The sequence below is a fragment of the Vanacampus margaritifer genome, chromosome 3, assembly GCF_051991255.1.
Source record: "Vanacampus margaritifer isolate UIUO_Vmar chromosome 3, RoL_Vmar_1.0, whole genome shotgun sequence".
Taxonomy (NCBI): domain Eukaryota; kingdom Metazoa; phylum Chordata; class Actinopteri; order Syngnathiformes; family Syngnathidae; genus Vanacampus; species Vanacampus margaritifer.
The window spans coordinates 20,131,256-20,262,729 of record NC_135434.1 but is presented as its reverse complement, the minus strand read 5'-3'; the positions used below and the strand labels follow the sequence as shown (position 1 = coordinate 20,262,729).

Genomic DNA, 131,474 nt, shown 5'->3' with positions numbered 1-131,474 from the left:
TCATTGTTTTTTGTTAAGCCCAAATGGTATCCTTATCCTTATCAACACATATACAGAGTTGGTAAAAAAATGCAATGACCTGTTATTTTTTTGTGTTGGGAATATAAAAAATAAAAAACATCCATCCATTCAGTTTCCATAGCTTGCCTGATTTAGGATCATAGGTGACATGGGGCCTATTCCAGCAAGAATTGGTCTCCAGCCAATTGCAGGGCATATTCTGTAAAAAACAAACAACCATTCACACTCACTACTGGCTATTCACACATATGAAACATTTAGAATCTTCAATGAACCTTCCATTCAAGTCTTTGAAATGTGTGAGGAAGCCTGCAAAACCCAGAGAAAATGCATGCAGGAGTCGAGAATTCAGGTACGGTACATTGATGATATATGCTACCCTCAATATCTATGATGATCATTTTTATGACTATTTAGTATGTACTAGTAACATATGTGTGTCTTATTTATTTATTGAGCTCTAATTTGGACTGCACTTCACTCTTGAGAGCATTATGTCCACCAGTTTGTTGAGTCTTTGCCAGCTGTTTTTTTTTTAATACTACATGGATTTTTCTTTTTTTGGGGGGAAAATAAAACTGCTGAAAACAATGTTGATGGGAGCATTGGGAATGAGTAAACCCTAACAATAAAATCCACTATAAAGCTGAGATACTGCAACCTCAGAGTAATTTGTTTCCCCCTTTCAGAGCCATTTGATCCATCGGTGACATAAACTTTTCAAGTGCAGCTTTCAAAACCTGAAAAATATTTGATTGCGTCAGTAGTCTCAACGAAGCGATGGATGAGCTGAGTTTGTGATACAAACAAACCCATATTCAAATGAAGTTGGGATATTATGTAATGTGAAAATCCTTTTCAACAAATATTCAATTGCATGCACTACAACAGTGGTGTCCATACTATGGCGTTGGTGGACCACTGTCCATATTTATGTGGTCCGAGACATATGCTAAAAATGACAGTTGCTACTAGTAAATTTCTTTCATATAATGCCTGTAGAGATTTTCTAAATATGCAAAAATGCAAATGAACTATCTACAAGTAAACAAGAAACAGCATTTTTTCATAACACTGTTGAATAAAGATAATTTTTTATTTAAATTGTGTCCTCCACTTTCAGCTGTGCCAAGTTCCGAAGACAAGATATTTCATGTTCAAAATGCTAATCTTTATTTATTCATTTGTGCAAGGATTTTTGTCATTTTGAATTTCAATTTGATGCCTGCAACACATACCAAAAAAAAGCTGCGACTGGGACAACAAAAGACTGGTAAAGTTGAGGAATGCTTCAAAAAAACAAAAAAATAACCACCTGTTAGGAACATTGCACAGGTCCGTCCATCCATTCTCTTCCACTTATCCGAGGAATTCCTCTCCCCAGCCACTTCGTCTAGCTCTCCCGAGACGTTCCCAAGGCAGCTGGGAGATATACTGTGATCTCTCCAGCGCGTCCTGGGTCTTCCGCAAGGCCTCTTCCCAGCAAGGTATTCCCGAAACACCTCATCAGGGAGGCGTCCAGGAGGCATCGTAACCTGATGCCTGAGCCACCTCATCTGGCTCCTCTCAATGCAGAGGAGCAGCGACTCGACTCTGAGCACCTCCCGGATGCCTGAGCTCATCTTAGCTCACAGGAGACCCTGTGGAGGACACTCATTTCGGCCATTTGTGTCCGGGATCTTGTTCTAGCGAGAGCTTTGCGTTTAGGCTCGGCTCCTTTTTCATAATGACAGACCAATACAGAGTCAGCATTTCTGCTGACATTGCGCCGATCTGCCACTTGATTTCCCACTCCTTTCTTCCCTCACTTTTTAACAAGTCCCTAACATGCTTGAACTCATCCAATTGAGTCAGGATTTCTTTCAGAACCTGAAGTGGGCACTCTACCCTTTCCTGACCGAGCGCCATGGTTTCAGATTTGGAGGTGCTGATCCTCATCCCAACCGCTTCACACTCGGCTGAGAACCGCTCCAGTGAGAGTTGTACATTGCGGTTTGATACAGTACCACATCATCATACTGTGGCCACCAAACAACTCCGCGACCAATTTTGGGTTTCGAGTCCGACCCACCAGTTGAGAATGACTGAAAACATGCAGCATGCAGAGGCGGGGAGGATGCAAGTTGCCTCACACCTTCTGTGATGCAAGGCGAGTTCATTCATACTGATTATGCAATTGACTCACCGTTCTGTATTAATTATAAAAATCATATTAGAAAGAAATAGAGAATGCTGCTATGCGCCTCTTGTGTAGCGTCCCTTGTGATGTGAATCAGTGTAATAGCTTGGTGAACAAATCACAGTAATAGTTGCATCACCGATTTTTTTGGGGTGTTATTTACTATGCGGGTGACACACAAGGACACAAACTGCTCCTGTGTTCGGAATCCTCAATTCCCGCCTCCTCTTAGAAATAGTCAAGCTCTTGAAGTCTGGGCACTTGGACACTGAGCAGCAATGATATTTTTTTACCATGCTGTCTTAAATGTTTGCTGTGGTTTGTCAGCCCCAAAGCAGACTGATGAATTTGCAGCGGAAGGATTCACTAGACAAGATAGAGCTGCCTCAAAATCCCCTGTGGCATAACATACTGTTGTTGACATAAAAAGAATAGAAGCAAGTTCCCAAGTTTCTAGCAATCGGACTGGTTGGTATTGTGAAGTGAGACAGAGTTGATTGCTTTCTTTGTAAATCATGTTGAAGTACCATCTTGTTAACGGGGAAATAAACCCAAGATGTAAACACTGTTTGTCTGAATGTGGATATCTTCATTATCTGTTGCTGCTTAATATACTTTTAAAACATTGTATTTCCACTCTCGCAAGCGTGTGTATTTGTGAGTGTGACATGTATCCGCCAGTTCTGCCAGCTGTATTAATGAAAAAAAAAACTGACAAAGTTGCGAAATATTCAGCAACACAACACCATTTGAATCATTTTCAATCGCTTTTAATAGGTTTAAATTAATACGTTAAATTATTGTTAATTATAAGCGGTTCAGATAATGGATGGATGGGATGAATTATGGATGCCATCAGTGATTAAAATTGTATAATACGAGTCGACACTAGCTTGTGTTAGCGACAAGCGATTAGTTGCTTGCAGCTCACTAGGCCCAGACTGGACCTCGCTTGCAACAGTCGTCGGACTATTTTTTAGAAGAAGTTTAAAGGGATAACCAGTTTCAGCAGTAAACAGTCAATATTTTGTCTACCACAAATTTGATAACGTCATTATTTTTCATGTACAATTAATACTTTTAAAAACACATTTTGCCACTTGCTGTCGACTGTAAGTGACATAACAGGTGCTCAGGAAACAGGTATCGGCTCACCTGTTTTCTGGGTTTGGTCATGTGACGTTAGAAAACTAAGCCATGATTGGTTGTTAACTGTATCCTGAGCACGCGTGATGTCATCTACAGTCGACATGAAGTTATCAAATGAATTGTAGTCAAAATATTGACTGTTTACTGCTGAAACTGGTTATCCTTTTAAACGTCTTTTAAAAACTAGTCCGACGACTGTTGCAAGCGCGGTCCAGTCTGGACCTAGCGAGCGGCAAGTAACTAATCTAACTAATTGTAGACAAAATATTGATTGTTCAATGCTGAAACTGGTTACAAAATAATTATCTTATTGCAGAAAATCTGAAAAGTGAAAAGCTGAAAAGTATCCCTTTAATATGTGAAAATTATTCTGCACACTAACTTTGCTGACATCCAGGCACAGCTGCAGTTCCACTCCATTTTTTTTTAACAGCAAAAACAAAACGGGCTTACTCAGATGTGCTGAATTAACAGGCAAAAATGTGACTTTAGTTCCAACATCACTTACAGTCTACGGCTGATGATGGTTTCACTTAACATGGCATCCTCCTGAAGTTGATTAATCATCCTGTTAATTCTTATTCCGCAAATGCAGTATTAATCAGATTACCGTATTCTGACTAGTATGGAAGTACTAGTATGAAAAATGTTGTGCTTAGTTCCCATTTAAATTTGATTCCAACAGTTTCCACCATTTGTGCAGAACAAACTTGCATGCATTTGTAGGATAATCGACTTAGAATGGATTCATGAAGTGACACATTGCTGTAAGTAGTAAACATCCATATTTGCTACTTATTTGGAATGCCCTTATACAATATGTGTTGTTATTATAATATTATAGCCATAAGCCAATAGCTTCAGCTATGTACTTCCCTTTTCCAACTCATGTGAAAACACACTAGATTTTGTGAGTTTATTGTTATTGTGCATTTAATGTGGAGTCAGTATTTTTGTGTTTAGTCATTTTGGTTCATATTGTGGACTGCCCCAAAGTTGTTTTTTTTTACTCTTTCTGCTTACACTGGTCTTTGTGATGCCTCTTCCTCAAACGTTGCTGATATTAAAGCTTATTCCCAATCCCTTCCTTACTACATTAGATTTACTCAGCGTTTAATGAGTGAATGATTGCCTGGCAGATGTCAAATATGGAGGCAAGTTTCAGGTAAACACAGAGGAGCAGGAAGGAAGGATGTTTTATCTCATTGACGGGAAGCTTCTCATTCATTTTGTAGATTAAGAGGGATTGATGGGAGAGAATCTTAAAGTGCCTCATCTTCTTCCACCGCTCCATATTTGTCGCCTCTATTTCTTTCCTGTTAAGAAGAGATTACAAACATATTTTCAGAAATTGTTAAATAAATAAATAAATACATAAATAAATAAATAAGAAAAAAGACCACGAAAGTCAACAGAACTTTAGACCCAGCCACCTACATGAGCTCAGTGCTTGTCTGCTGATTTTAAGAGTGCACTGAGACCTTGTCAAGCACTTCTCCTTCTGGAAGGACGTCAGATATAATGTTGACATTTAATGTGGTCATTTGGTGCATGTCTTGGAGTGATGGCTTTTCAGTTAATACATATCACAAGGCAAAAATGCTCAATTAACTTTAATGCATTCTAGACGTCGATGTACCCTGCTAAGTGGATGAGAGGGGGAAAGCAATGTATCTGATGCATATTACATTTGATGACCTTATGTTGCAAAGTTGCATCCATACAACCCGACTCACAAGTAAAGCGCCCCTCACTGGCCAGGAGCTTGCATTGATTGAGAGGATTTGCTTAATCAATATTGAACTGGGGAGGAGAATATTGCAATACATTGATGAATCAATATTTGTACCCACCCATATCCGGTAGTGCAATAATACAGTTAAAAGGTCTCAACAATGCATTTATAACTCTCGAATGCCTGATTTCGACTGAGTTTACCAAACCATTCTCATGAAGGGGAAAATGCATTAATGAAAGAGTTCAACCACAATGACAGTAAAGCACGAGTCACCAGATAACCAAATGCCCAATGGGAACACTGAATACAAAAAAAAAAAATTGCAACATTTTGACAGAAGGGTTATTGCACACAAAATGGAAAGGATTTCAAATCCCTGATTTTCAGTCAAATGTGAATTGTTGCTGATTTCCTTAGTCCTAAAAGCATACAAATTGTGGCTGTGTTTTAAGTAATGGAGATCAACTGATGAATATTTTTTGCTATTTTCTAACATGTTTTAATTCAAACATTAACCTAGGTATTTCCAAAAGATTGACAAGGCCCAAACTGAACTCCTGAGGCACTCCAAAAAGTCAAATCACAATTCTGACCAGCGCATAAGACTAAGATCAATAATTCCCAAATACTGTAGTTTTCAATAACCAGCTTCTGTAAATATAGAAAAATCAGTGCTCAGAAATTATGAGCAGAAACTAATTAGAACTTAGTTTCTATGATTAAAATAGCTAGCAAGGTCGGTAGGTAACAAAATCAGCTTGAGTGTAAGACTCAGATTTGAACCAAATGATAGATAATGTGCTGTATCAAAATGCCCATAGCTTAAAGTGCTGGATCTCTAACTCCGATTTTCCATAATAATGACTCACTTGACATCCCTGAACGTTTACATTACCGAATAAATTGTCTTCGTTATCACCATGTCACAATTATTCTCAGTTTTTATGGCTTGTTTTTTGAACATTTGATCAGCTCTGCTGCTGTGACCAGCTTAATAATGTACATCAAGACATCTGCCATGCGTGTGATTACTCTTGTGTGAATCACAGTTTATGATGCCTTCAAGAGTAGCTTGGAAATACGTGGAACGACATGTCATAAAGGAATTTAATTGTTTCAATGGCTGTAAAAGTGTGTGTGTGTATATGAGGGGTAGACGGGGGAAACTGTATTTGGGCATGCCTGGTTTACATGCCCTGTTACAGCGCCTCTGATTCTGACAATTATCAATTTTTATAACTTGTGCGAGTCCTAAATCTTACTTGTTGTGCAGCTCATGCCAGACATGGAGAAAACTTCTATGGTGGAACTTGTGTGGCTCATTACTGTCACCAAAGCCCCTCAACTCTCTCATTCACACTTACTAATTGAAACGTTCATTACTTCCTTAATTAGTTTTATCTTAACACATTTTTTCAGCTGAGTTACATTTTATTGTTGAAAGCAGGCCACAGACAGGCTTTCACACACAATACACACGTAAAAAAATAAAATAAAATAAAAATTGTAAAAGGGCAATTTGGCCGGCCATCAAGGGTCAAATGGGCAGGTCCCTGGGCACACATCGACGCTTTAAGATGAATGAAGAAACAAATCTCTATTTCTAATTACACACATACGTGTTTGAGGATAATTGCTGAGAACTGTTTATTACTCAATTGTGGAGATACAGTAGTAAATTCAATTTTCCTGATCTTATGGACATGGCTAAAATCAGAGACTTTCCAGCACAATTGTGAGTTATTGAAATTATACTCAACAAAAATATAAACGCAACACTTCTGTTTTTGCTCCCATTTTTTTATGAGATGAACTCTACAACTTCTTTTACATACACAATATCACCATTTCTCTCAAATATCGTTCATAAAGCAGTATAAATTTGTGATAGTGAACACTTCTCCTTTGCTGAGATAATCCATTCCACCTCACAGGTGTGCCATACAAAATGCTGATTAGACACCATGATTAGTGCACAGGTGTGCCTTAGACTGCCCACAATAATAGGCCACTCTGAAACATGAAGTTTTGTTTTATTTGGGGGAGGGTCTGGGTTTAGACTGGTTTGTGAACAATATTTGAGAGAAATGGTGATATTGTGTATGTGTAAGAAGTTTTAGATATTTGAGTTCATCTCATAAAAAAATGGGAGTAAAAACAAAAGTGTTGCGTTTATATTTTTGTTGAGTGTATAATTAGCTGGCCAATTTCTACCACTACTTCATGCATGAGTTAAACAGCTACTGTAGCTATGCCTACACCCCCCCCCCCCCCAAAATGCTTATTTCCTGGATGCCACAATTTACAGAACAGCTCAGTGTTGTTGATTAAATTCCGAAGTTGTATGTATTTTGCGTGATTCAAACTGCCGTAATACATTGAACGCAAAGCATTGTGGGGTTTAGCTAGCGGGAAGTTATGTGTTGAGATGCCTGTCATGTAGCGTTAGACACAGGCTGGTGTATGTCATACGGCGCTGTTTTAGGTTTCTCGAAAGTGTCTCTGTTATGCGGACCCACACGCCGCCGCAAACACCAAACGAGTCGGTGATGTGTTAGACGACACCGCTGCGGGGCCCGTGGTGTCTGGAAGCCTGTTAGCCAGTTCGCTAGCTGGTGGCTAGCGACTCTCATCATGGCATGGAAAAGCTCTGCAATTACTTGGTGGCATATAATCCAGCCATTAGAAGCTTTAAGTAGATATATTTTAAACATACAGTTGTGCTTGAAAGTGTATAACTTGTGAGCACGCTGTATGGTGTGAAAAAGACAAAATGCCCATAAACTCCAAAATGCTGTGACAATAAGCAAAGCGTGCATTACGTTTACGCATGCGTGAAAATCAAGTAAAAAAAAAAAGCCTTTCTACCAAAATAGCCTTCATTTGAATGGCGGGGATTGTTAAAACTTGCAAGCATTGCTTGAACGGCTTTCAGCCTTAAGTGACAAAACGACAGGTGCACTTTGTGCCATTTTTAACTGTCCTAATAGAGTGTATAGGCAAAAAACAAACAAAAAAAAACACCATTGCAAAGCTCGAGAAGACAAATGTGTACGCTTGTGTGCTGAAAACCCACAACGGCAAGCGAATGGATCATTCTGCCTGTTATGCATGCATTGAGGTGTTAGTAGCAAAGTATTGTGCTCTTCTTTCATCACTTCAGCGCTGAATACGTGTGGTGAGCACAATGAAGAGTCCAGGTCAGACCTCAGAATTTCTGTCCGTCACTCCAACTGATATGTTTTTCTGCAGTCTCCAACCAAAACAGACAAATGTTGTCTGTAAGATTGACGTTGGGTAATCCTTCAACTGCCTATGAGACCAGTCTTCAAGTCTCTCAGTCTGAGCCGGATTAGATGGTGCTAACAGGATTGCCTTGGAAACATGTTATTAATTTTAGGCCTCTAAAGCAAGAAGACACATTTGAAGTTTCATGAGTGAGAAATGCTCATGCTCTTTTGAAGTTCCCCCTCCCTAATGTACAGTACTTAATAGTTATTTCATGGATGGGAGGTAATTCAATAAAATGAAAGAGGCTGGCCATGAACATTAGTTCCACATGTTGGGATTCACGCTGACATTTTATGCATGCGCTCGTGTCTGGATGAGGATATTAGTGTGCCACTCAGTGAGAATCATCGAGTAGCGCAGCTGAGCAAAAGCCAGCAGCAGGTGTTAGATGATCGTTTATACTATTTGAAGGTGAGCAGGTGAATGCTTTTAAAACATTACGTGATTCAAAGGCTGCTCTTTTATGTCAATGTTGCTGTCAGTTAACTCACGCCCATGTGGCTCAGATCACTTTATTGAGGTGAGAACAATCTTACGATACAACACCAAATAAAGATGTCACAAAAAGTACGAGTATTGAAATAATGGTGACCTCGTTTCAATTTACTCACAAATTGACTTGTATGGCGTGAATTGATCACAAAGCTTATAACTTATTGAACTAAATATTGATACATTTGCGGAAGATAATGGTTGGATACACTGGTTTGTTTTTACCTTAATTTAATTGTTCTGCCATTTACTACAGGTCACAGTTAGATACAGAAACAAAGATATATTTTGGATTGCTAAATAATTTGTTAACAAATGAAGTCAAATTGGATAATTTCTTACTCCAATGCTCTCTCATGGCACACAAGAGTGCCACAGCACCCTGGTTGGGAATCACCGGCTCAGATGGTTCTTGTTTTGGTATATAAGTATGCGATTTCAAAGCCTAGAGCTAAAAATAATGTACTGTACTTGTTTGCACTTATTATGTTTTATGATATGTCTCTATTATAGTGATTACACTGGCGAGATGTTAGCACTAATGTATGAGGATGAGACATCTGGAGTACTAAAAATGATAATGACTCGGATGAATGCATGCCTAAATAATATGCCGGGTTTCTATTCTTCTACCGTTTTGATTCCATGTTATATAATAACAATAATAATAATACTAATAATACTAATAATAATACTACTACTACTACTACTACTACTACTACTAATAATAATATCAAAAACCAAAACCAAAACAATAACAATAACAATAACAATAATAACAATAATAATTGTTATTATCCTTATTATTATTATTATCATCTATTTTAGCACATTAACTGGTAATGCATTCTCTTATGTAGTATAATTTGAATGAGTAGTACAATTGAATAAAATTTTTTGTTTTAAGAGGTATGCTTTTTATTTGTACCATGTACCCAGACTTTATGGACACCATATATATTGGGATTGGGGGGGGGGGGGGCGCTGAGGTTAGCACAAGGCACAGAGTTAAAGGGTACTTGGCCCCCAGCCTCCTTAGAACTGAAACTGTGGGTAAGGATTATCTACAGTCAATTTTTAAGTGCACTCAAAGTGCACTCTTTCACAATCTGTTGAAAATTAAATATAACTTAGGGATTCAAAGAAAAGCTAATTGGAGAATCATCGCAGTCAGATATCTTCTCTGCCACATGTTTTAAGACACAGATGCAGTTGTGGACACAAGTAGTGCTGAATAGATAACCTCACCTGGGAAGATATGGTAATGGGTCCATTATGTCGTTGCACAAATACAGCAGGGCTCATTATCCATTTCCAAGAACAGCAATTTTGTTCATGCAATGTGAGCTTCTTGTCGCACCATTTAGTGGTTGTTGACATAGTGTAGTACAAATCGGGTGCCGTAGCAGACTTTGAGATGACGTTTGGAAATCCTAGTCATCGATCACACATAACTCTCATCTCTTCTAGTTCTAAAGTCTTTAATTTCGGGGCACCAATTTATACTAATTCTCATTTTATTTGTGTTTTGTTTCTTTTGAAATTAACAGCCAATCCTGCCACTGGAGTGCCTCAAAGAGGTTATTGTTTGTTGTGACTATAAATATACACAAATTATTTGTACAAGTCTGTGCTGTAGTTGTTTTTGTTGGGAAAAGGTTGCACAGCATGCTGATAATTACCTAGAAAATTATTGAATTTTGTATGCGTGTTTGTTAAAATTACACAAGTAGGATGAAATAAAATAAATACTTCTTTCACAGATAAAATAGGAAGTCGTCAAAGGCCGGAATGTGACATTTTACGAGTATTTACTGTTCCTCTAAAAGTGCATAGAGGTCACAAAGAATAATGAGCAAAATGAAATTTTGTTGCAGATACAACAAAACATAACAGATGGACAAGAAATATGTATTGTCTTTTGCAACAGGAAAAAAACAACACCACTGGGTTTCACCATTTCAATCCTAATACCAACTGTACCGGTCGATCATATAAAAAAGGCTTGATTTTGATTTCTTTTTGAGCTGAAAAGAGAATCCACAACAAAGAAGACTGGCAATTAAGACTCCAACCTCCAAGGTCTTCTATCTACATTTTCACTCCAAGCTTCCTATTACCTGACAAACAAGATGACGCACACTTTTCCACCACGATCGAACCTTTTCAAGTTGACTCATTCTCCCTTCAGTGCCCTGCATTTCCCCGCCTTTTAGATGAAATATTTTGAAACTGATTGATTCCCAACTTGATCCTGCTCCCTCCACCTGTAGTCAACCGCCTCCATCTCGTTGGCAGAAATGCCGGCAAAGAGATATTGATTTTCGTACCCCTGAAATCACTTAGAAGCGCACATAGACTTTGCTCTGCAGTGTACCAAATATAATTCCATCGCACCAAATGGTTTCCTATATTTTCAATTTTACAAGCCAATTCAATTCAAGGGCACATTATTGAGAGGGAAATTGAACATGGATGAGCTTTGCCCAAGTCGATGAAACGCTGAGTTTACATTTAAACTATGTGGCAGTACAGAGCAAGCACTTTTAAACTACAACTGCTGATTTATTAAATCGAATAAAGAAAATAAATGACGGCTACTCTAAAGATGTTGGGAAAAGGACAATAGGGAATTACTGCACTTTAATTCCGTTCATGTATTTAGATATCTGCTAGGCTGCTTCTCTGCTGGATTAATGACATCATTTGAGAAAGATTTATTTCTTCTGACTATAAAGAACCACGGTGGGGGTAAGTAGGATTAATAGTATGGCAAAAAATTATGATTAGATGTTAAATAATAGCCTTGCGTTGTGGTTAAAAGGCTCTTGAGAAGAGGTAAAGAGGCTGAACTCTACACAATACATTTATGATTTGTGAACAATACACTAATGGTCACCTCTATTTAAATCCGTTGCTTGAGGTTAGACTGTGTAGAGTGGAAAACATGCTCTTGTAATGTACAATGATCACCTGATTTAACCATTTAAAGACGATTGTTGTATTGTAATGTATTAAAATTCTAAATTATTCCGCTGGATGTTCCACATTACAGAATGCACACAATGAAGTTGATGAACCAAAAAAGCACACTTTTAACCTTAATCCTTTTTTTTTTACATAAATGAAAAAACAAAAAAACAAAAATCAGACCCATATTTACTCAAAGTGGCAAGCAAAAATAACCCGAGTTTCAAATGCTTCGTCCTCTTCTCTTTTCATGCAGAATGGGTCCGAAAAGCCCCGCTCCCTCATGACAGGGTGTCACAGTTCTGCGCTTGGTATCAAAGTCACCTTTGGTGTCACCGTTTCATGGAAAGCTGCCCGATGATGAGCCTGCCAGGTATTAAGAATTTTTAATCTCACTTAATCTCCCCTGAGTTTCATCCAGCCTTCCTCTTCCAAGGAGTTAAAACTTTATGATTTATGGTTACGATTCTCCTCCTCTTCCTTTCCGTTACATTTCCTCCGATGTCAGAAAGTGGCCTCAAGGGTAACATTGTGCACATTATCCCGGAAGATGCCAGGGACAGTCTGCGAATCATGAGTCGCATGCAACTATATGTCCCTTGTAGATATAGAAAAAGGGATCAGAGGGAAATTAAATGGACAATAATCCCATCTTCGGGTGAAACAATTACAGATTATTTTGCATTTTACCCTGTAAGGTTTAAATAAGTGGTTTTGCATCACATTTTGCCAATACAAATTAGCATGTTTTTGCCTCATTAAAACACATCAAATAGCAAAATCATAATCACAGATTTGGACATTTTTATGATAAATAAACCACAGAGACTGTCCCAAAAAGCTTTGGTGGGCTGGACACACGCTCAGTACGTTAATCATAATCATAATCTTTCTTACTTGTTCTTTTAATATTCAAAAGTTTATTTTTGTAAGTCTTGTACTTTATTGAGAACTATGAAAAATAAAAAATAAACTATTGAATAAGTAAGAAAGATTATTACCATGCGTTACTAGAGCAGAATAAAAGCAACACACAAGAAATATGGAAAATACTAAATCAAGTAATTAAAAATTGCTAAAAAATATAGATTATCCAGAATATTTTATAAAAGATAAAAATATTGTTATTGATTTTTTTTTCTCAAACATAGCTAATGAATTTAATGAGTATTTTGTTAATGTTGGCAGTAATTTGGCAAAAGAAATCAAAAATAATTCATCCACTATGTGGCTTAATGCTGTTAATGATACAGAAGTATTAAATGTTATTAAAATATATAAAAATAAAAAGTCCGCTGACTGCTTCAACATTGATATGACATTAGTAAAAAGTATTATAGACTATGTTGTGCAACCTTTCACATATAGTACATATATGTTATCTACTAACATGGATAATAATAAAAAAATACTGTTGGAATTTTTATAGATTTAAAAAAAGCATTTGATACTATAGATCATTCTATACTAATTAATAAATTAGAAAGATATGGCATAAGAGGTTTGGCATATACTGTAAATGGATGAAAAGTTATTTGGATAATAGATATCAGTACTTACAGTTTAACAATATACAATCAAAACACTTGAAGATTACTCATGGAGTCCCCCAAGGGTCTGTGCTAGGCCCCAAATGATTTATATTGTATACAAATGATATCTGTTGTGTCTCAAAACTATTCAAAAGTGTCTTATTCGCCGATGACACAACTCTCTACTGTTCAGGAGAGAACCTGAAGCAGCTTCTGACTACTGTGGAGTATGAACTAAACACATTAAAAAACTGGTTTGATATGAACAAATTATCACTAAATTTAAATAAAACAAAGTTTATAGTTTTTGGTATTAAACAAACCACACAACAGGTCAAAATTATGGTAAATTCCATTGAAATAGAAAGAGTGTATGAAAATAAATTTCTTGGAATAGTTATTGATGAAAAATTATGTTGGAAGTCACACATAGATAATGTCAAAAATTATAGGGATACTCTCTAAAACTAAGGATGTCCTGAATAAGAAATCATTATACACATTATATTGTTCATTATTATTACCATATCTGACCTATTGCGTGTAAATCTGGGGAAACGAATATAAAACAAATACCGATCCTGTTTTCAAACTGCAAAAAAAGAGCCCTAAGAATTATTAATCGATCAAAATATGCAGAACCAACTCATTGTCTATTTATCAAATCAAATACAAAGAAATTCTATGATTGAGTTGAGTTTAAAATAGCACAAATAATGTATAAAGTACACAACAATCTACTCTGCCACAGTACTCAGAAGCTGTTTGAAATTAGAGGGAGTCCTCATAACATAAGAGATACAGGTGTCTCTTGTTATTTTTATTTTATTTATTTTAAATTAAAACAAAAACAAATATTAAGCAAAGGTATGTTCCTGTAAAAGGTGTTAATTTGTGGAATGATTTTGGAACTGACCTGAAAAGATGTCAGTCACTTGCTGAATTTAATATATATATATTTTTAAATGTATATATGCTGTCATTTCTTTGGATGTGTCGGTATGAGTGTAATGAAAATTGTATATGTGAGTATGAGGATATGATTTATGAATGTATTACGGTATATGTCTATGAATTTCATGTACATATGTCGCCGGCAAATGTGCGTATGTTAAAGTGCACTTGTATATATGACTAGGTTTATACAGTTTTCTTTTGTTGAAATACATTACCTTATTATTTGATTTGCATAAAATTAATAAGGGGTAGGAGTAGATAAGTTTTCAACTTCCTCCTACCCCCTTTGAACGTATAAACTCTTTTCTTTCTTCCTATACTTTTTCTTTTTTACTTCAACTTATATTATAAACTTGTAATGTTTTCTTTGTGTTTACATGTTCAATAAAACCAAAGCAAGCAACCAATAATTGCTAACCTAAGGTTCACACGTAAATGTGACACACCCGAATTGTTTAGGGTGACCAGATATCCCTTTTTGGCCGTGACAGTCCTGATTTTGAGGCTCGGGCCCCGGCGCATTCTGCCAAACTCATTGTTTTGCCCCACGACTGGCTTGCAACCAGTCCATGGGGTACTCGGTCGCAATGAATGGACGGATGGATGAAAACGATTAGAACCAAGATTTCTGACACTGGGCCTGATAGTCTTGTGCTTTAATGGTACCTTGCGGCAAGTCACAGTTTTTTGTTTCTGAAATGGAAGAGTACTGACAATTCTCAGCATGCGTGTTTACACCCGTGAGAGGCTGTGAGAGTTATGTGTGCAGGCTGCCTGTGGGTTAACTGAGTCTCAGATGCAATTGAGAAAGTGGACATGATGCTGGCAGGGAAGCCCAGTTTGAAATCCCTCTGAAGATGAGTAAAATTGTCAGAGGAAAGGTGACCTCTCCCGCACAGGTAACAAGAAAAACACATTTGCCACAGATGAGTTTTGTACCCCCTTCCAAATGTTGTGTGCTGCCAGCGTGGAATATAATTGAGAGGGAATGCTGCAACATTCGCTCTCCAAGAACCAAGAGCTGCTATTTCAGTCGCTGCAGTACATAATTATGATGGATGTGCATAGGTCTGGGTGGCCGTGGAGGCAGAGTCGCAGCCCGCCGCCGAGCCGTTGAGCTGTTGAGCTGTTAGTCAGGGCAGACAGACAAATGCACATATTGTGTGGGTGATCTCTGAAGCAGGCAGGTGTGAGAGTGCAGCTTGTGTGGGAACATCCTAATAGATTATACAATGCAACAGACAAAGGATTTGCTCCCTCTGTCTGAGCAGGTTTTTATTTTATTTAGTTTATTGGCTTATTGTGAAGAAAATGAGCAACTTGCATGTTTGTAATGTACAAGTAAATATTTGACCATCACTCGGTTGCGTGACACTGGCGTTCATTTGGTGGATACTTGATTTTGTCTTTTCGAGTAATTTAAAAAAAGTTCAGCCGCCAAAGACATACTGTACTTCTAAATATGGTTTTCCAAAAATCATCATTAAAAAGCCATTTTTTCGCTCTCTACTTTACATAATATGGTCATATTAGTTTCTGATTAATTCTGGACTGCTCCATTTATTTTAATTTTAGAAATATTTATATTTTTGGACAATTAATTAATTGATGATTTATTTGAGGATATCAAAAATGCTCATCATTTATTCCTTAATAAAAGTGAAGCCAGCTTGTTGTTCACTACTAATTGTGCTGTCACTATCGAATATTTTTAGAATTGATTAATCTACCGATTATTCAATCAATTAATCGACTAATCGGATTACTGTATTTTAATTTCGGATTAAAGTGTATTACAAAAGCATTTCCCCCTGATTACTGTTTGGTAACCAGTGATTGGTGTTTATTTCGGTTCGGCCATTGTTTTACAAAGTAAAAAGAGATGTTTGCAAATGTCTTATTTAGATTAAACACAAGATAATCAGTCTACTTTCATGAAGAACTACAGAAATAAGTGAACAATTACTGTTGTTATGCTGAAATCAGACGATTTGGACCATTTTAAATAAAAAACAATTACTCGATTATTAAAATAGTTGTCGATTAATCGATACATTTTGACAGCTCTAACTACTAATATTGTTGAAATTTTCTTTTAATTCTTAAAATATTTTTTTCCAAAATCTTGATTTTGCACTCTATGCTCTTATAGTTATTTTAGTAAGCTTTTTTTGTAAATGCTTACACTCAAAACTATTGGGTAAAAAATAACCCAACCATGGGTCAAAATGGACCGATGCTCTATTTAGGTCGATTTGACCCAACTTTGAAGTCAAGAAATGGGCCTTTCAGCGTAAAACAATTCATAAATATTAGCCAGATCCTTTACTTGGGTCCAAAAAATTGGGTCATTTTGTATAAAAACAACCCAGAAAGTTGGATCGGTCAATTTTTTATCCATAATTAGGTCACTTTTGACTGTTTTTAGAGTGTAATATTGAATATTCAGGTATTCGGATATCCTATGAGAGGATACGAGGGACGAAAATGCAAACGCCACTTAGATTAAATCTCCAATCCTTAAAAAAGAATGTCAGGCAGAAGTCGCTGTTTTGCCACACATTATTATATCAATTGAAGTTGTGAAGTGTGGATTTTTCATGTTCTCCCCTGTGCTTAAGAAAAAGATGGAGAATCAGACGGCAAAATGTAATCAAGAGCATGTGCACACTTGACTCCCATTCAAGATGTTTTTTCATTGCTTCATCACAACAAATGATGTTAAATCAATAATTATGTGTCTGCTGCATGTGTCATGTCTGCCATGCATGTTGTGAAAGAACATGGTCATCATTATGTGCCATCAGACAGACTCTTACTATAGAGAGCATTGCGTTGGATATTTGTAGCTGTTGTGAAGAAAACTATTTAATAAATCCGTTTTTACAGCCTCACACACTCTGCCCTTGGGCCTTACAAACAAGCAACACACTCCAGCAAAGACAGATGAGAAAACAAACATTTAACAGTCTGAAAAGAGAACTAATATCTGTTGGGCTGGCGTTGGCTGAAGAAAACGGCAAATAAAAGGACAATCTTTTGAAAATAAATTAATTGTGTAGCTCATGTCAACACAGCAGCGACAGTTTAGCAATTGATTAATTAAGCCAGCAAATAATTTAAATGTAATACAAGTACAATGAGGCGAAACATTATCATGCACAATGTAATTGAACAGCAAATGACACCTTTTGTGGGGGAAAAAAAAAATCTAAACTCCTTAACATATTTACCATTTTATAACTGAATTTCTTTTCTGTATGTGCAGGCATGCGCTGATTACAAAATTTCTGTTTTCATTTTTGAATGAACTATGACTTTTTGTGTTTAGAGTGACGTTGCTAAATGTAGCCAGTTGAAAAGGACATTCAAAATGCTTTCAAATAATAGTGATCACGGAGACATTAGTGCACCTAGAACCCATGTCTCTAATGGATTTCCCTTGGCACGGGTGTACTGATTTACTAAATACAATTGAAAAAAATAAAAAACACACACACACAAAGAACTCATCATCAGATTGAGTTCTAATAGTGGCATCCTCTTTTTAATCCGTCTGGTTTTAATCCACTCTTGATTAAAAGACGGATACAACTTGATCAAGGGGAGACTTCTATTCAGCTTTGAGGGTCTTGATTCGATCTTTCACGATGAATCCCCCAACACATGTAAAAGTGTTTTTGTTTTGTGTTTGTTTTTGTTTTTTTTACACGTGACCCCAGCCATCCCCCCAAAAACAATATTGTGCTTTTGTACATAACAGCAATGCATAATGCTAATTGAGTTCCTCCACATATTGACACAGTGTGGATTTTAAACGTAGAAGGGCCAAAACATCCCTTCTGAAAATTAAACTGCACAAAAAAAACTAGCCACCACCAGAGGGTGCTAGACCTGCACAAATGTAAATCAACCTGACTTTTCAACAGATGCGCTGCTTTTCATATCTTGACATGTCGAAGACAATATTGTGCCAGTTACAATATCGCGATATCACGATATTGCCGTTATCGTTACATCCCTAGCTGTCACTAATGAATATTTTGAGATTTGATTAATCGATCGATTATTCAATCAATAAATAAACTAATCAGGTTCATTTTCTTTTGCATTAAAGTGCATTAGAAAAGCACCCCCGATTACTGTTTATTAAACAGTGATTGGTGTTTATTTTGTACTTCGTATTGGTATAGTAATAAAAATAAAGGGAGTGATTTTGTACTATGTTACCAGTTCGGTCATTGTTTTCCAAAGTAAAAACATATGTTTGAAAATGTCTTATTTTGATTAAACACAGAAAGGACTACAGAAATCCGTAAAGAATTGCTGTTGATATGCAGTTGCACAATTAAAAAAATAAAATAAAATTCTCCAATCGATTACTCGGTTATCAAAATAGTTGTCGATTAAAAGGACACTTGACTCATTGAGACATTTTCAGCAGTGAAAAGTTTATATTTTGTCCAGAATTAATTTGATATTTTCATTATTTTTCATGTACAATTAATATATTTAAAAGCATTTTTTTTTGTACTTGCTGCCGACTGAAGAAGGGGAAGTAGGTAACGACCAATCATGCTCACCTATTTTCAGGCTTGGGGAGTAACGGAATATATGTACCGCCGTTACGTAATTTTAACTGTTTTCTGTTACAGTTACAGGATGTAATCAGATTACAGGTACATTTATTAAAAATATATATTTCAAGTGATTACAATAGAGAGAGAGAGAGAGAGAGAGAGAGAGAGAGAGAGAGAGAGAGAGAGAGAGAGAGAGAGAGAGAGAGAGAGAGAGAGAGAAGATGACCAATCATGGCTGAGTTTGCTGACCAAACCCAGAAAATAGGCAGGGTTGGGAGGCTTATCACATTAACTATAGGCAAAATAATAACTTTTTACTGCTGAAAATGTCTCAATGAGTCAAGTATTCCTTTAATTTGATAATCGATTATTTGTTGATTAATGGATTAATTTTGACAGCTCTAAGAGAAATACATCCAAAGTTAAATTCACCAGTGACATTGACTAGACCGTTACATCTAGCGTCATTATGGACACCGCTGAATAAAAGGTCTGTTTCTCTTTAGATTCCCATTAATGGTGCTTATGTTGACTTAATTGAGCTCATCTCCCCGGATACGAGACAAGAGGCTGTAACATTAGCCATCTCTTGCATGCAGCTCATTGGGATGCAAGGACGGTGCTGTCAGAGTAAACTGCGCCTTGGCAGAGAGGTGGTGGGGCTGCTGCCGCTGCGGGGACATGACAGCGAGTAACACCCCCCCCCCCCCCCTCCCCTCATGGCACATGCTCCTCAGGGCACACAGCCACACCTGTGTATTGAGAGTTGAGCTGAAAGGTAGCCAAATTCACTCATTGCGCCACGTCGGTGGGAGTCTGTGGTCAAGTGTGAGACGTTTGCGCTGTTACGTCATCATCCGTCATTCAGTAGGGACGCTTCACGGAGGGGACAAGGCGAGTCACTCGATCTCAGTGTGTGTCAAAAGCCAATCAGGACATCTCCTTCTCATGTCCTGCACGGAATGAGAGCAGAGCCGCGTTCTCTGCTTATTTGACATTCGCAGATGCGATGAAAAGCATGTCGTGTCCTCCGATGTCTTTCAAGATTTGCACTCTAAATTTGTATAAAGCGTTCAATCAATGACTAATATATAGTGTGGGATGGAAGGCAGGATTAAATGTCACCTGCTCGCTGTTGACAATAACTTGCAGCCACGTATAATGACAGATTGGAGAGAGCTTTGCTCTGCCTCGCTCATTCTGCTTCTCAGCTCAGCGTGATATGGCTTTGATTGTCAACTCGCAATTCGCCCAGCAACTGCCGGCTCGCTGTCTTCCCGCGTTTGATGTGGACCTTTTCTTAGATCTCTATGGATTGCCTAGCAACCTTTTTGCCTCCGTTTAAAATACTTGTCTGAGAACTCAGGATGGAGTATTTATTGGGGGATTTAAAAAATAAAACAAATTCTAAAATTAAGTGACTACATTCATGAGGTGGATTGGTGTGGTGCTTTAGGGCAGTGGTCCCCAACCTTTTTTTCACCACGGACCGGTTCATATATGTCCACAACTTTGGCGGACCGGCAACCCAGTGGGTTGGGGTTGGGGGGGTTTGCTTGGCTGTTCGTCGGCTGATTAATAAAAGGCTACGACAACAAACGCAAGTCCACTACCATAACAAGGGTAACAAAACGCGACTGAGATAATTAGCATATTGACATGTGTCAAGAGTCCGTCGTAAAAAGAGAGAATCTGGTCACTTTTCAAAATAAAATATTTTTAAGCCTCGGCTAATCAATTAACCAGAAGTACAGTAAGTTTTTTTTATTCTTTCAACTGTGCGGCCCGGTCCAAAGGTGCCCACGGCCCGGTACAGGTCCGCGGCCCGGTGGTTGGGGACCACTGCTTTAGGGGAAGTCAAGCCCCCCACCCCCCCAATTTATTTTTTGGACAATCATATGTTATAGGCAGCAAATGCAGTATAAATATGGTATTCTGCTTCACTCATTCACTGCCATTAATTCATTAAAAAAAAAGAATATTAAAAATTAGGGGCAACAGGCGATCATTTTTTTAAATCATAAATAATTGCATGACTTCACTAGTTAACTCACGATTAATCGCAAATGTAATATCTGTTCTAAATGTACAATAAAAACCTTCTAGGTTTTTATACTCTTGTTAAAAAAGTGTATAAAAAAATAATAATTTAAATAATAAAAATAGTTCAAATAAATTTGTGACGTTTATAGCCATCAATGGCAATGAATTAGTTAATATTGCGACAGTGGAATATGAATTAAGCAGCAAAATCCAGCCGTTTTTGTCAAGAAAACAAGGCAACACCTAACAACTATTTAACAGCAGTCTGCCTCATCGATAGCGGCGTTTCCATTACAGTTTTTCGCAAAAATAAAAGCGATATTGTACTTTTCGACTTGTCGGTGTTTCCATGGAAGAACGTTTCGCTTCTGAGGCGCAATTCTCGTAGGAGGTGCTCATAATGTTTACGGAAGACGGAAGCTCGGACTTGTTAAGGTTACTTTAGAAACATCTCCCTCCCCTCATCGGTCGGGTTCGGGCATTTGGTGTTGTGTGTGTGCGCACTTATAAATTGTGTTATGGTGAGGACGTGCGCCGTATGTCGCTCGATTGCCCGTTGCCCGGGGTAACGGCCATTTCTCACGCAACGATATGGAACGTGCATTGAATGGCGGCATCTTGACTCTATAGCTAAATCGCTTTGTCCTTTAAAAGACTTGTTATCTCCTCAGGAGGCAGCTCCGACATGAAAGCGTGTCACCGTACTTCCTACTTCCTTTCCTCCGTGACCGGGCGGGTGTCACATGACTACAGGGAATGCGATTAATCACAAATTTAATATCTGTTCTAAATGTACAATAAAAACATTCTAGGTTTTTATACTCTTGTTAAAAAAGTGGAAAAAAATGTAAAAATAATATAAATACTAAAAATTCTTTTTTGACGTTTATAGCCGTCAATGGCAGTGAGTTAATATTGCGATAGTAGAATATGAATTAAGCAGCAAAATCCAGCCGTTTTTGTCCATCTCAGGAGGCGGCCATTTTGCCACTTGCTGTCGACTGAAGATGACATCGGAGTTGCTCAGGGCTCAGGCAGCGACCAATCACAGCTCACCTGTTTTCTGAAGCTGAGCTGTGATTGGTTACCTGAGCGCTGAGCAACACTGATGCCATCTTCAGTCGACAGCAAATGACAAAATGGCCGCCCCTTGAGATGGATAAAAAGAGCTGGGTTTTGCTGCTTAACTCATATTCCACTAATGTAATATTAATCATAATGCCATGTTTAGGCTAGTGAGGTCACATATACAGTAACATATTATTGTCAAGAAATGTTTTAGGTTGACTTCCACTTTCACATCAGAGAGCATGCAGTGGATGCTCGGGCTGGGTTTTAAAAAAATTGGATAATCGACATTGAATCGATTTTACTTTTCAAGCGTGATATTGATTCATAAAACCATGAATCCATTATTTTGATATCCTTTCTTTCACCATAAATTAACAATAAAAATCGAAATTGAATCGAACAGAACTTTTGTGAATCGAAAATTGAATCGATCCAGCCCTAGTGGATGCAGTCCTGAAGTGGGTGCTTGTCCTCCCCGTAGATTGCAAAGTGCCATTTCCTTAACCGTGCCTCAATCTATCATATTTGTGCTAATTTCAACAAGGAATGTGTCACTTAACGAGATGTATTCATGAAGACAGTCTATTACCTTCACTTCCTGGCCACCAGCACCGAGACAGCAGGCTGAAAGTGCTGTGGCCAACAAATAGACTCTAATGACATTTCCAAACACTCATCGAAAGGAAACAATGCCTGCCTTGTTGCACCGATACCAAATGTGCATCATTAATCCTGTTTTTAGTGGGTCGGCGTGCCTTTTCTCTTGTTCTCTCTGTTCTGTACAGGAAATCTGTGGATTGAAGGAAAACTATTGTTTGTTTAATGGCTTTGAGGGATCCTCAAACCTTGTATAGTAACGCTGAATTTGAATTTGGAGTCACTGATAGTGTAGTGGTAAACTCCCCTGCCTTCGGTGCCCATCCCGTTGTTTCCATTCCCACTCAGGGACGATGTGAATGGTTGTCTGTCTCTATATGTGTCCAACCGGTTGGATGGATTCTGCTTAACCAGGGTGACAATGCAACAGGTCACAGGGATAGGTGTCATCGGTATCTTTCTATCATCAGGGTTGGGAGGGTTACTTTTAAAATGTAATCCATTACAGTTACAAGTTACCTGCTAAATTTTTTTAGTTAGTAATGTAATCCAAGTACCATAATATTAACATCATGTAACTGGATTATTTTTGGATTACTCCAATATTGAGTATGCTCATGAAAACAAAATAAAAATAAATATCACCACAATATATATTCTATACAATGTGCCCGCCCCTGCTTTTTGCGGGTGATAGGGACCCGGGCAGCCTACAAATAGCAAAAATCCTTGTGTAATTAAAACGCATGTAGGGTATTGATTGATTGATTGATTGATTGAAGGTCATGTGCTGTTTTTGAATTGTCACTGAAAGCAACCACACCTCACAGTTAGATAGATAGATAGATAGATAGATAGATAGATAGATAGATAGATAGATAGATAGATAGATAGATAGATAGATAGATAGATAGATAGATAGATAGATAGATAGATAGATAGATAGATAGAGAGAGAGAGGATGACGATGTGTGACATCAAGCCCAAAATGAACTTTTATCCCAGTCACAAATTTAGCCGCGTATATGTTGTGTATGATGTTTAAATAGTGAATTGGTGGGAGGAACATTTGCTTGGAAGGTGTAACTCACATTATGGTTGTAGGCTAGCTGGCTAGATAGCAAAAAGCTACAGCGCGTAGCAACTAGTCAGTTCGTTCGTTCCCACCTCCCCGACATGTAGCAACGGTCCCACTCGCGCTCTTCTCGCTCGCTCTCTCTCGCTCGCTCTCTCTCGCCCTCTTTTGCACTCTCTCTCATTGTAGAAATTGTAATCCCTCAAAGTAATCCCCATCTTTAATAAATGTACCTGTAATCTGATTATGTTTTTTCCAGTAACTGTAATGGAATACAGTAAAAAAAAATAATTGTAATCTGATTACATAACAGCGGTACATGTATTCCGTTACTCCCCAAGCCTGTCCATCACACATTTGAAGTGAACATCTTTGAGGTGGAATCATATTGACAATTGACCGGATGTTGTCGGGATAAAAATGGAGAATAATAAAGACACTTCAGGACACAGCTTTATTGGATTGATCCGCTTTCATCTGAGAACAAATTTGTGTTTGAGGGAAATCCAAAATGGTTCACGCTCCCAAAGCTTTTCTACGTCCCATCCTATACTGTAGGGCTGGAGAATGAATAGCTACTGTTACTTCTTCATGAATATGCAAAGCTGTCCGCTTACACCCCAGAACCTCCGGCCATCAATCTTGTCTCTGTGGTGTCTCCAGACCAAGGAACCCAGAGGTTTAGTACCTCCCTAGTACCTTAATTGAGGACAAATGAAACCAGAGAGAACCAAATGGCAACATCTTGGAGCATATCTGACACGTCCATAACTCCCGTACAGGCTGTAAACACATTGTGGTTTAGTTAGCGTGGTCATTGGTCACCATAATGACAGGAAACAGGAGGCAATCCGCAATCTGCTCTTTTGTATTATTATTGCGAGTCAAAATGCGAACGTTTGTCACTTGCATGCTAATTGGGCATTCTGGTGGTGTACATTTATCGACCTTTCGAGGACAGTCTATCTATGTAGCTGCATCTAATGAGACAAACAGAGCTGTGATTCATCGGCACGATTAAAAACCGTGACAATGGCTTTGATCCTGAACGGCGTCAAGAAAATAGGTCAGCTGCCTTGAGAGTGATTTGAGAGACAGTTTGGAAATATAGTATAGTCGGGCCAGTGAGATGCTAAAGGTGACTCTCGGGGGAAATAAAAAACTTTCGGCGCTGCCTTGCATACCATGCAGCTGTAGCAGCACAATTCGGAAATAAGAGACCAACTTGATTTTGAGCCTGAATTGAAATATCACTTTCACAAAGAGTCAATCTGGCTTGTGTATGAATGGTTGTTTGTCTTTCTTATGTGCACTGTGACAGACTGCCGATGTCAGCTGGGATAGGCTTTGGCTCCTCCCAGCAACCCTGAAAAGAATAAGCAGCATAGAAAATAGATGGATGCATCATGCACACATGAAAACAATAGGCATGTTCAGTTTTAAAGGGGAAACACTAGTCTAAATATGGTATTCTTGTTAATATCGCTTGTTAGTGGAATATGAGTTAAGCAAGCAAAATCCAAGGGGCGGCCATTTTGTCACTTGCTGTCGACTGAAGATGACATCAATGTTGCTCAGCTCTCGGGTAACAACAGCAAGTGGCAAAATGGCCGTCCACAGAGATGGATAAAAACAGCTGGATTTTGTCTCATAACTCATATTCTACAAATGTAGTATTGATTAGAATGTCATGTTGTGTCTTTCCTTTGGTCTCTTGAGGTCTCCCTAATTTGTTGGAATTTAGATGTTTCTGGGGTTGGTGAAAGATTCTGATTGCTAACCCGCTGGTCGATGCTGGATTTCACTTTTCTTTTCTTTGATCCTTCCTCGGGTCTCCTGAGAACTTCACGACTAGCTGGATTCTGAAGTATTCGGCTTAGGTGAACGGTATGGGATTTTTAATAGGTTTTAGGGGAATTCATGAGCACACACTCACAACAGTATTCCCAATGCGCAAGAATTCGGGTTTTGAAAGGGGTAACCCAGGGGTCTTATTCGGGTTTTTAACTCTTTGACTGCCATAGACGTTAAAAGACGTCAAGTAAAAACCTACGGAGGGCCGCCACTGACGTTAAAAGATGTCATCCAATTTTTTTTTGAAACGGGTGGAGGAAAGCCTTGGGCAGCTGTGGTGAAAGTTTCAAGCAGATCTAGTTAGCCTAATGACTATTTTTGGCCCCTAGATGGCAGCAATGACTCTCTTTTGACAAGATTGGGTAGGCGTCAGTAGAAGACGTGAGGCGGAGCTAGAGGGGACAATGGCTGGGGATGGGAAGAGAACATGGCGACCGGTTGCAAGCGGCTCACGCTCGAGCAGTTTTTTTCAAAGACGAAAAGCATCGACCAACGCAAAAGAGCACATTGATGACGACGATGATCATCATCGATGATGATGATGGTGACTCCGAGGTTGACGCTGAAGTTGCAAGCGTTGATGCGGCGGCTATGACGACGTCATAAAGGTTCACCGGCTAGCGATGCTAACACCGGAAAACGCGGAGCACAACCGAGCACGCTCAGGCGGACGCTCAGGCGGACGCTCAGGCGGACGCTCAGGCGGACGCTCAGGCGGACGCTCAGGCGGACGCTCAGGCGGACGCTCAGGCGGACGCTCAGGCGGACGCTCAGGCGGACGTTCAATCGGACGACGAAGAGTGCCCCGAGTCCAATGCATATTCATCGGAGCAGTGGGTACAGTCTGCTACTTGCTATTCCCCGGGAAAAAAGGCCGTCAAGAAAGTGTAACATCTGCATGCAAAAGGAGCCATCGCAAGTGAAACTAATCTGTTGTGCAAATCCTGCTGCGTCTCCTTGGGCACGCATGGGAGCGTTACAAAAAGAAAAACTGTATTTGAAACATCCACATAATTGTAAATAGTACCACAGTTGCACACATTTGTAAATAGTTTGCGAAATTGTTTTGTCAAATTGTTACACTGTTGAATGGAAATAAACATATTTTGCAACCAAAAAACACTTTTTCATTGTTGGTGGTGGTGTATTACAGAAGTAAAGCACTATTTAGGTGTTTGTGGCATCATTCATGGACAAAAAGAAGTGTACAATTCACGAGAGTGCACGAAATAACATCGTTTCACAAAAAGCTCTTTTTCTCCGTTTTTTTGTTTCAAAACAGAGCATTTCGGTGAAACTAACCATTTTCTATTGTTGATTACTGAAGAACGGAATAAGGTAGAAACATTTTTTTTGTTCTGATGAAATATGAGAGTTCAATCTTTCATTTGGTAGTATGTGTGTTTCCATAGTCCAAACACGTAATTTTCTGTGGACCTTGAAAGATCAGTCAAAATGCTTAAATCGGTTGGCACTGGCGGCATCCCTTTTCTGAAAACGTCTGGCAGTCAAAGAGTTAAAAACCTGAAAAAGAGCTTATTTGGGTGGCCTTACAAAACCCAAACATTGCCAATATTTGGATTTTTAAAGGGTTATTGCCTGCATGTAAACGTAGTCATTGTGTGGCCTTAAACAGGAAGTGGCTAATGAAGTTTTATCAGCAGATTGGCAGCATCAATGAAAGGGATCGAGGTGGATATCCTTAGAAATGGATCAAACGTCTGTTGTTTTGCCAAACAGTTGGCGAACAGCAAGGTGTGAAAGAAGAAATACTAAAACATTGACCAGATTGACATTCAAAAGCTTAGAGATGGTCAAATGAAGTGAGCCTGTAAAGTTGATACTGACATTTCAACAGAAAGGAATTTGGACTTTTTGACAGTAATATGTATAAAACATGACTCTGTAAGTCTTATGCAAGATATGGAAGTCTAGAAATGCATGTAGTTTGGTGCAGATTCAAATTGTTATTATCCGTCCCCGGTGCAAGTATGCACTTTGGTGTATGCAAAAAATGCGCTTTTATGAGTCTTAGAATTAGTACTCTCTTGATGACATCCTAAATTCCACCAAAATTAGTTCATTAGATGAAATCAATGGAGCACAATGAGAAAACTTCCCCTTATATCTTAGAGTGTTTACAGTTTGACGGCTCCACTGAGGAAGAAAATAGTTTGCCTGCTTCCCAGGAATGTGCCAACCTTAAGAGTAAGAAGGACAAATATATATAAAATGTCAAGTGAATACACAATACAAACAAGAATAAGATATCTCCTGCTGTGATTTCATTTTCAGTTCAAACCCGTGACAGAAGTAAACAAACACAACGGTCCGTCAGCCTGCTTTACGGGGCGCGGCAGTTTATTCCTTCACATAGCGTCACAGTTTGACAGCTGCCGGCATCTCTTGATTACCTGTGAAAACATTTCTCAACATCACCTGGTTTAGGCAAAAACTCCAGACAGAAAATATCTCGCGGATGAGTCACAGAGCTGATTAAAAATGAGCTGTGGGAGATGATTATGTCTCATTTTGTGGTTAAAAGTCAGAATGGCTCCAGAAGCGCTTATTGACTGAAGCATCGTGAGTCACCAGCCATTCTGCATAAATGCATTTAAACACATAAGTCTCAATGCAGCATCTGCTGCTTCTCCCCGTCCTCAATTTCTCAGCCAACACTATTCCGAACACTCCAAGTGAGTGCAGCATGCAATCTATCAGTGTCGTTAAACTGTTCCAACTGCTGTGTACGGCTGTAGCTCTGGCCTCCCGGCACTAAATCCTCAAGCGACACGATTCTATCATGTATCAGAACACTTTAGCCATTAGCAGATACTGTTCGGTGGCCCATTTATGGGTTTTATATCAAGCAGCGAGACACTAGTTTGCATTTGAACATGATGAAATCAGGCATGGAAATGTGTTTTGGTATTTTAACTGATAGCGTGAGAAGATTAGGAGAGATCATGTTGGTGTAATGAGACAGATACTAACTACAGCACATCCATAAACTCAATGGGAACATTCTACCCTGGAAATGCAGGTCCTTGGAAACACAGATCAACATTGATAATTTATTGGAACATACATTATTAAACATTGGAAATGTAAACTGAGAGAAAAAAATGGACACAATTATATATATATATATATATATATATATATATATATTTTTTTTTATCCCCTGCAATCCCGTTGACCACCATTGACTTACATGTCCTTAAAAACATAAATATTAACTAGACATTTGCGATTAGCATGTGAAGGCTAAATGAAAGAAAATTGAAAAATGTGGAATTATTTGGATTGATGAATGATTTTGAATGACATGCAATGGTATATAATGACCTGGAATGCACGGAATATGTTGAAGTTGTAATGGTTTCAATCTGTCAAGTAATGTTGGGTGGTTAATGTAGAATATGTCCTAAACATTTTGGGCTTGTTGAAAATCGTCCCAAGTTGAATTGAATGAGATTTATGATTTAAATTTCAAATGGAAATGATGTCATTGTATAATGTTAAATAAACAGTTGGTAATGAATGCAGCAACTCTTGAGGGACATTTGGCCTCATTGGGAATAAATGGTGATTGTTTTTTAATTTTAAGGAAACTTGAGTATTTACACACAATAATAAATACAAATATTCTTATGGAAGCAATGCATTGTTTAGTGTTGAGCTGCAGCAAGCTAAGTTGCTAACTAATGCAGCTCCTGTTTCAGCAGTAAATCACATACTGTGCAATCCAATTCCTTGATCTTGTTTTTCCTCCAAAGGCTAAATAAAATGACACAACCCTGCTAATTCCTTAAATGCAGAGTATCAATCTCAACCACACACTACTTACACATGGAAATGCTCATTGCTTGACAGTTGGATCACTGCATGGACAAATACATGAATAAAATCAATCACATTTATGTTTTATTAAGCCTCAATTGATTCACGTCAGCTGCTTTTGTGTGTGTGTGTGTGTGCAGTACTTCAAGTTCAAAACAAATATGACAACTTTACTTCACTTTTGATGCAGTTCAAAAGTTTTTCCCTTCGTGATCCAGTGTCATTCAAAGGATAGTTAATAGTTGTGTTTGCTTTGAACTTAATATTAGTAAATGATTATCAGTGCTTTTCTACCTTCAGTATTTTGCTTAAGAGCACTTTAAAATGCAGGCCACAAGGGCTCAGAAACAAACCCACGACATCCGGACTGGCAGCCAAGGAGCCAAGGGAATTCAAGTTTCCCAACGTGGCTTTGCAAAACTTTTTTAGTAGGGCTGGGTTTCCAAAAATTGAATAATCAATATCGAATCGATTATCCATTTCGAGCCTGATATCGATTCATAAAACCATGTATGGATTATTTTAATATCTCTTTTGCCTATAAAATCTTAAGAATTTTTTTCTTTGTATCTTACTGCTTTCTGGAAATTTACTGTTCATGTGAATTTAAAAGTTCTTACATTTATGAAGGACCTGACATATTGGACTTAAAGATAATTCAGAATGTTTTTAATTTATGTTTACAATTATTGAATTCGAATTATAAAAATATTTCCATCCCACCCTTCTGAAATAATGATAACACGTTACTTTCATTAATAAACTAAATCATTTAACTATTTACCGCCTGTGCAAAATTTAATTTGGAATTTAATGTTTGTGGAGTTTCATGTCGTTGATATTTAAGAAGAATTGACGTTTCATAATGAACCAATATCAAATCCAATTGAAGTGAATCGAATCAAATCGGGAACAATTTAAATTGAATCGATCCGAACTCTTGTGAATCGAAATCGATTACGAAAATTTGAATTGATACCCATGCCTAATTTGTAGCTGTATCCGGAAATGAAGAACACAGCGTTAATGTCAATCTATATCCAAGACAATAATTAGGGTTAATTTGATAAAAAAAATCAACATTGGCACGGAGGTCTGTGTACTCACCAACCACAATATGAGGTGGTAAACATTTTATTATTTTTTTGAAACATCTCTTGTACTGTGTCTCCACAGACCGTGCATGTGTACCTAATGCTGTGGCCCGCGCGAGTGTCTTTACCTCACATCAACTTTCCAAGCGCAACGGGTGCCCTTTAAAAGTTCAGCGCTGCTCTTTAGTCTCAATCATCTCAGCGACAGTTCTAATAGAAGCCTGCTTGAGTTAAGGTCACTGGTCATAATGAACAACACTAAAGCAGATGATTTACCACAGTTTATTTTCCATATAATATGTAACATCCTGTAAAAAGTTCACGCATGGAGACATGTGAGCACACGATAAGAACACATCTGGGCAGGAAAAATAAACATTTCATACAGGAATGCATTGAAAGGATGATGAAAAGCTGGCTCAATATGAGTGAGACAAGCAAGGTATGTACTTGCTGCTTCATTTTGTTTTATATGCTTACGTTTGTGCAGTTAACGATAATGCAATGGACTTCACAAATTATGAAGAAAATCAAAAGTCCGTACACTAATGATATTTTCTGGCACAGTGTGTGGCTGTACATGTCGCACTTTTGTTTCTGCTCGTTTACTTCTATATTCATCCGAGTGGTTAGTTCAGTGCAAATGAAAATCGTACAGGGACATCGGGACTGGCAGTGATAATGATAATAACATCTGAACCAAAAAGAAAGCGGCAGAAAACTGGGAATCAGTTCTTCCTGCTCCGTTTATAGCATTTTCCATTTGGTGATTTCACCTGACACGGCCAGACGAGGAGAAAATACAGAATGCTTAATAGGATTAACAAATCATTGAAGTATTACCTCTAATACTCCTCAACAAGCAGAGCGGAACATTGAAAGTCAAGCTGCTGTTCAGCCTCCTTGGCTAATTGAGGATATTGAGGGTTCGAGGCTCATCAACCAAATACCATTTCACCTTTATACTGTATTTCCATGAAGACATATTTCATCCTCATTACCTCGGACCGTGGACAGGAGATTGACCGTCTCTGTTGCGTCGTTACCGTTACCACTTCAACACCGTTCTGTGTTTTTCTTTTTCTATTTAATAGCGTGTGCTGCTCACTGGCGGAGGGAATCGGTACGGGGGGAGGGCGGCGAGCGGGCTCCGCTGGTACCCGCTTGGCCTCGGACCTTCCGTCTCCTGAATGTTGGGCTCCAGGTTGACGTGCAGGTGAGCGTGGCAGTAGTCCAGCACTGACGGCTCACAACTGTACGTCAGCGCTCTCAAGTGCAGCGGAATCTGCAAGAGCGGAGAAAGCGCACAAAGGAGAGAAGCACACACGTGAGCTGTGGAAATCAGCCGGAAAGCCCCCGTTAGAACATTTGATCCGCTCCGAGAATGTTTGAAATTGGCTTCATTTGCTCATGGCACTGCGCTGGCATGAATGCAGTCTTGGCTGGTGATACGGAGCACGCCCCGAGACCTGAAATATGTGCTGCTCAAACACCAACTTTCAACTCCAATGATTTATATGCGAGATGAAAGCCTTGGGCAAGAGTGCGCACATCCTTTCTGCCCTCTTTTAAATGGAATCAAGGCTCCATTTAGAAGAGAGTGCTTATTATATTACCACTTAGCTGATTCCTGTATGGGGGGTGTTTAGGTTTACCTGCAAGTCAGGTCAGACTCGTATCAATTGGATGGCACAGAGGTCTAATGTATCTGCAGATGTAATGCATAAAAATGAATGAACTATAATATTCACCTCAACATTATGACATATAGTATATTATTCTCTGCAAGTATTAGGCTACCACTAGCTTTGTTGTTGCAATGACCATTAGAGCATTTCAATGCCTCCAAATTCACATTGTTGTTTATATGAAATTTTAAATTTTGCCTTGTCTTTTTTTCCAATCGATAATAAACTTTACTTTGTCCTGAATGGTCTTAATGATCGTTAGGTAGGGAGACTGGGGCTTGTTGTCACATGGGTAATTATCTTCTCCACTAGAGGGCGCAACAACAAATTGGAATATTGGTTTTCCTCCTATAACTATGTTCAATAAATTTTTCAAGATCAATGATAAACATTTTCTTTGGCTGACTTGTGTTCACTTTGAATACCCCCCTCCCCAAAAAAAAACCAGGAGAATAACATGAATGTGACATCTTACCCGATGTAGCGAGACAACACATGCCACATGTTTACACCCTCTATTTGAGCGCTTATAACTCTGCACTGACACAAAATGTTCAAATGACATGAATACAAAATATATACCTGAGACGTTGGTCTTTCATCTGGTGCACATTTTTGTATATTCCAAAATATATGTAAAGATGTAAAAAGTGTGACATCAACTGGCCCCTACAGTTCACTGTAGCCTACGCTACACAACTATACATACAGTTTGCCTTGTCTGATATTCTTTTATTTTAGCCAGAGAAATAATGATATGGTCCTCACCGCAGTGCTGTAATAACATACCTAACGATGCCCAAGACCTTTGTCACAGTAGTGCATATACAAAATGAATTCAAACTAGAGCACTTTACTGTACTGTATGTAAGGCACATCACACACTATACAACACAAAGTACATCAAGGAAAACAAGCTGATAATCACAATGTGAACAATCACAGACACACACAATAATGTATCATATCATTTTAAAGTCTGCTACTCCGTTATTAAATAGTAGCGTTTCCTTGAATGAAGAATGATGAATGAGTACATCCATGATGTTGTTTGTTCTTTGTTCTCGTATTATACTAGTACAAGTCTCAAGAGGCTTTTCAAAGCCCCCTCATTGAAAAAGTACTGCTCACTATCACGAATGTGCGGCGTGACATTTATTATTAAATATTCTGTCTCGGATTATTTGCTGAAACCACAAAGGGATTTAGCTAAAACTAATTTGATCCGCCATTCTGTCTGTATCTAGTGTTGGTCAAGATTCACAATGCCATCAGCAGTCCAATCTGGCTTTGTTTGTTCGCTGCTCAAATTGGAAGATTAGTTGGAGGCACCTTTTTTTTTGTCTACGTCTGAACTTTGCCCACTCCTTTCCAAGAACTAATGAAAAGTAAATACACAGATGTAAAATAAGGTAAGTCTCTGTGTGTCTTTATCTGGGCTCGCTTTTTACAAATGGTTGAGGAAGAGGACATTGTGGGCTTGTTTTGTCCAATTAATGGAACCGTAAAAGCTGTAAGAGAGTGAAGTCGATATAAATGCGGTTGAAGCAATCACCCTTTCCCACTCCCTCTACAACTGTAGTTGGCAACACACTTCTAACTTTTATCTCCTCAACATTTAGCTTCTACATCGCTAGCGAATCCCGGCTGTAATCCAAAGGAGCCATAAAATAACCTGAGCAGCTGTTACTGAGACAATAAACATTATTTTTTTTGCCCATCACTGTTAAACTCAAAGGACCTTTACGCATCTGTAAATACATGAATAAATGCATAAAGTTCTCCTTCTATACAGGCTGAAACATAAAACGCTTTGAAATATTCCAGACAACACAAAAAGACGTATCATATTCTTGTGCACTTTAAAAGAGAAATGTAAACCATTATATGGATGGGTACCATTTAAAGTTCCCTGTGGTCACATGCCCCCCCTCGGCATCGGACCAGGTTAGAACTCTGGTCTGGTCCGGACTTGAGAAGGAGACAGTGTGTAGAAAGTTTTGCCATCTATTGGTGAACAAATAGAATGCAACGACATAAGTGCTTCAAAATGCAGACGCGCGATGGTGCCTCAGAGAGACAGCACTTTGCAAACCAATTACAATGTTTGTATTTGAAACATCCACATAATTGTAAGTAGTACCACAGTTGCACACATTTGTAAATAGTTTGCGAAATTGTTTTGTCAAATTGTTACACTGTTGAATGGAAATAAACGTATTTTGCAATCAAAAAACACTTTTTCATTGTTGGTGAAAGCGTTTTACAGAAGTAAAGCTGTTTGTGGCATCATTCATGGACAAAAAGAAGTGTACAATTCACTAGAGTGCATGAAATAACATCGTTTCACAAAAAGCTCTTTTTCTCCGTTTTTTGTTTCAAAAGAGAGAATTTCGGTGAAAGTAACCATTTTCTATTGTTGATTACTGAAGAACGGAATAAGGTAGAAACAAATTTTTTTTTTCTGATGAAAGCTGAGAGTCCAATCTTTCATTTGGTAGTATGTGTGTTTCCATAGTCCAAACACAACATTTTCTGTGGACCTTGAAAGATCACTCAAAATGCTTAAATCGGCTGGCAGTGGGGACAACCCGTTTCTGAAAACGTCTGGCAGTGAAAGAGTTAATAGTGGGTTTTAAAAATTAATAAATTATTAGTTTACCACTAGATGGCACCAAATAACAGACAGCGTCCCTTTAATGACACATAAAGAATTGTGGGGTTTTGAAATGAATATGTCATGATCTGTGTTTTGTTGATTTGGTTTTGGTTGGATTTGAGTTATGTGTTCCTTGCATGTCTATTGTTTCGACAAGTTTTATCATGTCCCCCTGTGCTTGTCAACCCGGGCCCTTGTGTCATCCAATCAGTTCCCACAGCCACGCATGTCTTGTCCAGGTGTGTTTCGTTATCTCGTCAGTTTGTATTTAGTTCCCTGCTTACGTTCAGGCCTTCTCAGTTCATTGTGCGTGTCATGTTTGTGTCATGTCATGTTGCTGGCTCAAGTACATTTTGTTTTAAAGCTTTGAACGCTGTTCTTGGGACCTTGTTGATTTGATGTTTTTTGAGAAAGAAGTACCTTGCTTGCCTTTTTATTTAGTTTTTTTGTAGGGATGGCAGAAATGGAACATTGAAACGATCAAATCATTTGAAACGATTGATTCACAAAAATAATTGATCTTTTGGAACGTTTGAAACATCTCCCCGCAGAAACATTTGGTGGTAAAATATTACAATCAAACAGTAGATCAGTGTTGCCAGCTCCCCAGTAAGGAAACTAACCATTGGCTGTCTGTCATCACCTAATTTACACAACTGGCAATCGGGCTATAATTGTAATGGACGCCATAAGAGGGAGAAATAATATCGTGAGAAACAAAAACGGAATAACCCCTATGCTATCACATTTAATCAAAAACTACATTTCAACAGGCTACATTTCAAAGGCTTTTTTTTTTTGCGACAGGGCATCAAATTTTGCCAGAAAGTATTAGAGAGGAAAAAAATGACGTGCAAAAACATGACACCCGTAGCGTGATTTGAACCTGGGTTACCTGGATAACAGACCTTTTTCTTAGCCCATTGTGCAGGTGCGCTACCACTAAACCAACCGTCGCATTCAAAGCGTTCAAGAGGATGTTGACATTTTATCATGTAGGGCGATGAATCAGCAGGGCAATTTTACATACGAAGTCTACTTACGTAGGATTTATTTCATATTTAAGACATTGTTAACTCTTTGACTGCCAGACGTTTTCAGAAAAGGGATGTCGCCAGTGCCAGCCGATTTAAGCATTTTGACTGATCTTTCAAGGTCCACAGAAAATGTTGTGTTTGGACTATGGAAACACACATAAAGATTGAACTCTCATCTTTCATCAGAAAAAAAAAGTTTGTTTCTACCTTATTCCTTTCTTCAGTAATCAACAATAGAAAATGGTTAGTTTCACCGAAATGCTCTGTTTTGAAACAAAAAGCGGAGAAAAAGAGCTTTTTGTGAAACGATATTATTTCATGCACTCTAGTGAATTGTACACTTCTTTTTGTCCATGAATGATGCCACAAACACCTAAATAGTGCTTTACTTCTGTAAAACACTACCACCAACAATGAAAATGTGTTTTTTCATAGCAAAATACGTTTATTTCCATTCAACAGTGTAACAATTTGACAAAACAATTTTGCAATCTATTTACAAATGTGTGCAACTGTGGTACTATTTACAATTATGTGGATGTTTCAAATATAGTTTTTCTTTTTGTAACGCTCTCCTGCGTGCAAGGAGAGGGAGCAGGGTTTGCACAACAGATTACTTTCACTTTCCATTTCCGTTTCGCGTGCAGACGGCCTTTTTTTCCGGGGAATAGCAAGTAGCAGACTGTACACACTCCTCCGATGAATATGCATTGGACTCGGGGCACTCTTCGTCGTCCGATTGAACGTCCGCCTGAGCGTGCTCGGTTGTGCTCCGTGTTTTCCGGTGTTAGCATCGCTAGCCGGTGAGGCTTTATGACGTGGTCATAGCCGCCGCATCAACGCTTCCAACTTCGGCGTCAACCTCGGAGCCACCATCATCATCATCGATGATGATCATCGTCGTCATCAATGTGCTCTTTAGCATTGGTCGATGCTTTTCGTCTTTGAAAAAAATGCTCAAGCGTGAGCTGCTTGCAACCGGTCGCCATGTTTTCTTCCCTTCCCCAGCCATTGTCCCTTCCAGCTCCGCCTCACGTCTTCTACTGACGCCTACCCAATCTTGTCAAAAGAGAGTCATCGCTGCCATCAAGGGGCCAAAAATAGTCATTAGGCTAACTAGATCTGCTTGAAACTTTCACCACAGCTGACCAAGGCTTTCCTTCACCCGTTTCCCCCCCAAAAAAAAAAAAAAAATTGGAGAACGTCTTTTAACGTCTTTGGCGGCCTTCCGTAGGTTTTTACTAAACGTCATTTAACGTTTTTGGCAGTAAAAGAGTTAATATAGTGCAATGGTCAGATTTTATTTAATTTGAGAAAAGGCACTTGCTGAAACAATGTGACATTTGGAGGCGTAGTAGAACGCGAAAGGCAACTGTCATGTGACATCCTGATTCTGAGACAGATTTAGGAACGCGATTCCAATCACAAGTACCGCCTGGGTTCCGGTACATACCAAAACGCAGTTTCGGTTTTACGCCGTCACTACTGATAGTAAAACAGCCACAAGAGTGTGGCCGATACTGGTATAATTGACCCAAAGGAAAAAGTTGAGGGTTCGCACGCCAGGAATGGAAGAAGCAGCCGCAGCATGTCAAGCCGCCAAATGCTATTAGAGTGTGAGTGTACTCTATATTCAATGATCTCTTGACACTTGATTTCTTAGAGCACCTCTAAACTGCGGAACATGCCCAATTCGCACTTACTGTTCACATCTTTACCTGATCCCTTTGCACTCTGTCTGACTGCGTACTCAATATTCCAGGGTCTTCTGTTGAAGTCCAAGTGGCTCTCCCAACTCGTAAATCACCTTGAGTATGGATGTTTGCCAAATAAGAGCAGATAAATGCACTGCATATAAATCGGTGATTGACTTTCAAAATGCCTTAAACATTCAATCGACTTATGTAGTAGTTGAAAATCGGTTGACAACTAAGACGTATTTTCGCATGTACTGTATTTCTTTTAGAAGCTGCAACCCTCTTGTGCATCTTAGCGCAAGTAGAATAAAAGCCTTTTTGGCCAAGTCGGCAGAGTGTGCATTTAGCTTTTAATTAGGAATATAGGGGAATGTTGGCTGTTATGGGCGGGCCTTTCAGAGAGGTGAGTCATTCGCTTCCATATTGGACCGCTGCCAACAGTTAGTTGCATGGGGGGGCTTAAGGATGCATACGTTCAATTTTGCCTGAAGCATTATCGGCATTTTCACATTAACGGCTGAGGAGCTTCTGCCCAGGAAATGTGTGCAGCACACGCACATATAGAATCAAATCAAATCTCTTGATTGCAATAGCTACAGCATCAAACAATAGTTTTCATTTCTCTTAATAACTCATTCTTTAGTGAGTCGCTGGCTACTGGCCAAGGTAATAAAACTGGCATCAGAAGAATCTTTTTTTTTATGAGAGCTACAGCCAAAAAATCTTTTTCAGGTGCTGTTATATACATTCGGACTGTAAAATGCCATTATATCCCCTTCAAATTTTATGATGCATGACGCTGAGTTTTCTTCTGCATGCCCCTCAGCTAAAGTGACTCATTGTGTATTGCTGGATTCTAATTCCCTAGAGGTGAAAAGTTCTCAGTAATCTCAATTAGGTCGTTTTTTAATTATAATTTTTTTAAAGCACCTAACACCTTGTGACCATAATTTCGGTCCATCTTGTTTTTGCTCAAATCTATCTACACATTGATGGTGGGAGTTGAAGCTTTCACACAGCGAGTATGAACATCACTTCCCCTCATCAATTGCGATCCCAACTCACCCCCGCAGGCACTTGCTACCGACATCAAGTGCCACATGAGGCTTACAAGTCATCAATGCCACCAACGTAAGTTACTCATAAGGATGATTTCTAATTTAAGAGCAGTTTTGGTACCTGCAAGAGTTTATCTTTGTAGAACACTATATGGGCTTGATTGACTAAAAATGGGCGATTGTATGCAAAAACGGGAGCTAACTTCGACATCTGCTCATGCTCAACAGAAACTGGTTTAGATTGCGTCTGCTCAACATGCAAGCTTTTGAAAATGAACGTTGATAGGGATGTTCAAAATATTCAGTACTCACCGACACCAAGTGCCGATACCATTAGTACTTATGACATTTAAAATTTCCCTAAAAACAATGACAGATCATTTTTGGAAAAATGACCTGTATAGCCAAATTTTTGTATAGCAAAGTTCCTTAAAATTGCATGAAATTAACTCATTCACTGCCATTGATGGCTATAGATGTAAAAAAAACATTGTAACTATTTCTTAGTTTAACATTTTTTCCCACGTTTGGTAACAAGAGAATGAAAACCTAGAATTTTTTGTGAGATTTGTGATTAATCGTGAGTTAACTAGTGAAGTCATGCGATTAATTAAAATAAAAAAAAATTATCGCCTGACGCCCCTAATTTTTAATAATCTTTTCTTTTTTTTCTAATCGCATCAGGCGATTACATTTTTTAATTGGAATTAATTGCATGACTTATATAGTCACAATTAATCGCAAATTTTAGATCTGTTCTACTTGTACAATAAGCATTTTTTTCTAGGTTTTCATACTCTTGTTAAAAAAAGTGGAAAAAATGGAAAAAGTGGAAAAAATGTTAAACTAATAGAAATGTTTAAAATGAATTTTTCACATCTATAGTTGTCAATGGCAGTAAATGAGCTCATGACAATTATATTTTCAATTTGCAAAAATAAGACATTAAGCATAGAGCACACAATAAAATGATTTTCAAAAAAATTGATAAATAAAATGAAATAAATAATCCAAAGTCCCAATCAAAATATGTGGTTGTACGACTTCTTTTTAAGGACTACAGTGAAGTGCAAAGAGTTAAATTCAATACAATAGTGCCAATACCATTTGTGCCAATGCCATATTGAGATCTTAATCCCTGGGCGTTATTTGTCCATTTTCTGGCTTTTTTATGTTTTTCTGTTTTTCATCAAAGAAAAAGCATTTGAAAAAAATACACTAGGGATCTGACATTTTACCAGGATTGTTTAAAAATGTAGAAGTTCAAATTGGCGCCATGCTGTAATTTATAATTATTACCAAACAGGAGGGAGAGATTCACACGAAATTGTTGTAATAATGACCGATTTTGGCTCATTGACTCCCATTATAAATCACAGTTTTTGATATGCTGTGAACCTGATGTGTCATAATCCATTTTCCGTGATTACTGATGCAATCGCTTTTTTGACGAGTCATAAACATGAAAATAGAGGAATTTGTTTGTTGAGAGTGTTAACACAAAAATCTACTAGGTGGCGCCAAAGGCTAATAAATGAATACAAAATGCATACATAAAAAAATTCTATTGTTATGACTTATGAACTTGTTTGAGCCTCTAACTATGTCATATGAAATATTCAAATTATTATTCTATTTTATATATATATACAGCATAGTTAGTCTTGCTATTAGCATAATACTGCTATTGTTGTCCATAGGGGGCATTAAAAAAAAAAAAAAAAATAAAAACTATATATGTGTAGATAGGTCTGATGCCCTCACCTATGGTCACGAGCTGTGGGTCGTGACCGAAAGAACAAGATCCCGGATACAAGCGGCCAAAATGAGTTTCCTCCGCAGGGTAGCCGGGCTCTCCCTTAGAGATAGGGTGAGAAGCTCGGTCATCCAGGAGAGGCTCAGCGTCGAGCCGCTACTCCTCCACGTTGAGAGGAACCAGTTGAGGTGGCTCGGGCATCTGGTTCGGATGCCCCCTGGACGCCTCCCTGGGGAGGTGTTCCGGGCATGTCCTACCGGCGGGAGGCCCCAGGGACGACCCAGGACACGCTGGAGAGACTATGTCTCTCGGCTGTCCTGGGAACGCCTTGGGGTCCTGTCGGAGGAGCTGGTTGAAGTGGCTGGGGAGAGGGAAGTCTGGGCTTCCCTGCTAAAGCTGCTGCCCCCGCGACCCGACCCCGGATAAGCGGAAGAAGACGGACGGACGGACGGACGGAGGTCGGATACCACTAAACATTTTGAGCGGTTGAAAGTGAAAAAAATATTCATGAATGACTAAGTTATCTCACTTCAAAGGAAATGCCTGATTTTGGCAAGATTACAAGAGTTTTGTGCTATTCGGAAAACTGCCATTGTGTGAAAACTGGGCATGCAGAAAAAATTCTATTGTTATGACTTATGGACTTATTCAAGCCTCTAAATATGTCATATGAAATATTCAAATTAGTCTTTTATTTGATATATATATATACAGCATAGTTAGTCTTGCTATTAGCATAATACTGCTATTATTGTCCATAGAGGGCATTAAAAAAACATTTTTTAAACTATATATGTATAGATAGGTCTGATGCCAGTGAACATTTTGAGCGGTTGAAAGTGAAAAAAATATTCACAAATGACTAAGTTATCACACTTCAAAGGAAATGCCAGATTTTGGCAAAAATTACAAGAATTTAATCACACTATAATAACGCCCAGGGGTTTTAATTACGTCAGAAAGCAACATAATATGTTATGATGGTTAGTAGGGGTGGGAATCTTTGAATGTCTCATGATTTGATTTGATTCAGATTTTTGGGTCTGCGATTCGATTCAGAATCGATTTTCGATTAATAGCGATTTTTGATTCAAAATGATTTAATTAACAATGATTTTTGCTTCAATCTATAGATGTGCAAGGAATTGTAATGATCTACTCCAGTCTGACTTGCTAATGCTAATTAGCGCGCTACTCGCGGCACTTTTATCACTCAAAAGAACGGCTCCACGCTGAAAAAAAAAAACTTTCACTGTAATAACTTGACCGTGACTTTTTCCTTCTACTCTCTAATGTGGCTACAACTTAAGTGTTTTAGACCGCATGGAACCACACCGCCCCTCAGTGGCCAAACCCGGTACAACATGAACTCCAAATAAAGGCACACACAGACAAAGGCAAGACAGTATAAAATAATTAATATAAAATCGATTTTGGGACATTTAAAATCGATTCTGAATCGTACTAAATGAGAATAGATTTTTTGGCACACCCCTAATGGTTAGTGTTTGTGTTGAAAGCAAACAAATCTCACATGAGCACATAACCGTTGTCAATTAAACTAAATGCACAAAATGCAAACTTGCTCCAAGTATGACTGACCATATACAAAAAACAAAATCTCAATTGTGCTTGACACGGCAAAGAATGCAACATTAGATGTGGTAAATTGTAAATTTCACACAATAAGGACTAGCTTGCGAAATTCATGCACAGATTCAGATGCCTCCAAATAAATGATCCTCAACAACTGTAGGTAAGACCTGCCATGGCAGTATGAGGGTACCAGCCCACGTTGGCATATTAACAACGTCCTCCGAGGGCTTTCAAGTGGATCATTCAACCAGTGGTCAATGCTGCTGCGGAGAGCACAGACAAGCCTCTATTATCACAACTGTGTGGTAGGACTCACATTCATGCATGCTGCTTAGCATGTTAATGGACACAGGACCGTTGGTGCTATTTCAAACCAAACCAAAAAAAAAAACCTCGTTTGCAAAAATAGGCAAATGATTTGTTTGAGTATGCTAGAAATGATGCAGGCATGTAAGGCGACATGTCAGAGTGAAAAGAGGCTGCCCAAACAGTGCTTCATCTCTTGAGCATTGGGTGTGAGGTCTGTGCCTTGCTCAAGGGCACTTTGGCCGTAGTCCAGAAGCCTGTAGTGGAAATCGAACCGCAGTCCTTACAGAAGAGTTGCGGCTACTCCGTAAACAAATGCTGTACAGCTCAGCCTCTCTCCAGAGGATGTCATGGCTTGCGCTACTATCGTTTGGGCAGCATGTCCAACGTTTGAACTCATTTGAAACAGTATCACAAAAACATGAATGTCAATGTAGTATGAAAACATACAAGCAAGTTCCAGCAGCATTTCAACGGCCTCTCTTGGGATCTTCTGATGGATCCAAAGCAACAACAAATGTCGTTGCTGTTTTCTTTTATGGCTTCATAATTCACACTGTTCAAACTGTTACTGTTGCATTGCGTTAATGAATTTCTGAAAAGAAGACACATTATGGAGGCTGCACTATCCCTTAAAAAGAAAAATTTTAGGCTTTAATATATTGTTAAACATTTATTTGGCATTTTATTGTGTATATATCTGGAGTACCATTACACCGCTACGATTATGGCATTCTGTGATAATGGCACAACAAATCAATATTAGCGCATCCATTCAGGGGCGTAGCCAGACTTTTTTCAGTGGGGTGGCCAAGATGACACAACATCTCAGTGAGGGGTGACAAAGAGTGTGTGTGCATGCGAGTTATTTTCTTACCATACCATCCGCAGTAAGGGTTCCATAAAACAAAATACACACAACCAGAACAATGACCACCACACTCATAATCAAGTGGGAAGGATTCCAACTCATGTAATGCTGATCTTAATTTACTAGATAATGCCAAATTGTTTGACATTGCTTAGCTTTTGGGAATTCTCTCATCGTCTACTTCTATCCAGTGCACTGCTTCGCTAGCTAACAGCCAATCAGAGTGAACAATTGTCAACGATGGCTGACACCATTTTGCATACTGCGATCAATGGCTCTAAAGAGCAAAGTGACAAAAAAATCTTTTAATTCTTCACAAATTTAAGCATTACATTTTTTTTACAATTAAAAAACAACTTTAGTTTGCTATTGCTTGTATTATGAGAGTGTGTGTGTGTGTGTGTGTGTGTGTGCAAGATTAGTATATGTGTGCATTTTCATGAAACTATGATTGTGTATGGTATGGTAAACAATGGCTTCTCAGCCATAATGTTTGCTTGCTATGGTGTGAAGGTAACAATTTTAATCGATCAATTATTTTTGATTAATTTAAGGCTGTTTCTTGAAGTTTGTATTCAGATCAACTTTATATTAATTATTTAAATATGCTGTACAGTATATATAAATAGGTTGTGGCAGAGTATAAAGGGTTCGAAACAGAAAAATCACAGATATCAAAATTTCTCGTAGGTGTTGGGGTGGCCAGACAGTTACAAGGGGTGGTCATGGCCACCCCTGGCCACCATCTAACTCTGCCCCTGCATGCATTAACAGAACACTTTGTGGCCTCAAGTGGAATAACAGCCACATATCGAGAAGAACCCAAAATGTTGTCCAATGTGCTACAGTTTGTGCTATAATGTAAAAAAATAATATTTTTTTTACTGACTTTAATATTCACTATGCAATTACATCTTCTTTCTAAAGCATTTGTCAAAATAACCATAATCCCACAGATGTGGGGATTTATCATCTCCTAATGCTGCTCATCCTATTTTCTGCTCATCAATGTTAGCAATCCACGCTGAGATTTGCTTTTATTTACTGGATGGAGCATGCATGAACCATGAACACTGTGCTTTTCCTGATGAATGTAGATAGAAATAACCCTGATATGGTGCGAAAAAATTTAATGTATAGATTAATTCAAAACTGCATACCATACAGTGTCTTGGTAACGCATGTGATTAGCTGCACGTTTGTGGTTATTTTGTCTCTGTGACACTGGCTGGGACACTATGTCTAAATGCACATCTAATGAATCTTTGTTTATATATATATATACTGTATACTGTATACTGTCAGTTGTCGACTTGGAATGGTGTAGTGTGTGATATTTCATCATAAACACAGACAGGTGATTTTGTGGCTTGATTTGATTTTACAACAGTAGACTGTCATGAATGTTTGGCTGAGCTAGATTCCGCTGTCAATCGTCAACATGCATTGTGGGCACTAAATACAGCCGTCCTCGCTTTATGACAAGAAAAATAAATCTGCTGCATAGGATTTTCCCCTTTGGATGGGAACCTACAGTAATCCAATTTGAGCATATGCCAAACACTGTTATCACATGCACAGATGTATAAAACCATCTTGCATAAAATAAGTAAATGCGTTTTGTGTGTGTTTGCAACACTAGAAAAAAAAGTGCAGCGTAGGCCTCCCCTGTCCGTGTTTGATTCTTTTGGCAGCATATTTTTGTTTCTTTTGACTTAAATCATTAAGGAACTAAAATTAGTCATAATAAGTGTCAGTTCTTGTCTTCAAAGTAACTATGATCACAATTTGCAGTTACAGGCCACAACCTGTGCACTCTAATAAGATACTACAAGAAAAAAAAAAGTATTATGAAATTAACTCATTCACTACCATAAATTAATTTAAAAAAAGATTATTAAAAATTAGGGGTGACAGGCAATTAACATTTTTAATTGTAATTAATTGCATGATTTTACTAGTTAACTCACGATTAATCACACATTCTATATCAGTTCTAAATGTACAATAAAAAAATCTAGGTTTTCAAACTCTTGTTAACAAAAGTGGAAAAAATTGTTAAACTAATAGAAATAAATCAAATGAATTTTTTACGTCTATAGCCGTCAATGGCAGTGAATGAGTTAAATATTACATCTAATAAAAACTAAACTAAAATGAAGCATTTTCTGATAAATGAAAACTAACAAACATGCTCTGAAAACAACAACAAAAGCCAAAATGAAATTAAAAACTATTCTAACCCTGCTCAAAGCCACAGCTCCAGTCAGCCGCTTCAACAATGGCGGCGCACAACATGGTCCACAGGACTCGACCTTCAGTCCTCCCTCCGAGAAATTGAATAAGCGTTCAGGAATAACATATCATATAAAGTGACTAAAAATAAATCATATGGACGGCCATCTTACAGTATTTTTAATACATTGCACGAGGCCAAACCATTTCATTTATCAGTCTCTCACTTATTCCACAAGGAGATAATGTGTCAAATGAAAGATATGCAGCGAGCACAAAAGCATTACGAAGGTTAGACTGACAGACTCATGCTTAATGATAATACAGTACAGTAAAATCACCTTTGTTCAGATTGAATGCTCATTGTTTACCCGCTTGACTGCTTTAGGAAAAAGACATTATTATTGTGTTTGGCAGGCAAGATATCACACGGTTTCTGTTTTAGTTTGCGCAAGTATTTAAATAAAGACTGTAGGTGCTATTCTGAGAGGTGATCTTTTCAACTGGTTTCTCGTTACGACTTGGCACTGCATCAAATATTCTGCCTTTACAACAGTAATACTGTTCAGTATTGATTGACATTGTCAGAAAGGTTTTGACTTGACCATTTGATCATTACTGTGGTTGTTTTCACCAAGGAAGTCTCAGCTAGTGTTGGTCAGTATAGAATTTATGTTCAAATTAAGTAGAGGAATAATCCTCATTTACATCTTTATGTAGGGAACATGAAGATGCTGCTGCCACCATCGCCCGACACCCCATTACAACAGGTGCTATAATCCAGACCACCAATGTAATGGACAAAATCTGCAAAGCATCAACCAAATATTTATGACATTATTTTTCTATTTTCAAGCTTCATTCAAGATTTTTTTTTTTGTCATATCAACACACGCTTCTACACAAAATGGCACAAATGGTATAAAACTGTATACAACACAATACAATGCATATCATATATGACATTTATATTACAATATACACAATAAAACCCTCTTTCATTGTTATATTGTTATTTTGATGAGTGATATTGGTTTAGCTGAGTTTCTACATTAATGTAGCATTGAGATGCTAACACAATACGTCATCCTTTTGCCTTCTCTCCAGGAATAACTCATTGCCTTACTCGCACTCCAACGGTTACATGAACGTTGTCATGGAGTGTGCCTTGTTGACGTCCCAAAAGCAGGAAAACCAAGGCATTGCCGACTTAAATATTATTTAATAACACAAGCGTAAATTAAAGAAAACAAGACACTACGGAGTCATCAAAACGTTATAATCCTGAATGAACAAAAGTCCAAAAGTAGATAAAGTAACAATTAACCAATCAACTACACACAACTCAGCAGGACATGACAATTGACATGGATGACAAGCAAATGAGCCAACAAAGACCAAGGCCCCGTCCACACGCAAGCCTGTTTCAATCTAGCCGCACAAGTTTCTAGTTTCTAGTTTGGGCACTTCGTCCACACGGCGGCGCCATTTCAGAGCTTGAAACCGATCACTTTTGTAACCGGGCAGTGGAAAGTAGGGATGAGCCGGATATCCGTACAACACGAGTATCCGGTACGGATAATTAATTTTTTCCCGAATACGAACATAACCTGGATATAATTCCTTATTATCCGAATCTGTGCTCCACAGCGCTCCTCTATCACTGCAGGCGGATTATTTTAATCACCCTCTTTTCTCCGTGACGTGAGCCAGTCAGTCGCACAGCACATCCCCCCCACCCCCACCCCCACTACAGAGCACAATCAGAGTGCTTCTCATTTGAGCTTCGCTACGCAAGGTTTTAAGTCTCTCCTTCATTTTCTTCAACTCACTCATATGTTGGTTCATATGTTTGTCAAAGTTACTTAGTGAATTTGGTTTGTTATGTAACGTATTGGTACGTACGCTGTGCTTTTAACGAGCACACTGTTCGTGACGCGGTGCAAAATTAAACACACACGCTCTCTCTCTCTCTGAATCTCAATTCTCAGACTGTTCAGTAAATATTTGTTCATACACAGATTTTCAGAGTTTATAAAAAAGCTTGTTCGAAAAATATTGTTTACTTTTGTGATCAAAAGCACTGATTTGAATCTTAATTAATTTGCCGATAGTTTTCAAATAAACACAATTTTTAGCAACTTTAGATCAATCCATATCAATTTCATACTTAAGTTTACCATTTATTTTAAGTGTGAGATTGAAAAAAAAATAAAAATAAATACTACCGATGTAAACCCCACTTATATACTAATTTATACCTGCATTTAAGGCAAGCTGTAAAAACATTTGAGGCGAATGTAAACAAAAAAGATGGCTGACTGGTTAACACAGCCAGTCCTGATGACGTAAGTCCATTTTTCAAAATAAACAGCTGGCGGATTAGCTGCATGTAATTGAAAGTATGTTTTTATTTGCTCTTTTCTCTGCGACCTTCTAGCAACTGATCTACGGCTCACTACTGGGCCGCAACACTGTGGTTGGGGACCCCTGCAACAAATAAGCTCTACTTAACCTTGAACTAAAATTCCCAACATAAGTCCAATTAAATCATTTTGTTCCACGTGGGAGCAATGGACAGCGCTCTGAGAGCAAAACAGCCATAACCAGCCCATAAAATAAAAACCCAGAGTCATAAATACTGACGGCATTCATTGGGAGTCTAGACACCAAAACAAAGACAGGTTAATAATCACTCTCTTTCTCGTTCTGGTCAGATCAAATCCTTGGAGGACTATCTGCCTGCCAAACAAATTAATACCAGGGACGAGTTGCAGATTATGTTGATTTAGTTTGAGCAAGTATTTTAATAAAGACTGCAAGTGATAGACTGAAGGGGTGAGCTAATACGTGTTTTCACTGTTGTAAAGACAACACATTTAATACTATGTTGCGGTAACAATATACATAATGCAAATACAGTACTCGGAGAATGGAAAGATTTTGAGATTTGGTAGCAAATAGTCAAATGGCACCTGACACTATTTTTGTTACTTTATGTCATAACTGAAAAATGTTTGAAGCTAGAGAACTGCTTGGCATATCAGTCTCTAATTAGCAGTATAAAAAAATAACACTGACATTTATCCCGGTATGACCTTTCCTCTCACATGCACCTTGGATGCGATATTCAAAATACAATAAATATTTTTTTTAAATAGTCCTTTCAAAACGGGAACATGTGACTTAATGTCTTGATACCTGTATGTTAGTACAGAAGCATATTGCATTCACTAGAAAAAAAGTCCTGTTTTTCTGAATAATTTTTGGGGGAGCTTTTTTTATTTCTTTGTTTTTCTGAATATTTATTTTTTTGAGTAATTTCCCCCTGTTTTATAAAATAATTATTTTTCTGTTTTTTGAATATTTTTTTCAGTTTTTTAAAAATATTTTTTTCAGTTTTTCTGAATATTTTTTAAAGGGGTTTTCCCTCAGAGATTAGAGAACAAACCACAATACAGTATTCACATTCATTCCTTTATTGAGAGCCAGTAAGTAAACATGACCATCTTATTGCATATGGAGGTATGCGGGAAAGTGTCCGCTTCCACTATTAGTGAGTCTGCAACAAGCCACTTGGAGTTCAGAGGTTAAAAAAAAAAAAAAAAAAAAAAAATCCTGTTTTTTTGAATATTTTTTTTCTGTTTTTTTGAATATTTTTTTCTGTTTTTTTGAATATTTTCTTTCTGTTTTTTTGAATATTTTTTTTCTGTTTTTTTGAATATTTTTTTTCTGTTTTTTTGAATATTTTTTTTCTGTTTTTTAAATAATTGTTTCTGCTGTTTTTCTGAATCCTTTTTTTCAGCCTGTTTTTTGGAATATTTTTTGACAGAAAAAAATATTCAGTAAAACAGAAAAAAATATTCAGAAAAACAGAAAATAAAAAATATATATACTAAAAAACACAAAGCCCCCCACCCCCCCCCAAATAAATTGTCAGAAAAACAGGACTTTTTTTTTCAAGTGAATGCAATACGCTTCCGTATGTTAGAACTTGGAATTTAAAAAAAAAATGTGGCAGTTACTGTACATATTTGAACTTTCCCCTACTACAAAAAGCATCTTGAATCTGCATTAATCCAAATGTAATCCTCAATAATCCTGAACATTTTGAAAACAATAGTTGGAAAGGGGTCACTCAAAGTGCTAACCTACTGATGTCCATCTTCTGTTGAACTGTATTTAAAAAAAAAAAAAGATTGTGAGAGTAGGTTAGTGCTAAGTAGAAACTTTCATCAGCAACAGTGCACCCGGGCCATCTCTTTGAGGAGGCTACAATAGGCAGTGATGGGAAGTAATGACATAAAAATACTTCGCTATTGTACTTCAATCGATTTTCCAGGTGTTTGCACTTTACATTAATATTTTTCTGATGCCATTTTACTTCTCCTACATTTGAAAACAAATTATGTACTTTGTGTAGAGTAACAACATGCCACATGTTTGTGATTGTTTTTTTTCTTTCTCTTGTGCACAATGTAAGTTAATAAAAGAGGGTGTTTACAGAGAAGGTCTTTTTTAATTTGTGCCAAGCTATCAAAATGGGCAATGTAGATACATGACAGTAAAAATACATTTTTACATTTTTTTTATTACTGAATTATATTTCTGAGGCAGTACATTTTTAGTTTCACTTAAGTACATTAGTTCATAAGTTAGTTAGTTATATATATATATATATTTTTTACCATCATATGTGCATTTATACTTGCCAGTACTTTTGCCACCTTTACAACAAGCAATAAGATCCAATAGAATCCCATTCTTTTAGATGGGACACTTTTGAGTGTACAGTATACATTTTTCTTATATTTACAGTAATAAAGAGTGTTTTAAAGTGTGTCATACTCTACAAATGTCTCCTTGTTTAGGGCTGCAAATGTTGTGGAGCCACCGCTCTCAACACCAGAGTGCGGGCTTTTCACTCCAGTCCAGTTGCCATGGCAATAACTGAAAAGAATGGGCTGTATGTCTAACTCTTCATGCTGTGGAAGACTGTGTTGAGGGTGCACATGTATTTTATTTGTTGTACAATCTCATTATGTGAACATTGCATTTAGTGTCCTTTCTGACATCAGATGTTTACTATTGACCAGATAACGCACACACTAACAACCACACACATCATTGTCCTGCTCTAAATCCGATCTCCTCTCAAACACCGGATTAGTTGAAGAAGCAACATGCTTACGTTTAGTCACACAGTACAGCCGAGACAATGAAGTACACAGAGGGTTGGAGGGGGCGGAATCTGATTTGTTTGATCTCTTTTAGACATGTCTGCTACCTTGAAAGGGCCAAGAGGCCAGCCATTTGTGCTACTGTATAGAAAAGCCTCTGAACTTGAATGGAATTGCCAATATAGGACTTCCGCTACAGATATAAAACCATCCAGTCAAAAAGAGTAGGCATAGCAGTAGCTGAGTGTGCCGTTTTGTGCCGCGTCATGACATATTCTTATGCCAAAGCACAAACTAGTTCATTATACACCATTCATAACCTCAAAACATAGGATGACTGTAGTTTTTTTTGCGAAAGTGGTCGAGATTGTTTTAGTCATTCCATTTCAAGTAAAAATTGGCCGACAGACTAAATACAAGACGTCGCTCCTAGTGCGGGCGGCTTGTGTGTTTGGAATGGCTCTTATACTCAGCCCAAAACGCAATATTAGGGGTATCAAAATTAGTGCGTTCATTTTGAGTTCATTTAAAGTTCCTTTAACACCACTAATTTCTTTAACGCGCAATTAATGACCGCCCCTTACTTGGAAAGTCTGTAATGGGGGAATTCCAGTGGCAACACAGTAGACACATCCACGTCAAAATTTAGCAGTAATAATTTTAATAATAATGCATTTATTTGTGGAGACTGGAGTCAAGTTGTATTTAAAAAAAAAAAATAATATGCGAAATTTCCCAAGTCATTTCATGTTAAAGATTAGATAGCTCTCAATATGAAAATAAAAATGCACTGAGCTGTCACCACCGTCTTACAAATTCAATTATGCCATCTAGTGGCAGGAGAAATGACCTCAACACAAATCAATATCACACTCGTTTTTTACAGTGCAGTACGTCTTTTTAATTTTAACTCAATTTTCTGAATTATTATGAAATGAAATTACCGTATCAATGATGCCGCCATATTTCTATTAGTTTAACATTTTTCCCCTTTTATGTGAACAAAAGTTTGAAAACTTTTGTTGTACATTTGATTTTAGATTTAGAACAGATATAAAATTTGGGATTAATCACTGTGTTAACTATTAAAGTAATTTAATTTAACTACATTTTCTGAATATATATATATATATATATATATATATATATATATATATATATATATATATATATATATATAGTTTTTACAACAAATATACCATTCAAAAAGAAAAACAAAAATGAATACTAAAACTAATAAAAACTAACAGAAATGCTCTGAAAATTAATTAAAAGTAACAGAACTCAAAAAACAAAAACTAACTATAATGAAAATTCCCCAACTACTATTATAAACTATTGCAAAAAGACCATCCAGAGTGGACTGCTTGTCACCATTATCATACGTAGACCAGTAGTGGAAAATGAGTAGGCTTCGTATTGCTTCTGCCAGGTGGAACCGCCTTCACGCTTTTATGCTACTTGGTCACTTCAGCTCTAAAGCTTGAAAAAATTAGCAGCCATTCAATGTGATTTGTTGTGTAGCAGCTGCAATGGCAGAAAACCACTTTGCACCCACTTAGGGAATATTTGCAGTTGCATTGTCAGGCCTGTCTTAAATATTAGAGACGAAGCAGATGGCAGCATGAAGAGCCACAGGTAACAACCAGTAAAAACATTTTTTTGCCATGCATCACTCACTATTCTAATCATTGTGGCTTTCATCCAGACATTGTCACCGCTGTAGTGATTTTGCATGGCACTTACAAGAGATTAGTTGTCTACAGTTTTCCCCCCTTGGATTTCCTCATCACAATGAATTGTTAGACTGTGGGCGAGTGCTATTGTTCTTGTTTGTTCCCTGCCTGTGCCAACTACATGGTTTTTATTATAGACAAACCGCTGGCACCTTGAAATGCATCATCGCCATGGCAGATGATAAGATGATGATGATGGCATTTCCTAAAGTACGGCATGTCGCATTATGATAAAGCACATGCAGTAAATCTCGTAGGAAAATGTAGTCGCTGTTACTATGCGCAATATTTGGGTGGAAATGGTCATGCGCTTTGCAGCATTTCTGCTAACATGATGCCAACAGGTAGACACGCTGCGTTCTAATCAGAGGACAGATGAGCATTTTATTTTCAGCTCAAATGCTTTCCAAGGCCCCGTGTGCTCCTCTCTTCTGTCTCCTTGTACGCCTTCCTCTGCTTAACTAGTTACTCTGCAGCCACATCAGTTTGATGGTCCACTTTATTAAGATAAATGACTCTTATCCAGCCTGTGTGCGTGTCATATAGCCTACTGTAGGGAGGTAAGTGTATCAGCTATCACCTTGAGAAACCTGACAGCATGTCCCTGGAGGTCACATTGGAGAACAAGTTCTGTGTCCCAGTGCAAATATTTGGTTAATCTGACAAAGAAGAATGTGTCAGTTACTCTGTCAGTATTTTCAGGGCACACAACGTGTGCTGTTGAAGCTCTGCAGAATCGAGACGAGGACCACTAAATGATTACAACATCCAGTGAGCTCACAATAGAGCACAGATAACAAGCAGATTAAGGTCCGACTATTAATCTGCTGCTACATTCACCAATCACATTAACTCCAAAAGAGGTCTCGCCTGAAAAGCGCTGCTTTATTTTTAGCCTGGACAGTGGAGAGAGCGTAAAAGTAGCAACTTGTGTCTAAGTCAGACAAAGCTGATTAAAGTTCCTGCACTAATAGAATTACATTGTTTGTATTGTACGGTTTTAGCTCACTCTGGCCACTTTCATCACAGCGGGTTCTTACAGGTTACTATTCATGTCAACCCCCCCCAAAAAAGAGTCAAAATGGTATACAAAACACAGTATGTCAACATTTTTAGGCCACCACTGGTTTTATTTTATTTTTTCATAGTAAGTTATAATTTAAAAAAAAAAGGAGACTAAAAAGGTATTACAGTATATTAAACATTGTAGGTGCATGAGCTAAATGAAGACAGCTATTCAATTTAAATGAGAATCTGGATAAAAATGCAAATAGTTGTAGTCAATATAGCATGAACGGAACAATCCATCCTCCAGAATTACGATGTCACCACCCCTTCTGTTAGTCATCCTCCATGTTGCCTGCTAACTGACTGATTTTACCCATTGTTAGTCATTCAGCCTTAGCAAATGTCTGTGCTCCACTGAGTAACGCGCTAGTTGTTAATGGTCTTTATAGATATATAGCTAAAACAACAAATCTATACGAGTTTTGCACAGTGCTTTATACAGAGTGATAAAATAATTTTCGTTTGTCCCTTCCAGTGTCCCCCTTGAGTAATAAAAATGTGACAGACTTGCTTCAGTAACACAATTTTTCTTGACTTTGGTCGTCACTCTGGTTAGTACAACTCAGCAACCGCCTAAGATATCATCAAATGATTTTTGGTACTAAAAACAAACATCGTTGTTGTAACTTGTCTGTAAAATAATTGCACATTACGCACAACTCTGAAAGGCATTACCAGAACACCACTACAAATACCACAACAACTAAAATGTAAGTCAAAGGTAGAAGATGATCAGGGTCACTACAGGAGTTACAGGAAGGCTATTTTCCAAATTACAAATACAAAAAAAATAACACACACACTAATGTTGAAAAGGAAAACGTGTCAAATTCTTACACTGCCTCCACCAAGCAGTGTTTACTGCATGCAACCTAATTCACCATCAATTTCTCTTTGGCAGCTGAATGAATGTCACCTACCTAATGACAGTTACGTCTTCATGCAGGAGGCAATGGTGCCGGAGAACCTTGGTTCAAATAAGGCCACCGATCTCATTTCATGGAGCAATGAGATGATTATAGATGCAGCCCACAGGGGCCTCGGAGATATTAAATGGCTTCCTCAGAACCACAGTAAAGACCAACTGGACTTCAGATCAACAGGGGAAATTGGAGGGTAGAGAAAATAAGGCAGTGATGACAGAGAAAAAGAAAGACTAGAGTGTTGTTGAAATTGGAGAAAATTAGACCCTCATTAGGACACAAAGATAGACCGGTGACCACTGCAGAAATGATTGTCATAACTAGTGCACAAATTAATGTGATGTGAAAATCGTGCTTGTTACCCTAACCCTAGTATTGGGAGGGGCCCCAATACGGCATGAAAACGCTGGCATCGGTATTGGCGACTTCTAACAAATAACGGCCGATGCCATTTACGGGTCAGTGTTTCCCACAGATTTGAAATCTACTTGGGTGGGTGGACTCCGGAGGCAGGGATGGGCGGGGGGTTGGACGGGAGGTGGGCCTCAGTCCTGTTTCTACGTCTCCTCTAGCCTCACGATCCACAAGTGAGTGACAGCAAACTAACGTTACATGCGGTATATCCTGTTGCAAACCGTTTTTTTTCCCTTTTTAAGTATATTTTTAATACATTTTCTTGAAAACGTCTTGGGTGGTGGCCAATTTACTTGGGTAATTAACATGGTGTGGGAAGCACTGCGGGTACTAGCATAGGCTTTGACCACAGCGCCTTACTGATGTGTAATCAAGTGTTTAGCTCATGCCGAGCCCAAGTTATCACTATAGCTTCTCGTTTTTGTTGTTTGAAAGTGGATTTTGGAGGTGAACTTGTGATGTTAGTGCTGTGCACGGTTGGCTAGTAATTTGAACATTCGTTTGAATGGGTGTGGCAAATGAAAACGCAAATGGTAATTTGCGACTCAGACACAAATGCGCATGTTGATCCCGGGGTGTTTTTCTTTCCAGTTGTTAGTTCAAATGGCACTACAAGTAGCCAAGCTGTGCAAGACATTTTGAAATGCTAGGCGATTGTTTAGAAAAGGAAGCAAAATATGTAGATTCCATGCAAGCGGCCGCCTGTCTGATGTTTTTAATACACTAATCCGTGTCAAAATCGTTATTATTATGAATTTATTGGAGCCAAACACACGGCTTGCCATATCTATCAATTATAGCTAGCTAGCTAGTGTACCAAGTAGCTTGCAGGCTAACCCATTCAGCATTCAGGATGTTTGCCGCGAGGACTGTAGTTGACTTACTACTGCTGACCACAAAGCAATGTGAAATTCTACATAAAATAAATTTGAAACTTTAAAGAACAACTATTCCATATAGTTAGAACAATGTAGCAGCAATGCATGTGCAGATTCTAATAATAACTTTTCAAATATAAGTGAATGTCGGATTCACTCCGTATTACAGTAGTCTTCTTTCCCCTTTCACTTTTTAAGAAGTGCTTGACCAAGCCATAATAGCAATGACTTTACATCCGAGTGTGCAGTTCTTTACAATTACAAGAATAAAAGTTTCTTATATTTCGTTTTTTCAAACAACGTGATATCTGTACGGTATCAGCATCGGTATTAAAATGGTATTGGTGCAATACCACAAATTTATTTGGATTTTGAATGTCATCTTTAGTGAATGCTGTTGGTTGTCTGGGTAAGAAATTACTTTCCAAGTAAAAGTTACTATCATTCAGAGTCTAAATAAACATGATGAATTATTTTTCTGCCACCTCTAGTGTTTACAATAGCTATGTTCTCACGCATCCTGTGAAATCGGGTCATGGGGGGAAATAAACACCTCAGATGTAAAAGCATTCATCATGTGAAAACAAAGAGCAGATTGAAATCTTTTTTTTTTTGAATTACTGCGGAAGATGATGAACTGCATTTCAGGCAGATGTTGTTTGGGAGAACGACTCACTGTAGCATGAGTGGCAGTGTGCATCTCTTTGGGAAGTAATGAGTAGAACTGAGTAACAATGATCCACTTCACTTTTAAACTATTGGAAGAGAATATGGAGTTGTTGAGTTGCTGTCCAAATGTTTGCCCTTCATCCAGAAGAAAATTTGAAGTCAGGCTTGGATCAAAAGCGGTAGTTTTCGTGTTGAATGAGATTGAAGTTCTTATACTCATCCAAACAAAACTCATCCCACCATGTTTATTGGTCCTTCTCCTCCACAGTCACGCTTGGAAAGAAACTGTCCTTATCTGAACTGTCCCCTCAGCGATGGAAGCATATAATTTCCCCCCCCCCCAAAAAGATTAAGAAGGAACCAAGGTCTAGACGACCGCTTGATTAATTAATTGGCTAACGTGTCTCAATAATTGTATTCACATACAAAAAATCATTTCTCCCCTTTAGCAATTCCAATTGAAGTTAGTCATAGAGACAAATAGTCACCTTGACAACAAATGGTACGGATCATGCTTCTGTGGAATGAGCAACACAGCTACAGTAAGAGGGTGAGGACTCGGAGCGCAGCCAAAAATGGCCAAAATTCCCTGTAATATTCTCCTCTTAGTATTCACTCTTGTTCTGGCCAGCATCTGCTCTTAAATAATCAGATCAGCAGTTAGAAAACCTTTGAGTTACGTCAGCGTGCAAGATCGCGCAGGACCCAACACAGGCCTCGTTCTCATCGAGTCGCTCCGCTGCACATGCTGCAGGACCTAAAGAGCCAACTTTCTACCAAGGGCTCCTCAACTCCCAACTTTCACTGCCCCCTGCCCTCACACTAGACCCCTTATCCACTTCTCACTCTAGCCTCAAACTAACCAACTCACCAGTGAGACATTTTGTGTCCAAATTCTGACCTGAGGCCTCACCTCAAAAGGATACCTGCAATTTCAACTGGATCTTTTCCATGTGAACCCCCAGCAGGGTGAGAGTAGCCGCCCTGCAGTGAAAACTAATTTCAGCCACCTGTATCGGCAATCTTGTGCTTTGGGTCGAAGCTCATGACCACAGGAGAGAGAGGGGATTTAGATCGACCGGCTTGCCCTCAGCTCTCACTCAAACACAACAGTTCAGTAGTACATTTACTCCATTACAAAAACGCAAATCACTTAATTATAACTTAACTATAACTTAATTTGATTATTGTACTGTTCAGAGTAGTTTTTTTGCAACATACATTTTAATATTTTTGTTACATCGTGGGTGCTCAGCATTGCTGAGAAATGTGGGGGAACCTACCTGTCCAAGTTTTAAAAAAAGTTTTTTTTTTTATAATAATATGTTCTATGTAGCCCCACTAGTCTAAATATGTTATTCTGGTTAATATTGCGTTAGTGGAATATGAGTTAAGCAGCAAAATCCAGCTGTTTTTATCCAACTCAGGGGGCGGCCATTTTGCCACTTGCTGTTCGAGTAAAAATGACATCAATGTTGCTCAGGTCTCAGGTAACAACCAATCACAGCGCAGCTTCACAAAACAGGTGAGCTGTGATTGGTCGTTGCCTGAGCCTTTCATCTTCAGTCGACAGCAAGTGGCAAAATGGCTGCCCCTAAGATGGATAAAACAATGTCATGTTTAGACTGGTGAGGTCACATATAACATATTAATGTCAAGAAATGTTTAATGTTGACTTCCACTTTAATATAATCAAACTATTCATAAATGCAGGATGTATTTAATAAAGTTTGTATGGGGACGTGTGTAAACAAAGTTAATTTAAGACCATTTACTGTGGCTGATTTTGCCCTAGTTTGGGTTATTTTATTGGGGATTTTTTAAAAGTGATATTATTGGGCAGTACTTCAATTTTCATATTACCATTTTATATTATTGTCTGTTTAAACATTCCTGCAGCATGTGAAAAAAAGAGTTACGATCAGTTCTTGAATATTTTCCCCCCCACTAAATATTTACTTAGTCTTGGAGTACTACTTTTTATTTCTACTTGAGTCATATTATTTTAACGTAACAATACTCTTACTTGAGTAAGATTTTGGGCTACTTTACCCATCTCTGGTCACACTGCAGCCTTCCGTCTCTCATGAGTCATCATGAATAAAATTTTCTAAAATACTCCTGCACCTGAGGAAGTAATTTGCTGACGACCCAGATTTTGCAGTCTGACATTTTCTGACTAAGATGTCGGGCCTCATATTTAAACAGGAAGAGAATAGTGTCAAACTCGAGAGCCAAGCTGACATCTGCCAAGGAACCTGCACCGTTCACACAGGCCAGCCCACAACGTAGTGTTTGAGAATGACTCTTGCTGTTATTAATGAACACACTTCCCACAACATTGCTTAATTGTGCGAGGTCTGGAGTGTGTTAATGTTAATGACCTGCACGACTACTGACAGGGATTCTAACAGGGTGATGGTCTCCAGTTGCTTGGATTTTCTTATCCATTGCTGCAGCATTGGTCAACTATTTTGTAAAATGTCTTTCTGCCTTTCTAACTATTTATGATGTGATTCCCCCCCACATATTGCCAACCATTTTGAATTTAATCTCATTACAAAGGTTTGTAACTGCGAGCGTGCGTCCATGTTTCATATTGCGGTTTTACATTAGCTGCAGCCACACTGTACCCATTTTCTTGTGCTTCACTAAATAACAAGCAAACACACTTGTCTTGGTCTCCCACAATGACAATAAACATCTGTTGTCATTGTTCTAAATCTCATCCATGTCCAATGACTGGAGCCAATCCCAGTGTGCATTGGGTGGAAAGCAGCGAATCGCTGTGGACGGGCTTTCAACACACACAATATGGAGTCATCACCACACGTTACTTTGTGTGGGCGTGATGCTTATTGTTTATCCAGCCCATGTTTAATATCACCCAAGCATTTACTTTTACATGTGGGTGTAAACATGTTCAGAAAAACACGAGGTGCCATTTATCATATATGCATTGTGAACTCTATTTACATAATGAGGTGCACTTGAAATTTAGAGCCGCTGCATATAAACGGAAGTGAAAACAATTGTGAACTTGCAAGGATCTGCTTATATATGCATCGCTCCGAGGTACTGCAGCTTCTGTGGTTTTTCCATTCATTAAAATAGTTGCTGGGAAACAAGATAACTGAACAAGAAAAATATATATCAAGCTGAAAGTTGAGTAAAGATGACTCAAATGCATACTTGTTCAGTGTGTGTGGGCAGCTGTGAGATGCAACAACCTCTTGTCAACACCAAACAACAATGTGGGCTGCTCTGTGATGTGTCACAGTTTTTAAATGAGAATAAAAAACTGCCAGATGATGACAATGATGTACAGTACATCACAATAGTTTGATTTGACACTACTGAATGATTTCAGACTAAAAGTCAATACAATCGAAGTCTCCTAACTTTTAATGCTGTATGCTAATTCAAAATGAGTGAATATGTGCCAAAAAAACAATAAAGTTTATCAGTTTGAAGTTTGACCATTATAAATCTTTTCTTTGTAGTGTGTTCAATTGAAGAGGTTGAAAGGAATTTAGTAACAATATGGTTTACATTCTAACTTCATTGGAATTGGGATGTGTACTAGTGATGCACCGAATATTCGGCCACCGAAAATGCAAATTTTTTCCATTTTCGGCCGAGATAAAATCCAAGCCGAAAGAATATGGCCGAAAGAGGATGTTGTGGTGATGCAAGCAAAAAAAAAAAAAAAAAAACGCTGGAGAAGGAGAGGGTCGCTTGGTAAACTATGTAAAAAAAGAGAGCGCTGCCGAGTACTGCACTACAGGTGAGCCACTCTTTTTCCCGCAGTGCCTTCCTTTTTTTCTTTGATGAGAGCCCCTCAAGCGCTTCCACTTTTTCACTTGCATTCTGGTGGGCGTGCTAAATACTTTAGCTAATGTTAGCGCAATTGCTATCTACAGTTTTAATCAAGTAAACACTTACCACTATCTCCGGGTGACTACAGATCTGTACAGGACGCCGTATGTGACTTGTGCGCGGTTTCGGAACTTGAAACGGATCACCTTTGAAACCGGGCTCCAGAGTGGGAAGATTTCAAAACGCGCCCCGTATGCGTCCGTCTGGACACCATGTGCAGGATACTCCTCCAGTGATGACGTAATGGTCGCAGCGCGATGACGACGCATTGTTGCAGATTGATGACGTATGCGTCAATTCTCGCGTGACTGTGCACGAACCGTCAGTCTGTCAACAACAATGGCGGATAGCCGTGTCGTAGTCATTTTGCGTAGCCTCCTTAGCTTGCTTATGCTTTTGCAGCAAAATGTTTTTTGCTTCTTTATTCCCACGTTCAACAAGCGGTGTTGTACTTGAATATCCCACCATTGTCACTTCTCCTGTGTCCGTCTTTTTCAAGTTGTTTTGATACATGCAATGCCATTTTTGTTTTGTAGATTGCAATAAAGTTAGAAAAAAAAGTGTTCGTCTACTTCGCTGATTCTTCTTCTACGCTTTCCGTTAACTCCCTGTGGCTGCACTACAGCGCCACTCCAGACTTGGCATATACATTACAGCCGTTAAACGTCCTCAGCGTCTTCTTTTGGAAACACGCAAGTCTTGAAATGCTTCTGTGTGTATGAGATTTGTTTGAGGGACGAAGCCGGCTTTGCTTCAGTCTACTTCTAAATGGCAAAAGGGCTGTCTTATGCCTTTCTTCTTACTGTCTTACTCTTCCATAAGGAACAGATTTATGGAGTGCATGGCTTATAGTTGTCTCATGGACAGATTCAGCCACTGGAGCTTTATATTTGTGCAGCTCCTCCAAAGAGACCAAGGGCCTCTTGGCTGTTTCCCTGACCTCCAGTATGCTCTCTTCGCTGTCCAGTTTATGTGGGCAGTCATGTTTTGGTAGGCTTGCAGTTGAGGCATACTGTTCCCTGTTTTTTTTCCTTCTTTTTTAAAAATCTGCTTTAAACTTCTCCACAACTTTACCTGTCTCTCTAATAAATTGCTGAGGCCTTCACAGATCACATATTAGGATTTTTACTGAGAGTAAATTACTGTACACAGCAGCAGGGCTGGACTGTTGGCAAAAAGGCCAGATGCCCGTGGGCCAACATCTTTTGGGGCAGATGCAGTGCTTTTTAATTATTATTTTCCTCCATTTTAGCCCAAGAGACTGGCGCACAATTTAGGGGTACTAGTCCATTTAGCCACTTCAAATATAGACAGCAAACTGAACCAACATCAGTCAATATCAGTGGCAGAACTATGTGTTAGGCAGGGAGGTCAGGAGTCGGGCCGGTCTGGCAGGCTTAAGTCAAAATCAGCCGATTTATTTATTTTTGTGCCAGTCCAGCCCTGCACAACAGTCAACTCACTTTACTAATGAGTTGATTTTTTGCACTAGGTTGACTTGAGGTGTAACTGAGCACAGTGGGCTGAATACAAATGTATACCACACTTTTCACATTAATAGTCCCTTAAAAATTTGAAAACCGTATAACAAGCATTTTCAGACAGATCTTGTGTGAGAGCTCCTCGGAATGTTCAGGTAGCCCAAGTGAAGTGTGCAGTGAGTGGTGTGTGCGTCCTGTATAAGTTACTTATCTTGGACCAGGTAAAATTTCAAGCAACGTTAACTTAATGAGCTCAGGCTCAAAGCTGTAGATTCAGCACATCCTCCCTGTAATCTGCAGCTATATGGGACTAAATCAGCGTCATTACTGACACATGTAGCCAAATGAGATTTCTTTTCAGTGGGAAATTCAAAGATTAGTGTTGCGGTTGAAAGTCTGGCTGCTATTTTGCCATGTTGAACACGGTTGACTCATATAAATAGGGCCAATTATTGCTGCCCTTCATCCTGTTCAACAACTTTGTTGGTAATATTAAAATGACCAGCGAAATAATGACCTTGTACACAATTAGTGATCTGAAAGGGAAATTTAGGAGTGGATAATCTCTCATTCAGAATCTGCCAGTTAACTGGACTGAAACAAAAGAAGCTTTACATGGGAATTACTGATAAAATAATAGTGAAGATGCTCTTCAATTTGCAATTATTGCCATCTTGCTCATGCACATCAACAGAAATAATCCACAGATTTGTGTGTGACTTTTCCCACATTTCAAACTGGAACACAGTCTAAAATAAAATGAGGTTATGGGGAAACAAATCTTTTTAAAATGCCTTATGGACCTCCTTCATGACAGAATATGTCTGGCGGGGCATACGATTCAGGAAATCGACTACAAATACGATGAACTACAATGGTCTTCTTCAAATTCCCGACATTGCTCTTGATCAATCAGAATTTAAATAAAGGGCAAATTAAGGAAAAAGGAAACAGGAGGAATACTGCATTTAGAGTAATGCAAGCACATGACCTCTCTGGCCCTCCACAGTGGTAATCTTACACCTATGCGCTCTATGGAAATTGGGATTGACTGTGATCCGAAAAAAGCACAAAGGTCTCACTCTTGTCAAACACGCATGGGTTGCAGGATCAATACAGAGTACTGATCTCCAATTGATGAGATGTCTCTGTCCCTGGCTCTGAAAGAATCTCCCCCACTGATTTATCCCTCCAAGGATTGCTTTGTGGAATCCTTGCATATTTGTTCAGACATGTCTCTGTTCTGTGCATTGTAAATTTCATTCTGATTTTGAATTATGTCAACTTACTGTCTCTAACACTTTTCTATGTTACTGAATGTAATTTCATTTTTTTCTTTCTTTTTTTTCTTTCTTTTTTTGAGAGAGCTCAGTATTGTTCATTGGGCAATCTTACTGATTCAACATGTCATCATCATTGCTCTCTTTTTTTGTGCGCGTAAGTGCGTGTGCGTGTGCGCCTATGTGCGTGCGTGTGAGTTTGTGCTCGTTTATCAACTAAATGTTATTTCTGACTACATCACGTATGACCTTTGAGACATTATACAAGGAAATTCAGTTTGACCCCCGGCTGTTCAGCTTTACAATGTGTTTTTATAGCAATTTAAATTCATGTTATTTATTTTTACTTTAGTAAAGTATATTTGAATGTAATTTAAACAGAATTACCATATCAAAATCAAAGGAGTGTATTAATTTCTTCGGGTACTACATTTGATGTCCATCTTCTCATAGTTTGATGATAACGTACTGTCGCCTACACTCAGTAATTTCAATATCAGTTTTGACATCTATTTTTGTTTTGGACTATTTTGAAGCCATTTTCCAACAATGCTGGAGAATGACTGTGACGTGAGGTGCGGACACAGGAGTTAGTAGTTACAAAATGGAGAGTCTTTATCGGCAAAAATACAAAAGAACGACAGAAAGCAAGGCTGGATTCAGACGGCCTTGAAGAAAAGACTTGACGGAGGAACCTCAGTTAAGAATCTTGAGTGGGCTGGATGCAGAGAAACCTCGATTGTGAAAGCAAGGTTGGATGCGTGGAAGCAACCTTGAACACAAGGAAGAACATTTTGCATGGAAATGTAGGGATAAGAAACCTCAATGTGTTGAGCAAAAACATTGGCTAAAAGACCAAAGTAATTCTTACAAGAGCACATAATTCTATACGTCAGAATAAAGGCTTATATGGCAAAATAAGTCACAAATGCATAACCTAAAATTCTATGGCAATTACCGGTATATAGCATTTACATATACATAGCAACTGCATAGTAACTGACAACGTCTGTGTCACAAGGGTTATAGCAACTCATCATCATCGTCGTCATAAGAACAATTACAGGACCACAGCAATTAAATGACTCCATAAACCAAGCCAAAACACAGTCATAACATGACTGTCTCATTTCCAAGAAGATTGTCTTATCATGTTTTTCCCTGTGCGGTAATTTTAAAAGTATTTTTTTGTGATTTTGTTTAAAAGTCTAGTGCTTTAATAACAGTCATTTCGTTTATGGCCAAAACAATCGGCAGTTTTCGGACCCCTTGCCCATCTACTCTGTAACTTGATTTGTTTTGCTTATTTTTTACTCAGGAAAAATGCCTAGAAGAGATTGTGATTGGAGGGGGGGGGGGAGCACTCAGCACAGAAACATAGAGTGGGAGTATGAAGGGAATGGAGAGTTGAAGAGACAAAAGCCTGAAATCTGAGGTCTGTTTAAATTCCGTTCAGTCATTGCACATCTAATTCTGCCTGGATGAGCAGCCTCACATTCTGTAAACACTATTGTTTTTTTCTCTGCGATAGTTCAAATTGATTTTCATTTCTTTGCCAGCAGAAGGCTCGGGCTTCTTATTTGCCTGATGTCTGCTCAGTCAAATCTGGTACATTCTACATGTTTATTACGGAAACACTTCAATGGTCAGAGTGTATTACATGGCTCTCGGTAGGCTTGCGAGAATTTAATGGTCCCCGAACAAAGGCGTGATGCATTTATTTGGTTTGAAAAGGTTGCATTGGCATCCACAGTGAAAACAGACTTATTCGTTAATTAGATTAATTCTGCCTCCACCTGTGCTCTCTCTCTCTTGACGACCCCTCTCTAGTGAGGAATGTGGTGGTGTTCTGTGTTTGAGCGAGTACGAAGGTGGCTGACAAGTCGTTCTCTAGCCTTGAATTTCCTTCTACAGGTAGTTTGCATTTGGAAGCTTGGTTCGAGGGCATTGTTTTCTCTCCTTCCTTGTGTTTCTCATCTCCTACAGGCCCGCACAGTGATTGGCCTCCAAGGTAGATGCTCCCTCGGTGATGGTCTGTCCTTAGCTTGTGTTCATGTTGATGTTAAACTTTTTCAGGTGGCTTTCAGAAGGTCTTTGCACCTTTTTGGGGGGTCCTGCTCGACTGTGCTTCCCTTCTTTGAGCTGATAAAAGTTTTGTTTTCGGCAGTCGAAAAAAGGAAACGCTTCTTAGCCTGAAAGACCCACAATTAGCCGCATTGAAAGAAACGTCCTTCAAGAACAACAAGGCAAGGGAGATCCAACAACTTGCAGACCAAAACTACCATAGGCATCCACAGACCTTCAACACAGAGTCCAACCTACCAGTTGATGACAGGGTCTACCATCAACTCCACGTGGAGAGAACATTTCAAAGGGTTGCTAAACCAATTCAAGCCATTTGACGATAAATCCCGAAACTACATCTCTCAAGCACCCGTCGACAGTCTTCTTGGCAGAACCTCGAGGTCAGGGAGGCGATCGAGTCCCTGGAGAACAACGAAGCCTCCATCATCTAAGCCTGTTATCATCAAGATATACAAGAGGAAAGGCGACCAATTAGATTGTGACATCTCTCTCCTGGCCACGGCTGGAAAGATCCTTGCTCATATACTGTACAACTGCCTCTCCCCACTCGCTGAAATGGTCCTTCCAAAGCCCCAAGATGGCTTTGACTACAGACATGATCTTCTCCATACGTCAACTCCAGGAGAAGTGCAGAGAGCAACACCAACTTCTGTACTTGGCCTTCATCGAACTGACTAAGGCCTTTGATTGGTTCCCGAGAGAGCTGCGTTGGAAGCTCCTCAAACTTCTCTAAGAGGACGTCTGCTACAGTCCTCTCACATGACAACGAAGGCGAGTCCTTCCAAGTCAAATCAAGCATCAGTCAATACTGTGTCTTTGCGCCAACACTTATCACCATGTTTGTGACAGCCATCCCTCCTTGATTAGGCATTGTTTACAGGACAGACAGACGAGTTTTCAATCCCTCCCGTCTTAAGTTGAAGAACAAAACCTCGGTCACGTTCCACATTCCACATTTCCAAAGACCACAAATCTTGTTTTCTGTATTGCCAGATAAAAGTTCAATACATACTGCATATAGCATTTATTTCTACAAATATGATATGGATATATACTGTACGCAGGGTTGGGAGGGTTACTTTTAAAATGTAATCCATTAAAGTTACCTGCTAAAAATGTAGTTAGTAACGCAATCCAAGTACCATAATATTAAAGTAATGTAACTGGATTACTTTTGGATTACTCCAATATTGAGTATACTCATGAAGACAAAATAAAAATTAATATTACCACAATATATATTCTATAGAACGTGCCCCTGATTTTTACGGGTGATAGGGACCCGGCAGCATACAAATAGCAAAAATCATTGTGTAATTAAAAAGCATGTAGGCTATTGATTGATTGATTGATTGATTGATTGATTGAAGGCCATATGCTGTTTTTGAACTGTCACTGAAAGCAACCACACTTCACAGTTAGATAGATAGATAGATAGATAGATAGATAGATAGATAGATAGATAGATAGATAGATAGATAGATAGATATAGAGTCATCCAATGAGGATGACGATGTGTGACATCAACTGCAAAATGAACTTTTATCCCAGTCACAAGTTTAGCCGTGTATATGTTGTGTTTGATGTTTAAATAGTGAATTGGTGTGAGGAAGATTTGTTTGGAAGGTGTAACTCACATTATGGTTGTAGGCTAGCGGGCTAGCAAGAAGCTACAGCGTGTAGCATGGCGCTGGACTCTCAGCTCAAACTTTCGCTCCGAGTAAGTTCCAGTGAATACCGGTCGCCATTTCCTTCTCCCGTCCGTGAAGCTTTTTCAAACTGCTCGCGTGTGGAGGACACAACTAGTCAGTTCGTTCGTTCCCACCTACCCGACATGTAGCAACGGTCCTACTCGCGCGGACGTGCACTCGCTCTCTCTTGCTCTGTCCTTTTCTCTCACTCTTTCTCTCTCTCTCTCTCATCGTAGAAATTGGCCTCAAAGTAATCCAGAATTTTAATGTACCTGAAATCTGATTACATGTTTTTTCCTGTAATTGTAATGGGATACAGTTACATTTTGTTTGCAATCTGATTACGTAACATGTATTCCGCTACTCCCCAAGCCTGACTGTACGTATATAAACAGAAAGCCTTAACATCGAATATTGTCATTTTAGGTAGCTATTGAGGACACCAAATGATTATTTGTCTATATATGCCTTGAATGGTACACCAAGGGTGTACCCCACCTGTTGCCTAAAGGCTACAGAAGGGGTATGTGTGAACAGTCTCTAATTCTAAGCAAACTCCATTCTCTCTTCTTTTTTAAAATTTTAATCTAGACAATGCTAGGTAGGATTTGACCACTCGTCTCAAATTTCACAAACCAATCATTAAAATCATCCAAAAAATGTGAAGTCACGGTCAGTTTGGTCATAGACAACCACTGCTTTAATTGTTATTAATTATTATTGTGCCTGGTCGTTTTTGTAGTGCTAAATGTTAGTGCCTGGAAGCACAGGCCTATTGTGATCAGTGCCACTGCATCTCCCCAGCACAGATCACAAGCCTGGATAAATAGAAGCTTTGCGTCAGGAAGGGCATCCAGCACAAAAACTGTGCCAAACAAATTATGCGATTGACTTGCTGTGGCGAGGAGGTGCTGCTGAAAGCCAACTACAGTGTGATTGTTATGTGCTGTGGTGCACTCTATGTAAAAGAAATCAATCACACTTGAACACTGAGTTGAGACTTCATATAAATAAACACACAATATTTGATCCAAATAAAACTGACCCGTGTTCTGCACATACAGAACACACAGTCGACAGACAACTGTATGAATCGAATGTGTTCACAGAAATTTTGTATGTAAGGTGAAGAGGTTCTTGTATCAACAAAAGAGTCATCTGATCCACACTACGAATTTGGTAGCAATTTAAATGGAACATGAAAAATACCATTTGACATTTTGAGAGTAAAATCTAGGTTGTAATTTAATACTTTGCCCTGGGTTAAACTTTTCTTCGTTTTTCGTCATCAATGTTCACTCACTGATGTTGGTGAAGATCTGTTCTTCTGTGCTGTGTGGTTCCCTGCTCGCACACACATATTTAACTTAACGCTGCACAGTATTTGCAATTACGAACACTGGCGAGGCCATATTAACAAGGAGAAAGCACTGGAGAGCCGCGGTAATGCTTCATGCACTTACGCTGCCATAACCGGGAAGGATTTATAACCCTTTTGGGCTAACCTTTAAGTTCACTCAGTTCTATTTTTATAGGGGTGAATCATAATAGTAGTTATGTTCTGACACATTTCATATAGAGAAGCTTTAGCACACCCTCTTAATAAATTTACACAGCCTCGTTTCTCTTGTGCAAGCACTAGGTGAGCAAAAAATAAATAAAAAATCCAGAATTTATTTTCTCTTTATTTACTAATGTGCCATATTAGGGTTTTGAGCTGTGAATATAATTAGCCCTGATGAAAGTGATGTATTTTGGGTCACATAGTATATATTTTAAGGTATCCTGATTTGAAAAGAAGAGAGTAGGAGAGGGCTGGTGTGATTTATCCCACACGACAGATGCTTGAAAGGATGTTGCGGCATTTGGTCTGTTGTCCTAAGATCTGCATGTTATGTCATTTCTTTGCACAAAATATCTTGTCAAATGGGTTCAAAAGTTATTTTTACCAGATTTCTGAATTAAACTTTCTTCTCTGACAACTTTTGAAGTTTTTTTTTTTTTTTTGCAGACCCTCATCGAAAAAGAATAAACATCAAGGCAACATATTTCATGAAAATATCTGACAAGTTTTAATTGCTTAATTAATTAGTTACATTAATTGCTTTAATTGTTTAAATGCTTCTGGTCATATTATCTTTATTTTCTTTTTCTTTTTTTAAAGAGGCATATTATGTAGAATTGACTTTATTTGTATATAAACAATGAGGTCTCTGCAGTGCAATCCCCCTCATCCATTTTGAAATTAAACAACCAAGTACTTTAAATGTTAGTTATCTTCTTATTTCTGAAAATGTGTCTGTAAGACTGCCCCGCTATTATGAAACAGTGAGCGAATTAACATAACTACACTCATTCTGAGTTTCTCCACCTGACATGATCAGCTAAGTTCCAAAGCGAAAGAACCACTTTAACATGGCGGTTGAAGCACGATCATGTCAAACCCAAAAGGTTACCAGAGCTGTAGTGTTAGCTGACAATGTCAGCAGCCTTGGTTTCTTGACGTTTTGGTTGCTTGGTGATAAAATGTCTCGACCAGTGACAATGCAAGGTGGGGGATATGGTTATAATAAGCCAGTAGTACAGTAAGCAAAACTGCATTAAGATTTCTAGGGTTCACAGATTAGCGTTAGCTTCTAGTAAAGAACAATTTTTTGATTGATGTTGTTAGTGGTTGCTATTGAAGCAAAACGCCGGCCACTGCAACTACTGCCCAGTCAAAATCTGGGCTCTACATCAGTCTCTACCATAACAAAGAATATGCTCTAAAAATTCTTGATCCTTGACTCCCAAACATGTTATTAAGACACCTGAAAAGTGTGAATATGTCCCCTTTAGAGGGGAAATCAACCTTAAACATTTCTTGACAATAATATGTTATATGTGACCTCACTAGTCTAACCATGACTTTCTGATTATTTTTACATTTGTGGAATACGAGTTATGAAGCAAAATCCAGCCGTTTTTATCCATCTCAGTGGGCGGCCATTTTGCCACTTGTTGTCAACTGAAGATGATATCACAGTTGCTCAAAGCTCAGACAACAACCAATCACAGTTCAGGCTTAGAAAACAAGTGAGCTGCACTTGTTTTCTAAGCCTGAACTGTGATTGGTTGTTACCTGAGACCGCAGCAACTGTGATGTCAATTTCACTCGACAACAAGTGGCAAAATGGCCGCCTTCTCTGATGGATAAAAACTGCTGGATTTTGCTGCTTAACTCATATTCCACTAACACAATATTAACCATATTTAGACTAGTGGGGCTGCATAGAACATATTATTGTCCCCCCAAGAATTGGGGGTGACTTCTTCTTTAAAGGAATCACTACTCACACAGCCTATTCTGATCAAATTCAAATTGTCTTCTTTTTTTTTCTGCGACAAGCTGTCCTTTTATTTTATACACCAGGTTGTTCCCATTAATACCAGCTGAAATTGCAGATGTGCATTGGTACCATCACATTATGTCGATCGCATCAAGTAGCTCACAGTCCTGAAGTTTGAGGTTCAAATTTTTGCTCTGAACTTCCTGTGTGACGTTTGCATGTTTTCCCCATGATGATCGTAATGTTTTTTATGGATGATCGGACTTCTGCCGCTATTACACCCTTGGAACAAAACATTTTGTACTTTTGCACTTGAATTTTTTTTTTTATAGGTTTCTTTTTAATTTGACCATTGACAAGGGACACATGATGGGGATCCACAAGTAAGTGCAATTTCAACAGCAAATTCAACAGAAGATCCAGGCGGGAATAAAGTATTAAGCAGTTCATTTTAAAATGTGTGTTTTGTTGTTTGCAGCTAGTAGAATCATTTTGTGGTTTAATCCTGCCTTTTGCCACTAAATCATTGTGCAACCTTAAGACAAACTTAATTAGTTCAGTGATCTTAGACTTGCATCCATCTATACTTTTTTATAGTGCGTGGGTGAGCTGGAGGCTTTCCCAATTGACTATGGGCGAGGAGATGGGCACGCGGTGGACTGGTCGCCAGCCAATCGCAGGACACTGATTGACAAACAAACATTCACACATACGATCACGCCTTTCCCAGTCTTTAGAGACAAGCATGTCAAACATTTGTCTGCCTTACACATACATGGGTAATGATCTGTCTGGCCCATCCACTTACATAACGAAAGCGTCTTTGTGAACACTGTAATTGAAGTAGATAATACCATTCAGAGTGGGAAAAGATTGAATTACAACAGAACTGTTGTAGTCTTAAAACCGCAGCAGAAACATTTACAATTCTCAACCTCTTAGGAGGCAGTGAGCTGTAATACTTCAACACTTTACTTTCCTCCTTTAAAATCCTCCCGCAGTGGGTGAATGGGCCTCAAGAGGCAGAACAGCAGCAGCTCTGCCATATTAACGTAATAATCCCAATTAAATCAATCATATGGATATGAAGTAATAAGGAAGAAACAGCAGGAAGCGCTTGACAAATGAATGTCTACTGTGAACAAAACTTGTTATGCAGAATATTTTTAGGTTGCATTATTAATTCTGTCTGTGAAGGCAAAGTTTTCGTTAAGTGGCAGATAAACTGTCAAATCCCATTAAAGCCGAAGAATCAGTGAGTGAGTGAGTGAGTGATTGCTGACTGATATGTGAGCTGCAACATTTTTTAGAATATAGACATTTCTGCTCAAAATACTTCTTCATTGGAGAGATAACTCCTTGGCCTTAATTTTCTGGGGGAAATGCAAGCTTTAATACTTACTGTGTGCATGCTAGGTGTGATTTCCCAACCTCAGCGCATCTGCTTGGACTGCAGTTAGTGATTCCCGCCGTTTGCCTGAATGCATTTCAGCAGCTGCCAGAAGGAGAAGTGAGCCGGTGGCATTGGAAAGCAACAGCAGTGTGTGTGCGTGTGAGAGTCACACGCGCCCCCTCGCTCACTTCGCCACGTATCAAGGCGGCGAATTGCATTACACTCGAGCGAGGCCCCTGTCAGTGGACACATTGGTTTCACTGCCTCTTCTATAATGCATTTCTCTTTTAAGACGGATCGTTGAATTGCGCTGTAAAGCTGTGAGCCAATCTTTCAGGGTGCCTGACACCAAAACTAGATGTGCTCCGCACAAGTTATTGCACACTGGAAATGTTTCAGTGGATGAGACATTGGAGCTTCAAACAGCAAAGTCAAGCGACTTTAAGTGCTTCGAAGCCACAAAGTTCAACGTGTACTTTCTATGGGCAAGTGGATTGTCTGCTCATCTGTTTTTGACTGCTGCCTTTTGACGAGCAACAGACGTCATAGTGCACAAACTGTTTGTGGGAGGAGGTAGGTAAATGTTTTCTTAACACATTTATGCTACTGTCAATACATTTCGACACCAACACAATATCACCAGGGGTCCATTTCACAAAGCAGGTGCAACAAACACTGAGATTAACCCTGAACAGCGAGTTGACATACCCTGAGAGGAAACTCTGCGTTTTCGGTTCCAGGACAGCTGATTTGAGTTAGTTTTATCAACGCAGAGTAGTTGCACCTGGAGTTACCACCACACTAAAAAAGACCACATTAACTCATTCACTCCCAGTCATTTTCATTGAAGCAATCCCCTTCACTCCTGGCCGTTTTACTGGATTTTGTCTGATTTTGCTAGGCCCACAGAATATTGTGTTCTATTACTATAAAAACATGGAACCTATGAAAAGAAAGATTAAAGTCTCTTCTTTCATCAGGATTTTTTTTTTTATAGTTCTACCTTTTTCCGTTTTGCAGCAATTAGCATTAGAATATAGTAGTGCTGTAAAAATTAAAGTGTTAACTAATTAATTAATCACCCCAAAAAAAATGTCATTAACGCAGATGAATCACACTTTTAATTTTGACCGCAGATTATCCTATATCTGACAGCGGATGGTTACATTAAAGGTTGCACAGGTTGTATTTGAGTAATAAACATAACTACATGCATTAAAGTAAACCGTTTAATAAATGTTTGCATATGACATTCAGAATATTTGTTCATGTCAAAATATTGGGGTCATTTCCCCCCCATTTTCAATTATGTAAGCAATTAACTGATTAGAAAAGGAGTTTGGGCGTGAGCATTGCATCAAAAAATGTTTAAGACGTCCTCATAACATTAAATGTCGAAAGAATTAACACATAACAAGAGCTCTTCAAATTTGTTGGGCAAAAATTTTTGATAAAAAAGCCTTTTTATTTTAGCGATTAATCGTGATTAATCAAAATGCTCAAATGTCATTAATCTGATTAAAAAATTTAATCATTTGACCTCTCTAGAATAAAGCTAAGTTTCATCATTATTCACAATTATTCACATTTAGAAAATGTGAGTAGATGAGCTTCTTTTCAACATGGCCCTGGTTGATCTATTTTGCTCTGCTGCCACCTGCTGGCCGTTTGTGTAATAACTACCATTGTTTGTAGTTGCTGCATCAAAGCCTTCTGTAAGCTCTATTATTTAAAAAACGTATAAATACGTCATTGGGACACTTAAAACATTTAAAATAAAACATATTTATACATATTTGGGAGCAAATAAGTTAATGGAACCCAGATTCGACAAGTCACCATGGCGCCGCCTTCTTCTTCCACGTTTTTTTTTACCCCTCTCAACTGGAAATCTTAATATGATCATATGGCAAATTTGAACATGTCTTTAGAAAAACAGTGCAACACTGCAGCAGCTCCCCATAGAGGAAGGTGGCGTGGAAGAACATTGCTGCTCGGGTCAATGCGTAAATTTATATGCAGTCCTCACAATAATATTACAGTGGAAACCTAGCTCATTAATTCATTTCACTTAGGTGCAATCCTGCGGGGGAGAAGCGCACTTGACTTAAGATGAAATATAAAAACATTATTCAAACTGGTTTAAGAAAAAAAAACAGGGCGCAACATACATACGGCTGGTAATGTTGCAAAAGTAAGGACGGATTAAGTTGTTTATGTAGGTGATGGACTGTGATATGAAACGGTACCGTTCAAAAAGATAACTGTCCGGAAATGCCAGCATATCTATGCGCAGTCTGATAACAATCTCACGACGAATATTTAATTCCCTGCGCAATAATGCAGCACCTTCATCAATAGGGTCATTGTCAAAAGGACATGCCATGTTTGTGACAAAAGTGGACTTTATTAGACTATAGGCGTATTTACGCAAAAACTCGCCGCAGCGGACTGAATGAATGAAGAAATTAAATGTTGTGGCGGGACGGAGAAAAACGTCCAGGTTCACTGTGAAAAAGCAGGTTAGGTTCATGAAACGTGTTACTACGGTAACTAACCGAGAGCTTAAATGACCTCTTTTTATGAAACAGGCTAGAGTTACCTCTTTTTCTTTGGTTTCAGTTACCTCTTTCTGAAATGGAGTTTACCCACATTTCAGAAAACAACAAATCCTCTTTATGCATCCTCTGTTGGAAATTGTGAAAATGTTTGACCTTATCCCTCAACTATTTTGGTCCTATTGCATTGTACAGTGTTCAGCATAAATAAATTCACACCAACTGATCTGTATGATGGTGGCAGTAGCTCATCTGTAATTGAAGTTAGATCTATGAGTCCTGCTGCTGACAACTCTCAAAATGGCAACTAGTTGTTGAAAGATGCTAGATGTCTGCTTGCTGGCTAATGCTGAGCAAGCAGCCCAAGACCTTGAGTGCCCTTGAGCAAGGCACAGTCTCTATCATGGCGGTGCATTTTTATATTTTTATAGTTTTTTTTTTGGTTTATTTTTTTTTTTGGGGGGGGGGGGGTTCTTCCTTCCTACTTTTTATCCCAAAAATAATAATTGAGAAGCATCAGTTAAGAGGGATTCAAATGTGTGCATATATACATATATATATATTTAAAAAAAAAAAAATGTTTTTTTTTTTTTAAGAAAAAGCCTTTTCCTTAAATTGATAGGCTCCATTTCAGCATACCGGTAAACCTGATGAGGTCAAGCACTATAGATAATGGATGGGTGGATGATTGCATAGATATTTGTCAGCCTGCACTTAAAATAATTAATACATTTTTCAACCAATTTCATGTCATTTGTCATCATATTGCAATGATGAATACACACCAAGGGCTAATAAGCTCTCTTTTCATGTATGAATGTACTTACTTAAGTTGAGACCTGTATAAAATCAATAGTGTTCTCCTTTCGATATAGGACAGTAGTGCTGGAAGTTTGGTTAGAATCTATCAAATCTGCATTCACTATTCCTATACCGTTTAAGCAGTGAGTCACGAATGCACAGGAATTGGTTACCAATTTTACATTTGCCCAAAAAACACATCATGGTCCCAAAAAAAAGAAAAATCCAATTTAAAGCGCACTTATGAAGTGCTTTATCTACAGCTAGGCTTTACCAATCCTATTCTTCATATTCATTTTTTTGTACATATATCAGAGTGTACATCGGTAGCAGCGTCAACCTACAAAAAGCCTTTTTCTTTTTAGTTTAAAATAACTTACTTTAACCTCCAGGATCTCTTGCCTTACATTGACCAAAAGGCTGGTATATAGCCTACAGCAGGGGTGCTCAAGTTGGGTCTTCGAGAGCCCCTAGCCAGCCTGTTTTCCATGTTGAATCTAATGATCAGCTCATCAGCAAGCTTTGCAGAAGCCTGATAACGATCCTGATCATGAATCAGGTGTGTTAGTGGCGAGAAACATGGAAAACAGGCTGAATAGAGGCTCTCGAGGACCCAACTTGAGCACCCCTGGCCTACGGTATGGCTGTGAATAATGCGCATTCCTGTTGCACTGGACTCTGTTTCCTTTTTATCCTCAATCTAAACAAACCATAAGCTTAGCTATGTAAATCTGATGTGCTTTGATTTTTAAATTGTAGATGATTGTAGTGTTTCCTGCAGATAAGAGCAGATCAGTAAACATTGTTGTTGTTTTGCGGGCAAATTACAACTCAAGCTTCTTGATGTTTAATTTGAGGGATGCTCCCCCCCACACACACACACAAACACATCATCAAGCTTGAAATCCTCTTTTTTCACTGCCTGGAGTGTCAGATTTTCATTATCAGAAAATTGGTGTCAGCTGACACGCCGGTGCCTTCGCAATGTGGCCTTGAAAACTTTGCACCAACGCAGACGGCGGACTCACATGATTTGTTTAGAACGGACAGCTTAATTTGATCTTGGCTTTAAGTGAAGGACTAGGTAATCGTCTAATATCAATTGCTTCGCGGAGTTAATGATGTTGTCAATCAGTGTTGACCTCAATTTCAAACGGAGGTTTGGAGGTTAACAAAGCAATGACTTTCATTCCTTCTCTGCAAAACGCGTCCTCGGTGATCCACCTGCGACAATCACTTGGCTGCTGGAGTGAGTAATGATCGGTCAGAGACACCAACGGCATCACATTGTACGAATGGTGTAAACAAGCACATCTAACCTGGAGCGGAAGACAACACTTTTATGAGCTGAAGCTTGAAGTAACTTTATTGCATATTTTATGACTAGTGACAGATGTAGTGTTTATCACCGTCTTATTAGTTCCAACATCATTATAAGAATACTAGTTGAAAGCATGAGCTTCATGAGCAGAGCTTGCCACATTCATTTTAACGACTCACTGTACTTTTACTGTAGATTGCAGACTCTCGCTTTGCTAAACATATTCCACCCCCTCGGAAAAGCAGACATCACACCTCCAAAAGAAACGTCTGACATTAGTCTGAATCATACTCATCTCAAGAGTGGGTTTGTTTTGGGGGAGAGCTCAGTTCACACACTGCCATGTACAGTATGTGAAGTAGTGACGTCTGATTATTGCTAATGACTCCCTTCTGCCATATTTTTGCATCTGTCTCATGTGTATTGAAGATATTTATTTTGCCAGAGAAAGTTTTTGGAGCCAATAAGTGCCGAAGGAGTTGATTTGAACTTGGGAATGAATGGCAAAACAGGCCGAATGTGCTTTCATAACATTGGACCTGCTGCAACAATGAGCTGTAAGCTACAGTAGTTCTCATGCAAATGTATTCAAATCTGTACTGAAGAAAGACAACACATTTTTGTACTTGTATATCTTTCTTTCCTTGAGTAACAGCCCCCGTAGAACAAAACATCTTGTACTTTTCCGCTTGAACATATTTAGAGGTGTCTTTTTTTTTATGACCACACGACAGCAACACACGATGGGAACAAAAGTATGCAATTTCTGAATCAATGATGCAAGTGAAAGTTAAGCATTGAACTGTTACTTGACTTATTGAGAATTTAAGTACAGTAGACCTTCCACCCATCCATTTTGTCATGAGTCGGGTCACAGGTGAGCTGGGGCCGAGCCCATCTCACTTTTCAGAAACAGGCACTGAACATGAACATCCTGGACTGACAGCCAATTGTAGCGGTTGACTTCAATGTTGTTCTAATTTAACTGAATGTAACGCAAGGTGAATATTTATCTAAAAAAATCTAATAATATCCAATACCCGCTATATTAATAACGAAGCACAGAAAAGTATAATCATGTTAATAAACATTAAAACTCGGATTCACACCCAAAATATGTGTTAATTATTTGTTTACAACTTAAATGGGTTACTAATTAACTAAAAAAAATCCAATTTGATCATAATGGTAAATGAAGTGCACTTACATAGATAGCGCTTACACACCATATGCTGTCCAAAGTGTTTTACCAAGACTCATGTTCACTTTTTGGAAAACATATTGAATTGTATGTACACCACCACACTACGACAACACACTAATGCAGCCGCATCAACCTTCCTTTTCAGTTTAAAATAGTTTACTTTAACCTCCTGGATCCCTCGCCGTACACTGGCCAGAAGCCAGCAGCACAACCAAGAGTGTTCTTTTGGACCAATTTTAACTTATTCCGCTTGCATTGTTTTACCAGCTGCCAGCTAGCACGAAGCTAACCTACGTACAGTATATTTTCGTATTTTGTCTCTCTTGCTAGGTCGGCGCGTGTGAGAGGTCAATAGTGAATAGTCAAAGGTGTTAATACACTGACTATAGCTGGCCTTTGTTAACTGACTGCTTAACAGTTTAATTTAATGATTATTTGACTGAATGAGTTCTGTGGTTTCCTATGTTCTGGGGGAGCTGTGAAGGTAACAAGAGAGAGGATGCTCACACTTGGACATGAAAAGAGGCACAAGAAAGTTTGAATGACAACGCGTGTGTTCGAGAGCAACACCTGGAAATGTTTGCGCGTATTTAGTATTAAATTCAACTTTTACGTAATCAGTCAATAAAGCCCATCTAGGCAATGTATCGACTCCTTTGTCATTATTTCCATGTTAGCCTCTGACGCTAGCTTAAAGGAAGCTTGCAAACTTGGACGCTGGAAGGACAGATAAATCCTCCTCGGTTAGCGTAGCATAGCATTAGTCAGCTGGTACGACAGAAAATGGATGGATTTAAACCTGGGTTCTGCTGTTGGCCAGTGTATGGTGAGGTATCCTGGAGGTAAAAGTAAGTTTTTTTTAATTAAAAAGGAAAACTTTGCCATAGGTTGATGTGACTGTGTTAGTGTGCAGGACGTATACAGTCTTGGCACGCTCACAAAAATGAATATGAGACTTGGTAAAGCGTTTTGGACATTATGTTTGCTGTAGAAAGATAAAGTCACTCAATTTATTGTTATGATAGTTTTTTTTTTAATCTTTTTTTTTTAATCAACTATGATGTGTTTCTCCCCAAAAGTAACATTAGTAACGCATTTAATTTGATCCGGAATTTGCTGCTTCAACTCTAAATGAATAGCAAATGTGGATTTTGGGTGCGAGTCCAAACTCTAGTGATCACCCTGGCCAGCTTTATGTCCTCCACTCATAGATGAATGCTCGCAGTCCCTTATAAACATACCTTGCACGCTTCAATCTCCTGCATGGACTCCAACAAGTCAATTCTCTCTCCTGCGCTGAATTTAAAGAGAATGAGAGGAGCCACTTCCGTTGGCGGGGAAGCAAGTCGGCTGCGTTCACGCTCACAACTAACTGCATACATCTGCGAAAAGGCCAAAAGAAAGAAAATTCTACCTATGCGCATAGTTAGACTGCACTTTATGCTAGACTTGGGCACAAAAAGACAGCCTATTGTCTCAGGACGTGTCTGACAATGTCAAGACTCAGCACAAGGCAGAAAACTCTTGTACGCGTTTTAATAATACGGCGTGTGTTTCTTCTCACGTCAGTACACAGGCATTTAAAGGTTCATTTCTTTTCAAGGTAAGGCTTGTTGATTAATCGATTTGATATGAGTTCATTGATCAGGATGATTTTTGTTGTTGAAGAGAATGGATTTTTTGGTGTGTGTAGTAAAAAATGTGTCCTTGCTGCAAACAGAGAGGAGCTTGTTTACAAAAGCACAGTCAGCCCAACCCCTCTAGCGAACAATTACCAAAAAAAGCAACTCCCGAGGTTAATTCCTGCCGAGACATAGATAACGTGAGTGGACTCATTTCTACATGGTTTTGGGTATGACAAGAAAGGATTAGTGGAAGGCAATCAGGTGAATTGACAAAGAGACAATACACATGTATATGTTGGAAACTTTTGACTTGAGGTCTGTGCTTCCAAGCCTTGCTTCCTGCACAACTCTGTATGAGAAAAGAGCTGGATGGATGCACCCCACTCAAGCATGCAATTTAACAATTATATTAATATTGTGTTTAATTATACATGAATTGACAAAAGTTACATTAGTATTCTCTTATTTCTGTGGATATTGATGCATTAAAATGCAAAACTGGACAAAACTTTTTCCAAGTTTGTTTGGTATCAAGAAATGTAAAGCAAATTCTAGCAGGGCAAATATATATATATATATATATATATAATTTTATTTTATTTTTTATTTATTTTTTCAAAAAATTGTTAAAAATCTGAAATCTTTTTTTTTCCTAGAAAGAAATAATCGGACACTTTATTTCAAGGACATATCGCCGAGCCCTAGTTGAAAGCCACATGAGATTTTTCAAACCAGCAAAATCAACTTCAATTTCCCGAGTCATGCGGATGTCTGCCTTTGGTGCATTTTTGCAGTTGCGAAGTACAAGCTGCTGTCTTGGCGAGTCATAGCAGAATATTGTGAAGGCTGATCTTTGTTTCTTATTCCTGACATTTTAAATCATCTACAGCTTGCATCTAGTACCCAAACAAATAACAAGCACATACTTGGCCAATGGAATGTGCACACAGCTGCACAATGTGGTCCAGACAAACACAACTTGCATCCATCGGAGACATTAATGTTTTATATAGCCAGAAGAAGTACGCAGGTTACCACAGTTATGCCCAAGTTTTGTGGAGGGTCCCTGAAATATCCAAGCTTTGGGGCAGGGATGAAATAAAGTATTAGAATTATATTAGCGCTTGTTCCCTACTCATTATGAGGTCACATAAAATCACACACTCACACGCACGCACACATAAAGTCACGCTTGAGATGTCTGCAAAATTGCAATGTCAAATAGCAAATCTAATTTGCATAGGCTGACATAGTACTAGGATGGAATGAATGACTGGTAAATGGCTACATTTGACAAATGGAACTATCCATTGTTCTGAAACCAGAACACACTTTAATGAAGGAGGACAAACGTAGCCTACAATCATATTCTTCTTTGGTGATTCAAGTAATGGTTGTTGTTATTGTATCACACACAATTTCACTATAGAATTGGGATCTCAGACCTCATGGAGTCCCAAGGAGTTCAAAACTCATCAAAGTGGGATAAAGGGAAAACAATGGAAAGCCTGTTGAGGCTTGCATCGCTGTTTATTTTGTCACAGCCATGACATTTCACTGCAAATGGTCCTGTAATCTTGGGGAAGTCAATTTGTGTTGGAGAATATCTTCTCATCCATCAGACAAGTGGTCCTCAATTAACTCATTCACTGCCATTGACAAACCTAGAGAAAAAAAATATTGTACATTTAGAACAGATATAAAACTTGTGATTAATCGTGAGTTAACTAGTGAAGTCATGTGATTAATTGCAATTTAAAAATGTAATCGCCTGACGAAATGATTATAAAAAATTAGGGGTTTAAGGCGATTAAAATTTGCAATCGTAATTAATCAAATTACTTCAATAGTTAACTCACGATTAATCATACATTTTATATCTGTTCTAAATGTACAATAAAAAAAATCTAGGTTTTCATACTCTTGTTAACAAAAGTAGAAACAAAATGTTAAACTTATAGAAATAGTCTAAATTATTTTTTTGACGTTTATGACCATCAATGGCAGTGAATGAGTTAAAATGAAAAGAAGTCCGCTTCAGTTGTTCTTATACAGATGTTAATTATGCATTAGTGTATGTCATCAACTGTCAAAATAGGTAAATTATAGAATACCTTAACTATATTTATTGTTAATTTTTGTACTGAACTTGAAACACTATTAAAAAAAATTACATGAATGTTTAATCGTTTGTGTTTGAACAAGTCATCTTAAAGTGACTGATTATCGCAACTAAATACAAAAAACATTAAAGGCATATGAGTTGTTGCATTATTTTGTGACAAACTAAAATTGCTCCAAACAAGAGTTAAATAGTTAATGTTTACAACTAAATATATTCAATACCTCGTTCATATTTTAAAGCTCAACAGGAAACGGCTTTTCATCCTCTTCCCTGCCTTGCTCTGATTTTATCTATTTTTGAATGTCAGAGAAAAATAGAAAATACAAATAAACAACTTCAGATACTGCCCGGCAATATCCCTTTAACTAAAATAAAAAAATAAATAAAAAAAGATAAATTCCTCCTCAAAAAATGATCTTCGATTCTTTGTTTTTAAACATCAACATGGGCTCACAAGGCAGCTTACTTAGAAACCCATAATGTGTTTGCTCAAGTTCAAAGAGTTGTTGTGGGTTGAAATGTCGACATTTTAGGAAGACAGAGATGATAGTGGACGGCATACTCGTAGCTATTCTTTTCTATTGTCTGTAAAATAAACATACAGTTGAATAAATGTCAGGCCGGGAGTGTTCTGCCTCTTCTGCCTTTATATCACATGACATTATTTCCACGTAAATTAACTCAGTCGCTGCCACCCCAGTTAAAATGGATCGTTGGCATCCATAACTGTCAATGGTCGTGAATGAGTTAATCCGTTTGAAAATTGACTTATTTACTTCTGAGACCGCAAGTGTGGTGGACATGTGGCCGCCTGGCTCTGTTTGACTGGTGAGGTTTGTCAAACGGTTTCGTTTGATTGGTGAAACGGAAAGTCATGTGACAGCACCCAAGGCATATATCGCTCAGATAAACTAACACAAATAGATTGTGCAAGCAATAATAGATAGATCAAAAAATAAAAGTAGCAAGTACAATGCAGCTAAATATAATGGAGTAAAAGTAACATTTCTTCTTATCAAAATGACTTAAATAAAAGCAAATTGGATGTTACTTTAAAACTACTTGACAAATACAATTTATCCAAAGCATATTTAAGTCAATATAAAAAAGTCAACGTACAGCGCTACGACCAGAGGTGGGTAGTCCCGTGCTACATTTACGCCAATACATATATGTTCGATAGCATTTTTTTTCAGACCGATTCCCGTACGAGTACTCAACTTTGAGTAGTCACCGATACAATACCAAATATTGATACCACTAGTGCATAAAATTTCCTCCAAAAACAATGACAGATATTTTTAAAGAAAGACCTATCCCAATACAGTATACATTTTTATGGACGCAGAAAACTGAATTGTGAATTGCTACTGCCCCCTGTGGCCGAAAATGAAACTGCATCTTCCCTCCTTCACATACACAATGCGCACATAATGTCACATCCGCAGACAGAGGGCAGGAAATTCGAACCCGAATTCTGTCTGAAAACTATTGGCCCGATGCTTGTTTATTAAACATATAAACTGCAATTAAAATACAAAATTTAAAAGAAAAGCTTCTTTTTTTTTACATACATACTGTACATACTTGCAGGAGTACTAGTTGTGACCAATGTGTTAATCTACTAATTAGAAGTTGTTTCCGTCATAAATGGTCAAATAAAAAGGCTATTGTAAAGATATTTGTGGCCAAATTGTTAATGAGAGCAGCTTTAAAATTGCATGAAATTAATGACAATTTCTATTCTTCCCATTTCTAGTTCCTGATCGCAAAACAGTCACACAAGGGAAGCCGATACCTTAAATTGAGGCTGGTACTTGCTCAACCCTAGTTTGATGCAACATACTTTTGCATATTTATTTATTTGAAGGACCACTTGTTACTTTTACTTGAGTTCTACTATTCTAAGCAAACAGTAGGCTACTCTTGCTTGAATCAAATTTGTGGCTGCTCTACCCACCTCTGACAATGACCAGAAAAGCTGGCAGAATCCAGAGTCTAGCTTGTCCCCTCACATGAATTATTGTCGAGCGAGCGAACGATGCTCACTTTGTTAACACTTGCTATTTCTTCCCAAATCTACAAACACCTCGCTGGCTGAGACAAAGACATTTTTCTCTCTAATATTATCTGTGCTACCTTGGCAGCGGTTGATCTGTGGGTGGACGTCAACTAGACGCTGTGCGAGCGCGGGAGTGGATGTGCCTCAGCGAGACTGTGGATCTCCGCAGTTCAAAGTGTTGATCAGATTCACATTTTTCAGGTTGAGCTTGCAATGTGCGGGCCAGCCTGCTGGTAGAAATCCATTGCAACGCTTTAATGAGATTGCTGGTGTGGCCATGTGGAAAATGTAACAGGCTTCAATTTCAATATGTATCTTTCCTATTCAAACTTTAGCTACGCATTTGCTATGTGGGGGGACAAATAGGATTACTTCTGACTTCTGACTTGGATGCAACACTTGTCACACTATCATCCATCTCAACACTCTCTGTGTGCCTTTCAGTTCTTGTGAATCTTCCCGGCCTTTATCGTGACAGCCCTTGAATGTATTTTGCATGCTGCCATACAGCAACATGTGTTCTGATGCAAGTCCCAATGGCCAATAAACAGGAGGGATCAGAAGGCTTTGATAGAACTGGATAATGCGAGTAATTCCAGCACAAAACCGAAAATGTTAAGAGAGTCTGTTTCTCTTCTGTGTGTTGCTGCATTTCCAATAGTTGGTGCCAAACGTGACGCTGGGAGAAAAAAATAATAAATCCCATTACATCTTTAACAGCTTGGGTTGCTCCCTTGAGCTGTAGAGGGCAAGGAATAACAAAGCTGAGGGAAGTCGCGGCTCCTTACCTCTGATGGGCTATTAGTTATTCTAGTGAGCAGGAGCCCCATTAGGTCTGCCATTTAATGCTCCCATGCCGCAGTCACACATGAAAGCTGCAAGATTGAAAAGCTGCCCATTTTACCCCAAGCATCCCTTGTGTTTGAGAAATGCTTTGCCATGGATATCTGACAAGGAGCTGATTTAGCTTCTTGTGTACCGACGTCTCATTTGTCATATTAGTGGAAGCCACCATGTCTGGATTTACTCTGCACGTCTTGTGATTTCATTTACAAGTACTTTCATGAGACACGTGTCTGACATCACTGTCTTTACATATACCGAAGACCTGAAACAAGTGACACGCACACCCGAAAGGCAGAGAATCCACTACATAAAAATGAAGTCATTGGGTAACAACAACCCAGCAAGTCTAGTTGACCGTGTTTGTGAATTTGGTAGACAGCTCCATTTGCGTTCAACGGTATTCTAATGCAAATCTGGCAATTTGATGACAAAAAGTTTTTTTAGACTCATTAAAACCAGGTCTAAGTGGTGACGCAGGTGATGTAATGGGATTTGGGTGGATTTGATCGAGGCGCAGGTACACACATTCGGAGCGCTGTTGAGACGTGGTGCATGTCATCCATTCAAATGGATGCACGATTGGGGTTGCAAGATGATCTCCAATTGCCCATGTCACACTGTGGCCTATAGGGAATTTCTGTAGAGTTAATTTTACTCTATTTAGAAAATAGACTCATTTTTAGAGTAATATTTACACTTGGAAAAGAGTAAAATAAATAATTGGGGGGAAAAAGTCACTCAAGGGTGGAGGAACAAACTCACGACCTTCAGCTTGGGAGACAGCTGATCTACTCACACACGGTTTTTGTCTCTTGCAGATCACCAATTAGTAGGAGGGGCATAGCTCAGGTGGTAGTGTGGCAGTCTCCCAAGCTGAAGGTCGTGAGTTTGTTCCTCAACCCTTGAGTGACTTTTTTTTCAATTATTTATTTTACTTCCTTCCAAGTGTAAATGTTACCGGTAAAATTGAGTCTATTTGGTCCTACTCTAAATAGAGTCAAATGTACTCTACAGAATTTATTGTGTATAACTGTAAATGCACGCTGATCTCCTGCATTCTGCATGTAGACACACAGCTCTCTTTGCTGATTTTAAATTGATTAATGAGGGGAGCCGCTTCGATTGGCCAGTTCTCAGCTGCATTCCCTCCCACAACAGCGCAAATGTCCTCTACTATCTGCGCTAGTCTAGCAAAACACCAAAAGAAAGAAAACTCCACCCATACACAGAGTTAGACTGCGCTTGTTCAGATTTCTAAATTGTTTTGTTTTTTTTACATACAAGTATAAACAAGTGTTTCACTTTAATAAAGGAACATTGTATTGATAATATTCATTCTTCTCATTTTTTTTGAATCTGAATCAGCTTACATACTTCAGTGCACTTCCAGTGTATACACGCTTTTCATTTCAACACTTTAGGCCTTATTTTCGTTCTTAGCACATATCTAGCTCAAAGCACAGTCTAACTGTGCACATGGGTGGAGTTTTCTTTTTTGGGGGTATTTTCGTAGACTTTGCGCAGGTAGAATTGGGCATAACGGTGCATTTGGCATCTGTGGGATGGAACAAAGCCTTTTCTCGGCTAATCATAGCGTCATCCCTCTTTTGCATTAAAATCAGTGTGGTCTGAGCACAGTCCACCAAAGTACACCAGGCTTGACTTTGCGGAACCTGAAATAGACTGGCTGGAATCCGTGCATAACATATTGGCAGGTAAACTGCAACATTTCGACTTTGCGGATGATGTAGTTGGCCACGCATGGGATGTGGGCAATTGGAGGACATCTTAATTTCACCTGCGACTGTGCATCCTCCCCAACAGTTGTGCCGTACAGTCATGGCAGTGCTAATAAGATGATCATGATTATAATACATTCAACGCGTGGATTGTCCCGCATTGTCAGAGTTACACACCTGCACCGCTTAATAGACCTGTTTTTTGTGAGTCTAAGATCTAGTCTACCTTTTGACACTAAATTATCAGAGTGCCACGGGCGTAATCAGTACATCTACCAAATTCACAAACACGCTCGACTAGACTTGCCCTGGCACAAACACCGGTCGCAGTCCACTTTCTGTGACCTGAGCTCCGTATGGGCGCCAGAAGGCACAGTCAAACTGATTTTTAACATTTTTAAAAGCCTTCTTTGGGAGTGAGGGACGAAAAAGCCAAATAAATAGCTAAAGAGAGCGATGCTAGTTGAAATGAACTCACGCAAGGTACACTGAAGTCTTTTGTTACATCATACATGAGTGGTCTATCTTTTGCCATTGTTTTCATTATGTATTGACCTTTATATATGGATATATATACACACACACACATATATACAATTGAGGCCTGATTTGGTTCTAAAAGTATTCTATTACTTCATTCTTTTCCCCCCATCCTGACTGAACTGGACATGAAATCACATTCCACACTAACTCACACATATTCATACATTATGGCTTAAAATCTCCAGTATATACTGAAACTGTTTCCTAAATATGCTGTTAAAATGTTTGAGATGAGGTTCGAGGAGGAGACCAGTCCAGCCAACCCTCAGCCAAGATCCGAGTGACATCAATCATCCTTGGCACAGTAGCTCTAAATCACGCTCAACTCAATGATGATAAGCAGCGGGACAAAAGAAGACCGATGTGTAGTACATGTAGAAAAAGGCCACACAAGCAAAAAAAAAAAGGGGGCCTAATTAAGCATGAACGAAATGATCTGTTCTTCCTGCCAAGACTTTCAGTCTCAATCTCTTAGTGCCAGACAGTGTTTTAAAGTCACTCACATAAAAAGAGCCTAGCTTTAGTACATACTCTACTCACTGAGTAAAAAGTTTTTGTTTGGTATATGATAGCATATATGAGTTAATTCATCAAGAAAACGAGTTTTGCACATATTGAGCACAAAATGCAAATGGCTCTTCATCATTCCACCTTTATGTGTTCTAGCCTGCACTGACGGAACTTATTGAATCCCAACAATGACGAATGTAATGAGTACATGTTTGCTATAGGCATCACTGGAGAACAGAATCCATGTTGCCAATAAATGTGATTATATTTACCACAGATGCTGCTTTGGGCTTATTTACATACGCAACACGACAGAAAACATATATCGGGATTTCCATGATGGGTGTGTTTGCCACCAAGGTAACAAACACACAGGACAGCAGAGGACCACCTGCACAGTGACTTGATCTCATACATTTTTATTATTCCAATGGGGGACGGCAGCCATTTGTGAATAAATAACACGCTGGCTGACAAGATCGAGGCACATCAATAGCCTCTTTTATGTCAAGAATGAAAGATTAAGCTACTTTGTGTATAATTTACTTTGCGTGTGGCCCAGGAAGTCGAGCTGCCACTTGGATTGCAAATAATGGGAATTACATTCTAGCAATAAAAGTGCATGAGTCAGAACACCAGCTCTGAAGAACTTAAAGCATAGCAAAGCAAATCACAGTGCACTGACCTTTACTTCCTTATCCCAAAACAGACAAGGACGGGAGGGGGGGTTTTGGGGTTTGGTGTTTGTCTCCACAGATTGTTAGAAAATTTACCTCTCATGCCTCGCAGTGGAAATGGATTTTTGGAGGGCAACGGTCATACCTCGCATTCCCTGGAGCCTGAGATGGTGTATGTGTAAGGTCCTGTCCCATTAACCAGCACATCCATTGTCTCGGAGTGTGAAGGCTTGTAGTCCACGTAATACTCTTGCAGTGGCGAATTAAAGGAGCGCTCGGTCTCCCGAGCCTTTTTCTGCCTCTTTTTAACCGCGGAGCGCTGCTGAAGCTGCTTGATGCTGCCGGGATAGCGCTTCCACGAAACATAGATAACAAGTAGGATTATAGCCACAGACAGGAGGAGGGCCACAGTACCAGCAATGATCTTATGGAAGGACACATACTCGGAGTCTGGTAAAGGGATGGTAGGTGAGGCCTGGGAAGGGGTAGGAGAGGCTGTCCTGTTCTCTGCCAGCTTCTTGTCGTCTACTTCAGGCTGGGTGGGAATGGGGAGCAGTTCTGTTTGAAATGCAGTTGTGAGAGGCGCCCTTGTTGAGGTAATGGGGCTTGGCGTTACTGTGCAAATGTTATAAGTCTCCACCACGTCCGTGACTTTCTCTCCTTGCGCCTCTTTAGGGCCTGTGCAGATCATCGTTGTCTCTTTGTTTCCCTTGAAGGCCTTGAGCCAGTCCACTAGGGGGCATATGTTGGGGTTACAGTGCCACAGGTTCCCGGCCAGACTGATGGTGGTGAGTGAGATCCAAGTCTGGACAGTTTGCTGAGACACATTGTTCAGTTTGTTGGAGTCCAAGTTGAGGGTCTGGAGGTTTGGCAGGCATTGGAACGTGCTCGGATCCAAGGTCTGGAGCTCGTTACCGGACAGGTCTAACTTTTGCAGGGAGGTCCACATCCACGACAGGCCCTGGGTCAGGAGTTTGATGCGGTTCCATTGCAAATACAGCGCCCTCAGATTGGTCAGGCGGGGGAAATGAGCATAGTTGATCTTGGAAAACTGGTTGTGTTCCAAATGCAGCTCAATGAGCTTGAAGAGTCCGGCGAAGGCGTTGCGTGTCAGGCTCCGTAGCCTGTTGTAGCCGATATCGAGAAATTCCAGATTGCGACAGTCAAGGAAAACACGCATTGGGACCGTTTTTAAGGAATTTGACCTCAAGTGTAAACTGAGTAACTTCCGCAGGCCCACAAACTGATTTGGTTGGAGGACCTGCAGTTTATTGTAGGAAAGGTCAAGATTTCGCAAGTTGGGAACGTCGTGGAAAGTGTTGTTCTTGAGAAGCGTGACCTTATTGGAGCTGAGGATCAGTTCTTTAAGTCTGCGTATACCGTGGAACGCTTGGCCGTCCACGACGCCGATGTAGTTGTGATCGAGGTACAGCCAAACCAGTTGACCGAGTCCCGCAAACTGGTGGGCTCTCAGGTTCATCAGGCTGTTGTAACGCAGCGAGAGGCCCTGCGTTCCCACCGACACGTTGCTTGGCACGTCACGGAAAGCGTTGGATTCGCAGTAGATTATTTTGCCGTCACATCTGCAGCTCTGCGGGCAGGAACGCTCACGCATGGGGTTCGGAGCAGCCAGCAGCCAGGCGGGCACCACCGCTATGAATACAAGCCATCTGCAAAGCACAGGAAGTCCTGCACACACACGTATACACGCACGCACACAGAGAGGCTGATTAAGGAGAAGCCGCACATCAAAAAGTGACAGGGCACATCAAATGAGAAATATACATTCATTTCATCAAATTAAAGTGGGCATTTGTTAGCACCAGATTAATGTATTTGCATTTTTTTGTATTTTTCTCACTGCACAAATTCGTTTTCTCGAGCGAGAAAAACGATTGGTGATCTAAAAAAAATATATATATATTTTTAAAGCATCAGGTAATCTGTCAAATAAATGGCTGATGGGGACAAACCTCAGCATCCACCCACCCCCTCCCCCTGTCCCCCAGTCATTTTTTAGCAGCCTCGAGGGGTGCACAGAAGACACCAAACAGGTTGAGGTGAATTAAAATAAAATGGATGATTAAAAACGGAAAATAAAAGCTGCATGTAACAAGTAGGTTGCAAGGAGGGCGCACATACCCATACTTGCGCGGTGTCGACTCCTCCTCATGTTACAGCTTTCTGTTGCATGCGTCCCAGCTCCACATGTTCCACCAAGCCGGCCAAATAGTGGAGCACGTACCCACAACGCGTGTTTTGCACTTTGGCGTATACACACGCACACCTGTCAGAGACGGCAGCGGCTCCAGAACAAGTGAGACTTTACTTTGCTACGTTACCGCAAAGGATGATCTGGATGTTGCCCACTTGTGACGGCCACCTTGCAGAGCCCTTGGAGCGAGAAAGCCCGAAGCCTCGCCGGGGCTCGGGGGAGAAGCTGGTTAAACATCCGGTGGCCAATTGTTGAATCTGGCTTAATTAGGTGGCGCCACACGAATTGATGACTGAACGCGTGAAAAGAAATGCAGCGGAATAAAGTGTGGTCCGAAGCAGGCAAGTTGAATGGATCCGCATCCGGCGTCAAGACGCAGCCTGGCGCGGATCACAGCCGATGACCGTGTCATCAAGAATGAATCAGTTGAGTAGCAACAGGAATTGTGTCGGCGGAAATCCCCGCGGAGCAAACTCCTGCATCTTTTTTGGCCCTCAAGTGCCCCCTGCTGGCCACTGTTCATTTTCCACACATGGTTGTCTTGATTGATTACTGTCTGGCTATTGAAAGCTGCTTGAGATCATGTTCGATATCCTTGTTATCCAGCTCTATGTCCATGTACTGTGTGATTGTTGTCCTCACTAGTGAGACGTTTCAGCACACTACTAAAACAACCGTGTCTGAATGCTCTTGCCTCTTATATGTGACATTTCTGCACACTCGTAGGACAACTTGTAAGACATAATAGTAAGACAACCCGTTACTAGTGTGGCAAAGGGTTACTGGTATGGTTCACGGGGCTATACTAGATTATGACTCTGCTAATTGGCCCAAGTACTGTTCGTAGTGCTGCAAATTAGTTCACTGGCAACATTTAATGGCATACAAGTAGGCCAAAAGTGGCATTAGTAATGGAAGTAAAACACAGAAATAAATCACAACTAAATCACAAATGTATGAAATACAAACATTGGGGGAAAACGGAGGCAAGCACCTAGTGGTTCTCCTGGCTGGCTCGCAGTTCTAATTTTCTGGGTTTTAACCCCTGTTGTTTCTTCCTATATTCAAAAACCTGTTATATTAATTGAAGCTTTAGAATTTTCCGTAGCGTGAATATGAGTGTGAATGGGGATGGATGGTCTTCTGTTGGTGTATTGCCATTTGTGCCAAGTCATCATTGTTATTTTGGCAAAGAAATGACCAAACAATCAGCAGGCTCCATCTTGAAATGAATCCATCACGCTTATAAACACAAGTATTTGGACATGTAACATGCAGGAAGAGAAATCAGATTAAAATATGTTATTGCTCCCTCTTTGTAGCAATAGCAAGAGCAACAACAACAAAAATCCTTAAGGTTCTTAGCTTTCTCGCATTCTTCAATATTGGTCACCATTAAATAACTTCCTAATTCTAATATTATAATTGTGTTTGTTTGTTTGTTTGTTTGTTTGTTTGTTTGGAAATATATTTAGTGCCATTTTGGTTCCAGTTTCTCCATTGTTTGTCCAGTCTCTATTTTGTGTCTTCCACCCTCATTTTGCCACTTCATGTTTTGCCTGCCTATTTTAAAGTGAAGTGCTCAATGTAAGGGCCCTCTTGAAAACCAGATTGCAAAATTCAAAGAGTTTTCTCCAAAATCATTATCATTATCCCCTTATTTGAATAATTCTAAATGCACAATAATCCCGGGTGCCTTAAAGGGGGGCGTGATGATGCCCCTTAAGTGCCCTTGGCAGACAGGGACCTAGAAAATATTATTTGTGAAACTGACGTGCAGGGAGGGACTTTTTTTGTGTGTGTGAATTTTTTTCTTCCTTTTTTTCACAGGACCCCAAAACTGGAGGCGTTCCTGACAAGCATTGTAGACAGTACTGTATATTTCAGGGTAATACTTGTGTAATCGTTCCACTATAATCAATACCTTTATCATAATTAAATGGCTGGGAGAAATCACATCTGTCTTTTAGTAAAGCGGGTAAATTGTTCCTCACCCTATAAAAGAGCTACTTCATCAAACAATTTATCTTTCTCATTTGGAAACTGCTGCAGCCTATGCCTGCGCTTTGGTGCCCAGGAAAAGCAGCTTTTACCTCGAACTGGTTGCCAGTCAATCATGTCAAGCAACCATTCAATTTCACATTCACACAGTCACTAAAAAGCAAATGAACCATTACACCGTCATTAACACGTTGAAAGTTTTACACTTAAAAAAACATGATGAACTTTAAAAACGTTCACCTAATATTTGACCTTTTGACCTCAGGTAAATAATTTAAGAGGAACCTGAACTTTTTAACCTCATGTAATTTTGTCAATAAATAAACACGTTTATTTGACTGCATGCACACCTGTCTCTTATGTTAAATGTTCTGGGTTCAAATCCCACCTCCGGCTTTCCCGTGTATAGTGTGCATGCGTGTTCTCTTTCAGAACTTTCAAGTTAAACAGAAAGGGCAAGTATTAAAGGCAACTTCCATCCATTATATGTACCGCTCATCCTCACTAGTGTTAATTATTTTAATTTTGGACCACTTGAAATAATGAAGACATTTAAAGAAATTATTTTAATGAATTTAAGGTGATGACCAGGTGAGAAAACAGCTGGAGAAAACGCATCTGTTCACATTAGTCCGAGGTTAATGTTTTTTTTATTTCTCCACTGCCTCCAAAAGCAATCAACCTGTTCTTCTTGTTGAGAAGCTGCTTCTGATGATTGTCTCATCATCACGGCAACTCCTCCATCACTGATTACTGAACAAACAGACCCCAGTTTGTGCGCTTGTGGACCACCAGGTCAGATGTTGTGATGAGTGATGTTGGAGCAGCACAAGGGGCGTTTCCTCACTTGTAATTACAGATTTCGCCATCTGCAGATGTTCACGGACAACTCTACAGCGATGTGTTGTATTCTGGATGGACAGTTGGCGGACTACAGCGAGCTTGTGGACAACATTGTGGACTGGTGCAGTCGGAATCATCTTAACCTCAACACTAGATAAACTTTAGACTCTGGCTAGGTTAGGTTAGGCTTTTGTGTCCACCTGTTCTCGCCAGCCATTGTGTTTACCAATCAGCTGCCTCAGCCACTTGTTTCTGGTTCATCAGTTTGTTTGCATTTAGTTCTCTTCCTACATTCAGTTTTTGTTGGATCATTGCCACATACCCTTGTGTGGTCATTGTTACTTTTAGTGGTGGCTGTTTCCCAGTTTTTAGGATTTTGTATTAGGATCTTAACCCAGTACCCTTACTTTTGTTTTTGGTAACATCAAGCCCAAAATAAGAAACAACAAAAACTCATACCCACACACGCACAGCGCACAATATATTGTTACCTGCTGACAGTAAAATTGATCATGCATAAACAAAGGTTGCAGTGAATACCTCATAATGGGGATTTGAGTCAGGGTCAAAGTCATCGCTTCTAATGGCTCTCTCTGCCTCCATACTTAATAGCAACCATAATTGCCAGTAATGAGCATTAATGAACATTTATGCTCAAACTGCCTATAATGGAAACAAAAATTAAAGTGATGTATGTAACATATCAGTGGCAGCCACTGATTTGATTTCCACTGCTGGATGTATTATTTAACTGGATGTGAAGGCTCAGTAACCGCACACGCAAACACACAGTATGATGACACAATGAAGATTTTTTTTTTCAGTGCAACTTTTCTGTCACTACAATTTCCTCATGGCAGTACCACCATATACAGTACAGGAGCATCACAGCAGATTTTCTTGTATGCTATAGCATTTTTCCGCTCCCTCACCTAAATTTGAATCCAACAACCAAAAATAAGAGGTGACTGGTGTCTGTAGAGGCACACACATGGAAATCTCTTTTAAAAGGAATTGTGCATTAATTTGATGAATTTAATTTAATTTAATCATTAACTTGATGTTGCATATCGCCATCCTCTTAAAATAACTAACTAAAGTCGTTTTTTTGCAGACATTATTTTTTTGTCTAAATAATCTATTCATGATGCAAATGGTTCATTTTTTGGTGTTTCCTGAAAAATCTAAAAAAAAAATGACTCAGGCAATTATTTTAAGAAGGCGTTGATATGTGTTATTTGACATGTACATGTATTTACATACTTTGAAATGGTCATTTGCAACTGGGCTTGTAGCATTTAAAATACAAAACAATTAAAATGGAAAGTTTAAGAAAATGGTGAAAATGTTTTGATTTTTCCCAACTTCATTCAATTTCAAAATAATAATTTCAATTTCAAATAATAACTGAGAGGGAGAACTAAGGGTATGCTCTGCGATGTATACTTTGTGATCATATAACGTATACAATTCAAGTGTGTCAATCGCAATCCTGCCTGCCTCGCTGTTTCATCCACAAATCAAAGCAGCCAGATGTTTCGAGTCTGTATATTGTCCCTTTTTTAAATGACATATGGAAGCAAGCAGTCCAAGATTATAATCCACTGCGATAATCCTATGTTAGCACGCTGTCGCCATGCAGTCATCCTACTAAATTCCTTTAAATTCCTTCTTCTCACTGCATCTGTTCTTATTGTGGAACAAATCTGCCATGACCCACTTTCACATCCGAGGTTCTTTCAACAGCACTGTGAATGGCAAATGTGGACCTTAAGTGGACAAAGCTGTCACGTGAGGTGCGGGATTTGGACCTAAACATAGACAAGACACGGATGATGGAAAACACAGTCTTTATAAACAAATACTAAGAAGCAACAAAGAGCATGGCTGGATTCAGATGGCTTTGAAGAAACTTGAACTTGAGCACACAAATGAACGCATGGAGCTTGAAAACACTCGATGGAGAAACAATGATTTAGAACCTTGAGCAGGCTGGATGCAGGACTACGGAAGACTGCTTTCATGGAAGAAAGCTAGCAAGGAAGAGTTGGGAGGGAAAACCTAAACTAAGAGACCTCGATTGACAAAAGTGTTACTCAGAAACTCTCACGAGGGCAATGCACAATTCTATATGACATAATAAAGCTTATATGATCAAATAAGTGTTGCTAGGCAAACTAATAGTGACTAATAGCATAGCAACTGACAACATTCTCATCTTAAGGGAAATTTGCATCAGACTAGACTAATTGCCACACATCATCATCTATGTTATCATCATAAAGAACATAGCAACCGCATACGCATAACACATCCATAACACAACAACCCCATGACCTGCATAAGCATAATAACTGCATTATCATAATACACCAATATCATAACAGTACTGTACCTTGTTTTGTCATATAGCCACGGCCGCCATATTGTATTTAGTATTTTTTTGGTATATTTAAAAACTTTTACTTTTTCACTTCCATGTCCTTTCTGCTTTTGGGTCCAAATTCTGCTCGTCACTTGATAAAGGCATGAATCTCTATAAACTATATGATTAATTTGTACTATACCAGGGGCGTCCAAACTATGGCCAATGGGCCCTTTGTGGCCCGCTGTCCATTTTTAAGTGTACGTCAAAAATGCTATTTGCTGCGAAAAATATGTTTTATATAGATGTAGAGCTTTTCTAAATATGCAAATGAACTGTTTTCAACTAATCTAGTAACAACATTTCTCTTTATAACACAGTATTGAATAAAGATGATTAAATATTTCCAAGCAAAAATTGCTTCCTCCACTTTCTGCTCTGTCAAGGTCCAAATGGTGAAAATATCACATGGATGATTCCCAAGCAAATGCTTTTAAAATGGTAATCTTACAACAAATTGCTCCTGTTTTGGCTCTGAATGTAGAAAGGGGATTAAGAGGCTGATATTTCCGGGTGGGTTCCAGGGTCTAGAGTCTTAGACCACCGCAAAATCTGGTAAAATCCTAAACTATTTTCCTTATACAAGTAGATGCTGACACCCCTGCACTGCACAGTATCGTTTCATTCGTGCCAACCAATGAAACAAAAATGAGCGTGATTCCTGACTCTTACTTCAAATCTAATTTGCTCTAAATTCTTATTTTGGGTTTTTGCTTGCGTGACCTGAGCTTAATCCATGCTCATTGCTCTCATCTTTGATGATTCCCCTTCAGGGCCCATCAGGGGAAAGTTCACCCTGTCAGAGACGAGCACTGCTGCCTCCTCTCAGCATGGGGAGAAGACGAGCTCCTATAGCACAACAAACAAAGGTGTAGTGTCACCACATGCACTCACCTCACTTTGCAAATAACTCAGCCACCAAATTGCTTCCCATGAAACTTTAATGACTGTCTGTGACTGACTGAGCCCTGAATAATAGAGCAAGCAGAGTACCTGTTTTTTTTGCAGAATAATGACTCCCACGGAAACAGGGAGCACAACTGTATAGATAGTCAAATAATTAGAGCAAAAAAAAAAAAAAAAAAAAAGATTTGAAGCACTGTAGCAACGGGCCCGATTTACTCTCAACCTGATTTCTAAATATGTAAACTAATTATCCGCTGAATTACACTTACAAAATGTGTGAACAGCAGGTGAGCATTTCTGAGAATGGAGGCTCGCACCAAAACATCTGTTCCTTAATCCCTTAATGAGAATAAGAGGGCGAGTGCTACATTCACTTCCTTTTGACTTTGCTGCAAAGACACATATATCTTGCTTGAACCCTCGACTTGGTGCCTTCGATTTGATCCCAATCTGACTGCAGTTCTGTGGTCAGCTTCTTTAAGCTTTTTATGTGTCTGCAAGCATCAGCTTGACTAAACTCAAACATCTGACGAGAAGGATTCTCAAGCTTTTGATGATAGAAAGATGAAAAATCATCCTGTCCTGGATACATGCCGTATTCTGATTTATTTTTGGGGGCCTGTGATTAGCATTTAATCTCTTTTAATGAAGCCACATTGTGGAGGCAGCACAAGCAGAGGCAACTCAACATTTATTAAGCTAATGAAAGCAATCTGGGTTTAATGCTATTTGAACACAACATTTGTCCAAGGAATCTTTATTTATTTTTTTAAAATGCTTAAAATATCACTTGCATGCATTGGAAGGCACACTTCCACCCTGGAAGGAGTTGTTTTAATCGATAATAATTGACCCCGATATTTCAATCTAAAAGGAAACAATCATTTGGGCATATCTTTACATACAATATACTGTGAAAATTGTAGCATTGTCTCAAAAGACAATATAAAGTGGAAACTTGAACTACAGAAGAGTTTGACTGTAATGATAGCCTAGAGACAATCAAAACACACCAATCAATAATGTTTTGACTTTTGTAGCACAAATAATGAGGCCATTGAGGAGAAATGAGGCATACTGCAAGTGCCAATTATATCAGTTGTCTCAAAAACATAGCGAGCATAGCAGCAAGCATGTGCTTCAGACTATTGTTAATAGTGCACATAAAAAAGAAAGTACAAATATTAAGAATGGATGGATGGATGGTACTGCTTAAAAGTAAATTCTCTTTCGAAATAGGTTATAAGTTTGGTAATATTATTATACATATTATCTCATTCACTGCCATTGACGGCTATAGACGTCAAAAATTCATTTGAACTATTTCTATTAGTTTAACTTTTTTTCCACTTTTGTTAACAAGACTATGCAAACCTAGGATTTTTTTTGATTGTACATTTACAACAGATATAAAATTTGTGATTAATCGTGAGTTAACTATCAAAGTCATGCGATTAATTACGACGCCTGACGCGATTTAAAATAAAGATTATTAAAAATTAGGGGCGTCAGGTAATCACATTTTTTTAATCTGAATTAATCGCATGACTTCACTAGTTAACTCACAATTATTAATAAAATTATACCATCTAAGAAAGCACCATTCTAAAGTATATACTAATTGTCTTTGTACTTCATTAACTCTTCACAAAGTCTTAAAGTATTACATAAACACTGTCGTGCATTAAGGGTCGCTTTACTTAAAGCTGCCCTATGTACGTATTCACACAAAAATATCTTTGACCATTTATGACTGAAACATCTTCTAATTAACAGATTAATACCTTCGCTGTTCACAATGGGTACTCCTGCAAGTCTCTGGACAATAGTTTTCGGATCGGATTTAGGTTTGAATTTCCCGCCCTCTGTCTGCGGATGTGAGCCATGTGTGGATTGTGTATGTGAGAAGGGAGTGTGCAGTTTTATTTTTAAGCCACAGTGGCAGTAGCGATTCCAAATTCAATTTTCTGCATTGGGCGGCTTTAATACATAAAAAGTAAGTTTGTGGTAATACTGGTCGTACATTGCATTAAGCCATAGTTTCGTGTGTTCATAGTATTAACGGTTGCCTTCTGTTAAAGAAACACAAGAATAGTAGTGAAGTGTTTATTTATTAATAATTAAGGTACTATGGTCTGAGCACAGTGATTCTTAACCTGGGTTTGATCGAAACCCCAGGGATTCAGTGAGTCGGTCTCAGGGTTTCGGCGGCGGCCTCGGAATTTGATGCGCTCAGTAGTTGACTTGTGGCTGTTGTAATGGTACGTCATGTGATGTTCTTTATTATTGTAATACATACATGTCAACCCATAAGGTTTGTCCGTATTTCTTACGGATTTTTAAGTGTTGCAAAAGCATACGGGCGTATTTGGAAATGAATACGGATTTAACTGTTTTCATGAAAATAATAATATTAGTATATATTGCTTACCCTTTTTAAATTTATTTAGTATCTACTGTCGGCTACGTGCTACACGTGTGCATAAGCTCGATTTAAACAACAACCGGTCACAAAATCTCGTCTATCGCGCGAGACTTCTAACAGTTTCCTGACATGCGCAGTTAAGAAATTTGTGTTAGCGCGAAAATTGCGAGTCGTTCGCAGTGGTTGAGAAAATGGGGGACAGGCCGGCCAAAAAAACAAGATACACCGGACGTTTTCGTTCGGAATGGACGGATTTATTTAAGGTAATTGGTCCGTCAAAACTTGGAGAAGAGTATGCATCATGTTCGCTTTGTTCACGGGACATTAAGGTTGCGGCATCTGGCATTTACGATGTCAAAGAACATTTGAAATCAAAGTTGCACGAGAGAAATGTGAAGCAACAAAAAAGTCAACCGTCCCTGTGATATTTAGAAATCTGTTTTTTCTTTGTGCAATAAAATGTCATTTGGAACAAGATACTGTCAATGTCTTCATATAAGAAAGAAAGTAAGGTAAGATTAATGTTATTGCATGAAACAGCTTTAGTATTGATAAAACTGACATCAGGATTTTTATGGGAAAATAAGGATTTTATGGGTTTGTAATACAGGTGGGACCAAATTAGGGTTGACATGTATGTTGTAATCCCTTCATACTAACTATAGTATAAGTGGTTGGACGAATAGGTGCGATATGAAATCACATGTATAACGTATGGTATTCCACAGGGTTCAATTCTTCACCCTCTGCTGTTTTCATTGTATCTGCTGCCCCTGGGTTCCATCTTAAGAAAACATCTGTGGTTGTTTTTAAATTGCTCTATAAATATATAAATATAGACTTGAGTGATGGAAGTCAGCGTCCTATCTGCATGATTTGCAATGCCAAGTTGAGCAATTCTAGTCCAGCACGACTAGCTAGCTAGCCTTAAGCCATATGGAGATGGGGAATTTAAGAACAAAACACATTCTGAGTTCAAGGGAAAAGGCTACTTTCCCTGTCGGTTTTGTTCACCAGTAAACTCTATAATTATGTATTGAATTTGAAAAAAATATATATATTTTTTATTTTTTTAATAAAGAAGGGTTCGGTGAATGCGCATAGGAAACTGGTGAGGTTCAGTACATCCAACAAGGTTGCAGCTTAGCAACTGGTCATGTGTCCTCCAACAAAATAACAGAGCCACAGCACACAAATGAAACTCCCACAAAACATGGGACTATTCTGAAGTGGCCTTCAATGAATCCCGATTTAAATCCTATTAAACATCTGCGGAAGGAGCTGAAATGTGCAGATGTGTCGTCAAATGGGAGGTAGCTGGAGCAACAGGTGCACAAGTCACATTGAGAGTCACAGAACTCATTTGATTTTAAGCTCTCATCTTCTGTCCTGCCAGTTTGAGCTTTTGAAGTGAGGGCGACGCTACAGAGCTCCTCTGGTCTACAGCACTTTTAAAGAAATCATTTCTATCAAATGCTATCGCAATCTTGAATTTACTTAAGTGACCAATTCGCAATTACTGTATGTCCTGAACTGTTCTTTGTTATTGTTTTACTAACGTGAGCCAAAGACAATTTTATAACTTGTTATTTGCTGGATTAAAAAGTTAAATTGCTCTCAAAGTGTTACTCTTGACCTGCCATGATGCAAACTCCTGATGATTTTGTGCGCTTGCCGTAAAAACTGGTGCAACTTAATTTTCGCTTCGGGGATCAAAGTCAAGGTTATCGTGTTTGGAATTTGGCAGATCGCCTTGCACCTGGCTGCATGTTCCGCTGGACTGAAGGTGTTTTCTATTGACTGGTGCACCTGACATGATATGGTGACAAAAATTAGACTACACTTTAGACCAAGTGAAACCAGGTCTAAGTTGTGTCGCAGATGGTATAACACGATTTTTGTGGATTTGATCCAGGTGCAGGCATGCATGCGCTCCGTTTATTTGTGGTGGGTGTCATCGTGTTTCATTCATAAATTAGATGACAACAGCTGCATGAAACATACTGAATCCTTGTAGAAATAAATAAACTGAATCTGTTATTATTATTATTATTCACAGTATTTTCACAAATTTCTCTATTTAGACATGCAAACATCACCTGAACAAAACACCAGGAAAAAAAAACTGGGCATTTCCACTACATGAATATTTTTCTTCTCCCCACTTTGCATCTCTTTTGCTGCGGAAGACTCCAGAAAGAGGCGCACATTTCTGTATGAACGCCAATGATTGGCCATTTCAAATTAGAAAACTATTTCAAGTCCATATTACTTATACATATATATATATATATAAGTATATAATATAAATATATATATATATATATATATATATATATATATATATATATATATATATATATATATATATATATATATATATATATATATATATAATATATATATATATATATATATAATATATATATTATATATTATTATATATATATTATACTTATACTTATTGCTGCACTTCTTATTTATTTAATTTTAATTTCATCTCTTTCTATTCTGTTGTTTTCTCTTACTGTAAACTGCAGCTGGACGGAGTCCAGGAAAAAGTTCCCCACGGGGAAAATAAAAGTATATCGTATCGTATCGTATCGTATATTTTTGTGTGAGGGGCGGTTACAACCTCAGACATGAATCACAGGAAAACCAATGGCCAAATCTCACTTTTTATTCGTTTACAGCCGTGTGGCTCAGAATGCGGCAAACTGCCGCTGATTGAATGCAACTGCCGACGAACTCTGTGACAGTGCAGTCAATCTGGTGATGTGTTTGAGTTCGGGACGAGTTTAAGATTGCTGCGGAAGATGATTGTCTGCAGCAGGGTCCCTGTGATCCAGCACACTTATCTCTAAATCTGGATGGAAACACACGCATGGGGGGGGGGGGGGGGGGGACAAGAGACATGACAAAACCACAAAGGCTCAATCCCAAATGTTTGCAACTTCATTTAAGTTGGCTAGATACGCATGTACAGTATATTAATATATTTGATTATCTTGGTCACTTTCAATGTATGCTATGTTGTGTGCTGGTTTTCCTTGCCATTCATGGGAAAGTTGAGTTATTTGAAGGCCTTGCCTTCACCCAAGTATTCTTTTTTGGGAGACTTTTTAGGCTGCCTCAAAGCAGTCTCGGAATGTAAAAACATTGAACTGAGTATACTGTACTTGTTCATTTGTATAATACATAATATCACTGGCAGCCAAGCACAGCACAATCAAATCTGTGCACATTCAAAATTAACTTTTCAAGAGGTTCTCCTGTCTATCCACTCTGTGACATTGGGACGATCTACATTAACATCATTTAGCAAAGGTGAATTCACCTCCTGATCTCACTTAATGGGGTTGAAACAGGTTAATTGTGCTACATATCAAAGAAGTGTGATGTGTCGTGCATTTCTTTTGCTCTCTTAGCCTTCTGTTATTGGCAGTTATAGATAGCGGTTATCACCTCTCTGAAGATGATTGCATTGTAATTTCCCACAGCAGTCTCTGATGTGCACGCAGTCAGTTAATGTTGGATGTTTTCACACAAAAGATGAGATGCCATTCATAAAAAAAAAAAAAAAAAGATCATGAAAGCTTTTTCTTTTTTTTGAAGCGATACAGTGTCCTTCTGCCTGGACATTCACAAAGAAATACCTTCTTTCAGCATCAAAGGGGAGCTAGATTGGTCTTAGATTGACTGCCACTGTGATTTTCACGAAGGACAGCTCATAAATGCATTTGTACATGATGGAGACATATATCGGGACACCTACAGGAAGCATAAATGCTCAACATTTGTCATCCAGTAGGACATACGGTAAACAAGATTGCTCACATTTTTTGTTGTAGTTTGAAGGGGTTTATGTCAGGGTTCTTAAGTTCTTTCAGACCAAACTCATCCAAATGGAGCCTGTCCACTGGGTGAGAGGTGGAGTACATCCTGGACTGGTTTCTGGGCCTGTCGGCTAATTGCAGACAAGCAAACATAGGTGGGAATAATAAAGATTTAAGGGAAACCGGGAGCTCTGTTATCCAATGCTAAACCAACTTATGAGAGCCTACTTTGTAAGTAGTGACTAGGGGGTGCTATACCCTCGTCAGAAATCTTTGCAGCCCCAGTAAAGCCCCTCCAGCATTGTATTTGACATTTTAAAAGAAATCTTTATGAAATATTTTGCCAAATTCATTTAAAACTCTTTTTATTCAATTTTCTCCTTTTACTGAACACACTCATACTGTTTATCATTCTTTTAGTGGAAAAAAGAGAAAGAAATACCGAGAGCTACTTGTAAAGTGAAGTGATGAAAATCGATTATTTTCTCAGAATCCCACCCCACATATCGTTCAAGCCCCAGTCGAAAAAAAATCCTGGCGGCGTGCCTGGATGCAGACGTCTACCTCCCTTTACTTGAATATCAGGATCAGCCTGAACTGAACATTTTTGTGTGCACACAAGGTGTCGCTGTTACCACGTAGTTAAAAAAAAAAACTCAGGCACGCCACTGCTCCTAAATGTAGCTTCAAGCAAAATGAGCCAAGTATGGAAAAATAAACATGAGATTAGCACAAATTCACTCTCACTTGCCTCTTAAAATTGATTCCATTCCCAGGGTTCCCACCTCTTCAGGCTCAAATGATTGTGTATTTATATGCCTTCCCCTGGTGCCGAGCTGAGAGTGCGGTCTGATGGATGTGTTGTCAGCATCAGCATCACATTTAAGTGAAGTAAGCAACTAACACACACAACTTTGTCATTAATAATTCACAAGTGATCCAGATAATTGGTGGGTTTCAGATTATGATGTTGCTTCCTTAGCAAAGCATATGAGTTAATCACTGATTTAAATGCATTTTTTGTGGTCCCATTGTAAAAAATAAAAATGTAATTAAAAAACGGAATCTTTTCTATTATGTTAATAAAAAAAATTTAAATTTTTTTTTAAGTGAAGCACAAACGCACTGCCACAAGCCCCCCCCCCTTTTTGCTGCGTTAATCAATCGTGCAAATACAATTTAACAAAATATTATACTTTTCTATAAAGTTCATTAAATAAAATAAAAATAAAATAATCGTGCAATATATAACAATTTACCAAAATGTTCTACTCTTCTTAAACGTTATTAAAAAATAAAAAATAAAAAAATAAAAAAGTAATTTAAAAATAAAATAAAATAAAAAGGGAAGCTCAAACGCTCAGCTCTACTCATGCTCCCAAAACTGTCAGGGATTGAGGTGCCGATGGACTTCATCTGAAATTCAACGTAACTGATTTTGACTGTGAAATAACAGCATTAATTGTCCCAAAAGCTACCTGTATCAACAAGCCTCAAAGGTGACAGTAGGCCACCATCTGTTACAGTGAAATAATGCTGCTTAATTAATGCATTATTTTTTAGAATAAACAGAGGCCCTTTCATTGGTTCCGACTTTTGAGGTTACGAACGCTGCGCAATGAATGTTTCTCGTTAAGGGTTGCTTATGGATGCTTATCAATTACAGCAATTACGACATCATGTATTCATGTAGGTTAGACGACGCATTCCGATTACGCATTACGTCGCGCAGTACAGCCTACAGGAATGGAACTCCGTTGCAGACCGAGGACGGAGGAGCCCTTTTATTATGATGATAATAATCTATTATCATTATACAGGTAAAGCTAAGAAGATATATAGGCCCACTATAATGTTGTCGCACCAGGAAAATGAGTGCGAGATGTTATTAAAGCATTATTAATAAATGAAAGTGGAGCACTCCTGCAACAGTTTTAACTATGTGCTATGTGTGGGGAGAGAGAGAGAAAGAGAGAGAGAGAGGCGGGGGGGGGGGGGGGGGGTTGGTTTGGATTGGTTTCTCCATCCGCGCACCACTTGATGATTGCGCTGCACATCGAAGACTGAACGAGCAACGACCAACCTCACACCCGGAGTGCGAAAGCGTCCCTTTTCGTTTTGCTTGATTTCCGACGCTGCGTGGAGGATTAAAACTTCCCGCTGTGTCCCTCTTCTTGTGAGTGAAGACACAGGTGGTGCTTACGTGTGTCCCATCCTACCCGAGCTGCGTTTTCTCCACATCTGCGCGCAGATTAATATGCTCTTCATCCATTTATTTCACAGCATTACTCCTTCCCTCAGAAACCATGGGTAAGTGAATGCCGTTTACATGGACAGTATTTTATATAGCCACAATTCCTTGAACTGATTTTATGTGGATTTTTCCCAGTGACATTTTTTTCTACAATACATCAACCATGACTGCTATTGATTTTAATGATGTTCTCCATCCGTAAACTACCTCCAAATAGTTCATGTCAGGCTGTTATAAATTCTTCATGAAGCAGGTCTGCACATCACACGTTTTCTCACTTCAACATCCAGCATTTAAAGGATAAAGAAGTTTTCGTCTTTACTTATTTAAATGTCTTTGAGCACAAATTCTCTGAAAGCAAGGCGCTGTTTTGATTGCTTGTGCCCCACTTCACTCCCCCAACAGGTTCTGTGATGTTGGGCTGGAGGTTTTCATGTGTTCTGGTGCAGGCGGCTGTCTGGCTGCTACTCAGCAAGGGGGAGAGGATGTGCCCTGCGAGCTGTCGCTGCGAAGGCAAGCTCGTCTACTGCGAATCAGGCATTTTCCAAGACATTCCGGAGAATATCACCACGGGATGCCAAGGTCTGTCTCTGCGCTATAACAACCTGCTGGTGCTGATGCCCTACCAGTTTGCTCATCTCAATCAGCTGGTCTGGCTCTATTTGGACCACAATTCCATCAGCGCTGTGGATGTGTTAGCCTTCCACGGTGTGCGCAGGCTCAAAGAACTCATCATCAGCTCCAATAAAATAAGCCACCTGCACAACAATACATTCAGCGCCGTTCCAAACCTGCGGAATTTGGATCTATCCTACAACAAGCTCCAGTCCCTGCAGCCGGGACATTTGTTCGGCCTGCGCAAGCTCCAGAATCTTCACCTTCGATCCAATGGACTAAAGCAGATTATCGTGCGCACCTTTCTGGAATGCCGTAGCCTTGAGTTTCTGGATTTGGGATACAACCGGCTGCGGAGCCTCACCCGCACAACCTTTTTGGGACTGTTTAGGCTCAAAGAGCTTCATTTAGAGCACAATCAATTTTCTCGGATTAATTTCTACATTTTCCCACGCCTCACCAACCTGCAGGCTCTTTATTTGCAATGGAACCGCATACGAGCCGTCACGCAAGGTGCGCCTTGGACCTGGCTTAAATTGCAGAAACTGGACCTTTCGGGGAATGAAATCCAAACCTTGGACCCTTTGGTTTTCCAGTCAATGCCAAACTTACAAACGCTCAATCTGGAATCCAACAAGCTCAGGAGTGTGTCGGTGGAAGCCGTGTCGGCGTGGGCGTCGGTGACCAACATAGGCCTGGCCGGGAACGCCTGGGACTGCAGACCGAGCATCTGCCCGCTCATGGCGTGGCTCAGAACCTTGAGGGATGCCAAAGACATCAGCATGATATGCAGCGGTCCCAAGTCCACGCAGGGAGAGAGGGTTATAGACGTTGTGGGGAATTATTCCACCTGCGTGGACATAACGTCTAACGTGAGTACTCCTGCTCCGGTTGGATTGACTTTAAGCCCCTTTGTGAACGCCACGTCTCACCGTTCCTTCCACGGTGGCACGCAGCTGGCTCACGGCGAGTCTCCTGCGCAGACCTCGCCGCCTTCAGCCATCTGGCCTAACAGCACAGATAGGCATACTGTGAAGCCCACATCGGCGGGACCATCACCGCCTCCCTCCGCCGACCCTTCAACCTCATCCTTCCCAGAGACGGCGTTTGAACATATGGCTTTCCATAAAATCATCGCGGGCACTGTAGCCCTCTTTTTGTCAGTGTCATTGATCCTGCTGGTTATTTATGTTTCATGGAGGCACTACCCCAACACCATGAGGCAACTGCAGCAGCACTCAGTCAAACATAAGCGCAGGAAAAAAGGCCGCAAGCAGGAGCAGGATCTTAACTCCCAGTTGCAAGAGTACTATCTGAGCTACCATTCCAATTCGGAGACCATGGATTCGCTGGCGAATGAGGCAAGGCCGTGCACGTGCACCATTTCCGGATCAATAGAATGCGAAGTATAGAGTTTCACTCGTCTTCGTGAGATTAGAAGTGACATTTCTTGGCAAATTTTGTTTTGTTTTAATAAATCATGTTCCTCTCCACTGCATTGAAGGAATTGTTGGAGCAGCGCGTCAAATATATCTGTGCGGACAGAGCAGAGCGCAGAGATATTTTTGGAGCTCATTAGTACCGTGACTGACACGGCAGCCGTGACATGGAAACGTCTACCAGGTTACCTGTCCATGACCCAATCTACAAACTGAACACAAGTCAGCTGTATCGATAGTCACATTGTACATTACACCGTCTGTAAAGCAACAGAGACAGTTTTTTATTTGCCTGTTTATATCATGTTAATTATATGTCAAATGTGAGGTTATATGCGAGAATCTTTCTGTATTTGAATGTGTAGTGTGTGCCAAGAAGAGGAGTTTATGACATTGTTTTAAGAGTTCCAGGCAGATAAATATGGTCAGTTTTAATACTTAGCTATTTTACTCCTAGTCCTACTAGTGCATTAGTTACAAATATAATTGCCACATCAAGTTGGGAAACCAACCCACACTCGTCGCATCTTCTGTATGGATGATACTCATTCAGTCGGAAGTGAATTTTAAAGTGGAAGGTAACTTTTTATTTATTTTTATTTTATTTATTTATTTATTTTTACAAAATGTCCTTGTCCAAACATTCTGATTAACTCTTACTGCCAAACGTTATCCAAAAAGACAACCCCTAGGCCGATTTTGAGCATTTTTACTCATCTTTCAAGACAAACAGATTATTATGTGCTATGACTATGTAAACATGGCAGATATCATATGAGAGATTGGATTCCATTCTCTCACTGGAGAAAAAAAAGTATGATTCTACCTTATTCAATTCTTTAGCAATCACCATTTGAAAATAGGTAATTTGAGTGAAACCAAGCTGTAATGGAAAAAATGAGGTGAAAACAAGCTTTTTATGAAAAGATACATTTTCTGCACAACAGTGACTTTGACACTAATATTTTTTGTTTAGTGACGCTCTGTGAATAAGCGAAGTGGGCATCTCGGGAGCGCGGTGCATTATGGGTAGGCCGGCTGGTAACTTGCTACTAACTTGTCATTGAAAACTAGTGGAGTCTAACAGGGGAAGCGCTGTTTTTTTTAATTGAATCTATTTCAAACATGGATAGCATGTCGTTACTGACTACCCTCTGCCGGGACACAACAGTGAAGTCTATTTAAGTGCTTATTATTTGACTGAATGCGCGTACTTTACCGGGAGTTTGACCAAGGACACCGGGACGCGATCAAGAGACGGGTAGGAGCTTTCTTTACTGAAAGGGTCAATTGGGGCAAGAAACAGGTTCTCAAATGACCGTCACTCCATTAGTTTGGTTACACGTACGTCCACTAGCAAGCTTTGTGATGCTGCCGTCTGCTCCCTTGCTTTCAGGATATTGTCAAAATAAATGCGTTAAAAAAAAAAAAATCAATTTTGGATCTTTCTTTTCTGTCTGGAACCTGGAACGAGTGAACGAGGTTTACAAGCGTACACTTCCGGCTTCTTGGTAGCAAGTTTTTTTTTTAAAACTTGATTTTCACGCATACGCAAATGTAATGCACACTTCGCTTATTAGATTTAATGTGACAAATCATTCACGAGTCATGACATCCTTGAAAACGTGTTTCCTAAGGTCCGCCATGTTGTGATGTCATTTCATTTTTTTTTTTTCTTCAGGAAAGCTCAGTATTGTTCATTCGATTTGACATCATCATTGCTCTCCTTTTTTAATTTTTTTATTAAAAAAAAATAATAATAATAAAATAAAATATATATATTTTTTATACATATATATATATATATATATATATATAATTTTTTTTTTGTATGTGTATGTGCGTGTGTGTGTGCGTGCGTGCGAGCGTGTGTGTATTCATCAGTTCACCTAAAGCCTATTAAAAAAAAATCCCATACTAATAATATAATATAATAATAAATTGCCAAATGCAGAAACATCAATGTAAGTTATCACGATGTAGTGGCTCTCGCTAACAGACAGAATTAAGTAACCAGAATTAGGTTAAAAAATTCTATATACGTAGACCATGTTTCTATAAATTTTGATATTTGGTTTTTATTTGAGGCAGATATTTTTCCATTAAAATGTGATTTATGAGGAGGTTAGACCATTGGTCGATATTCAGAGTTTGTTTATTTTTCCAGTTAACAAGAATTGTTTTTTTTGCGATAGTAAGGGCTACAAGTGTAGATTGAAATTGTTTATGTGGTAAGTCAGTTGATGTTAGGTCACCTAGCAAACACAAGTTTGGAGATAAAGGTATCCAATAGTCCAAAATAGCGGAAAGTTTTTCTAAGACTTTAGTCCAGAAATACATAACCGGAATACATAACCATAAAGCATGAACATAAGTGTCTGTAGTGTTTTGTAAACATTGGAGACAAATGTCGGAGTCTGAGAGTCCCATTTTCTTCCTCATATATTGAGTAATGTATGTTCTGTGAATTGTGTTGTGATGTCATTTCAATTGCTTTCATCCACGGGATCCCATTGCGAAGAAAACACAATGCTGCCATCTGCTGGCCATAGCTACTTGCTGTTTTTTATTTTTTCAGCTTATTCATGAAACCGGAGCTGCCCAAGACGTTGCGCTGCTCATTGGGGGGGAAAAACACACACAAAAACGTAGTTGACGGCAATTAACGTTGATGGCAGGACACGTTGGGATTTCCGTTAAGGTTAATTAACGTTGACGGCAGGAAAAGAGTTAATTCTGCATTTGTGTAATATAACCTAAGCAGAAAAGTTCTCCCATTTTTATCCATCTTAGGGGTCGGCCATTTAGCCATTTGCCGACTGAAAATGACATCACAGTTGCTCGGGTCTCAGGTAATGACCAATCGCGGCTTACCTCGTTTCTGAGTTTGGTCATGTGATGTTGGCGAGATGGTCATTACTAAGCAACTGTGATGTTATTTTCTGTCGACAGCAAGTGGCAAAATGGCCGCCCCGTGAGATGGATTAAAAGCGGTGGATTTTGCTGCTTTTAGTCATACTCCACGAACACAACATAATATACAGAATGTCATGTTTAGACAAGGAAAGACACATACAACATAATGTCAAAATGTTTGGGTTGACTTCCCTTTTTACATTTTGTTTAGGAACAAAATTGCTACGACTGTTTAAGTTTGTAGACCAATGATTTTTTGCCACAGTTTGATCAATAACAAAATATTAGGAACAGCACTTAGAATGATGAAATATTGTGCAACGTCATTCCCAAACGACAAAGACTATAATACACATGTTGAAATGGCGACTTCTATGTAACTGTCATTCAAAGCTGATTCAAAACATTATTATCATCAGCTCCTGTATTGGAGCTCATTATAGTGCGCAAAATGATCATAAAGTTGCTGCGTATTCGTTATGACAAATGTTACATTGATTATGCATTGTTCGTGTACAAATATGGCTACGAGGCATTGTGGAGATGATGACTGTAAGTAGAGGGAACATTGACGGTGAAAATGTGAAAGAAAGGAAAGGAAACAGGCTTTATTTCTGCAGAGTTACACATTTCACGGGATGTGAAGGCGCATATAAAATTGATGGCATATTTTCCGTCCTCTTTTGTGACTCCTCTCTTGACTTTAATAACACTGACAACAGTATTAACCGAATGTGGGTCACTGGTGTTGAAACAAACTGGTTTATAGAGACAGGACTTCCAAATGACGGCAAAAAAAAAAGACATAACAGGAAAAGGAGATTTGAGGACGGCCGCATGGGGATTGTGGCTGCTATGGGTCAAGTATGTTATGCTGTTAGGACGACATGATCTGCCTTCATCTGTCTTCGTCCTCTGCTTTCCTTCCTCCTCCGTCTTTCAGTGTTTCTTTGAACACTGGCGACAACCTGCACAGGGGACACGTGGGCATGTGTTGAGTCATGAGTCGGGATTAATGGATGCTCTAGCATGTGAAGTCTATAAAAAGGAGATATGTTCACCCTGTGTGAGCCACGACATGTACAATTAATCACTTTACTACAGATGTTGCTTTCATCCAAGCTGTCATGCATGTCTGTTGTTGTTGTTTTCCGTTTGTGAAGAAGGTCCACCGTTTCTGATAAGTCCAAATGTTTGTTTTGATTGATAGTGCTTGGTTATTGACTGATGCTTGCATTTATTATGATGAATTTCTTTCAAAGACCAGTGGGAGCGTTTCTAAATGGGCAAAAACAAAAAGAAAATACCAAGAACAGTATAAATGATTTGTTGACGCAAGTTTGACAGATATTGTAATTACACTCTGATTTGTCATATAATGACTGATGAAAAGCAATTTTCCCATGTTTTTGTGCTGTGTGTAGCCAGGAGAAGAATGCTGATTAGAGAGTTGTGGTCCGCATCTTGCAGACCATTATCGGGGTTATTTGTTTGGGTGAAATATTGCAGCAGTGCACAGTATTGACTGAGCAACAACAAGGTACAAATACAGCCACGCTCTATGTGCAAAATCAGGGAGGAAAAAGTCTATATGTTGTCAGCTACCTGAAATAGAAAATGTCCTTGAGTTGATGGAGGCTTCTTAGAGCAGACAGCAAAAACAAGCAGAGGACGAGGAAAAAGAGAATTGCAAAAATCCTGCCGGCAAACGTCCAGAAAAATGATTGCTTTCCTCTGTGTTCCTGTAAAGTCAAACTGTGAGAGGCCAGCGCTCGCTTGGCAGGCGTGAAATTTTGATTTACATCTGTCACTGCACATTCTTTTTCAAGCAGAACATCCGTGCAACGTTATCCTTGTGTTTGCCAAAGGTTAGAGCCTAATTTAGAAGGTAAAAAGAAGCCAATATGGCAGCAATGACATCCCATTAAAGATGCGGCTGTAGGTTTTATTGTCATTGCTTTATTTTCCGTTATATGAGGTTAAAAAAAAAAAAATCAATAGCAATTTACAACTGAACGAACTTCTTTTCAGTCTTTTCATGGAAATGTGGTATGTATTGCACTCTGCCTCTTAGAAAATGTCCCCATTCAAAGGGAATTACATTTTGAAGTATGTGAAATCTAATGTTGCATAGAAACATTAGCTATGGAAGAGGGCAACATTTTAACAGACTGGATCCAGCCTACATTTCATGTGAATTTTCATCAGGTTCCAGTAATAAAGTTTTACACCCTGCCTAATGCTTTTTTACTTTCCTTTTTAAATATCAAATCTGTTTCATTATGCTTTGGAAACATTTCTCCCCCTAATAAATAATGGAAGGGTGGGGGGGGTGGTGGGGGGAGGGGGGTGGTGCTGTATGGTCAACTAGTGGCTATTTTTGTATCTCTATTAATTCTAGAGGCTATTTTAAATAACATTCTTGCATTCATCTCTTAAAAATTATATCGGCTACAGTCAGGTTTAACTTGAAACTGGAAAGTTGTTCATCATTTAAAAAATACGCAGTATATATTTTCAAGTGTCAAAAAAGTTTAGAACTGTAAACTTTGAAATTGTAGCCTTCCTAAATTATGATAACTAGTGATATCTCATGGTGAAATTAATTTCTTATATTATTCTTATTTTCTTAACACAGAGGGCTCTACCTGTATATTCAAAGAGGGCGCAGCTGCTATCGAGTGTAAAAATGGGCTCATCTTGGTTCGAGCGTGCCAAGGGTGTTTCCCTTGACATGTACCGGCCGCACTTGACAACTTGGAGGCTGAAAGTCAAGTAAATATATTGCCTGCTGGAACTATGTCAAACTAATGGTGCAGGGTGGAGTAATGGGATTTTGGTGAATTTGATCTGGGCACAGGCAGACAGATTTTGCGCTTTGCTGACATGTGTGGTGAATGCCATCATAATTTATTCATAAATATGACAACAGCATGCATAGAGCCCTCTCTCACTGAATTATTATGGAAATCAATTTGTTTAACACATTCTTCTTCTTCTTATTATTATTATTATTATCCGCTTGCAATTCCTTATGAATGCAATTGGCCATGTCAAGGACTATGCTCTCATGCAGTTATTTTAAAGTGAATGAAATGAGCCACTTCGACGCTCACAATGGCACAAAATGCCCATTTTTAACTGCGCTAAGCTGCATCTGCGAAAATACCTAAATATTTTATAGAGAGCTTGTGCTGGCTGCCATAATAGACTCCCACTTGTCCTTTGTTCTGGTTGATTATATTGCACATTGGCTATCATTTCTTGAGAGTCAAGCCTTTTAAGACTATTTCCCATGTGGATTCAAAGGACATGCATAAGTGGCACGGTTTGAATTTCAGGGCTGGGAAATCCATGGTCCAGAAAGTAAAAACCCTGCCACAGATTGGCTTTAGCCACAAGTGCTTCTACTCAACTGGCGCTTAAATGAGCTCGTCTCCACCTGTCGATTAGAAGCACCTGTGGCTAAAGCCAAACTATTTCAGGATTTTTACTTTCTGGAACTAGTTTCTCTAACCCTTAACAATGCGTGTTGCAGTCAACCTATTAGCCTGGCTAGCATTAGTCCCAAGTAGCCTGCTAAAAACATCACACACCATTAAGCTAAGAAGACCAGCCACAGTAGTGTGTCCACCTGGAGCCAGAGCACTCGTCATCTAAGCTAGCCCCAGAGTCCTGGCATGCAGTAGGTTACGTGCGTCTGAGCATTCACACAAACTCCCTGAGCATTCCTTGAACCACGATGAGCAACATCAGACATGCATACGTTGGTCAAGCCAGTATCACACCTGTTCAAAACCTGAGATCATAATAAATTGTGCAATGTAGGTATAGTATATTACAAGAAATTAATCCACCTATATATCAAAATAAAGGATATCAGTGGATAAAGATTTTTACCACGAATAAAATGAGCCATAGTTGGTAAAAATCAATTAAGGATTACGGATTGCATGTCACTTTTTGTACCATGAAACGGCACAAATTGACTTGAATTGTCCAGAAGTCAATGTAAGTAAATGAGAATTTTGTAATTTTTTAATATTAATTATGTCTTCAATGTTTGCCAACTTATAATAAAAAATATATTAATAGTGACATGAACAACAACAATATGTGAGTATAAAAATGATTGAAAAAATAAACTACATCAAATGTTGCATAATGTTATTAATAATTACTTTTAAAGTGTTGGCATGATTTACTTGATAGATAATAAGGGTTTTAAGGACTTAATTTAGCCCAGTAAATATGGGTTTTCTCAAATTCACATTCCTTAGATTAGATGATGCTAAACATAAGATTCAAAGTCTTTGTTGGTAAACAGTAGTATAATTTAAGTTATCAGATTATTATAACATGTTTAAAAAGCAAGGCAAAGTGACCAATTTTGTTAAAAATGAGCAAAAGTACAGGGGGCAGGGGGCTCTGACTTGGGCATCAAAATGGCTAAATACGGGCCTGGTCTAAACACACTAATGTGCTCATTTGTACGTTGATGATTTGTGATTTTAAGTTATTTACTCTTTATATCTAAAATATTACATGACCTTCCTATCTTGCTTATTAGTTGCCTAATGTCCAACCCGAGCTTTACATTTACAACAGGCTGGTCTTTTAATGACTCAGAGATCTGAAAAGTCATCATCGGGTTCTCGAGCACCCTCTGTGTGCGCTCCAATACTCTGGAACGCCCGGCCACAGAATACAGAACAGCTGTCTCTGTTGAAAGTCTCCACTTAAAGCTAATTTCTACACTCTTGTTTAAAATAAATAAATAAATAAATCACATTTAGTCTATTCTCTCCCCAAAAAGGGTTTTCTGGGCATTTTCTTTGCCCAACTGAAGGGTTTAGACCAAAGAATCTCATCCATCTCTGCCAACTGTGAGCTTGTGCAGCCCTTTGAGACACTTTTGTGATTCAGGGTTATAAGTAAACTTGTCTTGGGTGATGTTTACTTTTCCTGTAATTGCCACTTTTGTGTTCTGCTCTTCTTACGTCAATATTAGCCAAGGTTGTCATCAGTTGCTGTATTAAAAACTCTTGAGTGGATGTCGATGCCTGCAGTGTTTCTTTGCGAAGAAAAATGGAATGGTCTCCTTGGCAGACAGATAACATGCTGTACACACATTATCGTCGGCTGTGACTCGGACAGACTCTGCTGTTGAATTTTACATTCAATTTATGGCACACAAATATCAGACCTTGACAAAAGTGTCCTGATTTTTGAGCCCATGTTGATATATAGAGCGCACACACAATGCAGTATTTTTTAATTTTTATAGTGTGTCAAGTGTGTCTGCTGGAGAGAAGGCCGGGTTGGGGGAAAGATCAAGGATTGATCACAGCAACAATGATGGCTGAAAGTTTGTTGGAGAAAACTTTGAACAACTGTTTCTAGTACTGCGCAATTGAAACACCAAAGCAAGCGAATAAATATGGTTTGCTTAACTAATATCTTGTATCATCCACCAGCACTTGTAAACTGATTCGGAAATTAGCAATACTGTGCTAAACTGCTTGTTCTGACTTGGGCCACATAGTGCTGGAGCTATCTCAGCCAGGGGTGGAGCTAGCATTTTTATCAGAGGTGGCCATGGCCACCCATTGTCAGTCTCTGGCCACCCCACTGACAACCCCCACACCTAGTAGAAAATTGTTGACATCTGTGATTTTTCAGCTATTTTGAAATGGATGCAGTATTCTTAGTCCCTTTTTTTTTTACTCTGCCGCAAGTTATTTATTTGATTAACTGTATATTTATCAAATAGACATAATTGGCCTGAATGTAAGATCTAAAACAGTGGTAGGGAGCCACTGTTCTGCCTGTTTTCCATGTCTCTCTCCACCAACACACCAGATTTATAAACAAGATCGTTATAAGGCTTCTACAGAGCTTGCTGATTAGCTGATCATTTGATTCAGCTGTGTTGTGTGGGGTGGCCACCGCGTGCCTCCGCCATTGTCAGCATCAATCAAAGTGATAACTTTCACACCATAGCTAGCAAGCAATATGCTCGAGAAGGGCTTGTTTATCATATCATTCACCGTCAGGGTTTCATGGAGAGAGAAAAAAATGCACACATATCCAGAGCCTTGCTCTGCTCACTCATAAAAAACAAAACAAATAAACATTTAGAATTGTGAAGAATTAAGAGATTTTTGTATCATTGTGCTATTTGGACATGATGTGAAGTAACGCGCCATCCATCACAGTATTCAAAATGGCGTTGCCTGTTGGTAAAAATTGGTCACTTTGATTGTCTGTTAGCTAGAAAATAGACTACATTATCTAGTAAATTAAGCTCAGCAAAAACCCTGGGCTGCTCACCAGCCAATCGCAGAAGTATTAATTAACAATGTGAAATGTTATTGTAATGTGGTTGTGGGGTGCAATGGTGTAGAACTGTACTGACTGTACTGCATCATTAGAGCTATGTCTATTGGTTTGTTTCCATTAATTAGTTAAATCAAAGTATAATAACATTTATACCTCTGACAGTGACAATCATAACAGCGTTCTTATCTTTGCAAAGGCAGAACATTTCATACTGATCTTGTTTAGGAAATTGTTGTGTTGTAGCTGTATATATGTATGAATCATGTTGTTTGTTTCATTTGCACATAAATTCATAATTTGTATGTCTGCAAAAGGTTATTAAACTGTTGAACTGCTTCTCAATTCTATGACGGGTCACTGCTTTCATCATTTCTGCTTTTATATTACCATGCACCGGAGGGGATTTCTTCAAGGATGACTGCTTCTTAAATTCGACAAAATTAGTTCACAAGATAGACAAGACGTCCTATTTTCTTCATCGTCATAGTGGAATCGCAGACACTCTCAAATGTTCAAACATTGACTTCCTTCAAGCTACCTGGTCAAAATAATGACTTCCTGGCTGTGAAATTAAAATGATTAAAGTTGGCTGAAAATAGAGTTACTGAAGTATGAAAGTATATTGTGTCCTGTGTCCTGCTTTTGCAAAACAGGATTTCTTTGTTCAGCCACCTTTGTGCAGCCCATGTCACCTGTAAAACTCATTTGAATACTACAGTAATGCTTTAGTGCCATTGTTAGAACTTGCAAGTACCAAGAAATTCTCAAAGGACAACATTTTTCTTCTTTATGCTGCTCAGCAGAGGCCATCGTATTTACAGTACAGCACATTCAAACACACAACAGTGGAACTTGAAGTTGAATGCCTTGACAGTTGTAACGTGTGAAGTTCAATAGACCAGTGGTCCCCTAACCATTGAAAGAATAAATCATGTACTCTACTTCTGGTTAATTGATTAGCCGAGGCTTAAAAATATTCTATTTTGAAAACTGACTGGATTCTCTCTGCTCACGACGGACTCTTGACGCATGTCAAGATGCTAACTATCTCAGTCGCGTAGCGCTGATGCTAATCGACGAGTTAGCAAAATGAGCAAAAAGCAGACATATTTGTAAAGTTTCTTTGCAACGGAGAAAAGGCCCAGTGATGAGGCAACGCAGGAGCCTGTGACCAAGAAGAAAAAGAAAGGTGCACGGACTTGCAGCTACAGGTGATTCCCACGCATGATGGGCTCTGCGGCGAACTGCTCTTAATTTAGCGTTATGGTGAGTGAGTTACTCATGGACTTTAGATTTGTTCTGTGGTGCCTTGTTATGTTGGCGGCCTCCTTAAGTCTATCTATCTCTTAAATGCGCATTTAAGGAGGGAGCTGCTAATATAGTTACAAATAAATGTGGCTTCACATTTATTGTTATATCTACAAAATACCCCAGTTTTTGTGTTGCTTTTATCATACATAAGCATTATCATCGTGATCTCACCGTATTAAAGCGTTGTTGTTACCCTTGTTATGGTGTTTGTTGTTTGTTTCTTTGTTGTTGCAGCCTTTTATTAATCAGACACCAAACAGCAACAAAAAGTTCTGCAGCAAAATCCAGCCGTTTTTATCCATCTCAGTGGGCGGCCATTTTATCACTTGCTGTCGACTGAAGATGACATCACAGTTGCGCAGGGCTCAGGCAACGACCAATCACAGCTCATCTGTTTTCTGAAGCAGAGCTGTGATTGGTTGTTACCTCAGACCGGAGCAACTGTGATGTCAAGTTCACTCGACAGCAAGGGACAAAATGGCCGCCTTCTTAACACATATTCCACTAATGCAATATTAACCAAAATACCATATCAAGTGGGCTGGTGACTGCAAAAAAAAAAGTTTTGGGCGTTGACTTCCCCTTTAAGCATGGTGGCGAAATTACGTCATTTCAGCAACCACGCCCCTCTGCACGGCGTCCGCATTGCTCGTATTTTTTGCACCACGCACCAGCAAAAATTCGTAAGCTACATGGACGGTCCGCGTGGAAAAACATGGCGGACGAGCAAAAGTTATCATAAACAACAGTGCTTTCTACTTCCTGATTCTTTGTTTTTGTTTATTTTGTTAAATGTATGTAGAATATTCACCCCAAACTGTTAACATCAATAGTTTATTGAAATAAAAATATAAAATAAAATTGTTTTCTACTTCTATTGTGGTGAAGTATTGGTCATATACTGTAGATGCTCTTGACTGCCTCCTATAGTTTGGGAGAATATCGACTACAATAAGGGCAAGCTACGATGAGTATGAAAGACTGCAAAACATGTGCTCGGCGGATTCCGCACGTCTTCTGCGCAGAGCATCAAGCATACCCAACCTTTCCATCACCTGCGCCACAACTTAGACCTACTCTGTCATCAAATTGTTAGGTGTGAAATACAAAATACCCTCGGTCTGCTGGAACGCCCGGCGAGGCATTCAGAATCCCGAACACGGTAAGCAAAACTTGCGCCCATTTTTATGCCAAGCTCATGCACGTCAGTCTCTGAAAATAGGGATTGAAAAGATTTGGAACGCGGACGGAACAGTGTTTAAAATTCATTAACCCATCACAATATGTGGTGCATGCAGCCTGTGTGATGTAGCAGTAATACTTTGCTTTCTTAATAACTGCTACCTCATGATTTCATTTCCATGTGATTTATGTCTCATGATTCTCTTCGAGCGCTGTTGCCGACGGCTGGGAAATCAAACAACCACAACAATTAAATGCATGTGATTTATAAGGAGATACGGCTATTTATTTTGCTGGCTTCTGTGCAATAAAACATTGCCTTTAATTAGTGACTTTAATAAAATATAGAGACATTTTTCACTGGTGATTCACGGTACAGGTAAGAAAAATATTAACATTAAATATTAAACACTCACATAGAACGTGTCATTTAGACACTTGCTGAAGCGGCTAAACAAAACTGCAAAAATAACAAAAATAAATGGCTAAAACAAATCATCTTGTCAACAAATCTATATAAATTTTGTCTTAAAAAAGAAAAACCACATGACGATAAATGGAGATGAGTTTATCCTGTCTCGATCCTCCATTATCATCTTTTCTACCACACGTCAGACACTTAAACCACCAACCTACAGAATTCAGAAGGAAATCAAACTAATGCCTGTCACAGAAGACATTCACAAGTAAACACCACCATTTGATTCCTTTAGATTTCCCCATAACCAAAAATGATGGAAATACAGAACCAAATATCCTCAAATAATACTCCAACGATGCCCTTCTCTATCATTGTATCATTTGTCACCGTGAGATTGGGGGGAAAACAAAACACGACAAAGTATTATTGGAGAGAACCAAGAATAAGCAAAAATTAATGGTTAATGTAAACCAGTGACACGTTCCATTCCCTTTCGTAACAACAGTTTCAATACCCTGTTGACCAATTCCTGGACATCAGCTCCACCCTTACGATAGCCTTACATATTGTACTGTCTGTAGTTGAGTAAATAAAAGTCCCTGATGTGTGATGTGGGAGCAGAATTTGTACCCAGAAGCAGACAGGACACGAATGAAGCAAAAATAAAAGTCTCTACAAAAAAATACAACCCAAACACACTCAACACCCTGGCAAGTGGCCAAGATAAGTTTATGAATATATTTGCTCCAGTGGTCACATTTTTACCATCATAAACTGTTTACATTCTGAACAGGCCATGTTTTATGTTTTGTCATATTTAATCGTGTCAATGGTGCAAATAGGAGCGTACTGTACTACTGTAGTTATCTTTCAGCTTCTCACATCACTAAGCTGTTGGAAAAAAAGTCTTCATTGTTCAGCGATGCTCTTTTGTCCCGTCTCTCCCGTCTTGACACATTTTTTGTTCAAGTTTTGATCATATTTTCTCTCTTTCCATTTTCTCTATTAGATCTGTCCTTGTTAGGGTCGCAGGGAGCTGGAGCCTAACTTCAGGTGAAAGGCAGAAATCACCCTGGACTGGTCGCCAGTCGATTATAGCGTCCTCTGAATTGAAGACTGTAAATAAAAATGAATGAATAAATCTAGCTCTAAATTGTCCATTGGTGTAAATGTGTGTGTGGATTGCTTATGTTATATTTAATTGTTTGCATTTTTGTGTCTGTGTAACATGCTGGCGACCAATCCAGGATGTACTGTGTACAAAGTCACCCGACCTTAACAAGAACAAATGCTTCAGGATTTCAACAATATTGAAGCCAATTCAATAATTTGAAAAGGAAAAAAAACCATCTATTTTCTACCATTGCAGTGCATTACTTCTGTTACAATATTCTACTTGTTGTTTTGACAGAACCCATAAAAGATTGCTGCCGGTGAAAAACATTGCGAAAGGTCCTTGCTGGGGGGCTCCATTGTTTCCAGGTGAAAGATGACAAGAGCTTAGCTGAGCTGCGGCATACGACAAGATAAGACGAAGCAGACCTATAAACACCAAAAGTACCTATCTCAACTTTATCGCCACACATAGGGTGTTAAAGACGGGCAAATAAACAACATTTATTGGGTGTTGAATTGCTAGGTCACTAATGTTCAAACAATTTGAAATTTACAGCTGCTGGGATTACCTTCTAGTGACCTTTGCAAAATCCGTGCTTTAAAATCTACCTTGAAATAAAATATTTAGTTACAACACAAAAGAAATGTCAACATGAGTCATCAGTGTGTTTTCACTGACCTTATACAATTAATAGTAAAATTCTCTCGAATCACAGAAAATCCTTTTTTTTTTTAATTAATGAAAGCAAATAAAGTACTAATCCAGCAAAAAGAATCAACAGAATTAAAGTGTCATATTTGGCAGTTACATTTGTTTCATTCATTTTGAATCACAGATTTATATTCAATTGATTCAAATCACCTGCGATTGGCTGGCGACCACTCCCTGCTGTCAACTGAGCTGCCGTGATCCTAATGAGGCTAAACGATGTAGCAAAGCGGACGGATGGAGGGATGATTTAAATCACAGTGTTTTGATTTTGACAATAAGATTCATATCTTAATTAGTATGGGGGGGGGAGAAAAAAACTCATTAACATGAGCATTATTGGGTTTCAGTTCATTTTTCTTTCAACTGCTACTCCGATGTCCTGCCCTAGCAAGAAGAAGAGACTCATCATTTGTGTAATCCAATACCAAATGACCTTCAATTTAATCAACATGAAAATAAACGGCATGCGCCGAGGCAGCACTTTCGTCTCGAGTGGAGTAATTAACGTCACATATATAACATGCTTAATTGACATCTACTGCATTAAATCGCAGGTGGAAGACAGCCTTGCAGCGTTGCAGCCTCTCACTTGTCCCAAGTGAATTTCAAGTCATTCTTTTCTACTCTGTGGATGACTAATATACAGTATAAAAGCTTACTTTATACAATAGTGCCTTGAGATGCGAGTTGAATTCTGTAACCGCGCTTATTCAAAACATCTTTTTTCCTCATTGAAACGAATGGAAATGACATTATCCATTCCAGTCTTCCAAAAAAAACAACATGTTTTTAAAATGTGTTTTAATGACAAAAATAGCACCTAGGGGCAATATAAGACATGTGGATCATTAGTTGTTCTTTGCAGTGGATAAAGACTATACGCCTGTGATTATTGTTATTTTATCTGTTCACGTGTTGCGCTCACTTTCCATTGCTTGAAGTGAGATCTGTCACCTGCAACGGTAGCGCGCTTCTATCTCAACAATGAAATCGCATGTCAAAGCAAAAAATTGGCTGATTGACGACTAATAAAAGTGCCGTGGCACTGCAGGGATGAATGACGTGTCAGTTATTTGTGATAAGAAACTGATTCTGAACAAAAGATGAAAGTATTCGATAAATCGTACACACAGCAGTGCATATTTCTTCACTTTATTTTATTTTATTCAGGCTTGGGGAGTACGGAATACATGTACCGCCGTTACGTAAACAGATTACCCAAAAAATTTAACTGTATTCCATTACAGTTACAGGAAAAAACATGTAATCAGATTACAGGTACATTTATTAAAAATGAGGATTACAATTTCTACGATGAGAGAGAATGCGAAAGAGGGTGAGAGAAAGAGAGAGAGAGAGCGACAGAGTGAGAGAGAGCGCATGCACGCCCGCGCGATTGGGACCGTTGCTACATGTCGGGGAGGTGGGAACGAACGAACTGACTAGTTGTGTCCTCCACACGCGGGCAGTTTGAAAAAGCTTCACGGACGGGAGGAGGAAATGGCGACCGGTATTCACTGGTATTACACCGGAGCAAAAGTTTGAGCTAAGAGTCCAGCGGCATGCTACACGCTGTAGCTTCTTGCTAGCTAGCCCGCTAGCCTACAACCATAATGTGAGTTACACCTTCCAAACAAATCTTCCTCCCACAATTTAAACATCATGCACAACATATACACAGCTAAACTTGTGACTGGGATAAAAGTTAATTTTGCAGTTGCAATGACTATCTATCTATCTATCTATCTATCTATCTATCTATCTATCTATCTATCTATCTATCTATCTATCTATCTATCTATCTATCTATCTATCTATCTATCAAACTGTGAGGTGTGGTTGCTTTCAGTGACAGTTTGAAAACAGCATATGGCCTTCAATCAATCAATCAATCAATAGCCTACATGCTTTTTAATCACGCAAGGATTTTTACTATTTGTAGGCTACCCGGGTCCCTATCACCCGCAATATATATATTGTGGTGATAGTTATTTTTATCTTGTCTTCATGAGCATACTCAATACAGGAGTAATCCAAAAGTAATCCAGTTACATTACTTTAATATTATACTATTATACTAACTACGTTTTTAGCAGGTAACTTGTAACTGTAACGGATTACATTTTAAAAGTAACCCTCCCGACCTAGATTTTATTTTATTTTTATTTTTTTATTTGGGTGGGGGGGGGGGGTCATTTAGGGGAAGCTGAGCTTCCTTTGCAGTCTTAGAGCAATTACCACTGGGTCACTCATATCTCAAATAGACATGGTAATTTGCCTAAAACATTTCTATCAAAACAATTTTTCAAACGGAATACTCAATTATGCACTAATGTGATTGTTAAAATGGATTTTTTTCTTTATTAATTTATATTCAATTACATTCAATAATTGATGTATACTGTTATATTCCCACTTAAATCAGACAATGACTAAATGTTCTTGAAAACTTTTGTCCTCTAATGTCTCACAAAGACAAAAGTGCTCCCCAATCGCCCAGAAACAACCCAAGGTAATATCTCTTATTTTCTTGCTTTCAGTGGAAACATATTATCCAACATCAAGCTCGTTAAAAGCACTTTACCGTGCACTAAAAAAGGGAAAAGGCAAATAAAAGTCTTTTTTTTTATTTGCTCATGTACAACTCCATTATCATTGGTCACAAAAGATCAGGTTTGCTTGAATAAAAACACAAGTGGATAGCAAAATCTACATTTGTTGTATTTATTTATTTTATTTTCATAATTAATTTACGCATTGTACTGACACAATCTTCAATAAGTATTTATTTCTACCACTGTATCTCACTGCAGATCATAGAGCACTCATTTTACGAGGGGTGGTGGCAGCAGCGTTACGATCAAATGACGAAAACGCACTGCAAGCGATTATCATCCAATCTATTAAATGCCGTGAATTAGAATTCATCAAGTGCTCATTATTAATCTCATCCTCCTCACAGCTGATTCGCACGCTTCCTGTCGCATCATTCGACCAATCAATCTCCTTCTCTACTCAACCCCACCCGCAAACTGTTCAGGAACGCACCAATCATTTCGGTCTAATGCCAGGCTTATGAATATGTATTTGTATTTGGCTGCACAATACCATTAAGAAAACCCATCTATCACTTTTATCCTTTGTGTAGACAATGTAATAATTCCCATGAGCATCATTTGTGTAGTTTTGCAGAGAACTTTTATGCCGTGTAGGAAGAATGCTCACTCGCCACCATTTGGCACAGAAAATGCAGTTCGTCATTGTTGCCTGTGAAATCATGTTGAATACATCACACAATATGTAAATATGTCTATCATAAGTTCATTTACATGTACTCTTGGCTGGATTCTATAATAGTATGATGATAGTTTGCTAAGTCATGTGTGATGAGAATTGTGTTTGCCCGACTTAATAGACATTTTAAATATTTCATTTTGTCTACGGGGTTGTTTGTTTGTCTGGTTGTTTATTTATGAATGCATTCATGAAAAATCATTACACGCAATATGGTTTCTGTTCAAGTCCTGTGGTCCGGGTTCAGCATGTTTGACACGAGTATGTCTGCGGCACATCTTAAGTCTGCAGGGCTCATGAGGATGTGCCCGGAACATTTGACTTGGTAACATGCGATTATCAGCACGGGGCGCTGACGGTGTGCGCTTGAACTGTCTCAAAAACACGCATAGTAGAGGAAGACATGCTCATGTGAATTCATGTATTCATTCATCACACATCACAGGAAAAAACAAGATCCGCTTAGTCAGCTGATTTGTTGACTGCGGGAAAAACATTTCCTTGAAACGTCATGCAAAGTTGAAAGCTGAGGATGTCTGACAGCTCGTATTTTAGAATCCTGCAAATGTATAATTGAAGCAACATTGTGGCTTTTTTGTTTTTATTTTTTAGCAATTGCGCTCACTACCATTAAATTGTTTTATTTCTCCCCCTGGATGGAAATCTAATGTCTAATTGAAGAAAAACTTTAGAGACAGACAGAGGGGTCAATTTGAACCCCTGCTACATGCACTGAAGTCAGGCGAGTTTAACACTTCTTTTTTTTAATCCCTAGTTTCATTATTATAGAGTTACAATTGCCTCTGACAATTGGAATCTAAACAACTTGACACTTTGCCTAAAAGGCAAAAGTACTTTGAGATCATTTGCATGGATAGTTATGAAAAGCGATATATTCTGTTCTTTATCGCTCCCTCTGGTTGCTGAAATTCTCTGCAACAACTGCACCGTTCAAGCAGACAAAAATAGATGATTGTATTTGCATTTGTCACATGATTAAATTAATAATCACAGTAAGACATGAACAAATCAATGACATTTTTGAACTGAAAAAGAAGTTAGCAGAACATCTAAAGTTGAATGTCTTTTGAAGTCGCCTCAAAAATCCACTTTTGACTTTTTCTTCCACTTTATTATGATGCATATTGTTCCTAATTTGTCCTGCGCCTGATAATCCCCCAAACCACTTCCACATGTGCTAATCTGTGTCGTGAATTAATGTGCCTGTTTGCTGAGGCGTTTTTTTTTTACCCCCATTTCCATACTATGCTCCCTTTACAGGAGATTAGTCAGGGGTTGTTGTTCCCCCCTTTCTCCGTTATGTTTTTTTTTTCATCTGCAAAAAAACGGAGCGCTGTAAAAGGCGACCTAGTGGACTCATGTTCTGTATCCACCCGTTTTTTGTCTTCTGGATGGGTTGTCTCTGTTCCATTTTGTTGCACCTTGTTGCACAATGACAATAAATCTAATCTGATTCTGATTCTCAAGAGAACATAAAGACGGCAGAACTGTGAAAGAAATATCTAATACTGCATGGTAAAATTGTGGCACAGCCTGCCACGGGAACTGTTGATGCAGTTCTACAAAACGGTCTTTGAATCCGTTTGTGTCCACTCCATCAGTGATTGCTGTTGCAACAAAGGTCGTAATCAGCTTGGCTGCTATGGAAATAATATGTTCAACTTCCCCAACACCTCCTGTTTGGTGCTAATCAACATTGTAAAACCAGCAGACATTCCAACAGCTTCTTTCCTTGTCCTTGAATGAACTTGTATGTTGACTGTGACACTAAGGCCTCTATGTTGATACACAGTGCAACACTTGAGCGTAACATTTTTGTGCGGAAGCCATTTGCTTGGGAACTTTGGTTTATTTCTCTGAATTCCGTCTTACTGAGGGCATTTTCTTTGACATGTCTAGTAGAGGTGGGAATCTTTGAATGTCTCACGATTCCATTTGATTCCGATTTTTAGGTCTGCGATTCGATTCAGAATCGATTTTCGATTAAGAGCGATTTTCGGTTCCAAATGATTTGATTGACAATGATTTTTGCTTCAATCTATAGATGTGCAAGAAATTGTCTGACTCGCCAATGCTAATTAGCGCCCTACTCGTGGCACTTTTATCACTCCACGCTGGAGAAAGAAAAAAAAAACTTTTATTGGAATAACTTGTGCGTGACTTTTTCCTTCTACTCTCTAATGTGTCTACAATTTAACAGTGTATTAGACCGCGTGGAACCACACTGCCCCTCAGTTGGCAAACCGAGTACAACATGAACAGCGTTCTAAATAAAGGCACACACAGACATAGGCAAGACAGTATAAAATAATTTAAATAAAATCGATTCTGAATTGTACTAGATGAGAATCGCGATTCTTATGAGAATCAATTTTTGAGAACACCCCTAATGTCTAGTGCACCTGACAATATGGTGTCCGAAAGCAGACGGAACTTTACGCCTACTGACACTATGTCTATTGGCACGGGATTTTGGTGAATTTCATCCTGAACTCCGCAGACTCATTGCAGAAATCAGTTCACCGAATGTATTATTTTCATCTTTATATATATTTTAAATTAGAACTCAACCTATCTTCCCTAAAGTGTGTAAAACAGAGATTGTATCACTGCATGCATGTTCTCCACCATCAGTCAAAATCATGGAAAGAATTGCAGTCAACTGTGAAGGTTCCCGTTCAAAGCGGACATTTCCAATCATACATTTGCCTAAATTGCACTTAAGGCCCTAATAATGTTTGTGCAGCCTTTTGTGACATACAGCAGCACTCGCTTGACGGCTTCTGTCCTGTTCCTGTCTTGTGTTTAATGATGCCTTGCAAGAGATTTTCCAAAGCAAGTTCATGACAAGTTACAGAACTTCAAAAGCAACACACAATGCTGGAATGAGTTTTGCATAATGCATTTAATCCAAATGGAAATGTTCAGGTCCTGGAGGGAATGTATGACTAAGGGTCATAATGCGAGTATTCCTCATTGCTCAGGCAGAAATGATGACATTTTATGAGCATAACCATGACATTTTGGAAAAGGGCCAATAATGAATTTATTGCTGGACTTGTAAAAGTTTTTTTCTTTAAACAAGTGGGAAAGTTTGTTGGATTTCAGCTATTATTACTATTATTATTATTAAGGAGGGTGGGCACCTGTGGGGACGGGTCTGAGAAAATATTACAGTAGACCTCCCGGTGTGCTTTTTGATTAGAATGTGCATGTGTTAATATTAAAGCTTGTAGTTCTGCAAAATGGCCAGCTAACACGTGCGTCCATGTATTATTAGATACAAAATGAACTGCTTTGATCATCTGCCTTTTGGTACAGAGGAAGGAGAACATTGACCTAACATTCAACATATATCAGTGGACTTCATTCTGGACAGGACATCTTCATTACCGGGTACTTTTAATTAGCTACTTGATTTACGATTAGCTTCATTTCACTATACAAGGAGGAGAAAAACAGGGAGGGACTGCCTTTTTAGAAAAGTGGTACACAAGTTTGTGCAGACACCAGAAACATGCTTAAAGTATATTGTGTATGTCGAGGAGCTTTTGCATCAAAAAGAGTTGTCCTCCCTCCAAAATTAGGGTTACCATATGTTTATATTTTACAAGATTTGGTTTGCTTGGAGACATTACAGTTAAAAAGGTACAAATATTCACATCAATCTATTATTTATTTCCGTCGTCCACTAAAATCTATTGAAATTTAAAAAAACAACTTTTTAGGACAAACAATATTATGATGAAAATGTGATTAACTTATTCACTGCCATTGACGGTTATAGACGTCAAATATTCATTTTAGCTATTTGATTAACTCATTCACTGCCATTGACAGTTATAGACGTCAAATATTCATTTTAACTGTTTCTATTAGCTTAACATTTTTTCCACTTTTGTTTACAAGAGTATGAAAACCTAGATTTTTTTATTGTACATTTACAACAGATATAATAACATTTGTGATTAATTGTGAGTTATTTCATGAAGTCATGCAATTAATTAAGATTAAAAAAATAATAATCGCCTGACGCTCCTAATTTTAAATAATCTTTTCTTTTTTTAAATCGCGTCAGGCGATTAAATTTTTTTCAATTTTAATTAATCGCATGACTTCAATAGTTACCTCACGATTAATCATAAATTTTATATATGTTCTAAATGTACAATAAAAAAATCTAGGTTTTCATACTCTAGTTAACAAAAGTGGGAAAAAAAATTAACTAATAGAAATAGTTCAAATGATTTTTTGACGTCAATAGCCGTCAATGGCAGTAAATGAGTTAATCAAGATTAATTCATTACAAAGCCTGTAATTATTGTGTTCTTTTAATTGTGTCTCACTCCTAATATAAACATATAGCCTACATGTGTCTATCATATTCAAATAAAATACATTAGGATAAAATGACAATCATATTTCCACCTTAAACAATCATCAAATGACGGCATCGTATCCCGGTTTCCATTTCACTCCTGCAAGCAAGGCTTGAGATGCGTACGCTCGGCGGACTCTCGCTGTGTGCCAAACTTGACTTGGTTTAGCATGAGAAGCACAATTTATTGGATTATAGGGGGTCTATCATATATACTCGCATTGCCGGAGGCTGTGTGTACAAGTGGGGATATGTGTGTGGGTGTGCGGGCGGCTCGATAACCAAGAGAGAGATGGAGCTGTAAATACACAACGCACACACCACTTAGTTTTCTGTTTTCTACATTTATTATTGACTCGGAGCTTTTCATTTGGATGTTTTTGAAGATGGAGCAGACCAGAGGACCAGCGTTACGCTCCAACTCTATATATATATATATATATATATATATATATATATTATTTCATCTCAGTGCTTGTAAAAGTCTACTGTAACCCACATGAGGAGAGAGATTTAGAGCAGAATTGGCACTAAAAGTGTCGGCGTCCCCGCTGCCTATTCAATTGTAATCATAACTGCGTTCACCCTACACACTATTCAGCCTAGGTAGTGTGGGTGTTGCATTTTCCTGCTGATGATAACAACAACAGTCCACAGCAGATAGGAAGAACCGTTCAAGGTGCCTCTTGATTAGAAATTCTGAAGCACCACATGTGGAGTTTAGCCGTAAGTCTTCAAATAAACACAGTGTGCTGCTCATAGTGTGGACGCAAAACAATTACTAATGTACAACTGGTGAGATTATGATGATGATGATGATGATCATCATCATACTTCAAGATGAGGCATACGCTGTGTTATTTAGTCGCTTTGGCTTTTTGTTGTTTTTCGGTTCACTGGGAATTTTTTTTTTGTCGAATTAAGAGTGAATTTATGTAAAATCGTGACATAAAAAACTGTAAATACAAAAACAATAAAGCATTGTGTAAATTAAATTAACTCATTCACTGCCATTGACGGCTATAAACGTCAAAAATTCATTTTTTATGCATTTTTTATGAAAACCTAGATATTTTTTTATTTATTGTATTAGAACAGATATAAAATTTGTGATTATTTGTGAGTTAACTAGTGGAGTCATGCAATTAATTACGATTACAAATTGTAATCGCCTGGCGCCCTTAATTTTTAATCATCTTTTCTTAAAAAATAAAATAAAATAAAAAAAGATTATTAAAAAAAAAAAATGTTAAAAAAAAAAGAAAGAAAGAAAAGATTATTAAAAAATGTGGGTATTCAGGCGATTAAAATTTGTAATCGTAATTAATCGCATGACTTCACTAGTTAACTCACGATTAATCACAAATTGTATATCTGTTCTAGTTTTTCATACTATTGTTAACAAAAATGGGGAAAAAAATTAAGTTAAACTAATAGAAATAGTTAAAGTGATATATTTTTTAAAGTCTATAGCTGTCAATGGCCTTGAATGAGTTAATATAATGTAAAACTCTTAACCAAACACAACTGTTGATTTGACACTAAGAACATTTTTTAAAAATTCACAATTTTTTAGGGAGAATTAACAAATTACTGTAATTTAAAGATAGATCAACTGTAAAACAAAAAACATTGGCATACAGTTAGAAATTACATCATAGCAGTGTTAGAACAACACTTTTTGTCAGTAGGCTCTTTGCTACATATTGTTTATGCCAAAAGAAATATGTATTTTACAAATTCATATTACAGATAAGAATATTTAGAATTACGGTAAAACCATGTGAATATAAAGGTTAAACTAAATGTATTATGTTCATTTAAATTTGATATACTGTAGATTTATCAATACACTTTCAAAAAAAATCAGTTGTTTTTTTTTTAACAGAAAAAAATGGCAGCTGTGGTTACCAGTATATTTCTGTAAAAAAGAAAAGAAATACTGTGCACATATAAGCAACTTTACATAACTTGTATATCCTGTACTATTTTTAAACTTGTAGATTCAACAGTCCTTTGCTGATATCAGTAACAGGGTGGCGTGGATCAGTGGTAGAGTACCATTTACCAAGAACCTTCTGATTTTGCTCTGTAAAATTGACACGCAGATTTTGTTTATCGTATATTGAATCCCAGTCAAATTTAGAAGCAGTTATTGTTTACTGTACATTAAATACCAGTAAAATGTATAAGTTGTTCTGTAAAGTTGTTTACATTTGCACAGTGTTTTGTTGTTGTTTTTGTCTAGTGTACACCGTCACTTAAAGGGGAAGTTTAGAGTGTTAAAACTGCTAGCAAGATTTGAATGAAGTCTCGCTTTACTAATCCCTCCTCCTATTGGTCCCATATTTGGGAAATGTTCTTTCATTTTTTTTACGGTAATGGAGGGTTATTACCAAAGAGAGTTATACAGAATGGTCATTCAAGCAGCTCATGAATAATGAAAGAATGTCTCTCATGTTACCCCTTAAAGGGGAAGACAAGACAAACATTTTCATTACAATAATATGTTCTATGGAGCCCCATTAGTCTAAACAAGGTGTTCTGAATAAAGCAGCAAAATCCACCCCTTTTTGTCTATTTCAAGGGGTGGCCATATTGGCGCTTGCTGACGACTGAAAATTACATCACAGTTGCTCAGGTAACGACCTTTTTCCTGAGTTTGGTCATGTGACGTTTGCCAGCTGAGCCGTGAATGAGTTAATTTTATTTTTAGATATGACTTTTCCTTAAGAGACCCCAAATAACAGGTGTCAAGCTCTGTTTCCCTCTTCCAACACACCTGATTCAATTGATCAGGATCATTATTAGGCTTCTGCAGAGATTGCTGATGAGATGATCATGTGATGGGGGAGGAAAACATCTAAAACATGCAGACCTGTGACCAGATTATACAAAACTATATACTGTATATGTTTTTTTTTGTTTGTTTGTTTTAAATAATCCTCCTTTTACACAGGTGCTTCAACGTTCAAATTTGACCGGTGTCTAAAAGTTATTTTGGATTCATCAAGGTTAATGGGGGAAATTAACCTATACAATCCATAAATGTTTTATTTAAATAAATAAAAAATGGGGGGGGGGTATGGGACTGATGGTAGGTTACTGTCTGTGTTTCCACCAATTGTGCTCCGCAGAAACTTGCACCTGTTGCTCTCTGAAGCTTGGGGAAATCTTTAAGGAGTAAAATAGCATGAGTGATCCTACATTCTTCTCCTTTGAACATGCCACCATTTTTTGATTGTGGAAAAGCCTACAGCTAGCCTTCGCTAAGAACAGCAGAGTGAGAGGAACACATTATTAATGAAATACATTACTATTTAAGCAACCTTTCTCTAGTTTAAACTCATGGCTTCAATGTATTTTAATAAGGCACAGAAGGCTTGCGCAGGCGAGATGGTGCCTTGATACAAGCA

General features: G+C 38.7%; 2 protein-coding genes across 9 annotated transcripts; one reads left to right on the top strand and one right to left on the bottom strand.

Moving 5' to 3' along the window:
• Positions 1-30,804: 30,804 nt before the first annotated feature.
• LOC144049424 (leucine-rich repeat transmembrane neuronal protein 4) lies at positions 30,805-90,089 on the bottom strand. 8 transcript variants are annotated; one of them, XM_077562341.1, is made up of 5 exons: positions 89,549-90,089; positions 87,850-89,095; positions 87,552-87,758; positions 78,521-78,661; positions 31,622-31,771 (listed from the first exon to the last, which is right to left on the bottom strand). In XM_077562341.1, the coding sequence occupies exons 1-5, from the start codon at positions 89,577-89,579 to the stop codon at positions 31,756-31,758; spliced, it is 1,641 nt and encodes a 546-aa protein (XP_077418467.1). In that variant the 5' UTR covers positions 89,580-90,089; the 3' UTR covers positions 31,622-31,755. The 8 variants fall into 8 exon arrangements, with proteins under 8 accessions (XP_077418462.1, XP_077418464.1, XP_077418467.1 ...); XM_077562340.1 differs by lacking the exon at positions 31,622-31,771 and adding an exon at positions 63,586-63,669; XM_077562336.1 differs by having other exon boundaries at positions 30,805-31,771; positions 87,552-89,095.
• Positions 90,090-104,132: 14,043 nt separating this feature from the next.
• On the top strand, positions 104,133-111,570 carry LOC144049232 (leucine-rich repeat transmembrane neuronal protein 4-like). The gene is made up of 2 exons (XM_077561953.1): positions 104,133-104,367; positions 104,717-111,570. Exons 1-2 carry the CDS (start codon positions 104,364-104,366, stop codon positions 106,336-106,338), a joined length of 1,626 nt encoding a protein of 541 aa, XP_077418079.1. The 5' UTR covers positions 104,133-104,363; the 3' UTR covers positions 106,339-111,570.
• Positions 111,571-131,474: the final 19,904 nt, after the last annotated feature.

Bases quoted from the DNA above. Each gene is read 5' to 3' on its own strand.
- LOC144049424 (XM_077562336.1), bottom strand. From the start codon at position 89,579: ATGAGGAGGAGTCGACACCGCGCAAGTATGG. The intron at 89,096-89,548 runs GTATGTGCGCCC...GTGTGTGTGCAG, and splicing joins TCGACACCGCGCAAGTATGG to GACTTCCTGTGCTTTGCAGA. The intron at 78,662-87,551 runs GTATGACCGTTG...GCCTTTTCGCAG, and splicing joins CAGGCTCCAGGGAATGCGAG to ATGTATGCAGTTAGTTGTGA.